This window comes from Dermacentor andersoni, chromosome 4 (genome assembly GCF_023375885.2).
Source record: "Dermacentor andersoni chromosome 4, qqDerAnde1_hic_scaffold, whole genome shotgun sequence".
Taxonomy (NCBI): Eukaryota; Metazoa; Arthropoda; class Arachnida; order Ixodida; family Ixodidae; genus Dermacentor; species Dermacentor andersoni.
Window position 1 is genome coordinate 161,160,127 of NC_092817.1, and position 144,179 is coordinate 161,304,305.

At 45.8% G+C, this 144,179-nt stretch overlaps 2 protein-coding genes and 1 long non-coding RNA gene across 3 annotated transcripts in view; 2 read left to right on the forward strand and 1 right to left on the reverse strand.

The window, feature by feature from the left end:
- The first annotated feature begins 8,810 nt into the window (after positions 1-8,810).
- Positions 8,811-70,790, forward strand: LOC129386583 (uncharacterized). Its single transcript, XM_072287557.1, has 5 exons — positions 8,811-8,863; positions 10,823-10,838; positions 37,388-37,520; positions 56,902-57,172; positions 70,512-70,790. The coding sequence occupies exons 1-5, from the start codon at positions 8,825-8,827 to the stop codon at positions 70,713-70,715; spliced, it is 663 nt and encodes a 220-aa protein (XP_072143658.1). The 5' UTR covers positions 8,811-8,824; the 3' UTR covers positions 70,716-70,790.
- A 38,748-nt stretch (positions 70,791-109,538) lies between these two features.
- On the forward strand, positions 109,539-126,090 carry LOC129386584 (uncharacterized). Its single transcript, XR_011893674.1, has 2 exons — positions 109,539-109,803; positions 125,778-126,090. It is a non-coding gene; the product is annotated as an uncharacterized lncRNA (long non-coding RNA).
- Positions 126,091-133,253: 7,163 nt separating this feature from the next.
- Positions 133,254-144,179, reverse strand: part of LOC140217258 (BPTI/Kunitz domain-containing protein-like) — a 20,459-nt gene continuing 9,533 nt past the window's right edge. Inside the window, exon 3 of the mRNA XM_072287659.1 lies at positions 133,254-133,459. Coding sequence (XP_072143760.1) covers positions 133,254-133,459 — 206 coding nt within the window. The remainder of the gene's footprint in view (positions 133,460-144,179) is intronic.

Here is a 144,179-nt window from a genome sequence, read left to right on the forward strand (position 1 = left end):
TCGAGAAAACTGGTGGACTTCCTGATTTCATCAATGGATTCAGAAGAGGCCGATCATCTATTGACGGTGTGATCGACCTAGTATCTTCTGTTCAACAGGAAAAGAGACGCCGTCGTCTGGTATGCGCAATATTTCTGGATATTAATTAAAAGTGCCTACGACAACGTCTTCCACCATTCGATTCTTCAGGCGGTGGACGATATTGGTGTTGGTGGCCGGATGTATGCATGGCTGCAGAGTTACCTCAGTGGCCGCACCATTTTCATGTCCACTTCGGATGGCGACACTGATAAGCATGACGCTCGCAGGGGTGTTCCACTGGGTGGTGTCCTTAGCCCAATATTGTTCAATATCATACTGGTGGGCCTTGCAGACGAGCTACCTGAAACAGCGCGTATCGAATGATATCTGTATCTGCTCATCTGGGGTCACACGTCCACAAGTGCGTGCAAGGCTCCAACGTGCGGCTACATAACGGCGAAGTACTTGCGCCGTAGAGGCCTACAACTCTCAGCAACTAAGTGTGCAGTCATGGCATTCACGCACAAGTCAATGTCACATTATCCAATCGTTGTCGACAGATGTTCTATGTCACCGCACACACCACACGTTGAACATAATGGAGACAGCGCCAGGCCAGTCTTACATATACAAGCAGGGGTACGAGCAGAGCTCGTGCGAATGCGGAGCAGTAAAGTGGCTTGGTTTCTTTTGAGGTCCTTGGTCACACATGGTTGTGAGGTGAGCTCCACAAAGAACTGAAGTGGCACAACACCGCTTCTCTGAAGAGCCTCTTGTCCCCTTGAGGCACTTTTCTCAATGGATTCCCAGACAGTGCTCTATGGGCGAGGCTGTTCGCTATCTCGTTGCCTATGATACCTATGTGCGAGGGCACCCATTGGAAACGTATGGAGAAGCCTTGGATATAGAGATTGTGCACCGAGCGTAGAGAGCTAAGACATAAGGCATCCGTAGCGAACCCGTGTTCTAACCTTTGAAGGACAGATTTTGAGTCTGTAAGAATGACAACAGGTTGAGGCGTACAAAACCGTAGCTTCTTTAGAGCTGCCTCAATGGCAACGCTTTCGGCCGTTGTGGAGGTCACTACTGCAGTGAAGCGAACAGACCAATCATACTTCAAAGAGGGAATGGGAAAAGCAGTTGCACTAGATCCTCTGGCCTTGTCCACAGAGCCATCAGTAAAAAATTGAAGATGACGTGCATATTTAGTCTCGAGATGTTCCAGTACGAGCGAACGCGTTGCACGAACGAACGTGAGGAACGAACGTGAGCACGAACGTGAGGAATTGTCAACGACCAATCGAGGCTCGCGGATTGCCCAAGTGGTTTCAACCATTTAGTTCGACCTCTAGCGTAAGACCCAGGTAACCAAGAGTGTTAAGGGCCAAGTACGCTTGGGACTCAGATCACTTTGGAAGGCGCTGTAGAAGGACTCTCCCGGCTACCGTCTGTTTCAGGCGTTCAATTTGCATCAATCACCTTTGTGAAGCGACTAGGCTAAGAGGTCTCGATAGCGACTCATAAAGTACTGCATTGTTAGGAGGAGTCTGCGGAACACCAAGAGCCCTCCTTAGGCCCTTTCCGTGCGAAACTTCAAGCCGTTCCAGCTGTGATAGCGAGGGGGAATTTAAAGGAAGCTGGTGCATTATTCGACTCGTCACCAGTGCATCGTGCAGCCTGATCATTGAAGAAGGGTGATTTCCCCATTGCTCACTTGCCACTCAACGGATGACATTGAGACGTGAAGATAGTGATGTCACAATTGAGTTCACAGCTTGTCGCCACTGTAGACGGTAGTAAAGAATGACGCCAAAAAGCGCTTGGGCTTCAATTGACGAAGGCAAGATTGATCAACATCTATCTTCAGCCGCGCATACCGTCTTCCTCTACCTGGAAACATGATGAGGCCAGATGTTTCCACCGGGAGAGTCAACCCCACACCTTGAAGGTAATTTTAAAGTGAAAGTAATGCCTGTCGAGCTATCAGAACTCAACGCTTGTGTTGATATCCGGTTAACGAAAGACAAATGTCGTCGGCATATATCAACATGTGGACATGCCTGCACTGTTTTTGCACTTTAGCGGGAAGATCAGCCATTGAACATCATTGAACATCATAGAGATTTAGGCCTTTCAACACTAGCTATTTTCCTAGACGTATCAAAGGCTTATGATAGCGTCCTTCAGAGCTCAATATTAAATAGTTGGCAGGCCATAGGCGTACAGGGCTATCTTCTGCGATTCATTCACTCATTTATCAGTGATTGTAAAATTCAAGGGCGGTTAGGAAGTACCATAAGCACCGAAAGGGCGGTATCGCGATGTGTACCTAAGGAAAGTGTTTTTTCCCTAACGCTCTTTAATGTTGTAAACGAATGGACTCACCGAGCATCTGAACGGAACTCTGACCGATATGCTTTCAATGTACGTTTCCGCCAACCACCGCTATTGGGACGCTATTTTGCGTGTGTAACTTTCGCCTACAGCTCGTGCAGACATCACTTCACTGGCTGCTCACCGTTTTAACTTCTTTATGGACGTGAACTTTTTCTGCCTCACCATACTTTCGAGTGTTGTGCGCTGATCCACTACGTACGTTCGCGATGCCATAGCGTGCGCCGATACAGTTTGCCAGATTGCTCGTCAACGGCTTCCAGTGTCTCAGGCTTCCCAAAAAAGCCCTGATCATCGCTACAGAGATTCTTGTCACCTCCCATGTTTCCTCGCGCTACTGTGGTATCAGTCCTGCCTCTCCGGTACACTGTTATCCCGCTACGAAAGTTCCAATATGGGGTAACGTCAAGTCACCGACGTTACATACGAAATTGCACCAGGCATCGAGCCAGCGTAGTCTGCGCGTCCGCCCTCTGCTATTGTGCACGTTCTGAGACTTAAGTCATACGTGACGACCCCTTCTGGTTCGTCTTTACAAGCACGGTTCGGCACTCTCGGCCGGCGGGTAAGTAGTGCCACGAGATAATGATGGGGCTGCTACTGCCGGTCGGACGACGACGAAAGCGACAAAATGGCCACAGGCACGTGAGAGCCTTGCATCCGTCCGCACTGCTTGTGGATGTTTTAACCTTGTGTATAGCACTTATCAAACCCCGGCCATCAATCCCCAGCAGCTGCGAAGCAACTGACCACGGCGGCGGTCAGACCTGCGACGCTGCAGAGGGTGCTAAGAATCCCTGGCTCCGGACAGGCCGCCATTGGAATATGAACCTGGCAACGCTTAACGCTAGCACGTTATCTAGTGAGGCGAGTCTAGCAGTGCTATTGGAGGAATTAGAGGGCAGTAAATGGGATATAATAGGGCTCAGTGAAGTTAGGAGGCCAAAAGAAGCATATACAGTGCTAAAAAGCGGGCACGTCCTATGCCACCGGGGCTTAGCGGAGAGACGAGAACTAGGAGTCGGATTCCTGATTAATAAGAACATAGCTGGTAACATACAGGAATTCTATAGCATTAACGAGAGGGTGGCAGGTCTTGTTGTGAAACTTAATAAGCGGTACAAAATGAAGGTTATACAGGTATACGCCCCTACATCCAGTCATGATGACCAGGAAGTCGAAAGCTTCTATGAAGACGTGGAATCGGCGATGGGTAAAGTCAAAACAAAATACAGTATACTGATGGGCGACTTCAATGAGAAGGTAGGCAAGAAGCAGGCTGGAGACAAGGCAGTGGGGGAATATGGCATAGGCACTAGGAAGAGCATGGGAGAGTTATTAGTAGAGTTTGCGGAACAGAATAATATGCGGATACTGAATACCTTCTTCCGCAAGCGAGATAGACGAAAGTGGACGTGGAGGAGCCCGAACGGCGAGACTAGAAATGAAATAGACTTCGTACTCTGCGCTAACCCTGGCATCATACAAAATGTGGACGTGCTCAGCAAGGTGCGCTGCAGTGACCATAGGATGGTAAGAACTCGAATTAGCCTAGACCTGAGGAGGGAACGGAAGCAACTGGTACATAAGAAGTCGATCAATGAGTTAGCGGTAAGAGGGAAAATAGAGGAATTCCAGATAAAGCTACAGAACAGGTATTCGGCTTTCACTCAGGAAGATGACCTTAGTGTTGAAGCAATGAACGACAATCTTGCGGGCATCATTAAGGAGTGTGCATTAGAAGTCGGTGGTAACTCCGTTAGACAGGATACCAGTAAGCTATCGCAGGAGACGAAAGATCTGATCAAGAAACGCCAATGTATGAAAGCCTCTAGCCCTACAGCTAGAGTAGAACTGGCAGAACTTTAATCAACAAGCGTAAGACAGCTGACATAAGGAAGTATAATATGGATAGAATTGAAACATGCTCTCAGGAACGGAGGAAGCCTAAAAGCAGTGAAGAAACTAGGAATTGGCAAGAATCAGATGTATGCGCTAAGAGACAAAGCCGGCAATGTCGTTACTAATGTGGATGAGACAGTACAAGTGGCTAAGGATTTCTATAGAGATTTATACAGTGCCAGTGGCACCCACGACGATAATGGAAGAAAGAATAGTCTAGAGGAATTCGAAATCCCACAGGTAACACCGGAAGAAGTAAAGAAAGCCTTGGGAGCTATGCAAAGGGGGAAGGCAGCTGGGGAGGATCAGGTAACAGCAGATTTGTTAAAGGATGGTGGGCAGATTGTTCTAGAGAAACTGGCCACCCTGTATACGCAATGCCTCATGACTTCGAGCGTACCGGAATCTTGAAAAAACGCTAACATAATCCTAATCCATAAGAAAGGGGACGCCAAAGGCTTGAAAAATTATAGACCGATCAGTTTACTGTCCGTTGCCTACAAAGTATTGACTAAGGTAATTGCAAATAGAATCAGGAACACCTTAGACTTCCGTCAACCAAAGGATCAGGCAGGATTCCGTAAAGGCTACTCAACAATAGACCACATTCACACTATTAATCAGGTGATAGAAAAATGTGCGGAATATAACCAACCTTTATATATAGCTTTCATTGATTACGAGAAAGTGTTTGAGTCGAAACCTGAGCAGTCATGGAAGCATTGCGGAATCAGGGTGTAGACGAGCCGTATGTAAAAATACTGAAAGATATCTATAGCGGCTCCACAGCCACCGTAGTCCTCCATAAAGAAAGCAACAAAATCCCAATAAAGAAAGGCGTCAGGCAGGGAGATACGATCTCTCCAATGCTATTCACAGCGTGTTTACAGGAGGTATTCAGAGACCTGGATTGGGAAGAATTGGGGATAAGAGTTAATGGAGAATACCTTAGTAACTTGCGATTCGCTGATGATATTGCCTTGCTTAGTAACTCAGGGGACCAACTGCAATGCATGCTCACTGACCTGGAGAGGCAAAGCCGAAGGGTGGGTCTAAAAATTAATCTGCAGAAAACTAAAGTAATGTTTAACAGTCTCGGAAGGGAACAGCAGTTTACAATAGGTAGTGAGGCACTGGAGGTGGTAATGGAATACATCTACTTAGGACAGGTAGTGACTGCGGATCCGGATCATGAGACTGAAATAATCAGAAGAATAAGAATGGGCTGGGGTGCCTTTGGCAGGCATTCTCAGATCATGAACAGCAGGTTGCCATTATCCCTCAAGAGAAAAGTTTATAACAGCTGTGTCTTACCAGTACTCAGGTACGGGGCAGAAACCTGGAGGCTTATGAAAAGGGTTCTACTTAAATTGTGGACGACGCAACGAGCTATGGAAAGAAGAATGATAGGTGTAACCTTAAGGGATAAGAAAAGAGCACATTGGGTGAGGGAACACACGCGAGTTAATGATATCTTAGTTGAAATCAATAAAAAGAAATGGGTATGGGCAGGACACGTAATGAGGAGGGAAGATAACCGGTGGTCATTAAGAGTTACGGAATGGATTCCAAGCGAAGGAAAGCGTAGCAGAGGGCGGCAGAAAGTTAGGTGGGCGGATGAGATTAAGAAGTTTGCAGGGACAACATGGGGTAGTTGGGTACCGGGGTAGTTGGAGAAGTATGGGAGAGGCCTTTGCCCTGCAGTGGGCATAACCAGGCTGATGATGATGATGATGATAGCACTAATTCGTAAACACAAGCGATTACCCTAATTGTCTGTGTTAGAGGAACCAATAATTTTTTTCGGAAGCCCTTGAGGCAGAGCTCCAAGTCAACAGTATGGTAGCATGCATCATTTTCATGCGCCTCTGTCCCAAAATTGATTTACAATGTAGGCATCATCAGGTACATGTTATTGGCAAAGAAGACAAAGCCGCGCAAATGAAATAGTGAAATACGATTACTCTTCATTATTTTGATTTGATTCGGTGCAATAACTAGTCACAATTCTGTGCACCAATATAGGTGATGAATATTGATTTTACAACGGGCGCTTTTATTTTGTCTGACAAGCCAAGTTTCCCTTTTACAGCACTTCTGTTTGTTCTTGCAAAGTGTTCCAATGGATTCACGTTCCCTTGCTAAGAGCAACAGAGGGCTGACAAAGTAAAAGTGAGATTGCCGTAAGAATCACGAACAAGTCCCACTTTTAACATGGAGAAAAGAAGCAATGCAAAGACGCTAAATGGCGTTAACATTAAAAAGCTATCTCCTTGAAAACGGCTGCTAGCAGGAACACAGATGAAGCACGAGGAAAATTTCATGGTTTGTCGAAAGGCCATTTCAGAGCGACAGCGCCGAGGTGTTGCTCGAGGCCAAACCACCTGCTGGAAACTTCGTCCTGCTAGAAATGTCGGCTATGTGCCCTTCAACTTGCATAAAAATAAGATTGTCGGCTATACTGTGCGTGTCCTTTTGCTGCAAAACGGCCTTTGACGCTCGGGTAATTTCGAGTGGGACATTAGCTTCGAAAGGCCACGCGCTATCTAAACACAGCTTTTGGCGTTTCACGACTGAGTGGTATGATCATATTTCGAGCAGAAACTCTGCTTCACATTTTATCACACCGACAATGTAATGCCGCTTTCTTTGACTCTAGCCCAGCAATGTTTACAAAATTGTGCAGGAACTCGACTGGAGTTCGCTAAGCATGCTTAAGCTTTGCGCGGCCACTTGCTCATTTCCACGCATACGACTCGACGTATGTTGTTTATCGCGATTGACGAAGCACTAGACATAAATGTGGGGAGCATGTTAGATGCGGGAGACATTAAAAGTTCAGGTCTGTTATTCTCGGAAGTGTGACACGGGCCACATGAGGCCATGGACTTTCATGTTGCAACAGAAAATCTGCAGACAGCTATCCGTGGTGTTTGAATATGATTGCAGGTCGAATGATATTTCAGAAGGTCAGAGCATGATTCCTTTGTAATAGTGGCCCTCGTGACTTGTAGTGCTCCAAATTGACGTCTTTTTTTTTCAAAGAAGAAGGTCACCATAACCTTCCCCGCTGCTGAATGCGTTCGGAACTTATTTGGTTTGGGGTATGAGGAATGGCGTCATCAATTAATCGCTCTGTTCATTTCTGTTTGATGGTAGACAAACCAGGTTTCATTCCCGGTGAATATTCTTTTAAGGAAGGCAACCCTTTATCGTTCAACGCGCCGTAGACGTTGCTCACGCACATCAACAAGTCGCTGTTTCGATTCAGGGGTCAGCTGACGGGGCACCCATCTTGCACACACTATGAGAGATCCGAGCACATTATGCACGATTTCGTATGCTGAACCACGAGTAATGTTTACAATGCCTGCAATATCATTCAGCATCACTCAGATGTTTTTTATCAGGATGCCTTCCACGGCTGTAATTTTTTTTCTGGAGTCACAAAGCGGTGTGCCTCACGCGACAAGGATGCTTGGCCACGGACGTTACACCGTTTGCGAACTTCGGACTCCATTCGAAAACTTGCCGCTGTGGCACACATGCATCCCCACACTGGAATTTCATTCTTCGATGAATTTCGATTGCCGTCACGCCCTTGTACAATTTGCTAGTGAGGCGGCTTGCACTGTTCTTTTTACCGCGTTTCCGAAACTGCGCAATGCTGCCACCTAGTGAACATCTGGCGCACAGTTAACAACATGTTTGCCAAAGTGCAGATTACTGCCGTCATCTTTTGCATTTTGTTACACGTCTACGCCTTCCATTTGACTTGCCCTAGTATTATCAATTCGCGCAGATTCTAGCACCAGATTTCCATTCTGAGTTGTAGCACAACTCCTTATGGCTCGCCATTACATTCTTTCTCTGGACAGCCCCTGAGCAGGTACTGTAAAGGACTATGCAAAGCATCTGCACGTCGTACAATGGAAGGGACGCAACTATCAAAATAACTCTCGCTAGTTCACAAGCCTTGTCAGCCATGAACAAATCCCATTCTTGATGTTCAATCTTTGCATGGTGTTGAAAAATACTTGTGTCCGTTTTGCCGACAAAGAAATCACATGTTTCCTGGAGTGATGAAAACACCTCGAGCGAATTGCCTTGAATATGCGATGCAGTGCAGCGCCCACCATCGTGTCTTCTGATTTACGAGGTGTATGTGCATACTAACTATAGAATACAATTTACATAATGAGGCAGCTTAACGAGCTGTCTATGACTTTTCCTAAAATATGAACTATGACTTTTCACAATATATAGCTACATTAGAATAGTCGAGACCTTTTAGCTGAGACATTTTTAGTGAGTCATACTATTGATGAACTTTATGTTCTGCTTAAGCTATCAAAGAGCAAGAACATCTTATTGTGTGAGTTTTGCTGCTTTAGAACTCTGGTTTATTCTGCTGTTTGTTGTAATCAAAAATTGCAAATACACAACAAAATGTCAACAAAGCAGGAATTTAAGACTTGTTCGTTGCAGCTGCACCCCACACAACAGGATGCAGACGGAAACCTTCGTTCAACTTTTTTTATTGCTCGTAAGTAACATTCTTCCACTGTATTGACCAAGAGGGAAATAGTCCATTAATTGGAAATAACCAATGTATAGACATGCCTTGCATTATTGTGCAACGTTTGTACTACTTGAGCGCAATATTTGGAAAAAAATTGATTTCTGACTCGAGCTAAAGAGAAAGGCAATTACCTTGTGTCACGACATGTGTTGGATGGCTTATCGAAAGAAACAGCGGCTCATTCTAAAAGGAGCGAAGTTCATAGTGCTCAAATTCTGATACTTTCGGTGTTTTTTGTTTCGTTTCCACAGCCTACGCAGTGAATATGGTCAATCATTGCGTTTTCGAGCTTTAAAGCAATTATATCTGAGAAATGAAACTATAACTTTAAGTTCTTCTGGAGCTGCCACTGGGTATTCAAAACAGTTATGAAAGGAGCGCACAGAATGCAGCGCCTGTCATTTGCGAACACCAATGCGCGACCGCTGACAGCACCAGTGGCTCGGCGCGATCTGTTCCAGAATGCTTGTGCTTAACGTTACTCATCGCTGTATCCTAAGTTCATTGCCGCAAATTGGTCCTTCGACTAGATTGGTGAAACTAAATGATTACTCGATAACTGCGATGCTTCCTACTATAGTCATCTATGTGTATCGGCTACTGAATAGAGTAACAAGATTGGGCTATTACCCGAATTGGGCTACTGCACGTCCGAGTTGGCGACAAAAATTTCTTCCAGACTGTGTGTCAAACTTTGGCTACGTTTTCTTTTTCTTAAAGCTAACCCCCGCCCTTTACAAGTCGCCTCCGCTCAGCCAATAAATGAGCTACGAGGAGGAAATGGTGGGCGCCAAACCATCATTCTAGCGGATGATCATTCGAAATCGCCCGTCGCATAGGAAATATGGAGCCGCTAGAAATGTAGCAAATCATGAGTGGGGCTGCCAATCGCTAAGTACCCTGCTTAGTCGATCAATTTATCCAAGTATTACAATAACCAGTTTGTTAATATTCCTGTTTTTGAGGTGTCCTCACCATCTATATTACTGTATTTTATGTAATCCATTTTCATGTATTGTGTGGGTCATGTTTTGTGAAATGATCATTAGTAACTATGGTGAGTGCATGTGATTGATCTGCACCTTTATGGAAGGTCGCTATTTGTCTGCCCTTCTGCTGAGTGATTTTTTTTTGTTTGAGAAAAATTTTATCGAGTCCTCATTTGCGTTATTATAAATATTCCTGCAAGCTTGCATTGCTATAGTTCTTGATCTGGAGCAGCGAGTGCGAGTGCAAAGAAAAAGTGAAACGCGGCATTTTGTGGCCACAGATGCTTGCGTGTATTTACAAAGCCCCCTCAGATTCCCGGATAATGCAACAATAGAACTTCGTTGTGAGCCACCCTCTCTTAACAAATATGCCTTTGCAAGAAATTCATTTTACTTAGCGTATTCTTGCGGGCATATGCAGTGGCTCTAGCGCAAGCCACTGGTGAAATTGTTGGCTTCTGCTTTACATGAAGGAAACTAACATGCATATTTTTCATCTAGAGCATTAATTTTTATGCGTGGAATCACACAAAAAAAGTCACTTTTGAGTGGTTTTAGGCTACTGACAATGTTCGATTTTGATTTCACTTAAGCTACTACGCAGGCCAGTTTGGCGACCTCGGTTTGTAGTGATCTGATAAGCCTGCTATCGAACTATCAGACAGACAATCAGCCCTAGCCCCTCCACCGTAGCACTTCTGATAAAGAAAGCTACGTGATAACGGCCGCCGAAGCTAAGCTGTGATGACTGCATCAGAGCAGCCAAGACAACTATGCGTGCCCTGCAAACTTATTATCAGTTAGAACGTACACTTGCAAACCACTGATCTATTCGTCTAGAGCAAAATTTCTGACGTAATTTTGCTAACGTTTAGGGGAAACCCTTTCGCGCGTACGCATGATTTTCAACCGACATATTTATTTATCTTTCCAGGTCACTGCAAGCCAGGGTAAGCTCAATTTACTACGCCTAACAGCACAGCATGCGCCGTAACTTCACTAATCAAAATATATTCTTTAATTGCGATGTTCGAAGCATTGCGCCGAAACGGCACGTAGTGATTGTGCTCCGGATTAATTTGGACCGTCTGAATTTTTTTGCCGCGCTTCAAAGCAGGGTAGACAAATATTATTGCGACCCGCCTACATCAGAGTGTGGCCGCCGCGTTCAAGCACAAAACCCGCGACCTCGTGTTGAAGAGCGCGACGTCATAGCGCCTGAGCGGAAGCGGCGGATAACGATAACTTTTACGATACTGATAACACCGACAGTATCGGTGGCTAAACGATTTCGGCTGGCGCATATTGCCTACAAAGAAACCTGATTCGCGCACCTGAAAAACCTGATTCGAGAAACCTGATGCACTTATTAGTGCCCAGTACAGTCGTCAGCGCTCTTGTCTATAGATCTCGAACACTGTGATTAGGACGGGACGGGCGCCATATACCGATAACACTCAGTTCGAGATATCTTGATTCAGAGCATGCGCAGCCACACTGGGTAGAACTGCATTATTCTTTTTTCGCTTTGCCTAGGCTTCAACAGCTGCAATCGCCTGCGTTTGCCGGTGGAGGCGCCTCAGAACCGAGGAGCAAAAGCGAAAATAACGCACAGCAATACTTTAAGAGAAACACGCTCCGGGAGGCTTTATCTGTGCTTTTTCTCGGTGGCCTTGCGGCGCCTTCGCGGGCAATCGCCGGCGATTGCAGCTGTTGAAGACTAGGTAATCCGCAAGACGATAAATATTAGGGTATTTCCGTCAACAGCACGGCACGTGCTCAGATGCAAGACATTCTAGAACACAGCGTGATCGGCACACGGCATCGACGCGGTCCAAAGCACAGTGTTCGAGAACATTGCTCAAGAGTGCTGATGACTGCACGTATACACCTCATTTCCTACTTAGAGCGCAAAGCTGTGGAAGCTGCACAAGGAGCTCAGTCATCAAAATGTGCCAGTTCGCGCGTTCCGGGGTCAAGCGGCTTAGGCATCTAGCTCTGCATAAAACGGACACTTAGGCACCTCTTTGTGAAGATTATTTTCTCAGCCTTTTTTTCTGGCTAATTGAACATTTCCCGCACGGGAGCATTTCGGGACGTCTCTCGAGCGTCAAAAAAAGAAATCGTGAGATGATGTGCGGCAGCGCGATAAAAGTGGTCCCATATTGGCCAGTGCATGCTTCGTTGCTGGAACACAGCGCATGCAGCACGAGCTCGGGCTGCTTGCGCAACGGAATTGAATTGAATTCTGGGGCTTCACGTGCCAAAACCACGATTTCATTACTAGGCACGCCGTAGTATAGGTGTCTCCGGGTTAATTTTGAACACCAGTTGATCTTTAACTTGTCCCCAATGGAACAAACACGTTTTTTTTTTCATTTCGCCATCATAGAAATGCTCGCCGTGGTGGGGATTTAATCCCGCCACCTCGTGCTTAGTAGCGCTACACCATAGCCACTAAGCCATCGCGACGGGTGCGAAACGCAATGCACAAAAGTAGCAGTTTTGCCCGAAAGGCGAAGTACCGACTGCGATAGCAAATTAGTAGATAGCTATACGAAATAATGATAGTAGGTTAATAAGCCGTATAATATTGTAAACGTTCGCTTGCTAATTAAATTATCAATGATATACTGTATAAACGATACTGAACGAGGACTGTTAAGAATGGCGAGCTGCAATGCGGGATTGCCACCCAATTACGACTGGGGAACAAGACGCGCATCCCCTACTCTCCGTCGCTTCAGCTAGGATGCGTTCGATGAAGCGGGCTTTGTGCTGAAAACCGCCGCCATCCTCTAGCCCCATCGCCGTTGTGACGGAATGAGTTCGACGAACGAACTATTGTGCCCGAACTCCCCAGCGCGGACCTGATCTGCTACGCGTGCGTGAGCTGCCGCGGGAAAGCCGTTTTTTGTTGCTTCCCACGCGCCGACCGGGACGCAGGACAACGAGCTACTCAGAATGGCTCCGAGGTACTCGTAACAGCTCCCCTCTGACGTCGGCTCCGGACACCGGAATGTGTGTGCCTTTGTGTGCGTAAACTGTTCTGCGGGGCGGCGGCGAATTTACAATGAGTAAACGAACGTTCGCGTCACCTTGTATCGCGGGAGGCGGCTAGTTTTGCGATGACGAAACGAACATTCGCCGCCTTGTATCGCCGGCGGACCGAGTGTTTAAAAACGGCTGTTGTGCGGATGCTCGACACACTTGTCTTGAGCAGTCATGTTGGACTGACCCTCTTTTTCGGAAGCAGTCATGTTAGACTGATATAAATATCGTAAATAAACCCATATTCCTCGTTCTCGATGAGAAGCAGTTCTTCCCTTCATCAACGTCCTCAGCGTGGATAAGTTGGACGACGGCATGGGCCAGCTACCTTCGAATTCATGCCGGACTCCAATCTTGACAACGGACCACGAGCGATGGGATTGAGCCCCCAATCCTAACAACTGGCTGACAGCGGTGAGATGGACTTTGCGACGTGGTGCTGTGACTGCGGTGAGAGCTTGGTTCTTGCTTTGACTCTCTAGGCTTCATTATGTGGTTGTTCTGTTTAGAACTGTAGGGAAGCTAGATTGTTGAGTGTTAGCTAGGTTGTGTTTTCCTAGCTAGATTTAGAGAGCAGAATCAAGGCAGTAAAGCAGCAATCATGGAGTTAAGGACACTGCTGAGAGACGAATTGTTGATTGTGGGTGAGGAACTTGGCCTAGATGCGCGCAAGGAAATGCTGAAGTCGGAATTATTGGAGCTAATTTCCAATCAGGTCAGTGAGGAAGATATTGAAATGGGATTGGAACTTCTCAAAAAGAGAGAGAAACGGGAAAGAGAAAAAGAAGAACGGGACTGAGAAAACCGAGAGAGAGAGGAACGCGATAAAGATCGCGAGTTAAGAAAAATGCAACTTGAACTTGAAAGGAAACGTTTGGAGTTGTCTCAAGGAAGCGAAGGTGCTCTGGGACGATCAAGTGAGGCAGAATCATACCGCATGGACAGGCTATTAAAGCCATTTGAGGCCGGGACCGACATTGGCTTGTTCCTAAGCAATTTTGAAAGGACTTGCGAAAAGATGAACTTCAGCCCGAGTACATGGCCACAGCGGTTGCTGTCTATGTTGCCGTGTGAGGCGGCGGAAGTAATCGCCAGATTGAGTGCACAGGATGCATATGATTATGCAAAAGTTAAGGCTAGTCTCCTGAAGAAATACCCCCTTTCAGCAGAAGCTTTTCGGCAAAGGTTTAGGAGCACAGGCAAGAAAGATAGCGAGGGATATCCGGAGTTTGCATATAGCTTAAAGGCCAACCTAGTCGAGTGGCTTAAAAGCGCGGAAGCGTACGACAACAGAGACATGATCATTGAATGCATGTGTCTAGAGCAGTTTTACAAAACCATCCCCCAAGCTGTGAAACTGTGGGTGCAAGATAGAGGGAATGTAAACACTGTGGAAAGGGCGGCCGAATTAGCCAAAGAGTACGCAACCCGTAGAAAGTTGAACGCCGAGGAAGGAAACTTGGACAGTCGAAATGGACCGCGGAAATCATCTCCGTTCAAAATGGGTGCGCAGACTAGACGATCGGAACCTGTAGACATGGCGGAAAAGCCCGCAGACAAGAGCGAGGAGAAACTTAACGAGGAAACCGCACAAAAAGAACAGAAAAGAAAATTCGAATCTTTTAGACCAATTCGCTGTTACAAATGCCACAAACTGGGACATATAGCTGTAAACTGCGGGAAGCCTAGCGTAGTTTTCTCCTACGTAGAGGAAAAAGATGAGAATATGGAACTTTTAAGTCCATATCTTCACGACCTGCAAGTTAATGGAAAACCATGCCGAGTGCTAAGAGACAGTGCCGCCACGATGGACATTGTCCATCCATCTTGCGTGACGGTAGATGACTTCACCGGAGAAGTAGCATGGATAAAGCAGGTTGTAGAAGAACACAGCGTGTGTCTGCCCATGGCCAAAGTCAAAATCAATGGACCATTCGGGGAGCTAGAGACTGAGGCTGCAGTTTCCAAATTTTTGTCACTGAAGTATCCTTACATCTTTTCGAATCGTTCGAATCAGTTACTGCGTGACAAAAGGCTCAAACTGGGAGAGGGCATAGTAGAAGCATTGACCCGAGGCCAAGCTCGTAAGATCGCGGTGCTTTCGGCTGAAAATGCACAAGCTCCTCCAGCGGAAGCAGAAAAGGGGATAACTTCAATACCCGAATCCGAGCTAGGCCCGAGGGACAAAAGAACAGTTGAGGAGAGCCTGCCAGCTGACCAGCTCAATGAGAGCGTAGCACTAGAGTGTCAAAGTTCTAGCCTGCAGGAAGAGTAAGCTGACGCACTCACAAGCGAGACAGGGTCGTTATTATCACCGGCCTCAAAGAACTTTGATCAGCTCTTACGTGTGGATAAAGAGTCACTGGCAGCTGAGCAAAAGAATGATGAGAGCTTAGCTAAATTACATGACACAGCTAAAGAAGGCATTGCTAGGCGCAACGTGACGATACATGAGAGAGGAGGTTTGTTGTATCGGCACTACAGAGATCGAAAGGGTAGGATTTTAGATCAGTTAGTCGTACCTACTAAGTATAGGGAGGACCTTTTCAGTCTCTGTCATGGAAATGGGTGGTCCGGCCACCTAGGCATAAACAAATCAAAGGAAAGATTGCTTATGGAATACTACTGGCCTGGCTGTTTCAAAGACGTAGAAAACTTTGTAAGATCATGCGATGCCTGCCAGCGTTCTGGTAAACCAGGAGAGACATAGAAAGGTCCACTGAAGTAGTGCCCTTAATAACAGAGCCTTTCAGACGACTTGTAATAGACGCGGTAGGGCCTCTTCCAAAAACAATATCGGGCTACAGGTACTTGTTTACCATGCTGTGTCCGGCTACCAAGTTTCCAGAAGCAATCCCTTTGAAAGAGCTCAGTTCCACCGAAGTAGTAGACGCGCTTTTGACAGTGTTTGCATGAGTTGGGTTTCCAGCCGAAATTCAGGCAGATCAAGGGTCAGTATTCACGAGCGCACTGACTTCCACATTCTTGCAAAAGTGCGGGGTAAAGTTAATACACAGTTCTGTCTATCACCCTCAGTCAAACAGTGTAGAGAGGTGGCATTCGGTGCTTAAGCGAGTTTTGCGTGCGCTCTGTCACGAGCATAAGGAGGACTGGGAGAACTGTCTGCCGGAAACTTTGTTCGCTTTGCGAACGGTTCCACATGAAGCGACAGGGTTCTCACCAGCAGAACTAGTGTATGGGAGGATACTCCGTTCTCCACTGAGAATGTTAAGAGAGATGTGGGAGGAAAGAGGGGAGAGTCCAACAGTGGTTGAATACGTGCTAAAATTGCTGGAACGGCTAAGCGCAACCCAAGAACTAGTCGGAAAGAACATGGGAGTAGGTCAAAAGAACGCCAACTTATATTACGACAAGAATGCGAGGCTGCGTACGTTTAAAGGGCCCCTGAAACGGTTCGGACAAATTTTGTAGACGCGTAGGGTACAGCTTAAGTAGAACATTCACACCACAATTTAAGTGAAGCGTTACGTATTAATGGAGCTTCAAGCGATTAGAAGTTACCCTCCTCCCTAGTCATGCTTTTCCTCCTCAACTCGTTCGCCGAGCGAGCTGGGCTAAGCTCCGCCTTCACTGGTTTCGCGTCACGATGCGACGTCACATCGTCCACTTCCGGTTGTTTTGGAGCCCGCCCCCGCCCGCGTGAAACCTCTCCGCTAGCCGCTTGGCCGTCGACCCCAAGCGAGAGCTATCGAAGCAGCGTGCGTTGCGAGCATTCTGTCGTAGCGCCGAACGTGTCTGGTATTCCGGTAACCACAGGCAAGCTGGTCATTTAGGCAAATGACTGGAGGCATAAACTCAAGCTGATGAAGGAACTTTAGCGTAGACGTACGTGCGGCCTGATCGGTCTGCACGGTCCAGCCACTTGTTGGCGCAGCGCTTAACCAGCCAAACAAAGCGCTAATTATATTGCTCTAACCAAGTGTAAAACATCTTAAACATTTATAAAAACAAAGTGTTGATGATTACACTCCTGCGAAAAATACACACCAGCAGCCAAAGAAGAATACACTTCGTTACTGCTACTGTGTATGGTTGAGCTCTGTGCCACCAGGTGGCTGCACCATGCAGACCATTCGCATTTGCGATTCTGCTCATCCCATGGCTCATCCCGTTACGGCACAGTCAAGCGGCCAGACCCTGTCCCCTTGCGCTTGCATTTGCCCTAATACCGGACTCGCGAAACGCTTTTGCGTTAGTAATTTTCCGGTGTAAAGTGACGGCCACAAACGCGCAAACCCTGGCGCCGATCGGATAGCGGCAGTCCGATGCGCAGCAGCCAGCTCGGTCGTATGCTGCCTTGCAGAGGGACACGATGTCGCAGCTTGACATATTGCCAGTCGCTACGTTTGCAGTCCACAAAGCAACAAAGTAGAATCATAGTGCTCGCGAAAAAACTGAGACCGACTCTGACCGCGGAGCTCTCGTCGAAATGGAGTACGTTGTAACACAAGCAGACGACACTTGCTGTGTGCCGGAAGTGCTTAATTGTATTGAAAAGTCGTTCTTCTGCATTCTCTTTATGTTACTTTCTGTTTATAAAAACAAATGAACTAACATTGCAACTATTACGAAGATCATTTGTTTACCATAAAGTTGGAAAAATTATTGATCACGCGCCCTGGTCAGCCAATCGGATAGCTCGCCCCACTGACGTCATATGGGTGATTTTCGTCATATGGGTAGGGGCGGCTTGAAATTCCGCCGAGCAGCGTGCTCCGATCGGCAGCGATGTGCATTTTTAAAACCTTATAATAAATTACACGCTTTACGCGGAGCACTTAGATGTGTCAATTAATGATCAGAAGGACCTACTCTAACGACTCAGTACGTTTGTAGAAAATCGTCAAAATCGTTTCAGGGTCCCTTTAACGCCGGAGACCCGGTAATGATCCTCAAACCTTCAAGAAAGAACAACCTTGAAGTTCACTGGGACGGGCCCGTTAAAGTGTTGCACAAACTTTCAGATACTAACTATGCTCTGAAAATGCCCGGTCGCAGGAAGGAGGTGAGGATATATCACTGCAAATTGATGAAGCCGTATGTAGAGCGGAGCGGAGTCGTTAACTATACCATCAAAGAGCCGGATGGCACTAGTACCAAGTTTAAAGAGTATAGGGCGACCTCCAACTCTGAAATCGGCCTAGAAGAAGTAGTAGAACACTCGGTAAGTTCGCACGCTCTAAGACCCGAGCAGCTAGATGAGCTAAAAGAGGTGTTAGGGGAATATCTCGGCCGATTCAGCGATCGGCCGGGTAGAACCGAACTAATAACGCATGAAATAGAGCTGACATCAACCGAACCACTAAGATCAAAGCCTTACAGGGTGTCTCCAAGACAGAGAGAGATTATGGAGGCAGAGATACAGCGCATGCTAGAGTTGGGAGTTATTGAGCCCGCTGAGAGTGACTACACGTCACCGCTAATACTGGTAGAAACCCCTAACAAGGACCCTCGTCCGTGCGTTGACTACAGGAAGTTAAATGCCATCACTAGGGATCAGCTGTACCCGATACCCAACATTGAGGAACGAATTGAAAGAGTTAGCGCTGCTAAATACATTTCAACTATAGATCTCGTGCGGGGGTACTGGCAAGTTCCCCTTTCAGAAAGTGCCAGCCGCTATGCCGCATTCATCTCACCTGTAGGCACTTTTCGCCCTCTCGCACTCAGCTTCGGGCGAAAGAACTCGCCGTTAAGCTTCTCTAAGTTAATGGATATTGTCCTAAAGGACTTGCAGGAGTTCGCCTTGCCCTATCTTGATGATGTAGCAATTTTTTCGGACAGCTGGGAACAACACGTATCGCACCTCAAACAGGTGTTCTCACGGTTGAGGGAAGCCGGCTTAACGATGAAAGCGGAAAAGTGTAGGTTTGGTTGTTCGCAGGTTACTTATCTGGGCCATGTTGTCGGTCAGGGCATGAGACGGCCGGCTGAGCTGAAAATAGCTACGATTGGAGAATTTTCTGAGCGGCGCACGAAAACCGACCTTCGTTCATTTTTGGGACTTGTGGGGTACTATCAACGGCACATTCCGAATTACTCGCAAATGGCAAGTCCATTAACGGACGCCCTCCGAAAGGGAGCACCGAGTAACGTACACTGGGATAAGGACAAAGAGAACGCTTTCCAAAGTTTGAAAACGCTATTGGTTTTTTGCCCTGTGCTTCGCGCGCCAGACTACACAAAGGAATTCATAGTTCAATGCGACGCAAGCGACAGAGGTATGGGCGTGGTACTTAGTCAGGTCGGCGACGATAACGAGGAGCATCCTATCCTCTATGCCAGCCGTAAACTAAATGTAAGAGAGGAAGCCTACAGCGCTTCAGAGAAGGAATGTGCTTGTTTGGTTTGGGCCGCACAGAAGTTGTCGTGTTACTTGTACGGAGCGAAGTTCATCTTCGAGACCGACCACTGTCCTCTGACGTGGCTCAATCAAATGTCACACAAAAATGGCCGCTTGCTCCGATGGAGCCTCACTGTCCAAGAGTACAACTTCTCCGTTAGATATAAGAAGGGAAAGTTACATAGCAATGCGGATGGATTAAGCAGGCTAATTTGAATTCTGCGTTTGAGGGTCCCGCCTAAATTTTAGGGTTACTAGTGCTATTTTTTAAGCGAAGAAGAACCCCTCTCATTCAGCAGGATTCCCTCCATGATTGCTGAATTTGTCAGCAGGAATTTGCTTCAGAAATTGGCATAGCGAAATGCAGCAGTTTTTTTTTTTGTTTCTGCACTTATGTTGTTGTTTCTTTTTTGAAGCCTAGCGGGTCTAAAGTGAGAGCCAATGCACGTCATCTCGGCGCAGAGCCGTGTTGTGGGGTTCAGTTTGCAGTTGCCTGTCCTTGTTGGATGTTTTGGGGCGGTGACATCAATACACAAGTGGTCGCTGCGAGCCAAGACATCAATCCCCCCCTGACCACCAGCCGTTCTCTTCTTGCCTAGCGGTTGTCAGCGCTTGACAGTCGAGATTTTTCGGGCCATGGAGGCGCTGTTAAGAATGGCGAGCTGCGATGCAGGATTGCCACCCAATTACGACTGGGGAACAAGACGCGCATCCCCCACTCTCCGTCGCTTCAGCTAGGATGCGTTCGATGAAGCGGGCTTTGTGCTGAAAACCGCCGCCATCCTCTAGCCCCATCGCCGTTGTGACGGAATGAGTTCGACGGACGAACTATTGTGCCCGAACTCCCCAGCGCGGACCTGATCTGCTACGCGTGCGTGAGCTGCCGCGGGAAAGCCGTTTTTTGTTGCTTCCCACGCGCCGACCGAGACGCAGGACAACGAGCTACTCAGAATGGCTTCGAGATACTCGAAACGGCTCCCCTCTGACGTCGGCTCCGGACATCGGAATGTGTGTGCCTTTGTGTGCGTAAACTGTTCTGCGGGGCGGCGGCGAATTTACAATGAGTAAACGAACGTTCGCGTCACCTTGTTTCGCGGGAGGCGGCTAGTTTTGCGATGACGAAACGAACATTCGCCGCCTTGTATCGCCGGCAGACCGAGTGTTTAAAAACGGCTGTTGTGCGGATGCTCGACACACTTCTCTTGAGCAGTCATGTTGGACTGACACTCTTTTTCAGAAGCAGTCATGTTAGACTGATATAAATATTGTAAATAAACCCATATTCCTAGTTCTCGATGAGAAGCAGTTCTTCCCTTCATCAACGTCCTCAGCGTGGATAAGTTGGACGAAGGCATGGGCCAGCTACATTCGAGTTCATGCCGGACTCCAATCTTGACAACGGACCACGAGCGATGGGATTGAGCCCCCAATCCTGACAGGACGCAGAAAGAAAGAGACACGCAGAGACACCGCTGTCTCTGTGTGTCTATTTTTTCTACGTCCTCGTTCAGTAGCGCTTACACACTCTATCATGCAGTGAAACCGACTAGCCCGCCAACGTCTCGTAACTAAATTAAGAAGCACGGCGTCACGGGCGCACAGGTAAACGGGAGCACATATGGTTCGATGCGACCGGAAGCTCGCTTTCAAAATGCTGGAGGGCGGAATCGTGGCAGCCACAGCAATCGAATTGACCTCAGCGCGCGAATGACCTTCAAGTGACCTTCAACGCGAATGAAACGTCGAAAGCACAGCGCATACCAAGCTACCCGCACTACGTGCACTCTGCAAACATCGCAGATCGCTTTCAAGACGAGGCCCCCGCGGGAGCGCCCTTTGGCCATGTCGCAGATCGCATTCAATCTATTGCGCCCGCACGGCCGCGCCGTAAGCAGCAGCCGCCGGAGAACGCCCACCATCAGTCCCTCGCCTAATCCCCGTGCCTCGCGCGCGACACGAGAGGGCGCACTTCCGGCCCGCCTTCCCACTGACCTGGAGGTCAGTGCGCCTTCCTGGCTCCAACACGCGAGATTGAGCCGCGTTCGCCGGCGCACCCTCACATGCTTTTACTCGCACCAACACCATAAGGCTCGCGGCGACCATTTCACCGGCCTTGGACTGTATACGGAACCTCGCGGCGACGGCGACGGTAGAAATGCGCCTCGAGTGTCCATATATTGCCACCCCAATAAAAACAACAGAAGCAAACCGATTTAAAACAACTTCTCAGCAGCATACTAACACAGTTTTGTTTATTTCTGACGGTGAAAACATTTGTTATTCAATTATATTTAGGCTCAACATGGAACAGTCACCTAATTCCTGAAAAATACAATTAGCAAACGCAGCCGCTGCGAAAACTCTTGCTTGTCTACACAGCGTTGAACGCCATGTTTCATTTGTTTATTTATTCACTGATTATATATTTATTCTTCTTCTTATTCCTTTATTATTGTAAACTGCCAGCCTGTATTCCAGGCATTAAGTAGAAGTGTTTTACAAAGTTATACTGCGGTGTATATGGGTAATTATGAACATGTAACTTACAGAAGTCGCAGTTACACGAGTAGCGAAGTGCGTTTCCGCTACATTTCTTCTGCGCTTTCCGCACACGCAGAGCCATCTTGCTGCAAACACAGGAGACCCCCTCCTCTCAATGTACGGCGCTGCCCCGACAGGTGGCGTGCCACGCGCACATTGGAGCTGTGGGGGGACCGGTGCGAGGCGCGTCGCGGCCCGGACTCCCTCTCCCCTGACGACGCTTCGCCGTGCTCCCCCACGGGTTGCAGAATCAAGCGTCCTTCCTTTCTTTAGATCACTATCTGTCTATCTCTCTGCCCATGCCGATCACCACGTTTGGCTGGCGTAGATCGTTTCCCCCTCCGAGACACCGAGTTCTTTGGTTAGTTCCGCTTGCTCAGGCACACGTTTCGTTGCCGCGCCGAGCGCTGCGTTGCTCGACGCTCACCGCGTGATTGGTGGGTGCAAAGTCCGATGCGGGGCGCCTCGTAAGTAATCGCTGCGCCGTAGCTCATTGTCTTACACCCCTTGGCGGGTCGACGGGAACGCTGTCGCGTTCCACTCTTGAAGGCGAAGGTCAAGCGTCCTCCAATTTTTTGTCTGCTGGTTGCGAGCTACATGCGGAAATTGTTCGCAAACGCTGAGCAAGATGACACTTTTTAATGCAGGCTATGCCCGAACGAGTGGCGTAGCTGGAGGGGTGCCAATCTCCCGAAATTTTTAGTTTATATGTACTCATATACACGTACATACACAAACACACGCATGAAGGTACATAAGGTGTAAGACTCTCTCGATCCCTCGAAATAAGATGCTGACTACGCCCATGGCTCGAAGAGCTCAAAAGTTCGAGTGCACGGGGGCATTACCTTGCAACAGCGGTGCAATGTTTTTCAGCATGCCTATGAAGTTTTCGCGATCGAGGAGGCCGGAAGGCAAGAAATGTTTGAAGAGGTGTTTAAAGAACGCTTCCCACACGTGTGGCAGAGAGTTAGGTGAGCTTATTGTGGCTGCCGAAACCAGACGAATAATGATCGTCGCCAAGAGAACAATCGTGCCTGAAGTTATGTCAGTGTCCGGTAACCGTGACCATCATTCATCACTAACCGTCGCTGACAGCTGCTGCACGTTTTCAATATATGCGGTACAGACACGTAGATTTAAACGCATTTCAAATGTTCACATGCGCACTTTTATGCAAAGCTTATTTTTACGCTTCATACCGCAAACCTAACCGCTGCTTCATAGCAGCAAATCTGCAAGTGGAAAAATATTCAAGATGCCCGAGCTTCTAGATTAAATTTACTTCGTACAAGGGAATGAATGAGCAATGGCTGGTGGCAGCAGGGGATGAGTGCTTGTTCTTGGAGCTTTGGGGGGGGAGTAGGCGGAATTCAAAGCCACTGGAAAGGCAACAAGTTATTAAGAGTAACAACATGTCTTTTATTGCACTAATCACATAAGACGGCATACTTGCAAAGTAATTATTCACACAATGCAAACTCTAATATGACAACACATTTTTCTTTATCTCTTCATACTACTCAAGTTTATTTACTATAACACAGCGCTTATTAAACGTACAAAAATAATGTTACATTGCTCCCGTCAACTAAGGCTGATCAAACAAGCAACATATTGCGGGCGGTAAATGCTGAAGCTATCACAGCTGCCTCATCAGCGGGAGCGCACGATGTTTTCGCTTGCCACAAGACAATGAGCGCCACTACATCGATCGACCTTACATGAAAAATAAGTACGCCGAAAAAAAAACCAACGGAACAGATAAAAACCAGCGTACAGCGGGCAAATTGTTGCTCTGTTTTGAACAAACTTTTCTAGAGCCGCATAGTCAGAACAATCGTACAAGCGACACAGCGAATAGCGCGAGTTGGTTAGTTAATATTCTTGGCGTATATGTGCAGCGCGACACCGACGTGCCGTTAATTGTCCCGCGTCTGTGTCGCGCTGCGCATATACACCAAAAATTGCACAAGTGAACAACCTGTCATGCCAGGCGCACCCATTTCAGCGTGTATAGGAGCGTTCCTCGAGAAAAATGCTGCTTTAGCGTAAACAAGCCGAACTCACCTCTGTAAACAAGGCGAGCGCACCTCGCATATCCTGGTCCCTTTCGAAGCCGGCCGGTCTCGTCCGTCCGCACGGCACCGCGTAAAAATATTTGCCACCTTCCGTGCGGTTTGTGCACTTTGGTGTGCTGCGCCCCGTCATACTGGAATACAAGTGTCAAAATGATGTGTTTCGTACCACTTCACCAAAGTCATTAACTTAATATCGTCGCATACCGTACCAGCAAACCGATCGGTGCAGCGCACGCTCGACGGTCCGCTGATTGCAATTTCGATGGCACTGACGGAAACGAGTCGGCGCCGTGCCCGTAAAGTTGGCTCCGCAACGGCGCAGTTGAACATTTGACGTCATTTTGTGCCACGTGACAGCGCTTGGCGAATAGCGGTCCGAGCAGCGCCGGAAATGCTATGCGTAACTCACCTCCCTGGGGGTGCACCAGTAGCGGCTAAAGCCCTTTAGTAGCGGCGAGTCATCGCAACTACAGTGTACTAGAAGAGTACATTCTAGTACACTGTAGCGCAGCGGCGCTGCGCGGTGGAAGGGTGTAGTGTTCCTGTATATGCTCCCGCAGGGAGCAGAGTTGCGCATAGGTCCGCCGCCGTGATCCTGCTCTGCAGCAAAGCCACTCCTCGCGCGCGCAGGAGCTAAATGCCGCGCGGTCTTCCGCCTTTTTCTCTAGTGGTCGCGAGCTACAAGCGCCAATTGTTCGCAGGCGCTTAGCAAAGGGCACTTCTTAATACAGGCTACGCTCGAACGAGTCATTCGTGCAGCCGGAGGGGGTGGGCTTCCAACCAACCGAAACTTTGTATGTACCTATGTAAACACGCATACACAAACACACACAGGAACGTACAAATAGGGGGTAGGACCGCCTTCGATTCCCCAAAATAGTGTATTCCCGTGGCTCGAACAGCTCCAAATTCGCTCGCAAACGCGCAGTACGTTGCCACAAAAAGCGGTGCAATGATTTTCAGCATGCATATGAAGTTGTCTTATCATGGTCAGAAAGCAAGAAATGTTTTAAAGAGTGTTTAGAACTTCACACACGTAAGGTGGACACTTAGCGCATTTTGGCTGCCGAAACCAGCCGAATAATGACCGTCGCCAAGAGAGCTCTCGTGCCTGCAGTTATGTCAATGACCGTTAACAGAGCGCCATTTATCACTAACCATCGTTCACAACAACTGCACGTTTTCGATACATGCGGTGCAGACACAGATTTAAGCGCATTTCAAATGTTGACATGCGCACATCTTAAGCAAAGCTTACTTTTATTTACTATTACTATTTGGTAGTACTTACTATTTAGTAGTGCTTACTATTTAGTAGCAGCAAATCTGCAAGTAGAAAAAGATTCAACATGCAAGAGCTTCTAGCTGCTCCTCTGAACGCACGATCGACGGTCCACTGATTGTAATGGCGATAGTACTGACGGAAACGACGAGTTCGCATGAGTCGGCGATGCGCCCGTAAAGTTGGCTTCGCAACGGCGCGGATCATTTCACGTCATTTTTCGCGCTCGGCCAGTAGCGGTGCGAGCGGCGCCGGAAAAGTTATGCGCAACTCTGCTCCCTGCGGGAGCATATACAGGAACACTAGAAGGGGGCGAGAGGAGAGGCATGTGATCCGGCTTTAGGAGGACAAGGGGATAGAAAGACTGGCGGCGCGCTCGAGATATGGCAGCAGGAGCGCCCGCACCTAGAGCAGCGCGCGGATGGTGACCTTGGGCGCGATCGGAGATATTTTGTTCGATACGCGTTCTGTTCAGTTGCTGCAACGTCACAAAGTTGCAGTATGCAAAATTTGTGACAGTGGGGCGGAGAGAGCAGCCAATCAGGAAGCGGTGGCCTCCCCGGAAGTTTACTTCCGCCGTTTGTCGTCTGCTTGCAAACAGTATAGTAAAAAACCAAATGTTTCTTGTCTTCCAAATGAATTAAATCTTTATGTAAAAAAATTTATTTTTTCTTCTCAAGCCCAAACACGTTTTCAAATAGTAGTACGTGTGTCTTCTGCAATTTATAACTATTAGGTTCTTTGCGTCGTCCCTAGGTGGTGTGCGCACAGCGAGAAGAAAAAAGAACGACGGGAAGAGTGGCGCACTTTTCAAGAGGCAGCGACAACATTCCAGTGGCTCGCTGGCACCGATGATGTTGTCGATTTCTCTGTAGAACCAACGAATTATTTGTTTCGAGAAACAAAGACGACGCCGGAATTCACTTTCTGCCATTTCTTCAAACGCGTTTCGCAGCGCCACCCGCTCTCCTCCTTCCTCTAGAAACGCCAGCGCAACAACCTAAGTTCCCAACGGAAGCGCCATTCTCTCGAATTAAACTATGGATTGGATTCAAACGTGCTATTCCGCAGCCGAAAAGGCCGCCTGTTGGATCCAATCCAATCCACCAGACGCGCCATGCGAAGCCGTATGATCGCTCCAAACTTCCCAGCTCCCATCGGGTTCGGCGCCTAGCAGACGAAATGCTCGGTGGGAGGATGATTGACAGGAGCGTGTCGTTATTTTGACGTCACCAAAAACGTGGCCGCGCCCCGGGGCTGGCGACGTCGGCGCGGAGTAGGCCAATCGCGCGCGCCGGTAACCGAACGAACGCGCCGAACAACCATCTCCGATCGCACCCCTTGTTTATGACGAGACTCAACGGCAAGGCCGACGAAGTGACACGAAACGCGAAAACGGGTGCCCCCCCGCCCCCCATCAAAAAAATAAAAAAGAAGGCGCGCCGATCTAGAAGACGCTTTGCTGGACACATGACGGTAAGAACCTTTTGAATTCATACTATCAAGTGCGGTTGCGAAAGGGGAAGCAAAATGGCACTTGACTGCATTTCCATTGAGCTGTTCGGTTCGACAATTGTTCGGGGAAAAATGAATATCTATGTGTCAGTGCTGCGAATAAAATCATTGATTTTTCTGGAGTAAAAATAAACATTGAGGCGCTGTGCAGTACATTATTTTGTTATTTCTATGCTCATACGACAGTGCGACATGTAATCCAGATACATTATATTATATAACACGTATTTAGCATTTCACGATAGAGTCTGATTTGTAGGGACTGAACATTTGCAGAGCTTAATTGAGCAGTTGGCGACATTTTCTAACTGTACAAATTGACAATAAACCTAGCTGCCTTCCACTGAACCTTTTAGAGTTATGTTTGCGTATGCGTGTGGATCCCCAACAATCGCCGTATATTTGAGTATAGCCCTTATATAAGCTTTATATGCTCCAAATTTCACTTCACTTGAAAGGAGTGTTAAGCGTTCTCATCAAAAAACCTAGTAACCTCATGGCCTTCTTATTAGTATTCGTGACATGATCGTTCCATCGTAGATCAGGTATAATAGCAACCTTTAATTATTCATATCTAGAAACTACAGACAAACAGCTACCGTAAATGTTATAAGTGGAACTAATTAGTTCCACTTAAGTTCCACATAAGACTGACCCACTAAGTGGGTCACTCCCCGTCATACCCGTCATTGCGACGGTTTTGTTGCGATTTATTTGCATTTGCCTCGAAGAAGACCAAGTTTGTACCTGGGATAAGGATTTGCTAAGAACTACCTGATCATGGGAACTGCGGATTTCGTTATGCAGCCTAACGTCTTTACAAAGAGGTGCATGGGGTCTCCTAAATCGTTCGTTGCACTTCGGTCACTTCGTAGTAAAGGTCGCGCTGCGCATACCGCACGGTAGAACCGGGACAGAATTAATCGTTCGTTCTACAGGTAATTTCACTGTAAAGGCGTTCGTTGTAGAGACACTCGACTGTGTAAGATGCAGAAAGACGTATTTTTACATGTATGCCTTGAACGATATTGTTTGCGACGATCAAAAATATTACCGGCCCGTGAACAGAACCTTGCGGAAAAACCGAGTGATAAGGGGCAGAGTCTGGACCTGCGTCATCAATGGACACTGCTTGCTGCCTAGAAGGCAGATATTTTGCAACACACAAGAAGAGATATTATCCACACATGAAGAGAACCATTTCATAGCATGTTTTAGTATCAAAAGCTGCGCAGGATGCGAAATACGATTAAAAGCTCTCGCGAAATAAAGGAATGGGCTATGAACTTGACTAGAATTATCAAATGCTGCGGTGAGGTCACGAAGAGTCTCGAGCAATTGGGTTGCCGTAGAGACTCCTGGTCGGAAACACCGTTGGCAGCTTTCAATTACTTTGTTACCTCATAAAAGTTTGAAATGTGTTTAAAAATGTATAGTGTTCAAATGCTTTCCCAGAAGTGCAGAGAAGAGAAATTACCTATATGAGGCAACAAGGGATAGGTAACCTTTCCTAAGTGTTTGAGTCATTCTAGCGTATTTCAAGTCACTTGGAAGTTCCGCGCATGGAAATAATTTTTAATATCAAGCATAAAAATTTCGCGCACCGTTCAGCATATCCGTTGAGGAAAGAATGAGGGATTTGGTGTATCTGGGTTGACTCCTTGGCGTCTAAATTAAGCAAAATCGATAATAAGCTCTCGTCACTGAAAGCATTGCCATTAACGGGTGGTACTTTGTGAAACGCAGAAAATTGTGGTATGTTACTGTCGTCATCAGTGAACACGGATCAGAGGTAATTCTTTAGCGCTTGATATATTTCCCTTTTATCCGTTCTGACAGTACCACCATTATTCAAGACACATCTAACAGGTTTCTTTTCTTTAGAGAAAAGGTTGGCGCAGGAATTTGTTGTGATGGCACAGAAGGCCTTCCCAAGGCACACATTGATAGTTGTCCTTTGCCCTCTCTATGTCCAGCTTCAATAGAGCACGCAGCGTAAACAAATTATCAGTGTTAAAGATATAAGGGCGTCGCTAGTGCCGCTTGCTTGACTTTTTAACTTTCCTTCCCGGCCTACCCATATCTTTAAAAATCCAAGTATTCGCGTACGCGGCTGTTTCCGTTTCCAAGGGACATTGTTCATGCATTGCCAGATTGGATATCTTTCAAGATAGCGCTACAGGTTGTCGACAGATACATCCCTTAATTCGTCCCGTAAAGTATTAAGAGGAAAAAGAAACATCTTACGCATACAGTATGTCAGCGCCACTGGCTTGTGGTAATACAGGAACCAGCCTCTTCCTTTCTTGCTGCTCAGGAACTAAGTTCACCGTCACCGAGAGACTTCTGAGGGGTAGCGATGATGTCTGGGGCTGTAAGAATACGCGCTGTGTTTTCAAACGCGATCCGGCAAACAACATGTGTACGCTCCGCTCTCCCCACCTCAGCACCTTCGCTTCCTACTCGAGTCTCTTTTCCTAATCATCTTATTACCTTTTCATTCTATATAGAGAGAAACGTCTACCATCTAAACTGTCCGAAGTAGCAACGAACGCTATCGCTCTAATACGCATAAGGGTTGCACTCCCCTAGTGTCGACGTGGTACGTAACTTTCTTGGTGATTGGCCAACGTGGTGGCCTTGATACGTGGTGGCTTTGATACGTGGTGACCTTAAATTCAGTAGCCAGATTATAAGAGATGTGAGAAAATAAAGAAGCCCTCAAATATAATAGCCTGTTTCATTAGGATGTCTGCCTGCTTTAGGTATACCTACAAGCCGACATTAGAGGTGAACGTTTCAATGTATTATTCTATTACGCTGAACAGGTGCGGTTACAGGCAATAGTTTGATTGAGGTTTGCATAGGGGCTAGTTAAATCAGCAGAACTTAGATACGGAGGTATACTAGAAAACGACATTAAAGACAAGGCGCTTCTAACAGGTGGTTTAGCTCATATATGTGCAGGTGTTTTTGTGGATGAATCCATACCCCCGTGTTCTTATCAGATACACCAATTGTTAGAAGCACCTCCTCCTTCACCTTTGTGTTCTTGTTGAGCGTCTTGTATACCTATCGAGCACTGTATCTCAATAAAGTCCCACGTTGCCAGAGAAGCTTCAGTTCTATAGAACAAGAAAAAATAACCCAAAGTGGTTGAAGTACTTGCTGGCAGCTATCGATTATAATATACGTGTGCGATGGAGCAATTGAACCATGCCCTGCCCGAACAAAATTGGGTCAACATGCCAAAGACGCATGAGCACTATATTCGTGCTAGCGCCAGCTAAAGCTTTGAGACGATTGGCTCGTTGGTGCTATCGCTTAGCAGCTTTCTCTAAAATCCACAACACGGGAGAGCCCGCCAGTTTCTACTCTGCCACAGAAAAAGAAATGAAAACTCTTCAACAATCTTCAACTCTGCCGTAAGCGTGCCTCTTTCCGCCATTATTTCCTATGAAAGGTAGCGCTTTGAAACACCAACACTTGTATCCCTGGACCTTCATTCACTCAACACTCCACCTCAATTCAGGAGGGTATATAGCAGTGTCGCCATTTGACTGTAGTCGCTATGCTTCATTGACAGTCCATGGCAATTCCCGAGAAGTGTGATGTGCGGAATTTCATGAAGTGGAAGAAAAGCTTCGACTGAAAGATTCTTTCAGACTACGGAGCTTTGTGACGTACCGCCTTTCAATCGGATCACCCCATAGTGATCAGGTCGTAATGGTTCTCTACCGGTTTGCAACAAATCAGTTCTCATGACAATACCGTCACCATCACCTTGTTGCTGTCGTGTTAGAAGCGCTCGCATCTCACGCACAATTGTTCTCCTTACAAAAACACTTCTTATACATCTGGTAACACTTCATAGAATTTCAAACGATGCTGGTTAGCCAGTTGCAAACCCATTGGTTCATCAAATCCAATCAAATAAATTTTATTCTCCAGTTTACATACCGAATGGTCATTTTGGGCTAAGCGCTACATACGTAGCTTGACGTGAGCCAAAAGACCAGACAAGGCAGTAGTACAGCAAACAGTGTGTACATACACAATAATTCACATATAATTCCAGCGATACCTGGAATTCATGTAACATGCATTCGCATAATACGTGGCATTTGGCTAATAATTTTTAGATTGTTCGCGACCGTTATACAGCTTACATTACCATGCCAGTTTGTCAGTATACATTATGTAGAAAGCAACGACGGACTACACAGGAAGGGCGGACACCCGCCCTGGTGGCCTAGTGGCTTCCGCGTTGCGAGGCTGAGCCGGAGGGCGCGGGATCAAATCCAGGCCATGGTGGCCGCCTTTCCATGGGCGCGAAATACAAAAGCGTCGTGTACAGTGCATTGGGTGCGCGGTAAAAAACCCCAGTTCGTCAAATAATATCGGTAGTCCGCCACTACGGCGTGACTCATGATCATATCGTGATGTTCACTTAACGTAGGCACTGTCTCGGACCGGGGAAGAAGCGTCTCCTTCCGTGAGGGAGCCCATGGTCACGAGCACGCATGGCCAGAATCTACCAGAACTACTGAAAATAAAAATCGTTCCTCATGTTTGAAAGTTCGGGTCTTCCTAGTGGACCGTACGTCGTCTTAAATATTTGGTGCCGAATCCCGGGAACTACTACCGGAGACCAGGGAAGGCTACGAGTGAACTAACCATCATGGAGAGGGTGAAATCGAACGAGATGTCGAGACGATACCAGAACACCAGGGTTACCAACGAGGCGAGAGCTCTTTTCGGCAATGAAACAGCCACATTAGAACAGTTCTACGCCATTTACGAATATCTCACGGTAAACAACGATGACCCAAACAAAATCAACAATGCCCTAGAGAGCCACATAATTGATGAAGACTGCGATTAAGAATATACCGTCGTTGTGAAATACGAGGACAACGCTATCATTATTATGAGTGAGGTGCTTAGGAAGCAAGACCGCGTTTTTAAGCCCAAGTCATCAACACTGGAGCTTCCGACTTCCCCGGTGGGTAGTACCCAGGAAGCATCTGGTGCCAAGCTATCCAAGCTTACCATCGCCTCTTTTGCTGGTGCTGTGTTTCGATGGAATTACTTTAGGGAACAATTTGACCACACGATTTACTACAACGGAAGCCACAAAGCGACGGACAAATTCATTTACCTGAGGTTTACCTCTTAGCCTCAAATACTGAGGGCCTGCAAGCTATTGAAGCGTACTACAAGGACGCCATTGACACACCCAAAAAGCGCCTCAATAATAGAACAGGACTTGCACAGGAGTACTTTTCACGGGTTTTTATGTTGGATTCGGTTAGTTCAAATGGCTCAACAGCTCTTAGGAAGCTTTGCGACTATGTCGTCATAAAGTTCAGGGAACTGGAGCCACTTGGGATGAACAAGACAGACATTTTCCTCAATGCGGTGCGACCTGATGCGGCGGGCTCTCCACACGACCAGGTGGTGTCATACCCCAAGGTCTTGCACCATAAGGGCGACAAGTGACAGCAGTAATGCAGTATCTGAGCTGGATTTCGTAATAGATATTCTGTCAATCGAGTTGGAGACCTTTGAGAAAAGCGAGTTCGCGAACCATCGAGAAAGAGAGCCAAAATGAGAATGCTTTAAACAAATCTCGCCATTTTCGCGCATCTAAACCCACGCCTTCAGTTCTCCATAACTCCACGAAAGTACCTGATAACTCTGTGGTTTGTAAATCGTGTCCAACATTATACGTAAGTCTACCCGCTTCATTTCCTACTATCTCAAAAGAAGCACATTTTATTGGAGAATAAGGTGCTTCGATGCACGACTATAAAACCATTGAAAGTATGATTGTAGACGCAATGTTACGTGCTGCACCTGTCAAGAACGTCATGCGACAAGTGTGTGTGATCCGCAAAAAGTGTGTGTGTGATCCGACCGTCCTCCGGCAGACGTTCCTTACTTGGCGGTTACAGATGTCACATGTGGATATATCAGAGGGGTCATAGACGGAGGTAGTCAGCGAACTTTCGCCACAAAACGATTGTCATAACAGGTGAAGTCAATTTTTGAGCTTGTTATTGAGCGAGTGAGACAGGACGAAGTTCCAACACACTCCCTGCACCGACAAAGAAGAGTTATTTCCGCTTTATTTGCGAAACAGCAGTCCCGTGACACATTTCAAAAACGAAAAATTCAGTACGTCATTCTGGTGAGGAAAACAGCGGACATGCGTAGTTGCTCACTTGTTCGCAGCAATTCCGTTTATGACTGGGTTCTGACACAATCTGCTCAATATCCTGTTCGTCTTCTCAAAGGCATGATTCGGCCTCCTTCCTAGTGTGGACACGAAAAAAAATAAATAAAACCTGCGCTGCTAAGTTTTTGAATACCAGGCTCTGATGCATAATAATACTGCGAATGAGTATATATGAAATTCTTAGGATAGTCACGCAAGGTCATCTTCGATATCTGGGTACACGTTAAACATCCGTTTTCCGCTTACAGATAGGGCGAAATAATGCCAGTCTTAAACTGGTTCTGATCTAGTTTATTCTACTGAAAGATTATGAACATATATGCAGTAGTTTGTAGAGCACAAGCGAGAGAGGCAACGAGGCGTTATTGCAACACCAGAGCTCAAACTCCGCTGATCTTCTATTCTGTTTTCAGCCGACTAAGCTGCCACGCCGCTCGTGGCTTCGCCTGAGCCCGTCTTCTTTTCTAGGGCGATCGCGTCGATGTCGCTGGCGATGCATAGCAAACGGAATATTAAAAAAAAAACACTTTAATGAACGCTACATGACGGTATACCATATGGCGTAAATTTCATTCTGTTGCCGTGAACTACTTTCTTTTTAAAACATCCTCGATTCAAGTTACGCGAAACACCCAGTACCCAATTATCCTTCTTTGGAACAGGATAATTCCGCTTAATGTTGTTTCCCCCGTAATTTTCTCGGTTATCGCTGCTTGGTCCTACAGGAAATGATGAGAGATCAGTAAAACGGCATGCAGTGCCGGCAATGCGCTTGACAAAATGGTACGCTATTTGGCCGTTTCATGTCGCTGACTGGGCAAACATTATATTCCGGTTTTTATGCATTGTGATCCTTGCTGCATGGTGCCAACTGATTCTTTCCTTAACGGATATCTGCATCAGTCTTCTTCGTACTGGATTGCTCATGGTCGGCTGTTTCAAGCAAGATTACTTTCGTGTGAAACTATCATTTACGACAGTGAAAGGTCGGGCAGTGGGCCGGCACTCTTCCACGTTCATCCACGCTTTTCGGCCTCCGGTGATCGGTCCCAGTACATGTCGGAATTTATTTCTCTTCTCGTGTTCATTTGCGAGCCTTTGTGGTCATCGTTGCAATGAGTATGCGCTGCTTTGCCCCAGACAACACCGTGACTCTCGTTGGCTAAAATCTGGTTTTCTTGAATTCCTGAATCGTAGCTCATTGATGTATCGTCGAATATTCTTTCGTGGATTCCGATGGTCGTATGCATTGTAACCATAGAAAGGCTCTTCAAGTATCAGTGTGGCTACAATAGCTGGTTCTAGTTCATCGTTTTTGTGCTTTCATCGTTGCGCATTTAAAGGCAAGCGCGATGACATCACCTGATGACTGTCTTTGATTCCATTATCTAGGTCATTAACAATGTTATGGTGGACTTCAGAGATGAAACCTTCGCCTTCAGTAAGTACTGTCATGCAGTTAAAGATTTCGGTCTTTATGACATTTGTTCTTGCGCCTTCTTCAATGTGATCAGCTTTTTGTGGTTCTTTTTTGCACTCTGTTACATATTGAACATTAGTTCGCGCTCTGCCTTATCTCACTATCAGTATTCCTGTATGACTCCAACGTAACTACTTAATAACTGTAGTCTACCAGAAGGGCATGCTCTTCATATACATCTTCGTCAGAAGTGAGTATCTTTATGTTTCTGTCTACAAAACAAAGCATCTCCTGAAACGATTCGAGGTGTCTGCTTATGCGGTGAAGTTGAAGCCTTGTTACAACACTGTGTGGTGCGTGAAGCCATTCAATATCATGCTTGCCGTCGCTCTGATAAGTGCCCTATTCATCGTGAGCTCCGCATTCTTATTACTTGCGGCTGTTATTGAATACACAAGGGTAGTCCCCGGCGCTCACTCCACTCTTCCCGGTGAAGCTTCTTCGTCAGGCGGCCTTCTGTGCTGTTTGATTGTCGATTAATACAGATACGCTGTTTATCGGCACCATTTTGTAGAAACCCACAAATCATCATACAAGAGAGAAGAATAGTGGTCTATGGACAAACATACCAATTTAATGTAACAAAGGCATAATGATAATAGCTAGTGAGAGGGACAGAAGTTTCGACCCAGTAAATCTGTCACAGTAATTCTTCTTGATTAAAACGAGGCACACTCTGGCCTCGTTTTAATCAAGTGTGTCTGCAATCCAAAATAAATAACTCATGTATAGTCAACACCCACACACAATCCGCACTACGCGACCTTTTAGGACCTCAAGACCATACGCGAACTGCTATCCGGACAATACAGTATTGCACTAAGCTTCCCGTGGCTTATATTTTATTGACGCCGTGCTTCATGTTCCACAAACAATAAAAAATAGCTTAGATATTTTGGCTAACTGTACACAAACTACTGCTCTATGCCACGCCTTCTCATGAGAACTTAGCTATTGATAAAGTTATAGCACTTAGCAATTCACTTAGTTCATAAATACTTGGGACTGCTAGCTTCAGCAGTTGCCAATATACCGCAAAAGTCGCCGTATATCGTTTTGTTTTTCCTTCCTACAAATCTGGCCAGTAATAGGAGCATCGTTTCACTACCCATTTATTTTGTGTGCGCTTCTTTGAAAACAAGAAGAACTGGCACCAAGGTTTTCTTTTTCACTTTCAACTAGCGTACGTGTTTTAAATGAATTCGCATAGAATAAACGAGACTGATCTTTTAGCGAGGTTAGGACCCAATGAACAACGGGCCTCATAAATTTGACACATATATAATCGCGGCCATGACAAGGGACACAACATAATCATTCAATGGCTTCCAGGACCTTGCGACGTCAGCGGGAATGACCATGCCGGCGAAGCCGCCCCATCTGCACATGCGGAATCAAGTCAACGTATCTTGATTTCGCTTTCTCGAACAGACGCTGCAGCTGGGCTGCGATTGATGTCCCGTAAATCTACTTTGCCCCTCTGGGGCTCGAACGTTTTCCCCATGTGTCGTTTGCGTTCGTTGTCTCCGCACATACGGATGCCCCTACCGCCTCAGTTACCACGACGTGAACAGACCATGCTGCACCGTCTCTGGCTAGGCGTTGCATTTACAAACTCATATGCTTACCTTATTGGACTGGCCAACAGCCCCTCGTGCGTCACATGCAACATTGATGAGATGCTCGCACACATTATCTGCGTCTGCCCGCGATATAGTGTTCAGAGACAAGTGCTGTGCAGAGTACTGGACCAGTTGGACAATCGTCCACTATCAGAACTGAAAGTTTTAGGTCAGTACTCCCACAGAACGCTTTCTCAAAAGCAAATTTCCTATTTTGGCTATGCATTCCCACCATGCAGGATCTGGGAATGGGTTGTGCGCGTTCACTTCACGCAGCAAAGCCAAATCGTAGGCCATTCAAAAGTACAGCCTTCCGCTGGTCGCCTTTGACGCTGCCATTTTGGGAAACTCTTTTGTCGCGCGCTCTCCCGAACAAACAAGAACCACGAGCGCAGCACGCAAGGCTCCCTACGCACGCACGCAAGAATCGGATGCGTGCGTACGCAGCGGCCCCGTACGCATCACGCACCGTTCGTGTTGCGTTCTGCACATGCGCACTTTGCAGAGCGTAGCTATCTTACGTACCCAACGCCGTTGCGTACGCTACGTACGCAGTACTAAAACTGTCTAATATCTGTGTTCAAATTTAAGGCTGGCTAAGTCGATGAACACACGTGGCGAAAGCGGCACCCAGAGTGTTATTTCTTCTTAGCGTCTTTCTTTCTTTCTTTTCATCCCTTAACCCATTCTCCTTGTGCTGAGTGGCGATCAGCACGCGCTTGTTGTTTACTACCCTGCCTTTACTTCCTCTCTTCTCTCTCTTTCTGTCTATATATTTCTTTATACTGCCAGTCGTCTCTCTTTAGTAACTGATCGTGTTCCACGTACTTAAAGAAGAGCTTATCTGCTTCATGAAGATCACGCCAAGATGACCGGTATACAATAATAGCAACATGATGCCAGCCAAACAGACAGGATCGTTTTTGAGAGGTGCTCAGGTAGCAGGAGTAACGGAGCATGAGAAGCTGCCTGGCGGCATCCTGAAACGATAACTTGAACAAAATGAGTCAGAAGCAGAATCAATTTGTGGCATTAACAAACAGGGTTCTTTGGCGACTGTTCACAGATATTTCCAACATGTGTATGTATGTATGTATGTATGTATGTATGTATGTATGTATGTATGTATGTATGTATGTATGTATGTATGTATGTATGTATGTATGTATGTATGTATGTATGTATGTATGTATGTATGTATGTATGTATGTATGTATGTATGTATGTATGTATGTATGTATGCATGTATGTGCAGTGATAACGCTTTAAAATGGTTTATTGAACATAAGCCGAAAGCACTACCGCAATATTTTCTCCTCTAGGCACCTGCAAAATGGTGAACCTTGCTGAAGAAGCTGAGGCATACCTCAATAAAACCGTTTCCTCGGGCTGGAAAAGCTGGGGTCTGGATGAAAACTACGAGTACTGGACTGGGCACCATCAAATTGATCCAGAGTGAGTAGTTTTATTGTGTTACAGCTGCTCAAGTTGGACATACCGGATACTTAGATAAAGAAGAGTCGGTCACACCAGCCTTCAAGCAGGTGTCTACAAGACGCCTGCAAGATGCTACTTCACGAGTTTGCCGTTCAACAACGCATTATGGGCGAAAAACTAAACTGACATTCATGTTAATGCCACCAACAAGTTCTAATGCAATTTTCAACGTAGTATTTTGTTGCTCAAGCAGAGTGTTTTGCACCACGCCTTCAGCAGCATGTACGTAAGACATCGTCTCGAGGCGTCCAGTTGGTATAATTTACAGTGTCATGTGCTGCTTAACTACGTCAGTAATGCACACCTGAATGTGTTTTTGTTGTAAGCCGGTGAAAAGAAGGTTTTGCCTTAGAATAGGGGTCCCATTGGCTAGTTTGAAAATTTTACCATCATTTTAAGGCCTACTTGTTACTGCTTCATGAGTGGAATATGATCCGAAGTTCCAAGTACACAACTATTCAACATATAATGAACGCTGCTCACGAAGCAATGTTGCCATCTTTCTTGCGCGTCTTGCTAAACTCAAACAAGACGCTACGTTCTTGCTGAATTGTGCTACAATGTCGCTCAAACTGTAGCTAAAACTGCCGAGTCAATTTGAATTCTAGCAAACGTTTCGAAACAACATATTATAGGCTAACATGGCCTAGCGCATGTGCCAGACGCTGCACGTTCATCTAACGTCCATGTAGGCGAGGAATTGATAGCTAGTGTGCCAACAAGGTGTAGAAGCTGGTTTTTATTCTACTCAAATATTTACGAAAGAAGTAATGATGACCGCAGCAAATTTGCGTTTAACTTCGGACTTTACGATGGTTCATGAAAAAAGACGGGTAACTTGATTTTCTTAGCATGAATGTACACTTATTCTACATTATGCCGGCATATTTCTCTAGTTCTCGGGACTCACGAAGGGATAACTCAATCCGCAGCAACGTGTTTACTCATTCTAAAGGGTAGATGCTGTTTACGTCATCCTTATACAGGCCATATAGTTCGTTGCCGCCTGTTTATTCACCTAAAAGCTGCCGTCACTTCCTGTTTGTCCTAAAGCCGTGAGGAACAGAAGTGCTGCGTTCAGATTTGTTTGAACGAGGCCAACTGCTCCGTTATGTGCGCCGTTCTTTCGTCGATATAAATCTCACCATAGTACTTATTGCAATACGTCTCGATATTTAATTTTGCGGTTGTGAATAAGGACTAATCAAACACATTTAGGGAATCTGCAGCACCCGTAGCATTGACGAGACATGGTTTAATAAAGAATAAGGAGTTTAATGACAACCCTTCGGCACTGTCAATCCCATCGTGTGTCCTCCGTGACTGGAAACCGCCGTTCCTTCATCGTGGTCGAAGAACCCAAGCGCCATACAGTCACATTCTGCCACCTGCTTGTAGCGTTCTAGAAAGCCATTTCTGAAGCAGCCTAATTATAAAGTCACCAATATGTCGTCTATGGTACGGACGCTTCTCTAAACAATGTCACCAGGCGTTAAATATAAACACTTGCCGCTAAAGAAACGACACATTTGTTAAATCTCGGGAAAGCCATTATAAAATGGCAACAGAGTCAAAGTGGTAGCCTTCGTCGTAGGTACCGCCGTGAGAACGTTTAACAATATTCGCAGATGTATGCCTAGCTGAGCCAGTCAGGCCAAAAGAAACATCGAAGCTGCATAAGAGAGTTCTCTTACCTTTCGGAAGTACAGGGTCTCTTGTGCCATTCGGCGAAATATGCCGAAAACTAAGCAAGCGCCCTTTAATATATTCGGTGGTATTTATCCGCAAAACTCGAGCCTTTTCAAGTGCTTCACTGTGTCCAAGCTTACTACGAATATATCGCTACCCGAAGTAATGGCTGGCTACCTCGGGGCCGCACCGAAAAACAGCCGATCCAGGTTCAGGCTTGAAGCGATAGAAGCTCTCCTATCACTGGACGCGCTGAATGCTTCGTAGTTCTCAAGTCGTCTTGATGCTGCCCCGCAAAAGCCCGAAAAAGAGTAAAAGATGGATGCCGAAAGACTGTTGTAATGTACCGTTATGCGTGTCCTCGCGGGGTAAAGACAGCATTGTACGATTTTACCGTTTCCATAAAGGGGCACACGACGCGCATCTGAGACCGACATGGATAAGAATCTTGCGCTTTGAGAAAAGTCGATTGATATTAAGCTTGTTTGTTCGAAACACTTTACTCGGGACGATTTATTTATTGCCTCAAGTAGACCATTGCTTTCTCTTGATATATATTAAATACGTAGCTGGCACTTAAAATGGCTGAGCGTACATACTTTGTGTGGGCAGGCACTTTAACAAATTAATGACTTATGCTTAAGCTCCATTTGATTTGAATATATTTTTGGGAACTTGAACTGCCCTAGGGACCAGACACCGGAGTAGAGGACAGGGCGTACGCAATCTTACAAACTAGCCTCCCACCACATTCTCCTTGGTTTAGATAGTTGTGTTTTCTGCCCCAGTATTAGTGCCTTAAGCCGCAAAAATTTCGTCGCTAAATGTACTTTCGCCCGCGGGCACCAGCAGCAAGAACGATAAGTATCTCCGAAAGTCTGAAGTTGATAATGACACTTGTTATGCTGGGAGGAGACATATCGTTTTGATAGCGTGCTTTAGTTCAGCAGTGTAAGCAGAAAATGCTGTTTTCGCATTCAGCGCGGCGAGTTGTCAGTTTAATTGCTCGCAAGAAATTGAGTAACGAGTGCAAAAAGTGCGTTTTCCAGATTTTCGACGTGGCCACAGCGACGCTACCTTGCTTTCCTACCCTGTGCACGCAGCTAAATTCAATTACTACTGGCTCGATCAGTTTCCACGCCATGTATTCATACAATTACAAGTGACATTGCTTGAAAGAAAACCTAAGCAACAGTTCGGAGACCTGCTTGAAGAAACGCAACTTTATCCAATTGGTTATTTACTCCTCACGTTTCGCCGATGTTTGATAATTCCTATGGGTGGCGGGTGTCTGCTGTGTTCCCAAGCACGGGCCCTTCATCTAACCTAGCGCTTCCTCTTCGTCATACTGCCAACCCGAACAAGCGTCAGTCTAGAGACGCAGACTGCCTTATAACACGTATGAGCTAACTATAAAAAGAAAGGTGCACCCCGACTCACAAGCAGAACTCTCATTTGTTTTTATACCAAGACACGCTGAGGAGGTAACAGTTTGCAGCCTTGTTCTATGAGTGCACAATATTCGTATTCAGCTTCTGAATGCACGACAGACGTTACTGCCTCTAACTTGCGGAATGCTATGTAATATACTAAAACCCTAGCCATTGTGTGGACTAGCTTATATGAATCTGAAAAATAGTCAATTGTACACGTAGTCGTGAAGCAATGACGCGAACAAATGCTCGCACCTTTCGGACTCCCACCGCGCACAAACACTAACCTTTTAAATGTGTAGCTTCTTTGACTAGGCGCCCGGTGTCATGTACTCTTCCATTCTGTTCGTCATTCCGTTTCGTAACCCAAAAAACCTATGTCGCCATCTAGGCTGGAATAGGTGAGTTTCGATGAATACAGATTTATTTCTGCTCGCTTATCGCCACCTACTACTGGGCATACGAAGCTCCCACGCGATATTTTGTAAGCAACGTCGGAGGGATAGATAACACATGTACTTGCCTAAACTTCGTCCTTCTGGCTTCCAACGGCTTCATGACCTTGCAAAATTCATCATTTTAAACAATGCGCTGCTTTATAAGTATCTAAACACCACCAATAAGATTATCCGACGGCAGGATTTAAGCCCACGACGTCTTGTACTGCAGCCTCATATAAAAATCATTACGCCATGAATGCTTTCCTTTTGTTCTTTACTATAATTGTATAATTGTCAAAGACGATGAGATAAAATCTTCGTTTTACAATTAATATTGGTCCGAGGCGGAATACACGGAGAATGCTGAAGGCACCGGCTGATACTAGAACATGGCGGACGAAGCGCCCGAGCAACAACAGCCATTACTCGTCATCTTCCCTTGTGTGCATGTCCTCTTCTGCATTGCAACACTACGCCGCCGCGGTTCGAACGCTGACCCGGTGCAAGCAATTATCGCCTGGCAAAGGCACGCACGTAGCGCTTTAAACGGGAGACAGTGTCGCGATGCAGAACAGGTCATGCAGACAAGAGAAGACGTAGAAGTGCTGTTGTTTCTGGGGCGCTTCGACCCCCATAATCTAGTGTCAGCTCGTGCCTTCAGCATTCGCCTTGCATAAACAACATTTGTGCTTGTCTCCGCCTCGCAACATTTTGGCGGAAGGGCGGGGTACCAACACGGAGCTCCGCAGTAGTTGTCGTGTGAGCCCTGACAGGATTATCGACAGCCAAAGCGCCACAATGACCGACCGCCTACCTCCGGTGCCACAGATTGTGACCTTCGTCGTGTTGTGCCAGCCGCGAGACCCAGGGCCTTTCAATGGCATCGATGGCATGGACGTTGAAGACTGGATTTCTTGGTATGAGAGTGTAATCAAAAAGAATCGGTGAGACGCAACCCTAACGCTAGCGAACGTGATATTCTTCATCCGAGACACAGCGCTAGCATGGCACGAGACCCATGAACACGACATAATGAGTTGGGACGTCTGCAAAACAGAAGCTCCTAGACCTCTTTGGAAAGCCCTTTGGCCGTCAGCTGGCAGCGAAGAAGGAGCTATCGACCCGTGCGCCAACGTCAACAGAATCTTAGGTGGCGTATATTCAAGATGTCCTTGCGCTCTGTCGTAAAGTTCACAAAGATATGAACGACATCAACAAGATTGGCCACATCCTGAAGGGCACAGCAGATGACGCATTCAATGTGCTTATCTGCAAGAACTATGACTCGGTGGATGCGATCAACAAAGAGTGCCGCAATTTCGAACTGGTTAAGAGTCGCCGCATTACGCAGCAGTTCAACAGGCTAAATACAGCTTCGACGTATTCGTGTAACGGCCACGTGGACCTCCTCTGTCTGTATAAGAAAATTTGACGCGTTTATTCCTTCGCGAGCTTGAAGCCATGTCTCCCGCCCTTCCCCGTCAGCATTGCCCAGACAACACATGTTCTGTCTCACTTATACAGGCCGTTGTCATACAAAAGATGGCAAATTTAGGCCTTCCGTCTCTCTGCCCAATTCGTGATGCCACTGTGTGTCAGGACCGGCCCCGTCCAACTACTGCTTTCTCGTTTTCAGCGGCTGCAACTTGCCGTTGTAACCCAGACAACTGGAAAACACCGGACGATAGACCGATTTGTTTCAACTGCTCGCGCGTTGGACATATCGCTCGCCATTGCTGCAGTTGTTGGTCATCGCTCCTTAGGGGGAGCTTTCCTTCCGACCGTCCAGATCAAGGTGCTCCACGTTTCTCAGTGCGTCCTTCATCTACGAATACTGAAAACGTACCTACGGCCCTCCGAACCAACCGGTCACCATCACACTTAAGTCATACGTCTTGTTCACCGCAGGCCCCCCGTTCTTCGTCCCTCGCGTTCGTGCCACAGGAAAACTAGCAAGTTAAGCTCCCGGAGGTGTCGCTGCATCAACGACCCAGCCTGCAAATCCTCTGGTCACATTGCCTTCCCTTGGAACGATATTAGACGTTGAAGTGGATGGAGTCCCAGTCAAGTCTCTCGTCGACACCGGTGCGCAGATGTCTGTAATGAGTGCCACCCTTTCCAAAAGACACAGAGGTCCTCACGCCTGCCGTACCGTGCACAGCACGCGTTGCCGACGGCCGTACGCCACCGGTTCACGGCATGCCTACAGCACGAGTAACGATTCCCGGCCGTCAAACCACCGTCTTATTTATTGTATTAGACCGCTGTCCGCATGACCTGATTTTGGGGCTGGACTTTCGACCTATTCTGCCCTAATAGATTGCGCTACATGTGTCATGCAGTTGGACCTTCCATCTCCCCGCAGGGGCGTCTGCGTCAGCAGGCGTTTGGTGTGTTGCGACACCACGTACCCGAGCACACGAGGGTTGGACCCTCCCGCGTGTAGCCGTGCGCGGCTTAGCCGTGTCTGGGGAAAAGGGGATCCTGGGGGTTGAGCCGAAGCTGGGTGTTTGGACCTTTAAGACCCCCCGGCGGAGGCAACACACCTCTTCGGCCTCGGCTTCACACAGGCTGCACCTCCAGACTGACCCACCTGGAGGAAATCGGCAGTCGCCTTTTCCTGTCCTCCTCTCCATTCTTCGTCTTTCTCTCCCACTTGTACATCTTTCCTGTCTTCTCTTCCTATTACTTCCGTATTTCCTGGCGGCAAGGGTTAACCGTGTGTAATATATCCTGCCTTGGGTATATATATATATTAGGTTATAGCGGCGATGCATGGCTGGCGTCTGCAGGTATTCTTCCAACCTTGTAGCGTCCCCTTGTTGGGCTCGGTGGTGGGTGGCCACCATCGCCGCCGAATTTTCCTGCTCTATATGGCAAATAACTTTCCTCCGCTACCTGATCGCTCCCTGAAGAGGGGGCGCACCGATGAAACATTCACTTTCTTCATGCAGCCAAAACAATCTTTTCCAAAGTACCATGTTGTACATAGTCAGAACGATAAGAAAACAGTCAGAATGATCTCACCATTTGTTGTAGCGAAATCTCTCACTGAAGCAATTGGCCCAGGCTATAAAGTAACGAAGATGGGAAGTGGCGATCTTCTTCTCGAACTCCGCGACAAAGTGCAGTATGACAAACTGTCGAAAGTTGTAGCATTTGTGGAAATTCCCGTCTCAGTGGGCCCACACAGATCAATGAACACAGTGCGCGGGGTCGTCTCAGAAGATGACCTCCTCGAACTGAGCGAAAGTGAACTCCTTGAAGGATGGCAAGACCAGAACGTAGTCAAAGTTCAAAGAATAACATTGAGGCGAGATGACAAGCAAATACCTACCAAACACATAATCATTACTTTCGGAACCTGCAACCTACCTGAAACAATAGAAACCGGTTACTGTAAGCTTCGCGTCAGACCGTATATCCCAAGTCAGCGTCGATGCTTCAAGTGTCAGCGCTTTGGGCATGGGTCGCAGAACTGCAGAGGACGTGCTACTTGTGCCAAGTGTAGTTCTTCTGAACACACTTCTGACATCTGTACATCAACACACCACTGCGCCAACTGTGAAGGAGACCACCCCGCCTACTCCCGATCGTGCCCTACTTGGAAAAAAGAAAAACAAATCATAGAACTGAAAGTAAAACTCAACCTATCATTTCCAGAGGCACGTAAGCGTTTCTCACTCCAAAATCAGTCCAGTCCTTCCTACACCGATGTGGCGCGCCGGGGGGCAGCGCTACATCTTCAGGCGGCCGCGCAAGTCACACGGAGTGTGACGGCGGTTACGCCATCAGCCCCCCTGGCGGGAGCAGCCACGGCTCTTCCGCCCCCTACCACGAAGGGCCAGCAGACCTCCGAGCCTGCCGGTCCCAGGGCCACTGCCCGTGCAGACAGGCCCGAAAAACCCCCGCGCGTTCCCGCTGAGCGGGCGTCATCCAGCGCCTTTGACGAGGCGATGGATGTAACAAAAACTTCTCCGGTGTCTCAGACGCCGAAGGAACGGCGTTGCTCCCTGGAGCGCGCCAAGAAAAAAGAAATACCCCGCATCAAGGGGCCTGAAAAGGTCCCTTGAGCCAGCCTAAGTGATATCTCTTGACACACAGCACATAAACACAAACAATATGGATACACAAATATTACACTGGAACGTGAGAGGTCTGATCCACAACCTCGACGATATCAAAGAACTCTTACACAAATACAATCCAAAGGTGCTGTGTGTTCAGGAGACACATCTTAAATCTACGCAAACAAACTTTCTTAGGCAATACGCTATTTACCGGAAGGACCGAGAGGATGCTGTTGCATCGTCCGGCGGGGTAGCAATAATAGTAGACAGAGGCGTTGCTTGTCGGCAACTGCAACTCCGAACTCCTCTTGAGGCAGTTGCTATCCAAGCAGTACTATTCAATAAACTAGTTACTATCACGTCCGTATACATCCCCCCAAGTTATCAACTCTTTAGCACAACATTTAAAAGCTTTATTGATGAGCTTCATCACCCTTACATAGTCGTCGGTGATCTAAACGCGCATAACCCACTGTGGGGCGACTCTCGCTGCGATGCGAGAGGACGGCTTGTAGAAACCATCCTGTTCTCTTCAAGTTCCTGCTTGCTTAACAAGAAAAAGCCAACATTTTACAGCTCTACACACAAAACATTTTCCTCGATAGATCTAAGCATAGCGTCTAGTACAATTGTGCCATATCTGGAGTGGGATGTCATTAATAACCCTTATGGAAGTGATCACTTCCCTATCGTTCTAAACCTCAAAAAACAAAGTGAGTGTCATGCACATCTTCCTCAATGGAAAGTTGACTCAGCCGACTGGACAAAGTTTCGCGAACTAACACAGCTGCCCTGGAATGATATCTCTGAACTTAGCTTAGACGACGCAGTAGCATACATAACAGCGTTCATTATTGAGGCTGCATCAGTATGCATTCCACAAACAAATGGGTCGCCCTCGAAACGACGTATTCCATGGTGGAATGAGGAGTGTAGGGAAGCCAGGAAAAAGCAGAACAAGGCTTGGAGCCTCCTCCGTAACTCCCCAACCACAGAGAATCTGATTAATTTCAAGGCGATGAAGTCGCAAGGTAGAAGAACGCGCCGCTGCGCTAAACGAGAAAGTTGGAAAAGCTACATAAGCAGCATCAACTCGTATACAGACGAACAAAAAGCCTGGAACAGGGTTAACAAAATAAAAGGCCGCGAAACTCATCCCTTACCTTTATTAAATACACAAGGAGACACTCTGGAGGATCAGGCAGATAGTCTAGGAGCACATTTCGAGCACATTTCTAGTGCATCTCATTACACAGATACATTCCTAAAATACCAGCGACGAGCAGAACAGATGAAATTGGGTCTGAACAGCTTATCCAATGAAGCATACAATCGTCCATTTGGAATGGCTGAGTTCCAGGCCTCACTGAATTGTTGCAACAAGTCCGCCCCAGGAAGTGACAGAATAATATATGAGATGATCAGACACATACACCCTGAAACCCAAGAAACACTACTGTTACTCTTCAATTCAATGTTCTCCGCAGGCTACATTCCGTTTGCCTGGAAAGAAGCAATCGTAATACCCATTCTCAAAGAGGGCAAGGACCCTTCCTCACCCGACAGTTATAGGCCTATAGCTCTGACAAGTTGTATATGCAAATTATTTGAGAAAATGATTAACCGTCGCCTCATCCATTTTCTTGAAAGCAACAAGATACTCGATCCCTTACAGTGCGGTTTTAGAGAGGGTAGATGCACAACCGATCACCTTGTCCGCATCGAGACAAATATCCGTGAGGCCTTTGTCCACAAACAGTTTTTCCTGTCCGTATTTTTAGATATGGAGAAGGCATACGACACAACCTGGCGCTTCGGAATCCTCCGTGATCTGTCCGAAATGGGAGTTCGAGAGAACTTGCTATGTGTCATTCAGAGTTACCTCTCGGATCGCACGTTCCCTGTTAGAGTTGGTAACGTTCTGTCTCGTCCATTTACGCAAGAGGCTGGTGTTCCACAAGGAGGTGTGCTGAGCTGCACTCTTTTTATTGTCAAAATGAGCTCCATCCAGACTGCCATACCACGTAGTATGTTTTATTCTGTATATGTGGACGACATCCAGATAGGTTTTAAATCATGTAATCTAAGTATCTGTGAGCGACAAGTACAGCTTTGCATAAATAAACTGTCTAACTGGGCGGACGAAAATGGTTTTAAGCTAAATCCGAGAAAAAGTACGTGCGTCCTGTTCTCTAATAAGAGAGGTATACTGGCGGAACCTGTAATCAATCTCAATGGAGAACGGTTATCTGTGAGCTGTGAACACAAATTCTTAGGGATCCTTTTAGACAGTAAGCTAACCTTTGTGCCACACCTGAAGTATCTTAAGGCAAAGTGTCTCAAGACTATGAATCTTCTGAAGCTGTTGTCACGCACAGCTTGGAGAAGCGACAGGAGATGCCTAATAAAGTTGTACAAAAGTCTAATATTAACACGCCTTGACTATGGCGCCATAGTCTATAATTCTGCAGGACCTAGTAGAGTAAAAATGCTAGATCCTGTCCACCACCTAGGCATCCGCCTTGCTACAGGTGCCTTTAGGACTAGCCGTGTGCAAAGCCTTTACGTCGAATCTAATGAATGGTCCCTATACTACCAAAGGACATATTTAAGTTTTTCGTATGCCTTGAAGGTAAAATCAGCTGTGGATCATCCATGTCATTCAATTATTCACGACTCCTCCACGGCCAGGCTGTTCCGTAACCGCCCAGGTGTCCGGCCTCCTCTGTCCCTCCGGTTGGAAGCACGCTCAGAAAAAACAGGTGTCTGTCTTTTAGAGAATGTCTTAATGGCGCCCTCTCCGCTTCCACCGCCTTGGGAGTGGCAAACTATTCAATGTGACATCTCTTTCTTGGAATTATCGAAACAAGCACCTGAGGCTCACATACAATCACATTTTATTGAACTTAAAGATAAGTATTCCTGTGACGAATATTACACAGATGCTTCGAAGTCTCCTACTGGTGTTGCTTATGCAGCTCTCGGACCCTCATTTTCAACATCTGGTCCGCTAAACCCACACACCAGTATCTTTACGGCAGAAGCATACGGATACTTTCGGCTGTTAAACACATAAGGAGCAGAAATGTCGCTAAGGCTGTTGTCTTTACAGACTCATTAAGTGTCGTGAGAGCCCTGATTAGCTTACGAATACATAAGAATCCCGTTTTGAATGAGCTGTATAGCTTGTTGTGCTACGCATATATTTGCAACCAAGCGATTATCCTATGCTGGGTACCTGGCCATAAAGGCATAAAAGGCAACGTAGCTGCTGACGAAAACGCTACGTCAGTGAGTTTTAGCACAACAGATGGAAACATCCCCATTCCTGCCCCAGACCTAAAGCCCTTTCTGCGCCGTAAATTGAGGAATCATTGGCAAGAAGAGTGGGATACACAAACACAGAATAAGTTACACATTATAAAACCAAAATTGCGGAATTGGATAAATGACAAAACAACACGGTACAGGGAAGTACTTCTCTCCCGATTAAGAATAGGACACACTTACAGTACTCACTCCTACCTCTTGACTGGCGGGGCCCCTCCTACTTGTAGTAGGTGCGGCGATAGCCTGACTGTCCTCCATGTTCTTATCCAGTGCCCTGCAATAGAAACAGAGAGGAAAAAGTATTTCCCTTCTGCATATCGGGAAAATATACCACTTCACCCTGCATTTTTTCTTAGTGATGAACCGTTTTTTAAACTGCAAATAGTTTTAGATTTCTTAGCTGAAACCGACATTCTGAAAATAATTTGGCCAGGAAATTTTAACACGTGATTACCAGCCCTTGCATTCGAGGGCCGTCTTGATGATTTAGTGTAACTGTTGTCTGGTCTTATGTTTTTATCAAAACACAACTGCCATCGTCCACGTCCATAATTAATCAGTGTCATTATTTTACTAGCTATATATATACGTCATTTAGAGCGAAAGTTATAGGCCCTTATACAGCCATATCACACCTACCATAATAAATTCACTGTCCACGCCATTCAGAATAAATCCTTTAAGTTACCATTTGTCATGGTGCTCTTTGGCCACAACTGGCCCTTGCGCCATTAAAAACCACATATCATCATCACCTTCCATCTGACAGCTATTATGTTTCTGATGCACATCGTCCGTCCTTCTGTTCTGCCAAATTGGCCCGGTTGCTGCCTCAAGCCGATACTACAGTACCTTTTAACGCTCGACCACATGTTACTGATCGCGACTACATCGTCTCTCTGCTTGTCGACGTTATTCTACAGCATGGCGTCGTGCTCCCAAATACCGTTGTCACCATTCTCGATAATTCTACTTGACTTCCCTTTCACAACTTTGGGTCTGTTGCACATGTTCTTCCCGGTAACATGACAGTGGCCCGTCTGATACCTGTGCACGGGTATTAGATATCTCCGCTCGCGCCCACTATTTCGACCTTTGTCAGCCCAATCATCGCGTGTTCCCGTTCGGCTTCGTCACCCTACCACAACGTCAATAATATGATCGCTACCGACTTCTCTCCAGTTCAAACTCAAGACCTTAGGCGCATTCTGTTTAGTTACCACGATATTTTTTTCATTTCGATGGCCGCCTGCTCGGCTAGACAGCCGTAGTCACTCATCAGATTCACACCGGGAACGCAAGTGCCGTCCATCGACGCCCCTGCCACGTGTCTGCTGCAGAGCGCGGCATCATTCAAAGAGCAGTCATGAAGATCGGGAAGAACATCATCGAGCCTTCCGCTAGTCCGTCGGCCTCAACAGTTGTCCTGGTTGAGAAAAAAGACAGCACCTGGAGATTTTATGTTGATTATCACCGTCTGAACAAGATCTCCAAAATGGACGTGTGTCCATTGCCTCGTATCGATGATGCATTTGACTGCCTACATGGGGCAAAATATTTTTCATCGATTCACCTCCCCTCGGGCTACTGACAGATCGCTATTATGAGAAGGATCGCGAGAAGACAGCCTTTATTATGCCTGATGGACTCTTCAATTCAGAGTCATGCCCTTCGGGGTTAAATGCCCACGCGACGTTGGAGAGGATCATGGATGCCCTTGTCCGAGGCTTGAAGTGAACCATTTGTATGTGTTATCTCGATGACGTAATCGCTTTTGCTCCAACATATTAAACCCACATTGAGCGCCTCGCGACTGTCCTTACTGTGTTTCGCGCTTCGAAACTTCAGCTCAAGTAGTCTAAGTGTCACTTTGGTCGTCGCGAAATAACCGTTCTCGGGTGCCTTGCAAACGCCAATAGAATTCGACCTGACCCGGCCAAAGTTCGAGCCGGGCAAGACTTTCTTGTACAGTGCTCGGTTAACGACGTTCGCCGCTTCATAGGCTTCATAGGCTTCATAGGTTCGTATTTTCGTCGCTTTGTTCCAAATTCGGCTGACATTGCTCGCCCTCTAACCGAGTTTTTGAAGAACGACATCGCTTTCGTGTGAGGTCAGCGGCAGGGCGAAGCCTTCACAGCACTCATCAGACTCTTGACGAGCTCCCAAATTTTAGCCCATTTTGACCCTTCAGCAGCCACTGAAAACAGTGCAGAAGCTAGTCGTCATGGCATTGGCACTGTTCTTGCCCAGTTTCAGCGTGCTCACGAGTGCGGTATCGCTTACGCAAGACGTCTTCTGCCCAGAGAGCGCAACTATTCTATCACGGAACGAGTGTGCCTAGTGTTGGTTAGGTCGTTAGACCTAACCAACACCTATTTGGTCGCCATTTCGGCGTAATTACCGACCGCCACGGGCCCTGCGGGCCCTCCTTGTTGAAGGACCCTACAGGGCGTCTTGTGCGTTGGGCATTGCGCTCGCAAGCGTACACTTTCTCTGTAGTGTACAAATCCGGCTGTTTACATCAGGACGCCGATTGTTTGTCCTGTCACCCTGTTGACCCACCGGAAGCCACAGACCTCAGATCCGTCACCAGCATTATGCCCATCTCAGGCTTCCTCAGCATTGGCGATGAACAGCATCGTGATCTCGTTCTGTGAATCATCATGGATCGGTTAAGCTTACCAACTCCTGATTCTTCCCATCGTCTCTTCTGTATTTCCGACGGAGTCCTATACAAACGCAACTTGCGCCCTGATGGTGCTGACCTACTGCTGGTCGTACCGGGGCACCTTCAAAGCACCGTGCTTGAACAACTCCATGACGCGCCCACCACTGGGAATCTCAGTGTTACTGGCACCTTTGACCGAGTCCGGCGCCGTTTCTTCTGATCCGACCTCTAACGCTCTGTGTGTCGGTATGTGACTGCTTGCGACCTGTGCCAATGCCGGAAGCCTGCTCCCATGGCTCCAGCTGCGCTTTTACAACCCATCAACATTCTTACTGAGCCTTTCTTTCTCTTTTTCGTGGGACTCGACCTACTTCGCCCTTTCCCTTTCTCAACTAAGGGTTACAAATACGCTGCGGTTGCAACCGATTACGCCATGCGCTTCGCCATTACGGGAGCTCTGCCTAGAAGTTGCGCCACTGACGTCGCGGATTTCCTCTTACACAGCATCATCGTGCACCACGGTGCTCTACGTCAGCTCCTCATGGATCCCGGACGTTACTTCTTTTCAAAGGTCATTGATGATATCCTCCACTCATGCTGTACTGATCAATAGTCACTGCTTACCATCTACAGACTAACGGCCTTAGAGCGACTGAACAATATGCTTACCGACATGTTAGCTATATACGTTTCTCTAGACCACCAGGACTGGGACGTTGCTTCGCGTACAATTCGTCCCGCCATGACACTGCAGGTTGCCCGCCATATTATCTACTGTTTGGCCGGGATCCCGTTTTGCCCTTGGACACTGTACTTCTACAAGTCGCACAGTCGCACACCGCTTTGCCAGCGACGCAATTTCTATGGCAACACATGCCCGTCAGACTTTCCGAGCTTGCCTCAACGATTCCGGAGCTCCCCAGAAGTCGCGTTACGATGCGCATCATAGGGGCGTGCGGTATATAGCTGGCTTCCTCGTGCTCCTGTGGTCACCCTCTCGTCGTATAGGCCTGTCGGAAAAACTTCTGTCGGGATATTGAAGTCTCTACCGAATCCTGTTACAGCTTTCAGATGTGTCGTACGAGATTGCTCCCAACCAGCCAGGCCCGTCGTCCATACAGCCAAGAACTGATGTTCATGTCCTGTTCTGCATAGCGACACTATGTAACAATGATTCCACTTAGGCACCCCATCGGGTAGACCCATTTGCACTTTTTGCCCATTTCCAGTAATAAGTTTAGAGGTTCGCGAGAGTTCTCTATAGCAGGACGAGCATCAATGTCTGCATGGCAACAGCCATGCATGATGTCCAAATGCAAAGCGGAACCAGTAACACCATAATATCACGTGGGGAGCTATCCTCGTTATCCATCATTAGGCACTTTATTCTCTGTGCGTCCAAAAAGAAATTCCCATTTAAGATCGTTTGCAGGACAACCCAGAACAACACGCCCTCCCAGCATTGCAGGAATACGTGCTCAGTTCTTTCTGGTCTGCAGCACAAGGAATAGTGGTCGCCCCCCGTAACGAAGAATCGCTTTTCAGGCAGCCGTGCTTTAACTGGCAAAAAAAAACCTGTGTGTAATTTTAAAATAATGATATTACCGCAGGATGCACAGGCGTATTTTTTACACGTTTCAGCCCTCTTCGCCATGTTCCCCAGTAGAACTGAGTGAGGCACAATGTAATTGGGAGAACAACATAACATAAATCCTTATACAATTTTTTACCGGAGCTATGCTTAAGTATTCAATAAAAAATCGTGCCTACAGGAAGCGACACGACTCAACAACTCATTTGATGTAATCCTGCGGTCGACCTTTCATGACTACTAGGAGCAACTGGGGTGCGACAAACTGGGGTAAAGCACTGGCCGGCAGTACTTGGTAGGCTGTGCGCAAGAAAGGATCTTGAACGTCTCTAAGGTACGAAAGTCGATTTAGAAGCTGTCTCAGAAACAAATGCGATAAACTCAGGCTGCCATTGCGGACAAGCCAGAACATGTTCCTCCGGCTTGTTCATTCATATAAACAGTGCAAAAACCCGATGAAGTCTCTCTCTGCATATTTGTTCTAGAACCGTTGGAACATTGCAACAGGTACCAGAATTTACTAATGAAAGACGCAGAAATGTGGCCAATAGACAGAATGTGTCCAGATTGCGATGTCATATCGAATGAACATTCATGGCTTTGAAGAAACTAACAAAGTTATGAGGAATCTTTAGATATATGCGTAAAATTGCACTGTAGCACTGATAACAAATTTCTCTTTTTATGCACCAACGCTAGAAGTGTTATCGCTAATGGTATTGCACTCTCATCGCTCATCGATTCATTCCAGGCTTATTTAGTGTTACTTACCGAGACCTGGCTTAACAACACCATACACGATAACAACATCTTTACGAGTGAATCCACTTTCAAGTTTTTTCGATGTGATAGGCAACAGCGTAGAGGGGGCGGTGTGCTCATCGCGATAAAGGAAGTATTCATCGCCGCACCCATCATTATCGATTATTTTCTGGAATGTATTTGGATTTCCTTGAAGGGTGCTGCATTTGGTGTGATAATTGGCGTTTCTTACCGTCCACCCGACATGTCTGGCGCGTTTTCCGAAGAGTATCATCGAGTGCTGAGCGAGGTGTGCGCGCATTTTCCGAAGTCGGCAATTATCATATTTGGCGATTTCAATTTTCCAAATATAGATTGGTCGACGCTCTCCGTATCGGCCACGGATGCGGCCGCACATACCTTTATCGGCACTTGTCTTGACTTTTCATTAACCCAACTTATTAGTCAACCAACACGATCCACTGAAACTTCTGCCAATATACTAGACTTAGTTTAACTAATAATCCTGATATATTATCCCACATAACTCATGAAGCAGGCATCGCTGACCATGGTGTCATAACTGGATGCATTAACTTTTGCTTGAGCAAAAGAATAATTACTAAAAAGAAAATAAGGTGTTACGGTAAAGCCAATTTCGAGGCAATTAAGAATGAATTAACAACATTTTCATGTCAATTTCTGCATGATTTTCATTCACGTTCCATTGAACAGAACTGGGTCCTCTTTAAGGCCACCCTCAGTTCACTCATTGACACCTACATTCCTGTGTTATCCATTTCCTGCAAAAGCAGTTCTCCATGGTTTACAAACAAGCTTCGGCGGCTTAATAACAAAACAAAAGACTTTACAGGCAGGCTAAGGTGACTGGTCTAGCGAGTGCCCATGATAAACACAAAGCGTGTCAAAAGGCTTATAACGCATTGCTAAAATCCACTCGCAATAACTTTTTTTCTCATGATTTACCGTCCACGCTAAAGAATAATACTCGTCACTTTTGGCGTGTAGTGAACCCTGCAATTCCCACTGACATCATTCTTACTGATTCTTTTGGTGTTCCCATCCCCGATTCAGATTGCGCTCAACTTCTTAATGATACGTTTGTAACAATTTTCACTCATGAAGACGTTAACTCATTGCCAACTTTAAAGACATTAGTGGGAATCACAATGCATGAGGTAGACATCAGTGAGGCTGGTGTTTTATTTCTACTAACCAATCTTAATATGTCGTCTAGTGCCGACCATCTAGGTTTCAACATTAAAATTTTAAAGAATACATCACATAGTATTTTTTCCTATGTTAACAGCTCTATTTTCCCCAGTCACTATCAACTGGTGGTATTCCTAATGACTGGCGCATTGCTAAAATAATACCCATTTTCAAATCAGGTGATCGTGCTTCTCCCCTTAATTATCGTCCCATCTCCTTAACCAGCACTACTTGTAAATTACTCGATCATATCATACACAGTCAAGTCATCAACTTCCTTGAAGACCATAACATTATTTTAGAGCATCAGCACGGTTTTCGCAAGGGCTACTCATGCGACACACACAACTTTCCGGATTTATTAACGACATACACGCACTAATAGACGCCGCGTTCCAAGTTGACGCAATATTTTTAGATTTTTATAACGCATTTGACCGTGTTCCACACCATAGGTTGTTACTTAAACTTTCACAGCTTAACATTCACCCTACTATAATTGCATGGATCACCGATTTTCTCTCATCTAGAATTCAGTTTACATCAGTTAACAATTCCAACTCATGTTATGCTGATGTTACGTCTGGAGTTCCACAAGGCAGCGTACTTGGTCCTTTACTCTTTCTAATTTATATTAATGATTTACCCAGTTGCGTGTCATTTAAAATCAGACTATTTGCAGGCGATTGTATAGTTTACCGATGTGTAACAAGTAACACTGATAGCCACCTACTACAAACTGACCTGGACGCAATAAGTGCATGGTGTTCTAATTGGTTAATGCCATTAAATATTTCCAAAACTAAACTCATGCCTTTCACCAATAGGCCACGGATTCTAACCATCTACTCCCTTGATAACAACCCTGTGGAACTCGCAACTACTTACAAGTACCTTGGCATCAATCTTCAGTCAAACTTATCATGGAATAATGACATTAATCTTACCCTTGCCTCTTCGAATCGTTCTCTCAGACTTATTAAACATGACTTAAAAGAAGCCGCAATGCATGTTAAAAAACTAGCATACACAACATTAATCCGTCCTAAACTAGAATACGCGTCTGCCATCTGGGATCACGAACAAGCTTATATCATCAGTAACATCGAAGCCTTGCAGAACCGTGCTGCGCGATTTATATTTTCAGATTATTCACGTTACACCAGCGTCACCTCGTTAAATAATAAAGCTGACTTGAACAACTTAGCACTTCGCCGTAAAATTTCTCGCCTAACACTTTTCCATAAGCTTTATCACCATCCATCACTTCACGATGATTTCTCTCAGTCACCAACAGTTATTTTTCCACGCCGTGACCATCCATACAAAGTCAAACGCATTAACTGCCAGTCATCCCATTATGCATATTCGTTCTTACCACGCACAATAACTGAATGGAGTGCCTTACCATCAGTCATTGCCACGGAACCAGACTTGACTAAGTTTCAACATTTAATTCGCTCACGACTTGTCGTCTAATCGTATTATTATTCTTTTTTGGGACTTTTACAGTGTTTTCGATGTTTGTTGGTGTTTTGCATTGCAGTTGCCTTATGTTCTTCTAATATGTACTAATGTTTTCTCTGTAATAATTGTGACCTAATTATCTTGTATATTACCTATGTTTCACTGTATTATTACTTCTGTTACACTTTCTTGTTTTTAGTATGTACTAACTATGACCAGTGCTTGTGATTGCCCCCCCCCCCCCATGTAATACCCTCGTAATGAGGGCCTTTGGGGGTATGTTGAATAAACAAATAAATATAGAAATTTTGTATTCCCCGAAAGTAATCAATGTTCCACCAAGCTGTTCACGGGGCCAATTGCTTACCTCAACAGTTTTTATTTACTATGTTTCGGCAAATGTTACAGGGCCTCTTTAATACCCGATATCGACGATGACGTCATTGGGGATGTTTCTTTTTGCTCGTTAAAACTGAAAATCATCAATAAATAATTACAAATAAATTACGATGTTAACAACAAATAGCTCTTGTGGCGTCCTTAAACTTTATTTGTTAATTATGGCATGTAAACTAATTTGCATGGTATATACAGCTATCTATAGGTAGCTACATAGATAGAAAAATTATACTAAAGGACACCTTACTTAGCTAACTTTTTGTTGTTTACTCTTGCAGGCATCCAATTTTCGGCACTGTTGACAGATTTCAGCAAGACGATGACTGCAAAGGCCCTAAAAGGACCGAAAATGGAGTTTGTAAGGAGAAGTTCATATGGGATGTTGAGAATGGCATACGGAGTCCTTTTCAACTCTTAGTCAATATCACTGTTCACCTGAAAAATGGAAGCTCAGAAACTTTTCAGCTGGACTTGAACAACGCAACATCAATCGTGAAGCCGAAACGGCTGGGCTTGAAGAAAAAGAAAGTGGCCACGATTCAGCAAAAGGTAGGATAAATATTAAATTTTATGATCTTTTTGAACTCCTAATTACTTGCTGCTGTTTAATAAGCACATAAAGTTCATTGTTCAATCAACGAGTAGTACGAACGAATCAGCTCCATGCTAAGTCACACCTTGCCCGGCGTGGTATATTCCAGCACTGATCCAAGGGCATAATCCTTTATGTAGCTGTTTATGTAATAGGCCAGTGCTCTAAGTTAAACTCGTACCAAGGTACATCAGGCATATCCCAGACCTGCCATTCTGTTCCTACGATGGGGGACCATGATCGGCAGTAAGGTGTAACACAGAGGGTCGATCTAGACTTCGCATTCGTTGCGACTCAAAAAGCTGATGCGGCTTTATGCTAACTGGACGACACACAGATGCTAAGTGAACCCAAGGCGCCATCCATACCCTCACGACGAGTCAGGGTCGTCGGTGAAGAGTTGCAGGATGAGAGCTAAAGAAGAATATGAGGCAGTTGATTCACATTTTTACAATAAAACACATTAAAAAATTTGTGCAAGGTAAAAGATTCTCATAGGTGCGGGATTGATGAGCACCGTATATGTTCAACTGAAACACACAACCACATCATTATGGAAGCCCGCCTGTTAGCCCAATGTATCTGCTTAAATACCGCCCGTCTTCGCTAGATTCCTATACCATGGAAACGAATCATGCAGTGACGCTGCAATCAGGTTATCTCAAGATGCCGTTAATCTAATTTTGTGGCGAAATAGCGCTAGAACAGCCGTGAGTTCCTTCAATGAGCGCCAAATGGAAAGGAAGGCATACAGCGGGCACATTATGATCATGATCAAAGCGACACTACGAAGGTGGTCAATAGCACAACGAATTCACCAATATTAGTGGCACCTCAGCCAGTTGACGCACCTCTGCCAGTTGACACACCTCTGCTTGTTCAGTGGGTTGGCAATTAGCTGGCGGTCTAACGCTGCTGGCATTGGCTACTTGCAGAGTTCGTGCGATCTCTTTCTTTTACCGCGCTTTTTGGTGGAGTTTTTCACAGAGTTTCTGGGAAACGTTTCGCTGTCGAGGTCTGATGATCAACGCTGCCAATCAACCAGCGTCTAATAAACAAGCAGGCTTTCGAAAACGACGTTCCCAATCGCGGCACCGGCCAGTCGCTCGTAAAGAGTGGGCCTCAACCACCTTCTAAAGAATTGACGCCCTCGTTTAGGAATGCGTTACAAAGACATATTTCAGCACTCACATAGTGTAAGAGAAATGCTGTTCATAGCATTTCAATGACGCTTGCCTTTGGTCACCGACTAATGCAAAGTTAGCACAGCTGGGAATGATGACTGCCAACGATATTGTTCTAGTACGGGTGCCCACAGATCTAGGCGAAACTATAAGAAAAACTGCATAGAAAGTAGTGCACATCTCTTTACACGACAGTATTGCTTGCCTAGCTTCACGCACTCTTGGCGACAATGGTGGCGGCAGCTGGACGACGATTGAATGATGACTCAAAGAGCTTAATGATTACGATCGACAGTGCTTGCAGCATGAAAGTTTTGCACCACGGATGTCGTCTTTTGAATTAAATCGGTTAAAATTGATTCCCCCAGTACGTAGGGCCTGCGAAATATTTTGGTGAACAGAGATCAGGCGGATAATGTTGACAAATCGCTTGCTAATAAAACGCTGGCCAGGCCAAGCTATCTAGTCTCGAATGCGGCCTCTGGGTTACACCAGCAAGTTCCCTTCCAAGGCACTTAAAATACGAGGCTGGTAACTTCACGAATGCTTAAATGACGAGGGATGTTCAAGAGAGATTGCCCCAGACCCACTTCCTGTCGGCGGAGGAGCACAAAAGTTGGCATTTTAATGAAGCGAAACTGGTCGAAGGAACCATGGATCGAGGACATTTTACGAGGACAAGAGCGTACAACGTGACCAGCAATGCCAAAGGAGACGCAATAGGCCTGTTGTCTGGCCTGCGCCATGTGTCGGCCCGACGAAGAAGCTAGGGTGAGTGCCATAGAACGGCAGCAAGGGGATCCCGATGCATTGGTGCTAGGACGCGTAATTCCTGGGACGCGTAATTGAGCGCCGAACGTGTGACCCTCGACGGGTACATGGCAGAAGAGAGCGGTGCCGCCGGAGAGGCGAATAAGGTAGGGTAGTCAACATAGGAGAGCAGTACCGTCGCAGGTGCTGGCAGGCTGACGAGGGGAAGTGTATCAGATACTTGGGCACGGATGGCTTGTTACAATGCCGGTGTCAGGGTTGGGGCACGCAGGTTGCTAACTTTACCGCATCGACCTCTATGGCCAGCTTCCATACAGTCGATGTGGAAATCGCTGGATTATTGTTGGCGTTGATCACCCGACGCACTGCGCCGACACCACGGCCTTTCCCGCCGTGACCATGCACGACGTTGCGTTGTTCGTTCTTCGTAACGTCGTCATTCTCCACGATGTTCCTCAAGAACTACTCAGCGATACGGGTCGTGTCTTGTCAGAATACAATCCCGCCTTTGGAAGTGCAAGATCATTCACCAGAAATCGACCTCGTATCACCCGTAAACGAACGGTCTCACGCAGCGGTTCACCCGAACATTGGGCCACATGTTGAGGATGTACGTCTCGTCCAGCCGCATCAATTGGAACGCCGTACTACAGTTCCTTACGTTCGCTTATCACACCGCTACGCAAGCGACTACCGCTATTTCGCTTTTTTATCTTGTACGTACGTGGGCCTTCGTGTCCACTGGATGCTATCCTGCCTTGACGACCTGAGGCCTCTGAGTGCACTGCAATTTCTCAAGTTGCTCGATACATTGAAGACTGCCGCCAGCTGGCTCCTTCGCTGACCAACGAGGATCAGGGGGGTCAGAAGACAAGATGTTGCAGTTATCAGGCGACACCCACTTTCCCTCTCGGTTTCCTTGTTTGACTTTGGATACCGCCTCACAGACATGTGATTTCTTCGAGACTAATTATGCGCTACCCCGGTCCTTACCGGATCATCGACGCCACCTCACTAGTGAACTGAGCACGTCGCATCATCACCGGACTTTCGTTGTCGGGGTCACGAGACAGTTTATGTTAGCCTCCTCAGGCCACGTTACAACCCCTTCATCCTGTCTGCTCCCTGAGTAGCCAAGACGGCTCCGTTTCACATCCGGGGCCAGTGTGATGAAGCAGACGCGACTCGTGTTTTCGGTGGCAGCTCGAAGACGACGACGACGACGATCAATGCTGTGGTTGCAAGATAGGTCGGACTGTTCGCTGCTGGTAGGCTGCTGCTAGACTAATTATATCTTTTAATTAAATCTCATTATAACGTATTTGTTTGCCTTTCACTACAGAGCATCCACCGACAGCCACGTACTTCTAACATCGTTAACGCAGGCGCGAAAACACTCTTGTAGAATATTTTAGGCCGGACTTGGAGCCATATGATTTGATTTCGGTGCTGAGTGTGTCATCAGAAAATTGTCTGCTTTTAAAAAATAAGTTTATATATGAAGAAAGATGGAAATTTGAGGTTGCATGGTTAGGGGAGCACGAAGTATGACGAAGAATTGCATATTCACAGAGGCGTGTTTTCATTTGCACGACATACGAGTTGGCAGAAGGAACACGGTCTTTCAAGAGCAGAACGCCTTTAGATGGCATGCCGCGCTTGCTGATTTTCACAGCTTAAAATTAATTTGTCAGCATAATAGATCCCCGTTATGGTGGCGACTTTTGGCATGAAATCTTTCATCACCATGTTTCCGTCATCTCAAAAGAAAATCAGCATCACCTTGCTAGCTGAAAGTTGCACATGCGCCTTTTGGGGGAATGGGGAGTGCTAGTACTTCCATTGCTTATACTAGAATTTAGGTTGTAGGTCAAAACATAAAACCATATTATTCCAGCGTGATCAGTCTTACAAAAAAGTCATCTTAGTTTTAAGGCACATAGCCAAATGTTGACGGCTGTAGGTCACTTGGCCTTCCTTGTGAAAAGCAGAAAGCAAGCGAGGAACACAATGCGCCGACACATTTCGCATGTGTAGATGCTCCTGTATAATATTTTATGTTGAGCCGACACTGAACTAAAACTTTTCAGCTACTTTTTAACCGTTATGTGGTGATCTCTAATATGACTGTCTCCACGGTTGTTACATTGCCCCTATCAATGGTTGAATCGAATGAACCGGTAGTCGGTGCCGTTTGAACCGTGTTCCGCCTTTATTTCAACTGCTGATTCCTTTACCTAACCGCCGGATACGATGAGGCACATGCACCGTAATTATTTCTTGAAACATTGGTCGGTATACGTTGCCTTGCTTCTGACAGTCAGAAATTTATTACCTGCGATGTACCCTATTGGCTCCACGCTCCCGCTTTTCTCAGTCATCTGACAGGTGAAACAAAAGTAACTATTAGATAAGAGCTGTATATCTTTCCATATAGATGCAGGCATAGTAGTGTGCGAAATTTTTTATTGCAGGCCAAAGGGAAGTAGGTCATGGAAAGTTTTTTATAGAACAACCTTTGTAACTACGTCATATAGCGGCCCTACCTGTTGCCTGGTAGGCTGCTTGTATAAACAGACTCCACGCACAGTTTTCCGGAGCTACATGAATTAACCGGCTCCCTAGGTATCACCTATGACGCGCATAGCGTAGTCGAATCATTTCAAGGCGCCGTCCAGGTAATGTGGGCTCGTAGGCCTGCACCTGTCTAATAGGACAGGTACCGCCTCTCACCAAGCGGAAGTCCAAAAGCCACTGCCTCTTGTTCGCCTCTTCCCAACAGGATAGCCCAACAGGAACAGGAGCCAGCAGGATAGATAAAAATTTTGGGTGTCCCCAACAATGAGAAGCAGAACGCGCATGCAGGGATCAAGGACCCTAAATTTAAGCTGCAACGGGGGTGTTCACCTAGCAGAAGGGTCACTAGTTATAGGTTGTAGCGCTAGGCTTAAAACAGGTCGGCGCTATATCGTAACCGGGAAGCAATCACTTCTCGTCGTCTTCTTCTTTTGCACAAGCACACCAGCACCATGCCCACTGCCCAGTGCCTTCAGTACAAAGCGGATAAAATTTATCGACCTAATGAAGCGAATCTCTCACTAAATTGGGGGAGCTGGAACCGACATTCCACGGCGCATCGTACAACCAACACTAGTCTCAATGATCATATACGGAGAATATCGCTACATGCTCACTAAGCAAATTATGAAGCATTTAGAGACCTTACGCAACGAAGCTTTCAGCGCAAGTACCGAGCTTCCTAAATACACTCGTATAGATGAACTACCGCGCATATCAAATGATTAGGAACAGCCCACAGCAACACGAAGCGAACTTTCAAGGTCATCTGAAATGCTCTCAAAATGGGCCACTCATCATGGAGAGGCTTGGAAAAGATACGAGTGACCTCTCCCCGTTGGCCAGCCTAATGCCAAAGTCGGAAGAGTTTCAAGAGTTTCAGGTCACATAATTGAACCCATTAACCAGAGGAAGAGATGGCAGGAGGAAATAGCACAGGAAGCGAAAGATTGTGAGGACCCAAATATAGGTAATGAAGAGTCTCGACACGTCATCTATAGGTATGTAGCACAACTCAACTCCCAGGGCAAGCATTTTGCGTCGACGGCCTGCAACAGTGCTACCACTGTAGAGACAGTCCCCAAAAGCCGTATCCAGAACTCGGATACGAGCAACTGCCAATTGGAGCCCGAAGCCATACGTGAGGCGACAGAAGCAATCGGTACCCTGCACCACCACGGCTCCAAGTTCGCCGTCTACACGGAGACCCAGGAAGCACTGATGACGCTAAGGGCTAGATCGACAACCTTCGCAACCGCGACATGCATTAATAAGAGATGCCAAGAACTAAAGGCTCATGAAGGCATACATGTAAACATACATTGGACCGCAGGTCACACAAGGGCCGGCATCAGGCTACGTGCGAGTTCATGCCTTCCGACCACCAGCGATGGAAGAACAATTATCTCACTTCCCCTCCTGTGATCTCCCATCTCATCCAACCTGTACCCCTGTACCCCAAGGCGCACATTCGGAAACAAGAACCCCAGAATCAGAAGAGAGGAAGCTCGTAGAGACTATCACAACTATCTAACCCATTCTACTAGAAAACCTTCCCAGTGACTGTCAGGTTCTAATGCTCGAAGCAAAGTCAGGCTTCGCACTGACCCCAGTCTCACGGGGTCCAGATGGGGAGCTTACGGAAGAAAGGACATATCTGGCTACGCCGATGAGACACCAGAGGAGCCAAGCATATAATGTCCACTACGCCACACAGAGGAATACACAGCGAAGATAAACGCCGGTTGTCCCGCGAGTCAAGTTATTTGAGAGAAATTTACGGCAGCATGTGGTGTCACCAGCTGTGAAGAGTGAATTCCACCCCCCCCCCCCCCTCACAGCTGTTGTGCTATGGATCTGTGATTTCCGGTGCAGTCTCGGGCGTCACTCAGAGCGTCGCTGGCCTACGACGCCATGGTTCCTAAAGCATGGCAGCTGGCCTGTGCAAAATCAGTGCGTTACACTAAGCTGGCTAAGCGGAACCACGCCGTCGTCCGTATCTACTGCGAGAGTTGCTTGCTGGTGAGCAGACGAGGTCGGAAGGTAGAACGAAGCGAGAAACTGGTTTATTTTGCATATTTACATGACTGGCGGCCGATATGGGAGCACAATCCATGTCGGAGTGCATTACATGTCTGCACCAAAACGGTCACTTCTTAGCCATTTATTATTCCCTAGTTCCTTACACAACTGAGTTCGATGACCTTCTCGAGGCAAATTAGGGGGCCGTCCTGTTAACAGAACTCCGCCCATCGTCGCGCCGCCATATTTGACTCCGCCTCTTATGTCCTACCTTCGAAGCAAGGACGAGGCAATCTGGAAAAGAGGTTCACGCTCTTTCGACGAAAGTCGTCTACAATGGCTCCTTGCTCTCCTAGATGGTCAGCTTGTCAGGGTTATGAGACTGGCCTTCGCGATCTTTGCTGTGTTTTCTCAAGTGCCTGAAGTTTGAGTTTATTCGGAGAAAAACGTAAATACATAAATATAGTATAGAGACTAGGGTCCCAAAGTAATAATACTGAAAATGGGACTCTCGGTTCGAAACGGACGCGGAAATGTATAATTGTTGGCAGCATAGCAGTGGATGACGTAATTACACATTAAATGCAAGAAAAACAAAATAAAAAATGTCAGCAAACAATGCTTTATACGACTTAGTGAAACAGAAATAGCAATGGAAGTCTAAAGATTATACAATATTTGAAGGAAGAACAAAGAAGAACGAATCCAGAACGAAATGGTGGTGCAGTGTCACATTCACTAGAAGAAAGACAGCTTGGTAACGGGGCAGCGAGGAATAAATAATAGCACGTACTTGAAATACAAATATTTATTAGGGCAAATTATCAGAGGTTAGCAAAAAGTGTTTAAAGGGACACTAAAGCGAAACAATAAATCACTTTAGACTAATGAAGCATAGTTTGAGAACCCTACAGGCCGTCATTTAAAAAAATAGTTTGATTATTAGATGAGAAAATCAAGGTCCAAATATCAGTATTTGAATTTCGCGCCGAAACCGCAGCGCCGGTACGTCAGCGTGACGTCAGGGATTCCAAAGTATGTTTTCGCATTTGGGCCGCGTTGGCTGAATACAGGTTCCCGAAATTTGCCATGTTTAATACTCGGTTTCTTTAGAACCCAATGTAGTCAATCTGTACCGCTATATATAATTAGTAGGCCCTAGAAGGTGCCATCAAAATCCAAGACGTCACAGCTACCAGGTGCGGGAACTTAAGTAGCCGTCGCCACCCGTATTTCATTCTTGCGCTTTTTCTGGTTTACGAAACGTGTTATCGTTGTAAGAGTGGTGTTTTTGGTGTTATAGAACGGTAATTTACTGATGCAGAAGAAATCACTTTTCGCTTAAGTGTCCCTTTAAGTGAAGCTTTACAACACCGAAATTAAGGCAGTATCTTTAGTAAAGCACCAAAACGATTCCAAAGTGTGATGTAGCGAATATAAATGTTTTTTACCATAATGCGAACGGATGGTAAGAAAGAAATAGAAATTGCTGGAAGCGAACCTACTGGGGTTGGTATTCTTAAGGGTACTTTGAATTTGTTCAAAGGACAGTTGGGAAACAAGCATTAAAAAAAAAAACATTATTGTTGCATTGTAGTTGAATAACTTTTTACACATAACATTTTGTACTGCTCTAGTAAGACGAGAGCATTACAACGGGTGAATTGTGAGTGATGATACGTTTTGTTTGATTTTTGCATGCTGAACTGCACACAAACAACATAGATATGTGTTCGCCCAAGTGATTATTCCGTAGGTAATGCAGGAATGAACAAACGCAATGCAGAGAGAAAACAAAGCACAAGGAGAAAAGTAGTGGGCGTGCCTTGATAAGCGCACGGATACGAAAAGCGCACCTCAGCTTGACGTAGTTGCAGATGAAACTTGGCTATCTAGGATAACACCTAGAAGTGAAACGGAATCGCTAATAAGGATAAAATGACTGCCTAGGAATAACGAAGTAGGATTAATTAGGGACTTTTGGTGCGTATAGAAGACTGAGAATCGTACACACACGCTATATGCTAAAGAAGTAAAAAAAAATCTTGCATCGATGGCGCTCAGAACTACAAGACTCCCACCCATTTCTGAGTACTTCCACTCACGCTCCCAACGCACATCAAAACACTACCACGTTCCAAATACACGTGACTTGCACCAACGTTTTGCTTCTTCGTGCCTGCGCAAGACACGCGTTAAAGGAACGGTGCAAACACCTTCCAAAATTGTGCAGTTAAACAACGTTTCCTCAAAGCTAACGCATTCTTCCTTCAAAGAAAAACCTTCTTAACACTTTCAAAAAGTGCAGTTACACTTAAACGCGACACTACAGGCTTCTAAAAAATAACCTGAACTTGACGTTACAAAGCCTGTCTCACACAATAAAGTTAATGTGTCTAAAATAAATGCGTTTACATAAATGCTTTTAAATTAATGTGTGCGACAATCATCTCTTTCAGAACCTCTGAGAGCTTCTAAATAAAGCTTAAAACTTGCTTATTTAAACGGTCTCTAGTCTCAGAGACCTCAAAGCATATAATAAAGACTATATATATATATATATATATATATAGAGAGAGAGAGAGAGAGAGAGAGAGAGGAACAAACTGTTGTTTCCACCAAAACTGTACTACCACTTTTCATTTCAATAGCCTACGATTGCGCCATATCTTTAAGCCGTGCTCGAGGCGGGCGCGGTGTGAAGCCTCTCCTTGTAAGCCGAGAAATTCAACAGGCACGTAGGCCATTCCTTTCGCAGCAGAACCTGGACACTTTACACAGCGGCAACATGCGTTCTAGGCATGGCATTGCGACTTCACTGCTTGGTATGTCCACTTTGCGTTGCGTTACCGCCTCGCTCGCGTGTGTCGTACATAGATCACTTAGATGGGAACCGAACGAGGGAGAACACTGACAACTATATCCACCTCCAGGCCGAACGTGCTTTTCTTTCTCGTCCAGGCGCTCGGACGCTCTCTGACGGGAAACATTCCATGCGACAAGCGCGCCCTTCTAACTCTTTCAATGCACTCCCCAGAGGGTTTGGGCCCTTTCGATTTATTCGGCCGCGCCGCCTTGTCTTACGCATTCATGATTCCGCGACGCCTCTTTTAGAGCGAAAGCTGTGCTACGACATGTCTCACAGGGTCATTCATTGTGTCGCAACGACCTTGAGCCACCGGAGCGCAAGTGTGGCAGGTGTGACATCATGCCACGTGATCAGCTGCGGAGAGTCATCGCAGTTGCACTAACTCGCAGCCTCGCCGCTGCGGTACCACGTGACTAGGCGAGGGTTTGACGGCTGCTTCGCCCGCGCTTGGTTGCTCAGTCTCTCCATAGATGGCGCGCCGGCTGGGTCTCCTGTGCGTGCGCTTTAGCCCAAGCAACAGGCTGAACGCAGTCATCCAGTAGATATAGCTACACGGCAGGGTGCTAAATCTCAAGCAATGGCGAACTTGCCTGCTGAAACATCCGAGCAAAAGGAGGCATGATTAGCACACTATAGAGAAGCTTACTAAGCGTGGAAGCGTGCCAAGGTCTAAGCTACTGCAATCGCCGCCGTCGTTCAGCAACACAGACAACAACAAGGAGACGAAGCCGTGTATACAAGCAACGGCACCCACAACGAGCGTTTGAAGAACCACATCCTTCAGCTTACATCAAGCTGGAATGCGACAGGCAGGTTTCACCGCGACTTTACGCACGACCAGTTCGGCAGCGTGTGTAACGAGTGTGAGAGCCTGTGGCCTAACCTAAAAAAGCACTGTGTGGGTAGTCTGAAAAACACCCGCCGTGGTTGCTCAGTGGATACGGTGTTAGGCTGCTGAGCACGAGATCGCGGGATCGAATCCCGGCCACGGCGGCCGCATTTCGATGGGGGCGAAATGCGAAAACACCCATGTACTTAGATTTAGGCGCACGTTAAAGAACCCGCGGTGGTCGAAATTTCTGGAGTCCCCCACTACGGCATGATTCATAATCAGAAAGTGGTTTTGGCACGTAAAACCCCATAATTTAATTTTTTAGTCTGAAAAACGAAGCCAAACATATTTTTGGTCCTTATAACCCTGTTTACAAGAGTTAAACCGCATCCAATCTTTTTCTAGCAAGCTTTCTGGCGCCCATTTCCGAGACTTTCGCTTGCCTATCGTGCTGACCAGAAATCATATCATCCGTCACAATTTCCATCTGAGCCGCACAGTCTGAATAATTTGCGAGAAAATTATTGCTGCCATAGCTACCTCGCCTGGCACGGGGTGTTTAACACCTTTTAGGACAATGCAGATATATTAAGGTTGATACAAATTTAGAACGAGCTATTAAGACAGAGTTGTGAATGACACGTGACAATGCATGACGTCACATATCATGGACGTAACCAATCAATTAGAGAAGTCTTTAAACTTTCCCGTTCAATTCACGTAGGTATATATCAGCGACTGTCACTTTCATGCTAGAGCGATGAAACGTTACAAGCTCGTGTGCGTGCCTTTGCAGAAACATGTGGTGCTAGGCGCAGACTTCCAGTTCAACCATCCGGGTCGCTTGTGCGCCAATTATCGTAGTCGACGTGCCCCTTTGCTTCCTTGAGCTTTAGAGTTGTATTCGCTGCCGTAGAAGCAAGATCAGACCGTTCTTTCGCAATGCGCCCTACGTCCGCGCCCCACGTCCCGTTACACCGAAGCGTTTAACCAGACGCTCCCGTTTTGCCATCTACCACGCAAGGTACGCGGCTCTCAGAAACACAAAGCTGATGTTCCATAGACTCCACCTGCGTCCGTTACGAGGACGACATGTATTGCCCATGGACCATATTGTCCTGCGTCTGCACCCCTGTCTATGCGCCACTTCATCTTTATCAGGCTATCGTGGCTGCAGCGAGAGAGTCAACTGTAGCGTCATCATCATCACCCGTCATAATTAGGGCAGTGAACTTCGGATAACCCAGACGGTGCACCACGACAGTAAGAACGCCATATGGGTGTCGGCGGACCTGGGCACAAGATCCGCCGATAATCCGTTCGCGAATAAATGTAAGGACAAAGACATGCCAAGTCGGCTTCTGTGAAGTCCTACAAATGATTCACATTCAAACATGAACCGCTATACAGTGATGGCTTTTTCATTCATCGCGTTCCCCATTCTGTGATTCGCAGCACGCCTACAATATTCAGAACTGAGGTGAAACAGCGCGAAAAAGACGAGGACACAAGGAAACAAATACCACATACAAGCGCTGACTGCCAACTGTATGAACCAACTAGCCCTCATCAAGATCTTACTAATACAATATTCAGTTTTGTGTAACTATCCCATTCGATGCCATACTAAAAAAATGCTTTTCTTTTCAAGCAGCTTTCCCGCCACACTTATGTTTCTATAAAAACATCGAGAGCTTCCTATTATAGGACTTATAGCAGTGGCGTATACGACTTGTCCTTCAGCGAAAATGTTCCCTAGCATAGGGGTCTACGAGCAAAATCATGGTCACTGAGGCAATGGCTCGTATAAATCCTGTGCCTTCACTTAAAGGTATATTCATATTGTTTCTCTCCCCGCAAGACACTCCGAGAGACAGATGCCCGACCCTTCTTTCCGTGTCTCACAAACTAGCTCAAATGAGCCGAGGATCTCAAAAGTTACATCTGCATAGACTTCGGAAACACGACAGAACATAATAACTGTTTGTTTGTTTGTTTAAATAGTTTAAACGGTGCGAGCTGACTATGGATCCCCTAGAGAAGTCATTCTCGAAGTGTTATGCATTCAAGCCTTAAAGATTTTACGATGTTGCCGCGATGGTACTTAAAGTATGCTTAAGACCACTATGTGTAAGTGATGATAGTTGTAGTGAAGGTAATCATTTCGGAAGCCACGGTTCCCGTTCTTCCTCTAACCCTCCTTGCTTTACAAGTAATTCAACATTTTGTTTTACTTCGCAGCGCAAATAGAGCTAGGACTTGGCAGCAAGGCAGCTAAATTGATGTGTATGACCATTCGCCTTCTTTATCTTCTTTGATTTTGAGACTTAATTTTAACTACCAAGGAAACATTAGGCGTGTAGCCAGCGCCATGTCAATGTTCTATTCTACCTGAGCGTAATATAAACGCTGAAGTTTTTCGCAACTCTCGTGGAAGTGTCTTTGACAGTATATATTACTGACTGAGTGGTCCGCGACAAGGCCAGGGACACATTACCTTTGCGTCGCTAGCCTTGAACAACCCGTTCGCTGCCCTAGAACTGCAACTTCCTGCACAGATCGCCCTTTGCGTTATTCGCTGAGAATAACCTCATGTCGACGTGTAATGAGTGCGCGGTGTTTAAGGGCATACCAATCGCTATATAATAACAGGGTACTGAGAGAGGTGAAACAGGTTCACAGTTTTATGGCGAAAGAAACAAATAGATCAAGAGCGAGTAAAAGTAGGAAAAACAATGGTAGTGTCTTTGAATACGTCTTCCCCGTACATTTCCTTTTGGCACTGTTTGCGCGCTGTGCATTACTCACATAGCCAGCTCGCTAAGATTCTAATGAATAAAGTGTTATTTCACTCCTGTAAGTGAACAAACCTAGACCACCACTGAGTGTGCGACCACTCATAAGCCCACATACCAAGAAATTGAGAAAATTCACCGTGTATTACCCGTTTTGTGAACGCAAGCTCTTTTTCCATGTACGTCGATGTGGTTTTCAGTTAGCGACGCTTTTGGTTTTAACCTTGCTTTTTGTTCTTTTTTCAGAAATGTAATTTCCTTGCAGAAGTTACATTCAATGGGTCGTTTGCATACAAAGTCAAGGAAAGAAGGGGAGATATGCCTGATTTCTTCGCTGTAGGTATCGGCAAACTGAACGACTTAACGAAGGGATTGCAAGGGGATTATCATCAGATCTTAAAATACAACATCACAGGCATATTTAGACACCTATTAATCTGCACTAATTGAACTACGAAGGCAAAACCAACAACAAAGAATCACGTGACGCCAACAAACTGAAATAAACCTATGGGGATGGAAATAACCCAATGTCATATTTTGCATTGTTGCCTTAAACAATTCGTGTATTTATTTACACAGATTTTCATGCTTTCAACACCAACAAACTGATCGAGCTTATCAGCTTGTGTTTAGTTAATAAACTTCACTTGTTTTACTCCGCACTTACTTCAAGTAACCAAATTTCGGGTATCGTGTTTATCAACAATAACTCTAGCCACTACACGCATGTACTTTTCTGCCAGCCTCTTAGATACGACGCCTACCATCTTATGTACCGGAAATATAGTTTATGTGAAAAACCTGCTCTTGGCAGTCTACCTTTGGATGTGAACGTTCACTCAAGCTTCTTTCCGTAACATGTCGGGCGTATTTGACCAGCGCACTTGACCAGGTTCTGGTAAAATTTGCTGTAATAACCTTCCAAAACTGATATAAGCTATGTGAAGTACAGTATCACGTATTTGCGCAGCACTGTCGGGCGAGCAATTCAAATGTTTGGATAAATGAAATAACACATTTCGTCAAACAGGGCAGTCCTGGGGCAAGGGTAAGAAATGTGTATTGCATTGTCGTCTGGCTAAATGAGTGAGAGCGCGGTGTTACGCAATCATTTGGTGATAAAGTGCATACGTACTTATGAAAACAACGAACACATAGTAATCCTCCGACAGTGACTTGAAGAGGACAGAGTGGTACTAATTTTTAGTTCAGTGAGGCTGCAAGGGATCAATAGTCAGAGCGTGCGAATCGAACGGTGCGACTTTGTATGAATTTTAATACGTTAATAAGGTACTTTCGATGGGGATGGAAGTTAAACGCAGCGCATTGTAATTTGGGACTTATCACTGTTGTGTAAGTTAAAGGTTTTAATTACGCAGGTGAGAATCTTAGCCTCTTCTGTGGATACCGTTGCGTGTTAATATGGGGTAGAAGTGTGGTACCAAAGAAGTGAATTTTGTTATCTGTACGCCTACATATTGCTATGCACAGGTTTACATACAAATGGAGCTCTCTAAACAGTAAATATTTTTTAAAGGATCGTTGCATTCGCGAAGCAAAAATACACTGCATTTAGATACATTGAGGGATATTGGTCGCCATTGAGAGCATAGTCATATTTTGGAAAGGTCTTCCATTACTCTGCATTGATCATAGGAGTCAAATACTTAAGAATACAGGCCACTATCGTCCTAGAACGGGTAAATCATATTTGTTATTCGATCCGACAAATCAATAATAAAAATCGGCAGCACCCATCTCACGATGACTGTCAACGGTAATGGGTTTATTATTGAATCAATATAGCGCACGATGTATCGCCACCATCGAAACACGTTACCTATGAGGCGTGTACTACAGCGAGGCTCCTTATTCGCGCTTGATGATGATGATAATTTATTGATATCTCCTTTGAAACGGGGCGCTGAGAAAGGGTCACCTAGCCTTATTGTGTTAATAAGATATGTCATGAGTGGTTTTCATTCTATCATTCCCTAAGAACCGTCGGCGCCATCTAGCGGAGCAGCCAGGAAGCCTGCGCGGGGTTGGCTTAGTGCAAGACGCGCCGGAACTTGCGGATGCTGAGAACGCGTAATGTGGTCTCCTCTCTCTCGCTTCTTTCTGGACATGGTGTGGCATCTGGTGGCGCTGCCTTGAAGTACGCGCGTCCCCTACAATGCAAGAAGCATGGCGCGCCGGGGCTTGCGAACGCTGAGAATTGTTCCGTCGCTTTCAACGCACCCAGTGGCACATATACTCAGGGGCCTAAGTTCGCGAGAGGTTTATTGAAGAGCGGCACATATCCAGTACATTCATTGCGCAGCTTGCTAAAGCTTCGGCTTGGAAGACGTTCATTGAAAGGCAGTACATACTCAATGAAATTGTGGCGCAGTCTGTTAATGCGTCGTTTTGCTGTCCCTGACGAACCCTCGTGACCTGTGCTTGATTCCGGTGAGTATGAGAAAAATGTAAGAGATCTTACTTGTCATTGTAGAGCGGCACATTTCCAGTGGTGCATGACTAGTTGCCCAAGCTGGCGTCTAATACGTTCAGTGAAGAGCAGCACACACCTACCCCCATACCCAGTGACCTGAATAGGCATCGAAGAGGTTTATTGAAGACCAGCACAGACCGAGCGGGACATATATCCTGTGCTCCAAGTCGACGCCAAATAGTTTCATCGAACAACGATACCTACCCAATCCTGGATCTACAGTGATCCATTTCGGCATGAAATAGGTTAATTGAAGAGCAGCATGTATGTACATATTGTCACATACTCAGTGACCCCAGATGGTCTAATTATTCTTCTTGAGCCCTGCTATCGCAACAGAGCAGCCCGATGCGGCACCCATTCGACCATGGAACACGCAGTGACGCTGGTAGGTGGGAAACATGGTCAGAGGCAAACATACATAGGTATGTCGAAATATACAATTATAAGACAATCTCCGCAAAGTATGCTAATACCCTAAGCATTCTAACGCAAGAATATAAAAAAAAGGAGTTGTTCCAGCACTGTGCCCTGTGAAATGATTGTCCGCGTAAGAAAAAACTACACGTTTGTAGGAAGATATTCGCTTTAATAAATGAATGATGCATTTGAAGGCATACATTTGTCACAGTGAGGGTCACTAAGTAGCATTTGTTGTTTCATTGTGTAGTTTTGTAACAAACAGTGCCGTTAACCTGCACATCTGTGGATGTAGCATATATGTGACTATACTTTTAGGACTTTTTCATGTTTGTGTAGTGCACAGAACCTTGAGTGGTGGCGTTGGAGGTGACTGCCATCTTCCTCTCCGGCCGTCTCCGCGGGGGAAACGATGGCTGGAGACGAGGAGGACTGCCCTCCCGGAGAGCTCTAACGCAGCATACGAATTTTCAGAGACCCTATACCTCTCGCCTTCCATTACATGCATCTAAAGCACGCGCGTTGGACGAGTAAGGTGCTAGGCAACTCGGTAGCACGATAGCATACATTTCCCTTGCATCAGCGCCTACTATTGGCGATGACAGCCCGACTCCTACCGATCACTACGAAGACGAGCAAGTCAGCAAAAAAAAAAAAGACAGACAAACAAAAAACAGCTATTGGCTTTTTAAAGCATATGGTTATCCTCGGACAGCAGCCTGCCGGCTTTTTTTCAATATGAAATTTTCTTTGGAAAGACCTTCAAACGTGCACCAGTTGCAGTGTTCTGCCAAGTGCGAGCCGGTACCGATCGGCTCGCCAGTTGCGTGTTTGATTTGGCTCCTCCGGCTACTTGTGAATAAGCATCGTCTAGCGCAGATTGTAGTTGTTCTGCGGAAGAGCAGTTTGCACATGCGTATCTAATTCCTACGTCAACCGCACCTTCGCTCATAGGCGCAATGCTCTAGGAACGATACGCGCATGCAATTAGAAACATTTGCAAAAGTCGCAGCCCGTCGTACAAACTTCATAAAGGGCACAGACAGCAAGTGTACACGAGCAGAGGCAATACTGCACTGAGTTAAGTTCTACATCAAGGAACTCAATGAATATTATAACCCTACCAAAAACGTCGCGATATCTCATCAGTATATGCGCTGCGATAGTAATCGGCTTCTTTTTTTCTTAGACCACCCATTCCGGATAATCTCCATTAACTCCGTCATATCGTGTCATATTAACCGGGGCAGCATAGCATGTTCACAGAGTTCGCATTCGACAGAAATTGGAGGCAAGTTAGGGAAAATGCATGGCGAAAGCCTAATGTTTCAGACTTAATTTTAACTTTTGGAAATAGTAAGCGAATACTCGTTTTCTCTCTGTTTAATTCTGTTACATTAGGCGCTTAGTAGGCTTCGTCAGTGTCCCCGGTTAACAGAACGACAAACATTGCTTAAATTTGCTGGAAATAAAGTGCGCGTATAGGCGAATTATAAATTGCAGAGGCTGAGAACGGCCTTTGGGGTAAATTATTGACTCAAGTACTCCTGAACGTTGGAAGTGTTTTACGAACCCCTTAGCGCTCACTCTGTTTCAGTGGCAGAACTATACATTCCACAGAACTCAATCTTGCTGAAAATCGGGAAGAAAAGGAGAGACAAAGAGGAGGAAAGACAGGGAGGTTAGCCAGTGTAAGTACCGGGTGGCTACCCTGTGCTGGGGAAAGGGGTAAAGGGAATAAAAGGAGAAAGAAGAAGAAGAGGAGAAAAAAAAAAGAGATATCGGAAAATTCACGCAGTAACGCGATAGTACGCGATAGTACGCGATACAACACTCAAAGGCGATCGCACAATTCGCATGTCCTTAAAAACTGCAAAGCCCTTAAGGCCTTGAGTGCCGAAGCCCGTCTGAACCAGTGTCCTAGGAAAATCGGGAAACTATACTGCGACTGTTCATGGAAAGTTAAATGTGTTTCATGATGATCTTTGGAAAGAATTGCTAAGTTTTCGAAAGCGTTTAAATGCCGTTATTTGGAATACACTACTGTGTGATAAAAAGACGGTGCATCACATTGAGTCCACATTTGGTTTCACTGAGAGGAATGGGGGCGGGGGAGGGGGGAGCGTTGTTAGTCGTAATACATATAGCGAAATTTTTCGGTTTCTGTCTTTTTTGCGCGCCTCGATAATAAATTCCTTTGAGTACTCGTGTTCTCGCTGATTCCAGACGTAAACGAAGCGCGTATAATGTTTGCCGGTGTCACAAATTTCATATTTGGCTACAACAGGGGACATCTTACGTCTGATGTCCTTCCAAAGTTTCATGTACACACGTGCGTGAATTGTGGCATTCTACAAACCTTGCACACATGTTTTCCCTATGCTCTTAAAACATGTTCTAAGACTGGCTATAATTTCCCACGAATTGGAGCCAGCATCAACAGTTACCGGCACGCAACGCTTTAATGTTTGTGTTTTAGATACAAGGCATGTTTGAACTCTTTATGCAACTGCTCTAAGGAAATAGCTTCGCTTGAATTCGGGCAGTGGTTCTGCGACGTTGGACAAGAGTGCTAGTGTGTTTTTTCTCCTCTCTGTGCAACTAGTGTCTGCACGAGATGACGAAACCTTTCTCGCGCGCAGTGTTATCACTCAGTTTCGTTGCAAGTAAACCGAGTGCGCCCGCAGTGGCACTATTTTTCTGTTAGGTAAATGTGCTGTCGGAGAATCACATTTACGAGGCTCCTAACTGTGCTTCTCTCGGAGTACATCTGGCTCCTCCGGTAATGTGGAATTTCTAGAGGCAAGTATTTAAGGCGAGTTCCGGTATTGTTTCTGTGCAGCGGCATCGGTAAAGGTCGGTGGTGGCGTGATTGGTATCAAGTATCGGCGAACAGCAGCAACGAAGCCAGCTTCGTAGTTTAGAAACGGCAGTACGGCTAAGTTAGAGTGTACGTTTCCTGTTCACGGTTCAATGTCATGAGGATGCGCAGTCGGACTGCAACGCCGGTGACGAGCTGTCACTTAGAACAGCCAGCACCACAGTCCTACCAGGTCCTGGAAACGCTTATTCAGGCGCCGGCGTCTGTACAGCCCGCACAGCATGTGCAAGGAAATGTGTCCGATCTAGCCGTGTAGTACATTAGAACTAATCTACCACAGAGGCAAGCGTCTGAAAAGGCTCACGTGTATCGAAAAAATTGTATTGAGTAGCGGTTGAAATGTCATCGATAAATATCGGGAAGTGTCAAAGTGTCACCTCTACGGCTCGTGAAAGGTGCGAGAACGCTCGTATACAGATTCGCTGCATATGCGGTATTAATAGCGCAGATAGCCTAACATGTACCAAATTCTTTGTTTTTTTTTCTTTTCATGCCCAAGGCGCGAGTATTTTTCTATCAAGCAGCATCTGCATCATATAGAGCGAGGTGATGACGAAGGCGCGACATTTCATCTTGAGATATTGTGTCGCGTTTTTTTTTTTGCCCCAGAAGCGGCATAACAGTAACGAAGAGTACACCATCTAAAACGGCCATCAACCTCTAAGAAGTTTCTGGCGCTGTCAGTTTTTATCGTCCACGATTTTTCTTCTGCTCTAAGCACATAATTAATTCAGGCGTCAGGCCTATGAACTTGAGAATGGCAGTCAACCGCGAGTTAAATATCGCAACAGCTGTCAAGAACGAGGATCCTAAACTTTGAATGCCATACGCATGTGTTCAAGAGTGCATCGCAATTTTTTTCAAGCGAAAAGCATTATACCGCTACGTGAGCCGTTTTGCGCATATCTATCTATCTATCTATCTATCTATCTATCTATCTATCTATCTATCTATCTATCTATCTATCTATCTATCTATCTATCTATCTATCTATCTATCTATCTATCTATCTATCTATCTATCTATCTATCTATCTTCTCGCTCCGACACAATGATCCAAGTTGTCCATCTGCTTGGGCGAGTCGGTATGTGTTCCTGGTGGTGATAAGTTGTGGTTGTTCCATTGGCGTCATTCCATCTTCACGTTATCTTATTCTTGCCATGCTGTCTTCTTCACGCCTTGTATTCCGGCCGATTACCCTATGTCGTCTAATAGCTTGAGACACTAGGTATGTGTTTGGGGTCTTGATGCCGCCGTGGACTTTGCCTCGTCATCATTCCAGCTTTGTAATCATGCTCTCGTCATGCCATCGGCATCACGCCATCATCTTCACACAGTCGTCGACATGCCATTGTTTTATCATTGTCATCACTTTAGCTACGTCTTCTAATTATCGCCATGCTGTCACTGTCATACCGTCTTTGTCGTTTGATTGACGTCAATCTTTCTTAGCCATTGTATTTTAACCATACTGTCGTCATTCAGCCGTGATTATGGTGCCCTTGTCCTGCGTTTTGGTAAGACAGTCGCTACCAGGCATCCATTGCCAAACCTTCGCCGTAATGCCGTCGCAGTCATGCCATCATGCTCACTCCAGCTTGCTCATCCAACTCTCGCCATGGCGTAATCGTCGTACAGGTTTGTGATGCAGTCATCGCCACGTCATTGTCATCACACATCCGCAGTCAACACATTGTCCTCATGCAGCTGTCATGCTATCGTCGTCATACAGTCATCGTCATTATTTCGTTGTTATTCCACCGTCAGGATCCCGTCGTTTTCGTTTCATCGTCATAATGGAAAATCTACATCTGACTATCGCCATGCCTTCGTCGTCGTACTGTTGTCGTCAAGCCAATGCCGCCACGCTGTCATCGCGCCGTCACGCTGCCTTACTTTGTCGTCACCCCATTATTTTCCTGCCGTCGTCGTCAAACCCCCTTCGTATATCCGTTGGCGTCATTCCTTCTGCATTATTCTATCGTAATCATGCTGTCTTCATTGAATCGTGATTATACCGCCACTGCCACGACATCGTGGTCACACAGACGCTGCCATGCATCCGTTGTCATACCCCCATCGTCATGCTCTCTTGGTCGTGCCATCGTCTTCATTCCGCTTCTTTATCCGGTTGTAGTCATACCGTCGTAGCCAGGCCATCGCCGTCATACAGTCATCGTAGTCTCATTGTCCTGAAGTAGTCGTCGACGTTGTAGTCGTCATAATATTAATGTAATAATTGTAATTTCAATGTCGTCATATCATTGTTGTTATACGCCTTTCTCGTTCAATCGATATTACTCGTTCTTCTTCATTCCATCGAAAGTGTGTCGGTGTCATACGTTCTTCGTTACCCCTCCATGCTCACGGACTTCCTTGGCAAGCGAGCGGCGTAGCATAGTGGGACCATATTGGAATATGTTGCGTGTAGCGGAAGGAATGAATGTATCTGAATTGTCACTACACGTGGTAAATAAACGTGACTTCCGGAATATGGTCTATGGCTACATTGCTCGATTGCTATTCGCATTACTGTCGACAGTCACTCGTGATACGAGTTCTGGGTAATTTATTGTAGCATGCATGAGTTAATTTTTCCTGAAAAAAGAAAACTCAGCGCCCTTCCACTCTGTGAAGAAGGATGAGCAGCGAAGCTGTTTATGTGGCCCCCTTAATGGCAAACAGCACCTGAGCCACGGGTCAGCCCACGTATGGGGAGTGTTTTTTGTTTACCACGCCAACGACATAAACATTTCCTTGTACAGTACAGGTATAGAGCTTCGCTGTAAAATGCTCGGCAAAATATAAGCTGTAAGAATAAATAATCTGACTTCACCTCGTCTCTTCGATGCATTTCCTATGCTGCCAAGAGCTCCATGGGAAAGGCGCTTACCCATGCGCGACAGGACAATGACAATAACCTAGAGCTCTATTTTATTTTTGTGGCTTAGGGGAAACCAAATAACTCAAACAAAAGGTTGGGACGTCATTGCTCTTTGTTCGAACTCTACTTGTGCGTGCGATGAGTATTTGAAAGTTTGGTTATCGTTGACACCACAGTCTCACTGTTTCTTGATTTTCTCCTTATGCTGGACGTGTCGCCCTAAGAGCGGCTTTTAAATACCGCAGAATTTAAACGCATTAATTAGCCTTAATTCCCAACTTTGGAACATGTCGAGTTGTCAATTCGCTGTGCACCGAGACACAAGGTACTAACTGTTAATTTCAACAGGTGTCCAGAGACGTCGGAGACGCTCACTTTGTTTCGTTGCAACAACAACCAAGTCATCTGGGTGCATCGTCACGCTCCGCTCAATAGGCTCCACAGCGGAGTGCGGACAGCGTTTGGCCTTTCGCTCCTGAGACGAACGCTGTTTACACAAGCACTAGCGTTCCTGGTTTTTGTTGTTGTTTACACGTCTTTATTTACATTCTTGCCCTAAAGGGCTGCGGTGAATTGCTTGGGAAGTGGCGGGACTCAGAAGGTAGGTGAAACAGTGATAAGGGGGACTTAATTATCTAAATCATGGGGTCTGATGCTTTCGTTCCTGGTGAGCCGCGCTGTGCCTGCCGCACCTAGGTGCATTCATCGGTGTGAGCGGAACGGAGAGCAAGTTTCCTGCTACCAGAATACTTTTCATCCGGTCATGAAACTTCCCTGAAAGTTTCACCTAGGGACAGACGGTGGCACCAGAGGCACTGGCGTAAGAAGAAAATTAACAATCTGTCCCGCGAGATAGCCGGGCCGCGCGATCATGCAAATCTTTCACGAGGGAAGGCGCCGCTCCCACATTTACTTCAGCATGGTTGTAGAGTGAACATGCAACGGGAACTTTTGATAAATAATTTATCCTACGATGCATTTGCGTTTAAATTGTACACGGCACCATTTTATGATTGACGGCGCCCCACTCCCCCCTATTAGCCTTCCTTGCACAAACTATTTCGTTGAGCTGTGTCCGCACTTTATCTAGCTAATGGGATAAATACAGTTATATTAGGTTAGCTAGTTAAGTGTGTTATTAGCTGATTAGTAAGTAAGTAAACTGAATTTGCTTAGTTATTATAGTTATAGGTAGGTCATTAGGGAATAATTTTGTTATTCCAGTTAGATGACTTTGTTCGTTTGGTAATTTCATTAGTTTTGTTAGTTACCTTATTTACTTAGTTTAGCCGCATTATAACTCAGTTGCTATTATGTAATTAGTTTATTCGTTGAATTGTTTTTTTACTATAGTTGTTTACCTTACATAAGGTAATATTGAGTTAATGGAGTTGTTAGATTATTAAGGTAGGTTAGTAGGATACTAGTCTGATAATTAGCTTATAAATTACCTATTTGCTTGGTTAGTTATTCAGTTGGTTAGCATTGTCAGGTTCGTAATTAGTTATCAGTAATTATTCGCTAATTATGCCAATGACAATTTGTAGTAAGTTTAGTAAAGTGGTAACTAGGTTAACAATTAGTTGGTTAGCTTTGTTAGTTTAAAACACGGGTTTATTTACGCGCAATTACAAAAAAGTGCGACGTGATCTTGACCTTAATCGGTTTCTATAGATGCAGTAGTCCAAGTGTACAACTTGAATTATGAATGAAGCTGCTGTTGCGAACGTAGTTGAACCTGGAAATGAAACGAAGCGCTGTGGTTGTTTCGAAATTGTTCGTATTTGAGTCTGTGAAGATTATGCAGAAACAGGGCGGCGATTTGCAAGTTCTGTCGACAGCATTCACACGTCGGCACAGGCAGTCGACCCGTGAGCAATACCGAGCGTATGCACAGAAGCGTTCGTTCGGCGTCAGCTCCAGTCCACCTCCTGCTTGCGCCAGCGCCATGGTGCGTCCACTGTGTGTGCTATATCAAGCACTCCCATAGCGTTACGCAGAAGTTTCATAACCGGGTGAAAATAGTGAAGGACCCTGCGGCTACCAACGCAAACGGTTTTCCTCCGGTCTCGCCTCATGCAGTGTGGAATTGCGACGTTTGCAACGCCGCTGGCTGCGGTCCTCGTCCGGCCTTCCTTTAGCCGTGACAACACTGCCAGAGGGCTAAACATGAGAACCTGCGTTCAGGGTCGTTGTTTGGACCCATAAAGCCATTTAGAACAACGGGGCTGCTTCTCCTGTGCCGCATCACTTATCTCAAATGCTACATCGCATCAACACGTTGGCTCCGCTTAGAATTAAACAACATTCGAAGGGTGTTGGTGCAATCCTAAAGCTCGTGAGTACTTTCAGTGATCTACCTTCATGGCAAAACTGCTAACCTTTTTCGTTAAAGAGATAGTAGAATATAAGGAACGGCGCAAAATGTTGTTTTTTTACATGTACTGAAGAATATTAGTTAATGCCTTTTACTTTTCCCGGCCAAGACTATAGACATTTTCATTTCATGTATTATTGTGCATTTCATTGTAGAAACTCCAGTGCCTGCTTCTGAAGATTCAAAAAATCCGAAAGGAGATTCCCACATAAAATATCATATAAATTAATGTTTGGTTTTGGAAAAAGTAATACGTTTCGTCTCACGACTCTTCAAAGCGTATATTCTTTATAATACCACTGAAGGGGACCTTTTATACACCAGAATGCTACAAAGCTTCGACAGAACTACAGCTTTCTCTGCCTAGCTGAACCAATAAAGCATCGGTGAACGTGTGCGAATGAAACTAAAGTTTCTTACATATAGTGTTTGAAGCAAACTGATGCATGACCGAACTCGATCACTTATTTACGAAACGATAAATAAAACAAAGTTTGACACACTAGTGTCGACACATGTACAGCTTGTCCGAACGATACAAACGAGAAAAGGAATGAGATAAGAAGGCAAACACTGATCCTGCTGTAACAGTATCTTATTATTCATCTCCTTTGGGACTCTTCCCACGCGTTTATGTCAAGCAGTGTTTCGTCGCATGAAATCAACTACCGTCTTCTGTAGCACGTACATGAAACAGCATGTTTCCCAATAACAGTGTTTCTATGCCTTAGCAATTGGAAGTGAAGCCAAGCAAGACCTATGATATACGGAAATGTTTCGTAGAAGTTGTGCAACGTTGGAAGCGAGACGGTCGCAGTAGTATTTTAACAGTGATGAATGAATCATCGTCCAAAGTTCACGAACGAATTCATGAAAATGTGGGGCAACCACATGACTTCATTCAACTTCATCACACCACTTCAACACACACCAACATTCACACCACTTCATTCAACTTTCAGTAGCGTTTTTGATGTTGTTAATTACGATCTTCAGACTGCTACTTAGGTTAGAGGGCCCGCAGGTCAAAAACTGAATGCAGGGAAGTTTTATGCAGTATCGTTATCCTCAAGAACATCAATTTTTTTTATTTAGCAATACTGTAAGCCTTTACACGCTCATACAGGAGTGGGTCACAAGAAAAATAAAACAAAATAAACCAATTAAACAAACACACCACCTACCAGAACCGACATACCGCACCGGACACTTTCATGACCAGGTATCCATTGCTGTTTTTGAAATGAAATACTGTTTTTGATTAATAGGGCTACGCCCCCACCGCGACCGTCACGATCTGCGCGAAGGAGACTGTCAGCCACTGGAACGACTTCACAGTCATGAATGTCGGGGTGCAACCAGGTTTCTGTGATTACCATAATGTCAGGAGAGTAAAGCAATACAAGTCCTTCTAATTTTTCTCTTTTGTTGACAATGCTACGTGCATTAGGTCATAATAACGTCAGGGAGCTTGTGCTTTGCGGTCATTTATCAGTGCCGCTTGGCACAGCAACGTCATCATCCTGTATAAGCTTAATCGGAGCTCGTCTATTCTTATTGCCGTGCCACGCGTACCAGCTGCTGCCAATTTTCAGTACATCAAACCAAAGGCTCACCTTTTCGCCGTCCACACGATCAACCATCGACGACTGCCACAACTTTTTCCGCACGCCCCGAACTGCTTGCGCAAAATCTTCAGAAATAGATATGGTATCGGGTTTCAGTTTGAAACATTTACGAAGGACGGCAGCTTCTTCAGAAAAATCTCACAAGCCAAGTATTACGGGTCGGTCTTTGTTCGTGGTCTTTCTAGGAATACGATGAACGGTTTGGTGTGATCGTACTGATACCCGGAGCTCGCCCTTAAATATTTTCTCCTTGACATGTTCTACCCAGGATGTGTTAGTTTCAAATCTTCTTTCTTTAAACCAAAGCTGACAATGTTATTGCGGCGGCTCCGATTTTCTATAGGTCAAACAGTTTTCTGGCCTTGTGTGGCACTTTTTGTACGGCAGTAATTGTAGCTTCACACTTACCTACCTTCTCCTGGTAAAGGATAAGTGACGCGAGTGCTCCTTCGATATCTGTCAACGTCGCTTGCTCATCATGCATGCAACCCGGTCTGAAGAAGCGTTTTAGAGGTCGGAATTTCCGTAACCACTTTAAGAACTGGGTCAATCTTAGGCTCTGAATTTTCTTCCACATCTCCACTCAATTGTAACAGCAAACGCACAACATTCATTGACTCACAGCAAGAGTGAAAAAAAAAAAACAACACCCGTGGCTTGGCAGCATCGCTAACTCAACAGAGCTGGTTCCTAGCTGGTTCTAACCAGCTAAGAACCAGCAGAGCTGGTTCTAACCAACAGAGCTGGTTAGAACAGGACCATTTATCAGCAAGCTCTACAAAGACGAACAGGCGGTTGAGCATTGCGTCTCGAATGGTGCTCCAAGCCCACTGAAATGGGTGCGCGGTCGGCTCTCCGTTTTATACGGGCTTGACATAATCACTGTCGTAGCCAGTGCACCGAAAGGACGGTCCACTTCCCACGATGTCACAGGTGATGAATCAGTCGGTTTGACAACGTGTGGAATTCGCGCTGCGTAGGGCACGTGCAGGCATGGTGCTTATGACGTCGTCGAAAGAAGATGTTCAGTCAGCACGGGAAGGCCGTCGCTGATGCGCATTTGCCCTTGCAGGAACACCTGTACAAAGATAAACAGAGGGTCGAGCATTGCGTCTCCAATGGTGCCACCAAGCCCACTAATATGAATAAACTACAAAAACCGGAGCATCAAAGAAAAATTGCAATTATTATTCATAATAGAAATAAATAGTAGAGAGCTACACGGCGCACATGCTAGATGGCCCAAGGGAAACATCGTCAGGACTTCTTTTCTTCCTCCATTTCTATTGCTTTGAGAATAAAACAAATTCTACCAGTTCCAGTAACAATAACGTGCAGTCCTTTGGCAGCCAAGACAAAAAAAAAAAATAAGCTATGCGTCTTTGCTGTTCAAACTTAGCTCATAGATAATGAAAACATCCAGTGTAACTCAGCATAACTCAGCTTTCAAAGAATTTGTAGAACCACTCCCCAGTTTCTATTAGGGTGCTGAGTTAGCTGCTTCGAAGGTAGTTTTTTGGCAAAGCTGGAAAAACCCTGCCCACTTAAAGCTTTTCGAATGTATTTCTCATAGCGCTATCCAACATTCCTTGCAAAGTTGACACCGTGGCACATCCAGGCCTACCAGAACACCCGGCAAGCCTGCGCACTTTGCAAAAGACGTGTACACGTCTTTCGAGTGCATTCCTCAGTTACTTTCTCCAAGCCCCGTAATGAATAAACGTGTTCTGGGAATCACACGTCACGTACATGCCGTTTCCTCTATGTGTATACTCGGCAGACAGGCAGGCGATGAACTTTATTCAGGTCCTGAGGAGTGACTCCGAGAGGGAGGAGTCGCCGCGGGCCATCCCCACGTCAGGACGGGCAGGCCGGGCCTCACCGCCTTGCCATCGGCCCTCTGGACGGCCCGTAGCTCGTTGACGCATTATGTTTTCCTGGGACACCTATAAGGCATACACATTCCACTTCAACAACGCTACCGAGGGCTCGGATTAGCACGTGTTTTCAAAAACCCTTTAAACATTGCCCACGTAGAGCGTTAATGATTTCCCCTATTTACCGTAAATTTAGGCTCAGTGCAGCGCTAGTTGCCTCCGGACATCGTGAGAGATTAGAAAAGAACAGAAAAATAGGGAAAATGAGAAAAGGGTGTTTTATAATATCCTCCTTAACAGCCACTTAAACCACTGCTCTTGAGTTGTAGCGCGAAGTGACATAGACAGAGACTAGAAGCAGACAGAACGAGTCTGTCACTTCGCGCTACAATTCAAGAACATTTTACCGTACCAACTCGCGTAGCTTGAGCACTGTCCCCTACATGGCATTTCGCGTCTAATTCTTTTCCTTCAAACGTTAACTTGGTGAAGCGTTTAGTTCTTCAGAAACGACGGGTAACTGCACGTAGAGCACCTTTCAAACGCTCCTAGCCCCATTGCCAACTTCCTTGTGTCATTTATAAAGTTCACGACAAGAAAGCAGAATTGTTGTATCCAACTAGTCTATTGACGCATGCATAGAGCGTTGAACTCTGAGTTAACTTTATTTCCTCATAGGACACAACCACTGCTATTTCAATTGTAGTTTCCATACAGACAGTGCACTGTCATTTATAAGAGTTCCTTGAATGTGAACTCGTGCAGTCAAGGCTCACAGACTTGCGGTGCGTATGATATTGTTTGCCCACGAACACTTTTTCCACATTAGTTAAGTCTAACTGTCTTATAGCAGCTAATTACACGATGATTGCCGACAGTGGTAAATAATTGAGACCAGACTTCTTTCAGAAAGCATCAGATATAAAAATAGGATCAGCAACTGCCCAGCGCTTAGGTCCACGTCTGCTTGGCGGTGGCTACTACATCGTATTTGCATTCTGAAAGTTTCACGAAGAATCGACGATCACTTTCAATCGGCAATATCTTCAGAAACTTCCAGTACTGTACTCGATATTTCTACTTAATCTCCTCATCAAAGTCCCAACCAACAGCTGAACCTTATGGGACGCGGTTAGCTTTACTGAGTGGCTATAGCTAGGGCTTTTTTTTTCAGGCGTGGACGAGGTAGCTGCTTTATTTCACGCCCGCGATCACCACTTGCGCATGGGAACGGAATAAACAAGTGCTCCTGCACTAAAATTTCAGTGTACAATAAACAATCCTAAACTGGTGAAATTATTCCGCGACAAACGACAACGACGCCTTGCATAGGTGGTTGACCAGGTACAGACGTTCCAATAGATAATTTATCTAGTTATTTCAGCGAAAATAGAATAAAATGTAGTTTTATAGCAGGGAAACGATATTTAGGGAACCCCAACCAGTGACCACATTGTGTTCCCGGCGTACACTAGCACATACTACATTCCCGATTTCAGTTAGCGTCCCCTGCTTGCAGTGTCCTCAGGACTGGTGAAAGGAAGTCTAGGAACGTGCTTGAGAAATAAAATAACAAATTATTACACTACGTACTATTGTTGCTCCTTTCGTTCTCTTGATCCTTTTGATCCTTTCGATCCTTTCGGCCGAGATTAGCTAAACAAATTGCATTTGAGACCAATTCAGTGAAGACAATCCATATCCTGGAGCAGACGAGTCAAAATATTTCCAATTTAAGGCTCGAATTTTTCGTACGCATTGTTGAGAATTCATCATTCACATTGGATGGTAGAAAGGAATAGCCTACATCACAATTTGTTTCGGTAAAGCAATAGCAGTTGATGAGACATCAGGCCCAAGTTGATGCGGCAAGACAGCCATCGCTTCGTCAGCTGTCTCAATCTTTGTCTGACGCAAAGGTTAAGGGTGCCCACGTTATATTTGAAATTTTTGGTTAGGGGCGTGGGGCAGCAAGAACCCAAGGATGCGTCTTGCACTGAGTGCATCCGCAATGATGAAATGTTATTCAGTAGCAACGCCATAGGCTTGGCTACCCCTACTATATAAATTTGCTTAATAAATTAACGTGGCTGCCTTATAAAAAATCAGACCTCTGGCCAAGACATGCAAACTGATGGGACTCTTCCCATAAATTCATCAAACACTTTCCTATTTGTTCGTGCAGTAGTCACTAAACAGTTTATGTTCTCTTGAGTTGGTGTCTCCACCAACTATTCTGCCACCACCGTTCTTGTGATTTGCTTAAAGTGTTTGAGCCAGCCGCCCTCTCTGACGTCATTAACTCACACTTCTTGCGAAAGGAAATTGGCACTTTTGTCTCCAAAGCTTTCCTCAGCCACTTCTGAGTTGTACCTCCAGGTCAACGATTGGGTAGAAGGCAACGTTTACGTAGGCCTCGCTAAGAATACTTATTGACACTGACTGTCACTTTTGTGTATGTATTTATATGCAAGGAAAACAATCCGCGCAAGTAAGCACTTAAACGCGATTGCTCCGTATATTTATTTTTTTGATCCCGCCACAAGAACAGCTAACTGCGATTCCATTTGCCGGAAGAGCTAAGGAGGAGCATTTTTAAAAAAAAGTCGCGCTCATTTCATCTGCCAGGTCCTAGTCGACATATAAAGTTGGAAGGAAAGGACCGTATACAACCTGTTTCGTATAGCAGCCAACGTTCCAGCCGAATCACATGCCCGTATTTATGTCGACTGGCTTAATAGCCATCGAGGAAGAACAAGTGTGGGCGTTATACGATAATAAGAATCGCAAAGCATAGAAGTTATATGTGTAGCATCACGAAAGGCATTGATGCACATACGCTGAAAGTGATAACCGGTATAAAACTTCTTAATATAATAAGTATCGTGTTTTGGTCGAAATGGCAAAAACACGGTACCCGCAGGTACACAAGTGAACCACGAGGAAATCTTTGTAAATTTTCGAAAGACGAAATGAAAGTTTTTGATCATAATCATGGCTCAACAACAAGCCCACTCGACTCAAAGGAAGTGATGATGATGATTAGTTGGGTTTATTGGCGCAAGAGCCAGATGTGACCAAAGAGAGCCAGGCGATGATAAAGGCTTGTCAATGGTATATAAATAGTGAATCACGAGGTGGTGGGTAAAACAGGAGACGTGGTATTGCTGTAAATGGGCCTAAAACCTAACGCTGTAAATGGCGTAAACGTAGGCACTAAAACAATGACACTAACTAGTTAGTGATGTGGGCTCTGGTATCGTAGGATGAACATACCAAATGTACTAAGAAGGGGTGATAGACGAAGATGGGTCAATAGCAGTAGCGCTACTGCTTTCACCAAAACCCTTGGAACGTAAGAACCTACCGGCATTCGTTATACTAAACGATACCAACGGAGCAACGGCGTCTCAAGAGAAACAGTGGATAATAATTTTTGGGTTGATAATATGTAGCGTGGAGACTTCATAAAAAACAAAAATTAAAAAATGATTTTGTGTGACGTAGTGGTTCTTTACCGAGGAACACTGCTGTATGAAAGGGGAGACGCCTTCCGTAAGCGAGTGTTATATGCTTTTTCCTTTCACCACTGCCTCCGAACACTCCAGTAGCGTTTTATGGACGGTTAGCACCTCGCCACATCTACCACCGGCGGTAGGTTCTGAGGCAATCAAAAGGTAAGAATGGTTTCCATACGTGTGCACTATTCTCAGTCGAAACAAGAGTCATTGATGCCCAATTTCCCGAATGTGGTTCATTTATGGAAGTTATTTCATGTTTCCGCGTCCTCCAAGTGTTGCCAGTAATTCCTCAATTTTTTACGCAACAGTGGCTTCAGGTATGGGGCTGTAACAGGAATGGATAGATCGCTACCTTTTGTTTTAATCGAACTAGCCATCTCATCTGCAAGGACGCTTACCTTGATGCCTCTGTGACCAGCACCCAGCCTATTAGGAAATGTTGCTTAGATGCATAAGTCATTCAAAGCAACGAGTAAAGAGCGTTGATTAAAGGGTTTTTATGTTTTGATAGGGACTTTAAAGCTTTCGCAACGCTTAGGGAATCTGTGAATACAACGGCTTTCTCTAGCTTCGTTTTCCGAATACGCTTCAAAGCAGCCATCACTCCATACGCTTCTGCTGTGAAGATGCTGGTTTCCGGATGCTGTACGTCGGATTCTGAAAACATTGGACCTATCGCGGTGTAAGACATGCCGGCATGTGACTTCGATGCATCTGTGTAGAATTCTGTGCAATTATATTTCGACTGCAGCTCTAAAACGTGCATTTTTAATGTAGCTCTGGGACGTACTTAGTGATTTCGACAAGCGATGTGTCACTTTCTATGAGATGCTACTGCTACGGTGGTGGAAGCTTCGCTGGAGCCATTAGATGAAAATTGAGGAGTTGTGCTCTCCATTTTTTTCGCTGAGTTCTCTCACACGAAGAGTGAACGGCTTTTTGCTAGAGGTCGGCTATGAAAAAGTACAATAGATGACGTGCCATTTATCGTGGTATAGAAAGGATGTTCACTCTTTGATTGGAATGTTAAATGATATGTGAAACTTGAATATGCCCGCTGCGGATGTTGAGACCACTGATTAGACCGAGCGTACAGGCTCGGAATTGAACTTGTCAGGAAGGTGCCCCTAGCGAGGCGGTTACCTAAATGGTGAACAGAGCCCTGCACCTTCAAGGAATTTAGTTTAGCAGACTAATATGCTAAAGCGCCATAATCATCGTACATGTTCTTGTACAGGTTCTTGTACAGGTTCCTGAGGCACTTTCTCTTGCTAACCCATGTTGTGTGTGACAAAATCTTCAGAAGGTTGATCGTCTTTAGGCTTTGTTTCTTAGCTTATTTATTATGGGCAATGAAAGTTAGTTTTGAATAAAGTATAAGGCATTACAATGTCTGTTCTTTGTTAACGGGTATCTGCTGTCCATGCAGCTTGATAGGCGGCTTTGGCACGAGCTTTCTATTTTGTGAAGAAAAAAGAGAAATGCTTGTGTACGGATTCACTTTAAAGCCATTTTGTCGTGCTCAATTTGACAGTTTGTAAAGGCCAAGTTGCGCTTGTTGCTCGCACACTCTGAGGTTAGAAGATTTACAACCACTGTGTACATCGTCCGCGTACACGGAATAAATAAATGGCTGGAGCCAACGATGTTCGAAGGGAGTTCATCTTAAGAAAATTTGGAGCACGTATAAGCTTCGCCCTTAAGAGCGGATCGTAATAGCGCTCAAAGATCCCTGACTGCTTCTCACGCTTCCCAGCAACTGGAGCGCATGTAACCATGATGTTTATCGGGAAAAGCTGGCCGCGAATGCAATGTACGAAGGCGGGCTTTGAGGTAGAAATGCGGCCTGTTGTGTGGGCCGCGATGCGGCGGAGGCGAGCGCCAGCTTGGGTAATTGCAAGGAACCGTGCGCGCCCCTCCGTGGCCCCGAAGAAGCCCATCGCGCCGGCGCGCGCATATGGCGGACGCCACGGCTGTTATGTGAACGCCGCGGCCGGCCTGTGTGTGTGAATGGGTTTCTTTGAGTTTTCACGTAACAGAATTATGTTTTCTCGTATAGTCAAATTACAATCTTAGAGCTATCATGTTTGTAGGTTGTGTGCAAGTCGTAGTTCACGATCTTTCCGTGCATTTTAGCCTGAGAAATTCAATTAGTTCAGTAAATTCTTTGTATCACATAGGGGGCCTGGGTATTGGTCGTTCGAAAATATTTTTGCCGAAGCGACGTTCGGCGCGGGACGCCGACGTTGGGTTTTGTGCGACACGGGCTCCTTAACGCTATCGCCCTAATGAGGGAGCAACTCACCACGCCTCTTCGAGGGACCCCAGTTTCCTATATTATTGCGTGCCACTCGGAATGTACAGCTGTGTAAGTAGGGGTGCTATAACGTAAAAGTATTCCAAACCTTTCTATTCCTATTCTGCAATCAGCCCTCCGCGATTGGTCAAACGCTGTTTTGAACCACCGCCACTTCGCCTGTCGGTCACGCGACGTCACGAAAATCGCGATAGCTCCCCATCTGATATGACGTGTACATACTGGTTATGCATGATTTGACTGAACAAAAGAAAAATAGTTATTTCTGATTCGACGCCTTTTCGCCATTAGCCCTCGGCTATTGGTGAAAAATTTTCGGGCTGCACACACTTCGCCTGCCGGTCCCGTGACGTCACAAAACCGCACGAACTCACCGCGTCAATGTGACGTGCACGCGTTAAAGATGCATGAATATGCCGAACAAAACTGACTTTTCTTCTGAATAGCCGCAGGCTGCCCCGTTCCGAAAGGAATAAAAGATGGCTGCCGCCATTTGCTCAGGCACTGGCTACTTGCACCTGCCTAAGAGCATGGGCTTATTTGCGTATAATAAAGCTTTCTTCGTGGCCGTGTAACGTTTTCGAGCACTTTTAGCACGTTGACGACCTCGTTCTGCCAACTCTTCTTCGCTGAGTGTGGTCCTTTTAGCGTCATTCTTAACCTTCCGATGCATTCCGCCGCGATTGTCTTCCAGCCACCGCAAGCTAAATAAGGGAAAGCACACCAATCACAGAAGTGAGCACCACCCTCTTCCTCCGGTTATCGATGTTCAGTGCCAGTGGCTCGGCCCCATCGAATCCCTCTCCACTTGAGCGTGCTCCTCGCCTCTTTTCAGCCAATTAGACAAGATAAGCCGCTCAGTGTAAGCAATGTTCTTCGTTTTTCAAGCATACAAGAGTTACCACCTATGAACGGGAGAGTGCTTGATTGGTCCGCTCAGATAACGCTTCGGTTAACCGCCCAATGCTTGCGTCGGCAGTTACGCAAATTTGAAGTAAGGAGATTGAAATAAGAACACATTGGAATAGCTTTATATAACAGGCCCCTATAGCTTTCAATAATATTTACTATATTGCCGTGGATTCCAACTGGCGACAGGTCTCGCCTGATTCCGTAACACCAAGTACGCCTTTTTCATTTAGAGAAATAGGTATAAGAACTGTTTATGTACGAACGTATCATGAATGCTTGCTTCGATGCGCACGAGATGGTCGGTTATAGACCGCCCCTCTCTAAAGCTGCACTCATGTGGATTAAAAATTTGGTTTGACTCAAGGAAGTGTAAAAGGTGGCGGTTAATCATTTTTCAACGAATTTGCACATGCAACTTCTCAGGGCGATTGGGCGGTAGCTTGTTACTAATGTGTGGTGTTTACCCTGTTTCAAAATCGGAATGACAATTACTTCTTTCCATGCAGATGGGGATAATCCGCAGCAGACATAGCATTGAACAATACCAGTGTTTCATTTGAGTGTCGCTGTGGAGGTGTTTATTTACGACCTGCATGATTCTTTCAGACCCAGTGCAGCACTCTGACATGCGGTCAAGGAAGCTCTCAGCTCGGCAGTGTTGAAAGGAAGTTTATAGGGTTCCTTCTGTCTGTATTTGCGGTCGATTGCTTTCAGTTCTGCTACCTATTGGTATCTTAGGAATGCGTTGGAATAATAATTAGAACTGGATATGGGTTCGAAGTTGACGCCAAGAGCGCCAGCTTGGTCTTCCTGGCGATTTGCCTCGTCGTTCACTAGAGGCCACGGGTGTATTAACGCGATAGAGCTAAGGGCCCCGAGTCGCAGAAAATCCGGCGGTGGACGTCGTTTCGGCGAAATGATTTTCGAACTAGTCATACCGAGACCCTCCATGTGACATGGTCAGGTCATCGACAGGTCTATTGATCAATATGAATCATGATGAAGATTGTAATATATCGGTTCCTTCTTATTGAAAAGGCATGCACCGAATGGTATAAAGAAGTTTTCAAGAAGTCGAGCTCTCGCGTCGCATGGCGAGTCTGCCCACAAGGTGTTGTGAGAGTTAAAATCACCTACAAGTATGTAGGCTTCCTGAAGCTGATCAACGAGGTTGTAAAAGTCTGTTTTACTGAGATGATAATTTGGGGGCAAATATTTGGAACATACAGCAACTAATTTGTTGAAAATTGTCGGAACAGGCACTGCCTCAAGGACCGTCTAGAGGGCCACATGTTGGCAAGCTACAATCTTGTCGAGAAATATTGCTACACCGCCTGACGACGCAGCAGAGTCGTCTCTGCGTTTCCGCAAAATAGCGTATCGCCGTAGAAAGCTTGCGTAGATTTAGGATGTGTCTCTTGAACACATAGCACCTTTGTATTGCATTTGTTTAAAAGTTATTTAATGTCAACGAAGCTGTGAATAAGATTTCTCACGTTCCAGTGTATTATTTATGTAGCCGCATTGCTTGTGTTTTTGTGCTGTTTGTCAAGACGAGTGAAGTTGGCTTACAGAACCTTTCCATGCCCCGTAATCCAAGTTTTGTCTTTCTTGGAGCGGCCGCGAAAATCACGCCGCTTGCGATGCGCTGAATGCGCTATCTAGCTCGGGGTTGTGTCAATCGACTCCTGGGAACCACTGGGTAGGCCTAGAACCCCTCAATGCTTAAAAGCAACGCCAACCACTTCCCTCCTCTTCCGTGCCACTCAGCCGCTCGGCGCGGCTTCGACAGTGGCGTCGCCTATGCTCACCCTGCCGTAGCCGACGATGCCTAACACGCTACCGGAGAAATCTGAGGGAAACTTCGTTCGAACCCTACGGACGATTTTTTTGAGGCGAGAGCTTGCTTCATCAGTCAGTAACTGGCCTCAATAATGCCATGTAGAGAAAAGGACCATTATTTGGGGTTTGAAGCGTCCGCACGTTGAGAGTTGGTGTTGCTGAAGTGCGACGAATGCAAGCGGTGTGTTCGAACACGCGTGAATTACCAGAGTTTCAAGTTTTGACTGCGTGAAACTATGTGAACATGGTTTCGCAGGTTCATTTACGTACGTGCAGGAGACTTTTGTTCCGCTGGCACGTGAAAGATTCCAACTGTCTGGGGCCAGCAATGCCTATAGCAACTGTGCCGCTTCTGCTCTGCGTCTACTTCCAGGTGTATGTAGCTGATGCACGGGTTCTGGCGGGAATGAGCAACATTTTCCCGCGTAGACGGTATTGATAATAGCTTTTGCTGCACACGAAATTGTTATTTATTTTATTACAGTGCTGCAATTTCATAGGAAAAACGAAGGTGATGGAAAAAATTAACAGATGCTCCGGAAACAATTGCCCCCTTCCTCGATAGCACCAGCAACACTTTCTTTTGAATTGCTAACTTAAATATGTATAGTGCGTGCGTCCGTATTCTTTCACGTTGTAAGTTTTCGCAGGGTAGCAGTGTCCCTATAATACGAACACTAAAGACAGAGAAAAATATTAATTCTTGGATTTTACATGCCAAACCCGCAATCATACTATGAGGCATGCCTTAGTGGGGGATTCAAGATTAATTTTGATGACCGGGGGTCCTTTGACGGGCCCCCAATGCACGGGACACCGGCATTTTTGTATTTCGCTCCCATCGAAATGCGACCGCCACGCGCGCGATTTTATCCCGCGACCTTGTGCTTAGCAGCGCCACGCCATAGCCACTATGTCACCGCAGCGGGTATAGAGAGAAATAAAAAAAATAGGGTAGTAGGAATAAACAGTCCTCAAATGGGATTAATAAAGGCACATATCACAGTGCCGCAGGCAAGGAAAGCATACAACACAAATACACAGAGTCCGCTAAGCTGTCAGGCTAGCACAAGCAATGAAACCCGAAAGAAAAAGAAGGATCAACTATAAAAGCGAATTGCAACAGATGCACTAATTCTTGTCGTCGTACTGCAATGCAGACTTATACACCGGCCCTACGCGCAGCTTCCACGGCAATGCCGTCCGCACTCCATAATAAAAAACCGCGAAATTATCTGTCGCAACAGATAGAAGACAACGTACAGTGCACATGACGCATGCGATACCCATTTACTTAATCGGACGCATAAAAATGTTAACGTTGAGCAGTAAAATGTTTATCCTTATCAGGGGTCTGCGGGCTTTTGCGGCTTTTTTATGCTATGATAATCCTGGCCTCGGCACGTACTTATGTGCCGAGGCTTTTACAATGTCACAAGTGTATGAAACTTGGGCGTGTCAGTGAAGTTTGCAAGGGTGCAAAAACATGCGAACGATGGTGTGGACCTCATGGAAACAGCAACTACAACGTTGCTGCAATGTGTTCAAACTGTTCTGGCGCACACGACGCAACGTCAAAAGAGTGCCCAAAGATCAGGAATTAAATCGGTATCCTCAAGATGGTTAGAGATCATTCCACACACAGGGAAGTGGCATAGGCTATCCGCCACCGCAGAAGCCGTTCAAGGCAACGACGTCAACGGAACCGCAGCCCTCCGTAGAAGGATCGACGGTTTAGGTGCAGCTTCCACCCCCTCCTGATCGGAGGAATGAGTAAACACGTGCTTCAAAGCCTTTATGTTCTACGAAAGTGCAAGGCGACTCGTCATCGGTCCTAAATACATCGGAGACTCAGTGGCCCTCGTTACCATCAAGGCTTGCGGGAACGCCCTTATGTACCGTTCCCACACGTACTGAAAAGAATGAAAAGAAGGATGATATCGACGCCACGAGTATGTTGAAAAATTTGATGGGCTCAAGGGGCAGCATTCTATCAGGCCTAAATACCCCGGTTGCCGAAGCTGCCGTGCAGCTACTTCAAGTGTTGGAACCACTTCTAGTGGTTCTTCACTAAGCAAGTATGGCGATTGTTTGAAGAACGGATGAGTAAATCGCTTGTTGTACAATGAAACCCTCGAGGTCTACGTGGTCGTTTGTCGGATTTCCGACCGCGGGTATTTAAGTACCAATTTCCAGTTATTGTTATCTGTGAACCTAATATGGATTCTTCTTTCCGTACTTGCGGATGTGTCCAGGTATGGTCTCGTACTGATCAAACCTCAAGCAAAGTATTAGTTTGTATACGTCACGATCTGGTGTACTTCAGACATCACGTCCCATCGTATACTACTAATAACTACGTATGCTTTACCATAAAACACAGATGGCGCACGTTCACAGTGATTGGAGGATACATCTACCCGAAAGCGAGGATCGATTGCTCGCATCTGATGTCTCTGCTGCAAGCATCGCAAGGTCCTTATATCGTGATTGGTGACTTTAACGCACACCATCCCCTGTGGGGTAGCACTTTGATGAATTCTCATGGCAATTATTTGGCCGTAGTAAGGGACTAAATATGCTATATGACGGATCTCCTACATTTATTCGTGGCACGTTCTACAGCAGTTGTCGTGACCTAACGTTTGTATGAAGGAGCCTTCTGTCTTCAGCATGCTGGTCGACGGAACTAGAGACTCATGGTAGGGACCACCCCCCAACTTACGTGTAATTTAGCTGGTTTCACTGTTCAGCTTCACGTTACATTCGTCAAACAGACTGGGTGTTATTTAAGACCTCTGTCGACACCACCCGTCAGAGTATGACATCTCCATCCGAAATAGAAAACATCATTGCCTCTACCCTGCGGCACAAAACCAGAGAAGTTAGCGTACCGAGGCACAGACCATCGGTCGACATATAGTCCTGCGCCACGAGGCACAAGCTATCCACGTCATACCATCCGCAAACAAATGGCCTCACGGAGCGCCTTAACCGCCCTCTCACAGACATGCTCGCGAAATATGTCTCTTCAGACCATGCGGACTGGGGCCTCGCTCTACCGCTTGTCCCATTTGCTTATAATTCCTCGCGCCACGACCACAGCCGGTTATTCCCAATTTTTACTTCTGTTCGGCCCAAAACCAGCACTGCCCCTCGACACAACCCTCCCTGTTCACGCGGCACCGACCAGTGAATATGCCCATGACGCCATCGCCCACTGTGCCCACGCAAGGGAATTTGCCCGCGCCCGCCTTCTGAAATCCCAAGAGAGTCAAAGGCGTTTGTACGACCGGCGACAGCGAGACGTGCACTTCCCGCTTGGTTCTTTGGTGCTTCTATGGTCTCCGTCGCGCTCGGTCGGCCTGTCAGAAACACTGGTGTCTCGTTTCACAGGCCCATACCGAGTGCTTCGTGCCATGACTCCCGTCACTTACGAGCTCACACCTGACGCCCCATCCGCTTCCCAGTCCAGTGATATCATGCACGTTAGACGAATGAAGCAGTGTCACCCTCCTTGTGATGACATTTAGACGCTCCGGGACGTCGCTTTTGCCGCCGGGGGATTATGCTACACGCGTGTGGTATTTGATTGTTTGAACGAGGCGCGTGGGCGCCATCACTCGAGAAAAGAGGAGCAAGAACGAACTGGGCTCGGCGCTGTGAATCTAACCGGTCAGCGCTACAACCGCTGTTGTAAATATAACCTGTAAATAGTTGCTCGTATTACTGACTCGTCCTTCGCGTAACGCTATAATTAGAATTCGTACATTATATCGATGCAAACACAAAGTTCCGAAGAAAAATGTTCGGACGATTCATGGTAGAAACTATTAAATTTTACAGTAGGTGGCCTCGAAATAATTAAACGTGGTCTCGCACTGCAATGACGAAAGGTCGATGAGTGCTGTGAAGCTCTGGTGGAAGATGAATCGAACTGTCGGTTCCGCTCTGTTAGTCCTGCAGCACGCAAGCTAAGTAAGCACTGGTGCAGTAGGTATCACAAACGCTACCCGCGTCTACCTGGCAAGCCTCTCCAGCAGGCACCTGGGGCAGCCCTCGGTCATAGAGACTGGCCATAACAATGGTGCTACAGTAGGCAATCCACAGTGGGTGAGCCGTGTGGATTGCCTAGTCACAGGGTCGCGGTAGTGGCAAATCGCTGCAGAGTTTCTTGGACCGAGATGACGCATCGGCTCTACTATTCCCGATGCCCCGCTAATCGATCTCTGGCGTTCGACAAGTATTCGTAGTCTGCTCCTCGTCTGATGTTGCTTGCTTGGTGGATTGCTATGTTATCATGCTATTTGCACTCATATATCTTCTACATTGCCTTCTACGGACCGTAAATAAAATTTAATAATACCGCACTCCATACAGGAGATCAAATAGCAAGATACCTCTACTTCATACCAAGGCAACTGCTCAATGAAACTCGTTAAAACTGACGTTTGGGCGAGTTGGTAAGACATATTTGAAACAAAACAGCGCGGTTTTCACGGGTACGAGCAGAGAGAAACGCCACGGACGAGCGTTCAAGTTGCAAGTCAGCGCTCGTCCGTGTCGTTTCTCTCTGCTTGTCCCCGTGAAAACCGCACTGTTCTGTTTCAAATATGCTCAATGAAACTGTATTTGCAATTTTTTGCCTTTGATGGCCAGAGATAATTATTTGGAGATACATTTTCAGAAATGTGTCCCGTCGAACATTGCACCATGGGCTATTGTAACCTCACCACTGCGCTGTACGACAGCGCCGGAAGAAGAAGCCTCGTCTGACCACAAAGTCGGCGAGAGCCGAGTTCTCCAGCACATGGGATCAACCGCATATAACCTCGGGGCGTGCCTGCCTGTTTGTGTTTCACTGTTGGCAAGGCTTCCTTGTTGGCCTGAAGCGACAAGTTTTTAATCATCTTGGTTGACGTCCACATTATTTTTTCATAATTCTTCGAAACAAAATTATATTTCTTCCTACTTTCAACTTGGTCTACACTTTGAGACATTCAAATGAGTGAACTTTTATAGCTGCAAACATTACTCTTGGTCTACGTTATCGCTTAACTGGAAATTTGACCGATGCTCCCAAGCTGCAAACCTTATTTATGCCGCTTATGCGTGCTTATGCACTCTGATTATGTTGTCTACAACTCTTGCTTCATTTGATTGTCTGCCGTGATCTTCATTACAACAGCACTCGAATAGTTCCAATGTTGTTGCAGTTGAATATTTCTCCGTTGCAGGGACCGTCGCAGATAACAGAATGCTGGTGAAGTCTTCCATTGGACTACTTTTCTTCCTCGTAAGGAGCTATTGTGCACTCTTTTTTGGGGAAGTAAAATAGGCATGTTATTTTCAAGTGACCTGCACATAGGCAGGCTAAGCAAGCTAACGTTTTTCTTTTACTTAATGTAAGGTCAACCTTAAGACTACTTCACAATATTTGGGAAAAGCCTTCAGGCTTCTTGATCAAGCTACATAGAAAACTTTTTACTTTGCGTTCAAAAACAAAGCTAGTTTCATAGCTGTACACACAGCACAAAGTAGACAGGATGCACGGAAGACGCACAGCGCCCCTGTGCATCCTGACTACTTTGCGCTGTACCTATAGTTTTATAATTTCCAGTGTTTTCTATCACTAACCAAAAAGTGCACACAGTCATGCACTGAATTTATCAGCGTTCTGAAGATTCGGCACAGATCTTTTGTTAACTCAGAAGCTTTCTCTCGTATGTCAAACTGTTATGGAAGACACATAATGCAGAGCGGGTGATTTGTTCAAAAATGTTTGTGTTTATACCACTCACTGCGCTGTCATAATCTTGTTCTGATACAGTGCCTTTTGGGCTTCAGTTGTCAAGTCAGGGAGCCAGGCCATAAGCGCGGTGCTTCAGTACGGCAATAATGCAACTGTGCTGGCCATTCAGATCTCGGATACACTATTACAGTTTGGCCGCCCACCTCGCACATTGAATAACTAAAGCTAATGTTTAAAACTATAAGAGAAGCTGAGCTTTCATGGTGGCTTTAAGAGCGAATGGAGTGTTTCTTGCCGGTAGCATCAAATGCCCGATGAAAAGTTAACTTTCTAGTCAAAAAGACCTCTTGTAGCAAAATTTATATTATTATAACGCTGTTCGTACAGAACAAGAAAGCGTCTTTATACAAATTTAAACAAATAACGTACGATTTCCCTAACATTTACAGGCTACTGCACGGCAAGGTAAGCCCCAATCGTTGCGCCTTATTTTCCAAAATGCTTCTTCACTTTATCCACGAAAACATATTTCACAATAGTATCGAAGACGCTGTAGACTCTTGATTTACTTTTTACTTAAGCTGTAAAAAGAATTTCAGCAGCCGCTCTATTAGCTTCCCAGAAGCCTGATCACCACAGCCACAGGAAAAAAATTTGCCACACTTGCACAGGGTACTTAACGATGACTTAGTAACCTTAAATGATGTATGCTTCACTGCTATCAAGTACTACAATTGTTACTTTTAGGCTTTATGTGAATGGCGTTCCTGGTCGATATTTCTAAGCGCAAGCACCAGCGAATGTTTTAATCCCTCAGGTCGTGATGACAATCTTCATTGTGTTTGTTCTGAATATTATTAAGGCATTACATAGGAAGCTATGGTCTGTTTTTAACGTTCTGTGCCTTGTCTACTGTTACATTTATAGCATAGTGCGGATCATAAATGGAATCAAAAGATGAAGTGCCAACAGTGACCGCACACTAAGGAGCGAAGACAGGACACGGTGCTCTTGTCTGTGTTCCTTTGCCCTTTGTCCTGTCTTTGTTCCTGCTTAGTGTGCTGCCACTGTTGGCGCTTCATCTTTTGAAAGCTTTGAGCCAACTAGCCCCGCAACGTGTTCTACTGCATAAAAGCAATGTTCCATGCTAGCATTTTTTCTTCTTCTGATGCTCAGACCATTGTGTACTCTTTGCTGCTCTTGCTTCGGGTACGATTCTGGTTAAATTGAAGCGAGTATCTGTGACGTACATTCTTATGTGACAAAATATGAGTGCCATCATTCTCCTGTTCTTATATATCCAACGTGACTATTGCTTGCTGCCACGCATTGATTTTAGAAGAGAAAAAGAGAACGTACAGCAGGCAAGAATGCTACTGAATGCAATTTTTGCCGTATAACAGTGTGTAACAATGTCTTCAGCAAATACAACTACCAGTAACCAGCATTAAGAGTTCGAACAGAACTGCTTGTTGGCCTAGCTGGTGCTTGCTAAAAGACATGTTTTTTTGCCGCAATTGAACACTCACAAAAGGAAGACACATAAGGCCGCCCGTGTTGTCTTTATGTGTCTTCCTTTTGTGAGTGTTCAATTGCGGCAAAAAACATGTCTTTTATTAAGAGTTCGCTCGGCCTTGGCAACTCGTACATACGAGAAAGTACATTAAAACAAATTATTCCTTTCGCTTGGCGTTTATAGCACTTAATTTGGTGAGGGTTGTGGCACATATGTTTAAAATGACCGATTGCGAGGAGCAGCTATTATATTAAATCAATCATATTAAGTGAGCTCTAAGCAAAGAATGGTGCGCCATGATTACATAATTTTTAACTGACTAGCAACAGATATTATCACAGTTTTATACACAGGGAGTGATGGCCGCCTTTAACACGGGAAAAACTGAAATTCTATGCGTTGCTTTCTATAGCGCTAGTATGCATCTAGGTGGGACCAATATAACCACGGTTAAACAATCTAATTATTCGTGCAAACTGGAAAGTAACACATCACATTTGTTTGCTTCAGACGCTTCCACATATGACGGTTATTTAATGTTCGTCTTCTATTCGTGCCTTGCGCAGATAAGGTTCTGTAACCTTCCTGCTTAACATTTGTTGAAACTTTTGAAAATAGTCTGGAATACTTCCGGGAACAAATTTGAAATTTTTATTTCTTTTAACTGTAATATGTAGGTTTCTCTAGAAACACAACGTACTTTATTAAAATTTGTTTAGCCGTACGAAAATGTCTACCTTCCAGACGCTCTTGTAAAAAAAAAGGCCATCATTTGCTACGAGCAAATGCTTCCTCATGTGTGAAATGCAATCTCCATAAAAGGTCAGAGTAAAATGTGATAATATAGAAAAGAATACTGCTAAATGTCGTCTTATCAGCTTCACTTCAAGTGCGAAGGGACATAAATTAGTTTGAACGTGAGGAGGAGCGAGATGTCGCATAGCAGCCGGAAGGCGAAGGTAATGTCGACACCGCGTGCCTGCGCCACAAGTTTAGAGGGAAAGAACGAACTTAAGGTATACATGGCAGATTCCTAATACATGCGCTTTGCGTCTGATTGCAACGACGTAGAGCCCAGCCTAGATTGAAGCTAGACAAAGAGTAGCTGTGTCGAATTTTCCGACGCTCGTCTGAGCAGCCGGAGGCCTCAGTGGAAACACGTTGGGGTTTCTTTTGCTGTAAACAAGCAAGACACATAGTGGCCGAGCCACACGTCCCCTACCGCTTCCACGTCAACAACAGAAACATCAGAAACTGGCGTGACAGCAGAAACTCCGCGAGACCGCGGTCAAGTTCCCGGGTTGAAGGTCAGAGAACCTCCGAATCTCTGATCCGTTGCGCGGCGCTCTAAAGCAACCAGGCGAATTTGCCTCATACGCTCATCTTCGACTAATCGAATGTAACGCACACCGCGAGAGTATCCGAAAAAGGCCAGTCGAATGTACCGTGACGAAGAATTGCGCCATCCGCTGCCATTCGTTGGTTGCGCCAGGCACTTCTGCGAGTGCATAACCATCCGCTCACAACATCGGCATTTCCTAGTTTACCGAGTTTCGTCGTATCGTACTTTGGCAATCCATTGGAAGAGTTTGCTGACAATGTCAGTGTGGTTCAATTTCGGTGTCCTCATCTTGTAAATAGCGCAAGAGGGTCTGTAAGAGGTGCCCTGCTTTGTCATTGCTTATGAGGTTTGGGGCTTTGGCACCAGTGTTGAAACCAAGTATTCTGTTCTTATAGTGTCCATGAAGGCTGCTTGCTTGGCACGAATCAATTCATGCACCAAAACCGACTTCATACAGATACATAATGGAGAGCGACTGGTACCATCTATCAAATCCACTACTTTGGTTTGCCTTAACGAATGTTTTATTTACATTACATGCGTGTACGTATTTATGTAAATGTTCATGCAATGCAGTGGGCCCACAATACTGGCAATGCGGTCACTTTTTCTCTAGGTGCCAGCGAAATGGTGAATCTTACCGAAACAGCTGAGGCATACCTCAACGGAACCGTTAGGAGAGGCTGGAAAACCTGGGGCCTTGATGGAACTTACGAGTACTGGAAGGGCCACCACTACAGTGACGATGAGTATGAGTTCTCTTTTTGTTACTGCTACTCAAAATGCGCATTTGACTTGTCTAGACCATGAAAAATTTGCCACATCAAGGAATATTTTGATACAACATCTGTCTTCACAAGTCTTCAAGTGTTCGCCGTGGGCGAAACCCTGTGGGCAAATAATGAAAAAAATTCTTTGCTGCGTTCAGCCACAAGCTGCAAGAAACCAACGCAATATTTGGCCCTATACTTCGTGGATTATCGTGTTGGCACATTCTGCACCAAGCCCTGTGGTGGTGCTGGCGGTCGGTTGTAGCAACAGGCGGGTATAGCCTGGCGATTAAGGGTAGCAAGTAGCAAGCTCCGCCCAAGGGTCTCTTTAAATATCACTGCGGTATTTCCCCACATGTCCAAAAACCAGCCTTTCATAAGAATGCGATAAGGCGACGGAAAGTTTCTTTGCGGGCTGATCCTTCGGGGAACACAAAGTGTTGCAGGTACGCATCTGGAAGGTCCTTTTTCTTGCAGATTCTCCACGAGAGCGTCCCTTTAATCTTAGAATTTCGGACACGACGATGGGAAGTGGGCAGCGTCTCGTGTTGCACCAAGCCTTAATTAGTATACGGGGTGTTTGTTTAGCTGCACTAAATTTTGAAGAAGTCTCTGTGGCAGATAGCGCTATTCTAATCCTTGATCTAAATTACTCGATCAGGTGGCGATTACTTCTACAAGAAATCAAAAATACTTATTTGAATAATTAGAAAAATTGCGCTAATTACCTTTTAATTTCATAACATTACAGCCACTATATCACTCTACGAGTTCTAGGCGGCACGTTCGCAAGGCGTATTCACTTGCAACGAATTCTCAGGACAGCACCGGTTTCAAGATATTAGCTTTCAAAGTGTCCGACGAACTGCACTGGTGTTGTTCCAGTTGCGTCTGTGCTTCAATGAATAAAACAGCGCTCTCTTTAAAAAAGTATCTGGAAGCCCAATGCATTTCGTCGGACACTTTAAAATCTAATATCTCCAAACTGACGCATTCCGGAGAATTAGTTCCGAGTGGATAGCCTGGCCAACTCACAGGCTATTGTTCATAGATTAAAATAGTAGCGGTAATGCTACAAATTAAAAGTGTAATTAACAAGATTATGTTAATTATTTAATTAAGTATATTGATTTCTCGTAGAAGTAATGGCCGCTTGATCGGGTAATTTAGATTAAGGATTAGGATTGTGCTATCCGCCACCGGCAACTTTCAAAAATTTTTTACAGCTAAAAAAGAAATCCACTGTATATAGCACGCTATTTCAAGCGTTAAGAGTTGGCATGACGTTCAGCGAGAAAGAAAACTGAATCAAGACAGTTAAGTGATCTTTCCTGCAGCAGCGCTCACCTCCTGGACTGCCCCCAACTTCAAGACAATCTTTCTTGAGCCAACGCACATGTTGTCTTGTTGACGTTGGTAGCGATAAAAGTATACTTGCGATTGCAGCCTGATATACATATTACATAAAAGCTGTAATAAAGAACAAAAACGATCGCGGCCTAATGTTTATAGCATCGGACTTCTGTGCTGGGGGGGTGATGTTCGATCGCACCATAGGGCACGTAATTGAATTTTCTTTTGTGTATGACCCATTTCGCAAGACAGCAGCCCACAAGCTCCATAAAACCTAACACCACCCACCTCCCCGCACACAACCAGCCAATCGCAAGAAGTGCGCGATAAATAAGCAGGAACCGCGTCCGGACGCTAACTGAAAATCGCTACACGAGTACAATTTTGACCTCCGAGTTGCGATGAGGGGTAAAAGCTCGCCCACATCAGTAAGCACTGTTTTCTATTTCTTCGCTCTATGGTGACGGTGGTGATAAGAAAGGAGGAGTTCGTTAGGTGAAGATACGGAGTAAGAAACACAAAGACACCGACTTGGCTTTAAAGGCAGTACAACTAGTCTGGTCAATTCAAGCTTCGTGGAGGAGCGAATAGATGCTGTATAAATTTATTGCGTTGCTTATTAAACTAACACAAAAATCAGTATCTTGTTTTCTGAGGACTCAGCTGGTTACCATAAGATAAATACATGAAGGACCGAAATACTGCGAGAAGCAGAAGTATGTATCTGCTACAGAAGAAATTCGGAGACTATTAGCGGGAGGGGGAGTGCCGAAATTGTAACCCTTACTAGGAACGAAGGGAGAATAAAGCTTTAAGAGGCGTTTATGTTCAATCTAGTGCACGCGTTAACTGATGACCAGTGCAAATAAACAATAAATTTAGAGCCCTTGTAGAAAAAAAAACAGGGCGAGATGGAACGGGGGCTTTTACAGGCAGATGTAACGTCCCAAACAAGAGATATGGGCTTTAATGAAACAAATAATGTCCCAATTTCTCCCGAAATGCGAAGCATCATTTGCGATAGCAAATTTGTAGACAGCTATGCGAAGTAAGCACATATAGTCTTATTGACCGTACAAACATGCAAAGATTCTCTTAATATCTCAATTTACTAGCATGGTTTCACGCACGCACAGTCAAACATGAACACATCTAACTTGATGAACGCACTCACTTGCTGTCAAAACGCTTGAGTGGGGAAGCGCGGCAGCGGCAGTGAGCGAAATGAACTTCGTGTTTCCTCTCGCTTCAGTGCTAAATAAGCGGCAAAAACACAGCCCACTCGAAGCTATCGGCACTCTGTGCAATCTGTGGCCATCGCAGATGGCTTTCAAGATAGACCCGCGCACGAGATTCAGCCACCATCGTCGGCTCACCCTCGTACGCTTTCACTCGCCCATAGAGCATACGGCGAGAGGCGACGATGTCATCGCACTTTGACTTTATATGGCACATCGCGGTGACACCGACGCCGACGACGAGAACGAAAATGTGGCTGAGTGTCCATATAACTACAACAAAATATGAACCAGAGATAGGCGAAATGGTAGACTTCAGTTAATACCATAAAAGTTGATTGGTTCAAGTAGGTTATAGGTGACTACATGTCCCTGCCCCGTCACAAAATGCATGCTAGAGACCCTCGTGGACTCTAGCATCTGCTGCACCGAGAGGCACATGGGCATTCTTGCAATGCCGAGATAACCTTGAGCTCTTAATAACTTATCGTGTCTTTATTGGGCTGCGTATAACAAGATCAAGCACATCAAGGACATGGGCTTAACACGACCGCTGGCGGTTTTCGCGATGCTGACAGGGTGCTAGTGGCCGAAAAAAAGTCTTGTTTGTGCTATTTTGTCCATACAGTGGCACGCACATTTGGATTTTTATCAACCAGCCGAAAAACAAAGGACATAGATCACATTTCAAAGCCGCAAAGGAGAGAGGATACGAATGGTGGAAGTGTTCGCTGTAGAAATCTGGGCATGACGCGTCGCCGAGACATTAGATGGTTGCAGGAAATAGATTCGGAAGCAGCCAGGTGGGTCCTACAATCCATTTTCCTTCTTGATTGAGGATGCAGCCTCATGACAACGGTCCGAAAGCGGCAAATAGACTAATGCGTAACTAAACATTCGAACATATGCAAAGCACGACAGCTTTAACCGACGTTCGAGCTGTTGACTACTTCCGAATTTGTTATTGGGACGGAGCAATAAAAACCTTCCCTTTATTAATTACTTCTCTACACCTTGCGGATTTCCGCAGAACTATTACGTCAACAATAAAAGCAGTTACAAAAGGGATTTCGTTTCTCTGTTCGCCATTAAACGACGGCCATGGGATGACGGGACAAAGTTAGTAGAACTGCGATGGCTAGGAGACAACCAAATATATGTGATTCAACTATCTTGCCCCGCGGTTGAATGAAAAAGTACGGCTTCTCGGAGAATTTGTTCGAATGGTTGCTCGGAGGTTCAAAAGGTCTCCAGAGATGCGAGCGACAAACAGTGCGCTTGGATGCAAAACCGACAAAGCCTAGCTCGAAGATACGCCGTCACACTCCTCTACATCGGCTTTGAAGCAGGGTTACGGCACGTTCTCCCTTGTGGCTGCCGGCATGAGGATTGTGCACGCACGAACTACAGTTTAGGGTTGAGTGGTGTCGGCGTACTACTTCATGACGCATACACTGAAACAGTTTCCTACTAAATTGACTTGGCAGAACTGTGGTGCTTCCATGATCTCCCTGCTTGCGGCATCAGGAATTATTACGGCGTTATTCACTATGTTTCATCTGTCTATATTGGCTTAAATATTTAAGCAATCGCGCTTACTTAAATGCAGAAGGCAATCAGACTGCGCACCTGCCCAGTTGCAAACTGTTACATTTAGGAGTGCAAAGTTTGCAGTTGCTGCTCAATATTTTCTTGAAAATGATCAGTTTGCAAAGGCACAAAGCCGTTCAATGCCATAAGGAGGACATTCAAGCATGTCCGTGTGCTTCGCATTGTCCCCACGCTGGCTGAACAGCCATGGTCGGAAGCCCCCATAGACATTAGCGAGCAATTTCCGTCTGTTAAGCTTCGCAGAAAACCGTGCACTGACAGAGGGGACAGCTAATGTGAAGCTAAAACAATCTATAGATTCCGTTCGACACTGACATAAGCAGACGATCTTGCTTCTGTCTCGCGTTGTACACAGTTTGCGACGCCTTAAACTCCGCTGGTGGCCCTTCAAGCCAGAATCACAACACGCCTGGCATATTGGACAGGGCGTGGTATCTACTATGTTGCACCTATTGCCTTGGGTGCCGAGCTGCTGCAACATATTACCCCAAGCCTATTTTTCGAGTGCCGTCCAAGTGCTTGAGTGCAAGGCTGAACGTTTCCATTGATTTCAGTGCTTTGCCCTTCGAGCTGAAATGGCCATTTTTGATTGAACTAATGTCAGAATAAAATCATTGCTGACAAATTTCTTGCTTTTTCGGTCCGCTTTTCGGTATGTCACATCATGAAAACTTGCAGAAAAGTCGCCGAGCGTCCCCATTCGGAAATGAGGTGCAATAGAGAAGGTTGTGACTTTGATGGAACACCAGGAAAACATGATCGATGTTTGATATGACACTGGGCATTGCGTTCGGGACAAGTTTACATCTACTTATATGTCAGGCTCTCGTTCGATTCAGTTGTGCTTCTGGCGTACTGGTATTTTCAGCCTTACATTTGTTAGCCCTCCATTAAGTAGCACCAAATGATGACTTAAAAAAAGGAGGTAACGCCTATTCTAGCTTTTGTGCTCACTCCCTCTGGACCTCGTCATCCAAATGTGTAAACATCGTCGTCACACCTTGTGTGGCTGTCTTTATAGCGTTAGCTCGTAAGTCCCTACAATAAATAGCTCTTTCACAATTGGCGAAGGTACTTCTCGCGTCTCCCGTCCTCTGCTCACTGCTCCATGGGGTTTCGTTTACCGGTCGCATCCCACTTAGCGCTTACATTTTCCAAGAGAACAAAATTCACGGACTGCATTTGTTGTCTCGGCGTGCCATGTAACTTGCTCTGAAAAGTGAGAAGTTGTCAACGTCTTGCCCAGGTCTTCACCAGTTTGTATAAGGATCATATGAAGGACGGGAGAGGGGGGACAACTATGGCCACGTGAGCGCTTTTAATCGATGCAAAAATTCACAAGAACTTCTCAATGTGCCCTTTTCTTTCCATGATGTAAGAAGAACTTATGAACTTGGTTCCCGAACTTTCAGTCCCACATACCTATTAAGCGAAAGATTTAACTCGGGTACAACTCCAGTGCCGCCTATTCAAATACATGTTATATGCAGAAAAGCATTTTGCAGATAAGCTCTGCGCCAATTTCAACTAAATTTGTTGCATTTGAGAGAGAATGTTAAATTCTAGTGACTGTTGAAAAGGGAATTCTCATTTAGGGCCCAAATTTTGTAAGAGAAAGTTTCAAAAATTTGTATGTTAGGAAAGAATGGAAGCACGAAGTTAAAAAATTCGTATCTCTGCACTAAGAACAGATATCGCAATTCCGTAAACTGCATCCGTTAGAGCATCCAAAGTAGAAAAACCTTATTGCAAAAATCCTACTCACATAATATTAGTGGCCTATTTATGAGTCATAATAATACATCAATTTTTGCCGCTTTAGATGGAAAGTTATATAGAATTTACAGAACTGTGGTATCGTTTTTGATTGGTGAGTTACACAGTCGTGAACTGCATAGCTTGGTTTTAAGAAACTTTTTTTATTTTGATGAATTTTTATAAAAACTGACGGCCTGAATAAAATATTCGCTACCAACAGTTATTAGATTTTAGATTTTTCGTTTAAATGTAACAAACGCCATGAAATTTCGTGCTGTGATCGCCCAGAAAAACAATTTCTCCTTTCCCATGTATTTAGATAGGAGCCCCCAAGATAAAGCTTCCTCTAATATGTGCATCCATCGGAATTTGTATCGAGCTATCGGTGCCCAAGCTGTTTGTTCAATGCTTCAAAAACTTATATACACAAGCACGCACGCAAATCTTACACTCGTCGTACTGAGCGCGTTCATGACTCGCGCAGACACATTGAATCCCCTTTGCCGCAATAGAAACTCGTTCACCCCATCATGAAAGCGGTCGGTTGCGCCACATTACCGGCACACTTGCTGCCCAAACTGCTAGCGTAGCCAAAGCAGTTATCTCCACACGTCACCATCCGGAGGAGACGCGCTCCGTGCGGACCCTCGAGACGGTAAGTTAACGCGTACCCACTCCAGAACACTTTACTATTGCAAAGTCCCTTTTGAAAGATTGCACTAAAGGAGGCTTAACATAGTTACCTCTCTTGTATTGTCTTCTTGTTCCAGGCATCCAATTCTAGGAACAGTAAACGAGTATTACCAAGACAGTGACTGCGAACGCCCTGAACCACTTCAAAATAGACTTTGCAGGGAAAGATTTACATGGATATTTAAAGATGGCATATGGAGTCCTTTTCAACTCTTAGTTAACGTTACTGTTACGCACGTTGAAGGGGAGTCTGAAACTTTTGAGTTGGACCTGAACAATGCAACGTCGATCACGAGACCGCAGCGGCTGGGGTTAAATGTCATGAGAGTGATGTACACCCGACGACAGGTAAGCTATATATTATTACGATATGATTCCGCGAGAGACGAGCAGCCGCGAGAACGACGAAGAAGTTGGTCGGTGCCCTCGGCACGAGCGAGTGTCAGCCTGGCTGCCTGGTTCCAGTGTAAATAGCGTGTAAATAGCATCTCTCGTCTGTGTCTTTCCACACGTAACATTTCTGGTGGAGGTCAGCGATCCCCGTCCTCACCACGGAACTCCGAAGTGGTCGGCACACCGAGCTTGTCACCATGCCTCCCGGTGACGTACCCACCTCCGCAACGGCTTCGGCTTGTCCGACTGCTCCAGTCGTCACGGTTGCCCCACATCGTGACCCAGGTGTGTTCTCTGGCCTGGAGGGACAGGATGTCGACGACTGGATCAAGCTCTATAGCCCCGTTTACATGAATGCGACAGTGGCGCATCGCATTTCCAAGCGCATTTGGGAAAGGCGATGCGACGCCGTTTACATGTAGAGCATTAACTGGATGGATGGATGGATGTTATGAGCGTCCCCTTTGGAACGGGGCGGTGGCTTGCGCCACCAAGCTCTTGCTACTATGCTGCCTAATATCCTGCCTAGGTTAACCAATGAAAAAAAAAAACCCCACTATGAACTACCACGTCCAAATTTTCTGATACCCTATTGCGAACTGTGCTTTTGTACGTCTCCGTCTTTTGTCGTTTCCCTACTTTTCTTCCACCAATCCTCCAATCGCCTCTTACTGATGTCTATTGCGGACCTGTTTGCTTTACCACTGCTCCCGCTGAACCCAAGGGCTTCAAGGAGGCCAGTGGCCAATCGCGAGGCCAGTGGCCTCTCGCGAGAACGTAGCGCCACATGGTGTCGTTTAAGGGAAGTGCAATCGACTTCCGGTGTAACTGGTTTCCGGTGGTGGGCCGAGTGCACGTTGGTGGCTGAGTGCCGAGAAATAGACAGCTTTAGTTGAGCGTCCGCAACTTATAGCGTGCGCTATACGCTATAGCATAACGTACGCTAAGCAGCGCACGTTTTTTAGTTTTAGTTGGCCAGCGAGATCTTCGGATCTCAGAGGCCATATGCCGTCTTTGGGTCTATTTCTCAACTCTAACGATAGGTAGCGCTGACATCTCGAACGTTTCTTTCGTTAGGCTTCGACTCGTTCGAAACGAGAAGCGATCTCGAAAACACCACAAGGTTATCCATAATACTCTGTCGTCGAAGCGGCCTCAGACTAAGCGAAAGCCGTTTGCACAATCATTTGCTGCGAACGAAGCGCATTTTACAAAAGAAACGCCAAATTCAATTCGAAGCGGGCAGCCGGGACCGCCGCCATGTTGGTGGCTAATTCCTTCCCATAATTCCTAATGCGACGATCCTGCGTTTACATGCTCCGCGAGAGTCGACTCACGCCCGTAAATCTACCCTCGCCTGGCGCATTAATGCGATGCGCCTTCCTAGGGCATTACCGCTGTTTACATGAATGTGATGCGCTAGAAATGCGATGCGATGCGACACTGTCGCATTCATGTAAACGCGGCTTATGAACATGCCAGCGCTAATAACAGGTGGGACCCAACGATTATGCTCGCCAATGTCATCTTTTATCTCGGCGGCACCCCCCGCGTGTGGCACCAAACACATGATGACGAAATAACCAGTTGGGACAGTTTCAACGAAAAACTGCGGGAACTGTTCGGCGACCCCATTGCGCGCAAGGCTGCCGCGAGAAAGGCTCTTGCATCTCGTGTTCGGTCACCTACAGAGCCATACGTTTCCTACATCCTCGACGTCTTGGCTCTATGCCGTAAAGCTGACGATCATATGTCCGAAGGAGATAAAGTGGCACATGTGCTAAAAGGCATCGCCGATGACGCTTTCAATTTGCTTGTGTTCGGCAACGTGTCGACTATCGATGCCATTATAAAAGAATGCCGTCGCCTTGAACAGGCTAAGAGCCGCCGTATCTCAAACCACATTGCGCGCCTACCCAACACTGCTGCTACGTCGACATGTGAGGGTCGACCACGTCAGACCACCACCTGTGACGACGTCACCCGCATTGTTCGCCGCGAACTCGAGGCCGCCTCTTTGCCAGCCTTCTCCACGCCGCATCCCGATCCGCCAGCAACCACCATTGCGATGATTCAGGCGGTCGTCAGACAGGAATTTGAAAACATGGGTCTGAACACCGTGTGTTCCACGTCTCGACCCAGCGTTCCCCAGTTATCTAGCGGCCCTCCTCGTCCCCGGCAGTCCTTTTCTGCCACATCTCGCCGCAACCCGTCCGAATGGCGTACACCTGATGACAGGCCGATCTGCTTCCACTGCTGTCGCATCGGCCACGTCGCCCGTCACTGCCGCAACCGATGGCCACCACCCCCTCGGACTTACTTATTCCCCCCCACTTATTCCCGCACCTTTGGACCTTCTGTACCCTATGCCACCCGCCATGAACCTACTACTGCTGATGTCCCTGCTCCGAACCTTCGCTACAGCCGCTCGCCCTCACCTCGACGCCACCAGTCTCGTTCGCCCCAACCCCGCCGCTTTTCTTCGCCGCCTGTCGCCTCCCGCACCCAGCCGGAAAACTAGGCACTGCAGCTTCTGGAGGTGAAGCTGCGTTGTCGACCCTGCCCTCAAATCCTCTGCTCACGTTACCTACTAACCGCAACCTTCTTGACGTTGACGTTGACGGCTGTCTTGTCACGGCACTCATCGATACAGGAGCACATCTTTCTATTATGAGTGCTGCCTTCCGACGACGACTGAACAAGCTCCTCACCCCAGCGTCGGCACGCGTCGTCCGCGTTGCGGATGGCGGTACTGTGCCTATCATCGGCATGTGTACGGCACGTGTCAGCATCGCCGGCCGCCACACTTCACTGTAATTACTCAATTCACGTACTCTTCACTGTAATTGCTCATTGCCCCCACGACCTTATTCTCGGCCTCGATTTTCTCTCCGCCCATTCTGCCCTAATTGACTGCTCTTCCAGTACCCTTCGCCTGGAGTTGCCGATGCTCGCAGAACCTTGTGACGCACCCCACTGCCGCTTACGCTCCACCGGCTTTCTTCGCCTGCCGCCAAAGTACATAGCCTACATTGAACTGTTGTCTTTCCCACCAGTTCCTGATGGCGAGTACCTCGTCACTCCTCTGCCCGACATCCCAATACAGTATGACGTCACCGTGCCTCACAGTATAGTTACTATTACTGCGAACCACACTCGCATGCCTGTCAGTAACTTTGGATTGGCCAAGCAAATTCTACCGCAAGGTATTTGCCTTGCCACCATTGATTGTCTCGGCTACCAACGTGGCAGCGTTATCGACCGATGGTTCTCGCGACCTTAGCATGCCCATCGCGCCAGCCTCGGGCGTCGATACCAACATAAAGAAAATGGTTGCGACGGACCTGTCCTCTACGCAGGCTGAAGACCTTTGCGAAGTATTATCGTCTTACCGCGATATTTTCGACTTTGACGATCGCCCTTTAGGCCAGACGCTCGCGGTCAAGCATCGCATTCTTACTGGCGATGCTGTGCCTATTCACCGACGACCGTATCGAGTTTCTGTGTCGGAACGCCAAGTAATTCAAGATGAAGTGAACAATATGCTCGATAAAAACATCATTGAGCCTTCATCGAGTCCCTGGGCGTCACCTGTGGTGTTGGTTAAGAAGAAGGACGGCACGTGGCGCTTCTGTGTTGATTACCGTCACCTGAACCGCATTAAAAAAAGGACGTCTACCCGCTCCCACGTATAGACGACGCCCTTGATTGCCTGCACGGTTCCAGATATTTCTCGTCTATTGATCTTCGTTCGGGATGTTGGCAGATTGCTGTTGACGATATGGACAAAGAAAAAACCGCGTTCATCACACCTGATGGCCTATACGAATTTAAAGTAATGCCGTTTGGATTATGCAACGCCCCTGCCACCTTTGAGCGTATGATCGACTCCTTGCTCCAAGGTTTCAAATGGTCCACATGCCTCTGCTACCTCGACGACGTCATCGTCTTCTCGCCAACGTTCGACACTCACCTTGAGCGTCTCACAACTATACTTGATGTATTTCGAAAGGCGAAGCTGCAACTTAACTCATCGAAATGTCGTTTTGGCCACCGACAAATTACTCTTCTGGGCCATCTAGTTGACGCTTCCGGAGTACAGCCTGACCCCGACAAAACTCGCGCTGTCCGAGAGTTTCCGGTTCCGAAGACAGCCGCAGACGTTCGAAGTTTTGTAGGGCTGTGCTCGTACTTTCGTCGTTTTGTTCCAGATTTTGCGACAATTGCTAGGCCCCTAACTACTCTTTTGAAGAAAGGCGTACAATTCTCGTGGGGTAGTGCAGAAGCCGCCGCCTTCTCTCGTCTCGTCACTCTTCTAACCTCACCACCCATTCTCGCCCACTTCGACCCTGATGCCCCTACAGAATTACGTACAGATGCCAGTGGTCATGGCGTAGGTGCCGTCTTAGCCCAGCGTCAGCGTGGCAAGGATCGCGTTATTGCTTATGCGAGCCGCCTCCTAGCGCCATCGGAGCGCAACTATTCCATTACGGAACGCGAATGCCTTGCTGTTGTCTGGGCGGTTGCAAAGTTTCGTCCTTACCTTTACGGTCGCCCTTTTTCCGTGGTCACTGGCCATCATGCTCTTTGCTGGCTCTCATCGCTAAAGGATCCTACAGGCCGGCTTGGTCGATGGGCTTTGAGGCTACAGGAATTTTCATATTCCGTGGTGTACAAGTCTGGCCGCCTGCACCAAGACGCTGACAGTTTGTCGCGTTACCCTGTTGACGACTCTGACTCCTCCAATATTGCCAGTGCTTCTTGCGTATTCTCGGTATCCCAGCTGCTTCATTTCGCCGACGAGCAACGCCGTGACGCCTACATCAGAGCACTCATCGACCGTTTTGAACACTCTCCGGCCGATGCTACTCTACGCCTCTTCGTCCTCCGCGACGGTACTCTGTACCGTCGTAACCTTCATCCAGACGGCTCTGAGTTCCTGCTTGTAGTACCTAAACACCTCCGCTCCACCGTTCTAGAAGAGCTTCACGACGCACCAACGGCCGGACACCTCGGCGTATCTCGAACCTATGACCGTGTACGTCGCCGTTTTTTCTGGCCGGGCCTTGCCCGTTCCGTACGACGTTACGTCGCCGCTTGTGAACTTTGCCAATGACGCAAGAAGCCTTCCCAGCTCCCCGCTGGTTACCTGCAGCCGCTCGACATCCCTGCCGAGCCCTTCCATCGTGTCGGCTTGGACCTTCTAGGCCCATTTCCGGAATCAACATCAAGAAACAAGTGGGTTGCAGTCGCGGTGGACTACGCGACCCGCTACGCCGTAACCTGTGCTCTTCCGACCAGTTGTGCAACTGATGTTGCGGACTTCCTGCTACATGATATTATATTGATGCATGGTGCTCCGCGTCAATTGCTTACAGACCGCGGCCGCACCTTTTTGGCCAAAGTCATTGACGACATCATGCGTGCCTGCTCAATACAGCATAAATTTACCACCTCCTACCACCCCCAAACGAACGGCCTCACTGAGCGTTTGAACCGCACCCTTACTGACATGCTACCCAAATACGTTTCAGACGACCACCGTGACTGGGACCTGGCTCTACCTTACATTACCTTTGCATATAACTCTTCCCGTCTCGAAACTGCTGGCTTTTCCCCGTTTTACCTCTTGTATGGCCGCGAACCGACGCTACCACTGGACACTGTGCTTCCGTCCGCCACAGCTTCAACTAGCGATTGTGCCCGTGATGCAATTGCCCATGCTGACCATGCTCGCCAACTTGCGCGCGCTCGTCTACAAGTGTCTCAAGACAAGCAGAAACAACGCTACGACCTCCGTCACCGTGATGTCCATTTTGTGCCCGGAGCCCTCGTGTTGCTTTGGTCACCATCGCGTAAAGTCGGCCTTTGTGAAAAACTGCTTTTCTGTTACACAGGCCCATATCCCGTGATACGCAGAGTGACCGATGTCACCTATGAAATCGTTCTAGCCACGCCCACGACGTCCTCCGCTGTGACAACCAGTGACATTGTCCACGTTGCCCGACTCAAGCCCTACAACTCTCCATGCCCCTTGGATATTTAACAGCACCGTGACGGTGCTTTTGCCGCCGGGGGGTAATATTACGATATGATTCCGCGAGAGACAAGCAGCGGCGAGAACGACGAAGAAGTTGGTCGGTGCCCTCGGCACGAGCGAGTGTCAGCCTGGCTGCCTGGCTCCAGTGTAAATAGCGTGTAAATAGCATCTCTCGTCTGTGTCTTTCTACACGTAACAATATTATTATTTGGCCTGCTCCCATTCAAGCTATGCGAACAGCCCCAGCCGTTTTCTGTACTATCTCTTATTTTAGCCAAAAAAAAAACATAATTTATGTTGCACGAAAAATATTTCCCGATATATTATCGATGATAAACTTTTCTGCAATTTAGAGACATTTGAATTCTCAAACAGCACCACAGAAAATGGGACAAACGAAATTGTCAAAAGAAAATTATTCTTTATTTTATTGGCACAACACTTCTGTTATTATAATTGGTGGCATAACTTATTTGATCAGGAAGCAACTATAGCGCAATTTTGCTATTTCCCTTCTGTAATTTACTCCTACAAATGACGAAATGTAGCGTACTTTTGTGCAATATGCAAAAAACTTATTGCATGTTCTCAGGTAGTAGTGAGTGTGAAGAAGGCAGCAAAACTGTGATTAACGAAACGAGCGTTTTATTGGGTGAACTTGTGCACTCATGAGCAAGCTTTTGAGGGTGCTCAAGAAGCAACGCTCAAAGAACACTCAAAGAACAACGATTGCGGCGAACACACTTGGCGATCCTCGAAAATCTGATCAGGGGTCATGCGCGTCGGCTTTTATACATCAGTCGCCGAAGGTTCCAGAGTAATCGCCGGAACCCGCGTGTCTTCCGGAAAGTTCGGCATCATTCGCGTCGTGTCATGAAATCAGGGGCCCTATAACGTAAAACTATTCCAATATGTTTCTATTCCAATCTCCTGACGTCAAATTTGCGTAATCACCAACGCAAGCACCGGGCGGTTACCCGCAGGGTTGTCTGAACAGACCAATCAAACGCTCTCCTCGTTCATAGGAGGTCACTTTTGTTTGCTTGAAAAACGAATAACATTGCCTACACTGAGAGGCTTGTCGTATCTAGTTGGCTCACAAGAGGCGAGGAGAACGCCCAAGTGGAGAGGGATTCGATGGGGCCGAGCCACTGCACTGGAAGTCGATAGCCGGATGAAGAGGGTGGTGCCGGCGTCTACGATTGGTCGGCTTCCCTTACTTAGCTTGCCGTGGCTGGTCGAAAATCGCGGCGGCATGCAACGGAAGCTCAAGAATGACGCTAAAACGGACCCTCAGCAAAGAAAAGTTGGCAGAATGAGGGGGTAAACGTGCCGAAAGTGCTCGAAGACGTTACACGACCACGCAAGAAGTTTTATTATACGCAAATACACCCATGATCTCCAGCAGGTGCGAGTGGCCAGCGTCTGAGCGATCGGCGGCAGCCATCTTCTATTCCTGTCGGAACGGGGCAGCCTGCGGCTATTCCGAAGAAAATTCAGTTTTGTTCGGCATATTAATGCATCTTTATCGCGTACACGTCACTTTGACGCGGTGAGTTCTTGCGGTTTTGTGACGTCGCGTGACAGGCAGGTGAAGTGGGTGCAGCCCGAAAGCTTTTTACCAATAGCCGAGGGCTAATGGCGAAAAGGGGTCGAATCAGAAATAACTGTTTTTCTTTCTTCTGTCAAGTCATACATAATCAGTGTGTACACATCATATAAGATGGGGAGGTATCACGGTTTTCGTGACGTCGCGTGACAGACAGGTGAAGTGGGGGTGGTGGATAAAAGTTTTTGACCAATCGTGGAGGACTGATAACAGAATTGGAATAGAAAAGTTTGGAATAGTTTTACGTTATAGCGCCCCAGATTACATAAGGTTTGGTGACAACAGACAGCGGATAGGACCATCGACAATATTCGAGAAACTTCCGATACATGCAAGTGCGCCCTGCGCTGTGTGATAATATTTGTTAGGTGCTGAAACGTGGTCACCCGATAAAGATAAACAAGTAGACGTGTCAATATAAACACCGAAAAATACTTTTATGCAAGTCTCCCGGCGAATATATTCTGCCAGAATTTGATTTGCTCCTCGATATTACGTTGCAGGTACGCAGAACCGCGGCTAATTTGGAAAGCAGATATCTTTCGCCTGTGTTTACGTTTCTACAGAGCACTGTACCAACCCCAATAAATATCTGGAAAATAGTGACCATCATAGAGAAGGGCACCAGTAATTTCTACAGGAAGTTCTAAAAATGCAATTTTCGTTTTAAAAAAGAAAATTATTTGTGATGAAAAACCGATGTAGCAATAATTTTATTGTAAGCTGGGTTTCACAGAACAAGTTTACATGGCTAGATGTACAATCAGACTGACACACATGGTACTCAAATGCGGAGCTGAACTTGCTGTTTCCGAATTAGGTGCCACAAAGGCGGTTCTGCCGCCTGTTAACGTGGTTACAACGACCGCGACAACCGCCCTTCAAGGCCGGTTGTCGCGATTTAGCGAAAATGTTTTCTAGCGCCGACATGCGGTGCCATCTAGTAGTAATAGCGGGATTCTAGCTGCTATACTTTGGAGTCACGATCAACGAGGTACTCGCACGTGCGAGTTTCTTCAGTTCTTGTGACCATTAACAAGGTCAGTTCATTCTTACGAATTCTCTTCGCATTGTTTACATCTTACCCTTAGATTACGATGGGTATTTAGTGAGCTTGGGGATACAGTTACTTTTTGCATTACCACTTTGTGTACGGCATGTCACGAATTTGTGGTACGCAATGGTTGCGGCAACTTGTTGGCAAAAGACCAGGAGAGTGTCTTGGTTTTCGGCACAGAATGAACGTTAGGACGTTTACGGTACAAAATTGCGTCGCGGACGTCTTCCGCAGGAGGATATAAGCGATGACAGCTGTCCAAGAGGAACACTCCCCCCCCCCCCCACCCTCCCGCCTGCTCATTGTCACAACTAAAAGTATTTCCAAGTTGCAGTGATTCCTTTTCATTCACTCAAGTAGTGGGAACAGAAATATGAGCCTATCACAGGTAGGATATGCTTAGCAAATAACCAGTTAGATTCACAAGAACCCCATCATACTTCTAGGCATCTTTGAGATAATTTAGGAGCCATCGATCAAATTCCCGAATAGTCCCCGAAAATGCTCAATAATTTCAAGAAATGTACTGCAGTCACGCAGCCAGCATCTATTTATTTATTTATTTATTTATTTATTTATTTATTTATTTATTTATTCATTTATTTATTTATTTATTTATTTATTTATTTATTTGTTCAGTTACCTCACAGGCTCCCGAAGGAGTATTGCATGAGGGGACAATACAGGGAATTAGCAAAAAGAAAGGAGTACAAAGAAATGAAAGATTCGTAGCGAGTAAACATGAAAGAACAAACATCTAAGTATAAGCTAGCGCGATAAATGAAACAAAGCGGCTGTGTGAAGTAGCAAAAAAGGATTAAAAGATTTATACAAATGGTAGGTGGAGAATATGAAAGAACAAGTCTCTAACATTATTAACGCAATACAAAAGAAACATTCAAACAAAACAAAGAAAGAAACTATACAACTTCGCTAAAAGTATTTCGCTAAAAGTAAACTTATCGATTGTAGCGCAACACATTAGGAAGTACGACGCGAAATATGCGCCCCTTTTACAAAAACCGTGCCGACGCGGACTGGCACGTTCCCAGGCACGAACCTAACCCTGGCACGTTCCTCTCTTTTGAACTTGGAGCTCTGCCTTTAATGTCTCAATGTAACTCCGTGACCGCGAGTCACATCGTGGTGAGGTCCTCGGATAATGTCAGCTACTTGGGTTTTTTTTGTGATGTGCAGAATGCTTGGCACACGTGCAATATTGAATTCTGCCTCTATCTGAATGTTACCGCGGTGAACAGCAATCAAACCCGTCTGCTCTTGCTGTACACCAACAGAACCCCGTAAGTATCCTCTACGCAACCGCTGCAGTTATGCGTGGAGCTACGGAGCTACAGGTCTGTTTGTTCAATCCATCCATCTCGGCTAAACCACCCGCGACTTTGGTAGCGTCTGCATACCTCTGTGAATTGACGCCATGAAACAGTGTGGCGTGGCTATGGCGACAAATCACGTAGATCTTAAAGCTTTTAGGGCACGCTTTTATGAAATTGCACATATTGGTAAATATGGTTTTGTGGTGGAGGGGGGGGGGGAGTGAAAAATGGGAAGTGCCAAATCAAGCACGTGTAGACACTTGATGCAAGAATAAAAACAAAATAACGACGACGGCGAAGTGTGGCGAGGGGGCTCATTGCGTTGAGCCACGTGTGCACGTGAGTAGCCCGATGAGCGAGGCCTTGTGGTGCTACAAATGTTCGGTTCGTGGCGAGTGGGCCGTGTGTGCGGAGCGGGTGCCAGAGGCAACTAAGTGGGCATCGCTGAGCAGAGGTAGGTCCGAGGCTGCCTGGCGTTCCGTAGCTATTAGGCACCCGCTGCTGACATGGGCGGTGGGAGTTCCAGTGACGGCTGCAAGAATAAAGCTTGGACGTGTTTGGGTACCTGGTACCACGACTAGGCAGTCGTGACCCGTGGCACCAGCACGCCTTGTCACCGCTCCGTTTCCGCCACCGACGCCACCTCGAGCAGTCTCACATGGATATCGTTCTGTTGACTTGTAGGCTGCGCTAGCTTTATAGTTTGCGATTCAAAAAAGACCTCCTAGAACTTTGTATAGGTAGAGATGGCGTTTTCGGCTTGCTGCGTCTCCCATATACGTATGTCCGACTCGTTTCTTTCTAGCGTAAATGCACGTGGGTGCGTTTAAGAAGAATGCCTCCTTTGACTGTCTGCTGTGCCCGTTCGTCGAAGCGCCGCACGACGGCAAGAGGGATGAACGTCCGCTCAATCTTTACATTATTGCTCGAATATGGGGTGCTATAACGTAAAACTATTCCAAACTTTTCTATTCCAATTCTGCAATCAGCCCACCGCGATTGGTCAAAAACTTTATTTGGACCATCCCCACTTCACCTGTCTGTCATGCGACGTCACGAAAACCGCGATAGCTCCCCATCTGATATGTCGTGTACACACTGGTTATGCATAATTTTACCGAACAAAACAAAAATAGTTATTTCTGATTCGACTCCTTTTTGCCATTAACCCTCGGCTATTGATCAAAAGCTTTCGGGCTGCACCCACTTCACCTGCTTCTCACGCGAGACCACAAAACCGCAAAAACTTACCAAGTCAAAGTGACGCGTACGCGTTAAAGATACATTAATATGCCGAAAAAAACTGAATTCTCTTCTGAATAGTCGCAGGCTGCCCCGTTCCGAAAGGAATAAAATATGGCTGCCGCCGATCGCTCCGGCACTGGCTACTCGCCCCTGCCGGAGAGCATGGGTTTATTGGCGTGTAATAAAACCTTATGTGTGGCAGTGTAACGTTTTCGATAACTTTCGGCACGCTTACTACCTCGTTCTGCCAACTCTTATTTGCGGAGGATCCATTTTAGCGTTATTCTTAAGCTTTCGTTGCATGCCGCCGCGATTGTCGACGAGCCACAGCAAGCTAAGTAAAAGAAAGCGGACCAATCTCAGACGCCGGCACCACCCTCTTCATCCGGTTATCAATTTTCAGTGCAGTGGCTCGGCCCCATCGAATTCCTCTCCACTTGAGCATCCTCATCGCCTCTTGTGAGCTAATTAGATAGGACAAGCCGCTCAGTGTAGGCAATGTTATTCGTTCTTCAAGCAAACAAAAGTGACCTCCTGTGAACGAGGGGAGCATTTGATTTGTTCGTTCAGACAACCCTGCGGGTGACCGCCCGTTGCTTGCGTCGGCGGCTACGCAAATTTGACGTCAGGAGATTGCAATAAAACATATTGGAATAGTTTTACGTTATACGGCTCATCATGACATGGATATACGGACTAGTTCTGAGAAAACCCAGCGCGACATGAACATTGCAAGTGTCTACTAGAAAACAACATTAGCAACACTTTGCTCAAGGAAACCGTGTTGCAGAAAAAAAGGAGTTGTAGAAACGGTCCTGTAGAAAAAAAAAACGCGTCGACAGCTGTAGCGAACCAGCTCATAGTCGTTACAGCGTCAGTGGGCGATCAAAATATGAAACAGTAAATGTTTTCTTTTTCCCTTCAACATTTCGACGACAGAATTGTGCAGATCCCACGCGATGTGGCAATTTATGTTATGCGAAGCACCTTGCCGGTACCTGGCAATCCAGCCTTGTTTGAGGTACCGGAAATCAATGCGAGGTGGACCAATGTGTTCCGGTAAATTGAGTAGTTGCGTGTGGGTCACTAGCCTACATGTGTGGGACGACAGCAGTACGGCGAGAACCACGCTGTAGAGCATCGTATGAAGGCAATGACATAATTTCCACGCCGACCGCCCAACACAAGCCTAGAACATGGGAATTGCTTGGTTCTAAATAGGTAGTGGATGAGCGTAAGCGAGAGAAACACGGATTGTAGCATCATCAGCGGCTACTTGTTAAACAATATTTATACATATGGCTATTTCATGCGGTGTATGTTAAAACGACAATGGCATTTGTAGTTCGCCGAAGAAATGTCAGTAGCCTTGGGTGATCATGAAGTTTCTACAACGTAGCAGTTTCTACCTAGCGTAAGCAGCTACAATAATGTACTGGGTTGGTCCCGGATATACTGCGGTCTAACATGTGGCCTGAAAGCATCAGCTGTCACAAGAAAAGAAGACGACAGAGAGGCATGAAGTGCAGGGGCCGAGCTGGCTGTGAAAAGCGCCAAGCATGCGTGCGATTGTGGCCTTGACGGTAGATGAGATCGGCCTTTCCTATGACACGTTCACAGTCCTTGGCCGTAACAGCCGCTGGTAAACAAGGATTTAAGTACGTCATGCTGGGTTAAACGCATGTTATGTAAGAAAAAAAAAGCTTATAATTTAAAGCGTTGCAAACATCCGTAAGGGCTACGGAGCTCAACCTGAGCCGCCACATGGACTCGCCGTATCAGATGAAATTGCATGCCTGAGCAAGAGTTAACTTCGGCTGTCTCGTTGCTTTATTGACGCTGGTGTGTGCATGTAAACAAAGCCTCTTGAACAAAATTAGACCTGTCAAAGCGAGTGCATTGCAGGAAAGTTGTGCAGGCAAAAAACAACAACAACAGAAATAAAAGTGATCGCGGCTTAATGGGTTACGGAACACGGTTGCTGCGTTCGAAGGCAGAGATTTAGTGCCCACATCTGTCACGCATTATTCTATTTCTCTTAAAGCGAGGTGATAATGGAACCTACCTACCGCAAAGTGCCAACAAGGAGGCAAAGAATGCTACGGATTAAAAAGATTGACCTGAACTCATCCACGATGAATACCCAAGTATTCGAATAGCATTCTTTAAAGTAAAAGTAACTTTGTTACACGGTAATTGAGGATTTAGTGTTTTATGTACACGGTTATAAACTTTATTAGCAAAGTATATAATCATGCTTCTATATTTAGAGGTGATACGTGTTCTTATGTTGCGGTGCGCATTATGAAGAGCGTAATAGGCCCTCTTATATATATCGATTCACACAATATCCAAGTTGGCGTCCAAGCGGCTCACTCAAGAGCAGCATATACCCAGTGACACATACCAGTGGCACACGTGAGCGTTACACAGGTTCACTGAATAGCGGCACATATGCAAGTGACCCAACTTGGCGTCAAAGGGGTTCGGTAAAGAGCGGTGCATACCAAGTGGCATTTCCGGTAACCGAAGCTTGCTTTCTGTTGGGTAACTAGATAGCTGGGCAGAAAGTGCTCTGGCGATACCGAAAATGATATTCGCGTTACAATCTTTCACTTTCCTGCATACAATTTTGTCATTCTTTTTGGAAAGAGCATCTTACAAAGAATCGTTTCAGACGAAGTTACTTGCAATCGATGTAACGCTGAAGGACCGCTTTAATAATGTCAACATATGTTCTATGAAAGAATTATATTCGGCACCATCGATTCTTTTATTACACCTTCGCACCATTGACCTATCTTGGTGTCGTTAAATGGCTCAGTATGTCTAGCTCGAGCTTGTTGGGAAGCAGAAGGAGGAGCTTGTTGGTTGCAGCAGGATGTATACATACATGCCCGTTTTGTATACAGGTGATCAGTGCCCCAGTGAGCATATGCAGTTTGTGTTCTGACACAAAGTTATGAACCCGTTAAACCAGAATGAGCAATTCACCAAAAATAAATAAATTTTTATAAATAAATAAAAGCATCCCAACAAGCCTAGCAACCACCCTTTTGCACCATCTCTGTGCTTTCAACATTAATTTACGAGTGATTTGTCACCAGCCACTGTCACTTAGTGGCTTTGGCGCTCTCGAGCTTAACACTAGGACACTTGGTCAATGCTCAGCTCTGGTGGCCACACTACTATGTGGCGGACCACAATAGCGTCTGTAAATCGATGATAAGTTGGATGTTAAAGAGACACGTAATAACAATTTATTCTGGTGCGCATGCGTCTGCGTCTCTTATACGTATTCCGGCGATGGATCTCGGACACTAAAATTGCTTGGCCCTATCGTGGTGCTCTTGTAATGGTTTTCTGAGCGTAAGTTAGTCCCATAAAGAGTCAGATTTGTGTTTCGCATTTTGGCGCTAACTGGTCCTTCGCCGTCCGTCACTATAATCGCATCAACATGATTTCATCCCCAAGGACTCTTGGGGAAGTAGCGGCTGCAAAGCAACCTCTAGCATGCACAAGCCGAGCCTAAAACATTCGCATTTTTTCTCAACGCTATAGGATGACACTGGTGAAGTCCGCGCTTGTGCCATCTAATGATGAATACCCTCGCAATTTACAAACGATTAAGCCCTAGGAAGGAGTGTGAATGCAGAATCTTAATGCCGCCACCATGTTGCATATCGGTTGAAGGACTTGAGCAATGTGGTAAATAAGGGAGGATAGGGGATTTCACTGATTGCTGCTGACCGCATTGCAAAACTATACAGGTGCGCAAGCAAGAAAAAGTTAATATTTGTTAAATATTAACCTCCGATGAACATCAAAAGCTGCCTGCGATGTAGCAGCCATAGTAATGTAATCTGCTGAGCACAAGGTCGCGGGATTGAATCCCGGCCAGGCGGCCGCATTTCGGTGGAGGCTAAGTGCGAAAACTCCCGTCTACTTAGATTTAGGTGCACGTTAAAGAACCCCAGGTGGTCAAAATTTCCGTTGTCCTCCACTACGGCGTGCCTCATAATCAGAAAGTAGTCTTCGCACGTAAAACCCCATAATTAAAACAAATAATGTAATGTTCTTGCCACGCCCCCTCCCTTCCCGCCGTTGATAGTGAAGAGGGTGGAAAGGGTGTACATGTGTTTGGAGCGGGTATGCGCATTTCCGGCCGATTAAACGATGGAGGGGTCAAAAGACAGGCGAGTCGGGCTTTGATGAGGAAATATTCGTGAGAAGAAAGAGGCGCATGTTGCGCATAGAGAAGTACGAAGTCAAAGACAGGCGTAAAGAGAAGCTCTTGAACTATAGCTGGTGCTTACTTAAGGATTTAATCTAGCGCGAGGGCACCGCCATAAAGAAGGCACACAAATGCACGTTGCAAGCGCATATTCAAATCCTAAGCAACGGTAAGGTTGACTATGTGCTTGCAGTGCTGATTATGCGTGGGCAATGTTTGTTTGTTTGCTTAAGGTTGTTTGTTCTTTACGTTTTAGATATTGAACTAAGCGCGTCTTCTGCGTGCAACTTTCCCTTGCCTGCCTCCTCTCCGCTGAAGTCCGTGATACCTGCGACTGTTAAATGGGGCCTCATCCGCTCCCATTCACATTCCGCTGTTCTGACAGCTGTTTTTTTTTTCTCGTTTTTTAGGCATGTCGCTTCCACGCCCTGGTTACCTTCAACGGATCGTTTGCCTATAAAATCAAGGAGAGAAGGGGAGATATGCCGGATTATTACGCTGTAGGCATCGACTACCTAGGCGGCTGGAAGAAAGGACTGGTTGGCGAGGATAGTTATATATTAAAGTATAATATGTCTGGCACACTTGAGCACCTGATAGTATGCACTAATCAAAAGAAAAAGAAAAGAAAAGGCAAGACGACTAAGAAAACAGTAAAGAGCAATGTAACCAGCACTTAAAAAATAAACATATCACTTGTGATATCAGTATTATATTATGTCACAGGTTTCGTCTGTTGCCTTCATGAATATATTCTATTCGAAGTTATCTTCCAAACTTAATATTGTGCTAATCACTCTGCTTCTTCAAACACGGTCAAAATGTGCCCACATTGCAAAAATCCACCTTAGCCTGTGCTCTCACTATGCCATGGGTTCGCCAAGTAATGTGTACCATTATTATAAATTACGTTTTCTATTACATACACGCGCACTTCTACCACCTCTGTAGCAAGCAATTCTTACAACATTATAGAATCAGATACAATTTATCCAGAAGCGCTTTCCTTTGCAATTAGCTCCTTGAAGTGAACGTTTGTTCCACCTCCTGTAAAAGCGCGTTTGCAATTTCTCCGTTACATGAAACGGTGGACAACTGGGCCACTTCAAGGACAGTTTGTTGTCATCATCGCAAGAAAAACAGCAAAAGAAACACAATAGCCCTGTGCGACCTTTCATAACAACATTGCGATTTCCAGCGAAGATATTTAATTCAGGCATTTGCATAAACAGTTTCATGTGTCTGTAATTAATCTGCGCACGTTAAAACCTTCCCCGAATATGTCTCCATACATCGACCACATTTCGTGCAAACCTAAACTTGGTGCGGTATTTTGTTTATTTAGGCCGCTGGAAAAAACATGCGCAGATCACTTGTATAATGGTGTGAATAAGGCATGTGCATATTTTAAAAGATCTTTAAGCCCACTATGCATAATGCTCTACCCATTTCCACCATATATCTGTACGATTGACGCATACTGGAGGCTATGTAGCAACATAACAAAGTAAACCCTTGCAGCAGGCTTCCATCATGGCCTTTGGACCCTGACGCAATAACTAGAACTAACCTATTAATTATAATTTTGTGCTGACAGCCAAAAACACATCGCTATAAGATATACCTAGATTATTCTAAGTCATTCCGCCGGATAACTCGGTAAATAACCTAAGAAACCTGAATCAACGTTACGCAATACATCGATAATTGAACGCATCCATGTCTACTTAGCTAATTGCCCACAATTTGTGGAAGTAAACGGTGAATTCTGAGATACAAAGCAAGTATTGTCTGGCGTTCCTCAGAGTAGCGTATTGTCCGTGTTCTCTTCATTTTATTAATTGGCTCCCTGCTAGCGTTAACCTCCGTATCAGGCACACCAGATAATCACGCATCTCTTTTGAACTCCTTAAAAACACTTTCAATCTGCTCCTAAGAGCGACAAGGGAAGCTCACTGCGAACAAATCTGTCCTAGATGCTACCTCAAATAATGACAAATCAAAGATTGCATGTTGTAGCAACGACGCTGGGTTATTGACGATCACTCGCCACAAATGTCTAGCTATGACAATTAAGGGTAACCTGAGGTGAAGTCCCGTCTTGATTCACTAACCTGAATATCACTAAAACGCCTCTTCTTAGACAACGTCTTCGACTTTCTCATATGTAAACTAAACGTTAGCTTGCAAGGTAATCGTCAGGTTTACACTAGAATACGCGAGTGTTCTCCGGTGTCTTTGCACTCAGCAAGAAATCGGTAAGTCAGAAGGAATAGAAAGGAAAGCAGTAAGCTTCATCTGCAAACAGATCACAGACAAATCGACATGCCCACAGAGCTATGAAGACTGCTGCTATACAAATGCTCCAGAACAGAGCCAAAGCATGACAGCCTCAGATGATGTGTAGGCTCACTTTTGGCCTGGTCAACAGTAGCTCTTCCAAATACATGTCTTAATCAAACACACCTTCCAGGAGAAAAAAAAAACACTTGCACACGCTTACTAAACCATGTCTTCATACCGACTGCTACAGATATTAATGCGACAGCCTTTAGTGGCTTGTTGCCATGGCCCATACCCCAAAAACGCGGAGTCTAGTCGAGTGGTACAAAAAGTACCGCTAAAGTAATCTTTATTCCCAAACCCAATGAAGTCTCTGACCCATAGCTAATTTTAGACCTATTTCCCTCACGTCATGCTTGGGCAAAATGCTCGAACATGTCATGCTTAATCGCTTCAATAAATACGCGGAGGACAATCAGTTATTCCGGCCAGAGATGATTGGATTTCGCCAGTCGCTTTCATGCCAGGATGCCATGCTAAGGCTCAAGCATGACCTTCTCACTCCTACGCTTAGTAAAGACACCCAAGCCATCTTAGGACTCGACCGTCGCGGTGCATTCAACAACATAGATCATGGATCTGTCTTACATGAATTGAATGTTATTAACTGTGGTAGAGAAATGCATGACTACATCCACGAATTTCTCACCAATCGGACCACCGTCATAAGTCTCAATGATCAAACTTCGCTTCCAATCACCCTAGGTAGCTTTGGCACTCCTCAGGGATCTGTGCTCTCGCCGTTTCTATTTAACCTAGCTATGAGGTCTATTGCTGGGAAGCTAGCACAAATACCGGATCTCCAATATTTTTTATATGCAGACGACATTACCCTATGGATTAAGGGTGGCTCGGATGGCTACATCCAAGATACATTACAAGAGGCTGCAGATGCAGTGGCTACGAGAGCCGGGTTCATGAACCTCGAGTGCTCGCCCACCAAATCTGAGCTGTTACTTCTATCCCCAAATAAACGCGTTACGCCGAACATTCAGATTAACATTAAGGGGAAGCAAGTTCCCGTAGTAGACAAAATCTGTGTACTTGGCATGCACATTCAATCTAACCGACTCAATACGCATACACTTCAAACGGTTACTGCCAGCGTAGGTCACATCACACGGCTAATAGGAAGGGTGTACAATAAGCACGGAGGTCTCCGCGAGGCAGAATTGCTAAGACTGCCACAGGCGTTTTCTGTCAGTAAAATCACATTCTCCCTTCCCTATCTCCACTTAACTAGGGCCGAAGAAGATAAAGTTAATTCACTGATACGCAGACTCTACAAATCTGCTACAAGTGCCAAATAGGGCTTCTACTGAGAGACTTTTGGCGACAGGTACCTTGAACACGTTTAGTGAGCTCGTAGAAGCCCACCTGACCGCTCAATACCAGCGCTTATCGAACACCCACACTGGTAGGCACATCCTAAACTCCCTAAATCTTGCCCCAGCACCCATGACCAATGAGAAATTCAATATTCCCCACTCGATACATGAGCACTTTCATATCCCTCCTCTCCCTAAGAATATGCACCCTGTTCATCACGAACATAGAAGGCAACAACGAGCTAAAGCCCTGCAGAAAAAATTATTTAACTACAAAGACGTGCTCTATGTCGATGCCGCAGAGTATCCGTGTGGACACAAATTCGCCATATCAGTCGTTGACTCCAATAGCAGTTTTGCGACGGGAGCATCCATTATGGCCTCTTCTTCGGAGGAGGCAGAGTAGGCGGCGGTGGCACTCGCCGCAACAATACCCAATTACTCTGTCATAGTAAGTGACTCCAAAACTGCCATACACAACTGCGGAGCGAGTAGGGTTCGCAGGACAGCCCTAGCCATTCTATCTCAGAATCCACCAGCCCAACTTCTGAGTTTAATCTGGACACCTGCTCACGCAGGCCTAATCGGCAATGAAGCGGCCCACCTAAGTGCTCGAGCTTTCACGAACCGAGCACAGACTAGACTAGGGGACGGTTCAGACGCCAATAATCTCCCTCCAGCATTCACCTCCAAAGACAGATTACTTACATACCACGACATTTGCGGGCATTACCACCTAGGTCGCCTAACCCTCCCTCCTTTAATGATTCGGTCGTCACGCATACACGAGGTTATATGGCGTAAACTACAGACTCGCACTTTTCTATCTCCTGCCTTACGTCACAACATTCACCCGGGAATATACCCTACTACAGCCTGCAAGTTTTGTCCTGCTAGCAGAGTGCACCTTAACCACATTATGTGGCAATGCAAGAACCACTCCCCTCTCCCTAATCTTTGTAGAGCTTTAAGCAGTAGGGAGCTGTGGGAGGCTGCCATGCGCAGCTACAACCCCGAACTTCAGGAAGCTATCCTGAGGTGGGCTGAGCTGGCAGAGGAGGCCTACCGCGAGTAGGATAACCTCCCTCGCCTTGTTCCCGCAGCTCCTTTCCCTTTAAGATGGGATAAATAAAGTTGTCTCTCTCTCTCTTACCCCCGTAAGCGAACAAAGATGCAATGGCTCATACCCCCTTAAGGCAGAGGCTACAAGCGCTCAGCAAACTGAAGTGAACAGTGCATAAATTTATTGAAATCACCCATACAACGCACAGAACAGCATATATATTGAGCATTATATGTCACTGTAATGTTTACCGGGAAACGCTAGCGGTGAACACTATGCCCGAAGGCAAGCTTTCAGGTAGAAATGCGGTCTCGTGTGTGGGCCGCAATGCGGCGGAGGCGAGCGCCTCTGGAGATGTTGCAAGAAACCGGGCACGCCACTTTAGGGCCGTGGAGATTTGCGCGCGCAAATGTACGATGGTTTTGTGGTTTTTTTGTTTAGTTTTCGCATAATAGGATTACGTTTTCTCATTATTCAAATTGGAATCCGACGCTATCATGTCTGTATATAGGTTGGATGCAAGTCGTACTTCACGATTTTTCTACGTATGTTACCTTGAGAAATTCAATTGGTTCAGTAATTTCCTTGCGTCACATGGAGAGCCTGCATGCTTGGGTATGCATGGTCAGAAATTGCTTTCGCTGAAGTGATGTCCAACGCTGGACGTCGGGCGCGGGACACCGGACGCCGGATTTTCTGCAATACGGGGCCCTTAACGCTGTTGCGTTAACAAGCATCCAGACCATCAATAAAGCATTGCATACCCCCCTCGGAAGTACGCTACAGCTGAGGATTCTCGCCAAGCGCGAAAGGAGGTGCGATGTGCGAAGCGGCGGGAGCAAGGCGTTCGACTGCGAGTGCTGCTTTTCCCTGCTGAGATGGTAAAGCGTGAAGTAGAACAGAAACGTCGTTGGCGCGAGTCTGACCCTTCTATACGACTGCGCGAAGCCGCAGCTAAGTGCCGAAAACGAGCCGAAAGAGCCGAATTGCGAAAGCAGCAGCGCGACGATGTGAGTCGGCAACGTAGTGAGGAGGCCGAATCTCGCAGACAAGGGCTTGCCACACGTGTACTTCACAGTGTGGCTCGCTATGCCTTTCGAGAAGTGTGACCCCTCCGATCATATAACTTATGCATTGCCAGGCTTTCCCCTTCACGTGTTACTGGAGCGTAGCATGCTGCCGATTTCTTTTCTTTCTTCTTTAGAAACAAGAGAATGAAATAATCTTAAACCATTCATTGCTATCAGCCGTTCGCAGGAAGTTTTGCGCAGCCGTGCAGAGAGATAGAATAAACTTTTATTCCGAGCAAGCGCAGCCTGCGCCCTAGGTGGGCGGCCTCCTTATTCCAGGTAGCCGCGGGCCACCGCCACCTCCCGTGCCCGTCGCATCAAGCTGCGCTGTTTCTTCGGGTCCGGGTCTGTTAGCTTGGCCTCCCACTGCGCCTCAGTTAGTGTTTGGATGTGTACTGTGCCATATTTTCGTACACATCCCCATAACATATGACATAGGGTGTCTGGGACATCACAACATGTGTATGAGAGTTCAGATGGTGAAATTCGGTGCAACAAATACCAGGGACGTAGGTACTGCGCACAACCATAAAAAATGAAATATATAACGCATAGTTGTGTTCTTAGTCTCATTCCTTACTCCCTATGAATGCGCAACGTTTCTGTTAGTATCCATTATGTTTTTATGCCAGCTTGCCTTTCTTTGATTTCCTTTGCTCCATTGCTTGCTCCATTTACTGCTCACAGATTATCCATGATAACAATTTTTTTTCTGCAAATTCGCAACGCGGCTGGTAACAATTGCATCACTATATCTTTATAATTTCGCAAGTGCTCTCATCTGCAGGTTTCGTATTCTGATTTATTCTGCTAAAAACGTGTAGTCACTTGCTTTTACAACTTTACCGCGCTTTCAAACGCAGCATTCACCCCGTGAGCACTTAACCCAATGCTCAACTTAGGACACGCAATGTTGACTGACAGCACCAAGAAAGAGAAGGCTAAAGTTTAAAGCGTCAGATCAGGCGTATTCCATGGCTGTGGCCATGGGATCTTTCGTACTACAACTCTATTCACATCGAAAGAGAATCTACACTTTTAAACCCCCCGTGCTCAGCTCAAGCTTTCAATAATACACGCTAGCAAACGCTGTAGACGACAAATGCCTGGTCTTCAGGTGTGCAGTTGCAGAATGCAATTTTCAACACATCATAAATGGCAGGGAGCAGGACAAGTTAAAGGCATTTCTTCCTATGTTCTTAGTCTGGCATCACATGCGCCATCCTATTTCTCTCCGCATTGCGTTCACTAACAAAACGCGCGCTTCTTACTTTCGCAAATTTGCTTTTTCAAGATTCACCGCTCCTCACGCTGCCTCAACTTCAACCACGTGCCTACCACAGTAGGCTTTGTTATTGACCACAGTAACTAAACGAAACGGTTTCCCGTCCGCTTTTGTCAGGCACATCGAAAGCCTCTACATGAGAAGAAATTTGGAGCTGCATAGTAACGTGTAGGCTTCTTCGTGGATCATCATGGAAGGGCATGTAGTGTAGCGCAGCAGAACAAGAGCACAAGAAGGAACAACAAAAACGAAATTTTGTTGTTGGATTGGTTCTACGTGTACATAAACAAGGCCACGTACGCAGTGAGATCGGCGATGCTCTACTATTACAATACAAGCAAGAAGGAAAAATAATTTTTTAACGAAATCGAAGCCAGAAAACGTTGGCAGTGTATTGCAGATGTAATCACCTCTCAAGGTATAAGATATTGCGAGAATGTATTGTGTGAAGACCACAGCCACTCAGAAAAAGTGTCTTGTGCTGAGACAAGGCTTTTGTCCAGAGGCTTGTCAAGAATCATTAGTGGGTCCTCTTCCAGCTACTGAAATCATAGGACTGTCAAAGTTTTCTGGAAAATAAAACTCAGTTATCCTCATTAAAAAAAAAAGTTACCTCAACTGGCGAATAAATTTATTCCGTGTCGAAATCGCAACCGTTCATTTCATTGTTCCTCTTCCCGGCATGGTCTTTCTTCAGGCCATCACGTTGAGTTCTCGTGACCTCAGATCTCCAACATAAGTATACTTTATTTCGTGGCGCACAACTGACAACACAAGAAGCAATAAAACGGGGCTAGTCATAATCCCAAAAGGAGTTTGTCGAAGAAGTTCCGCTTGCAGGTCTGCACGCAAGCGGCGAGCGACTCGTGGCGGTTGGGTCCACCAAGGCAGGCAGTGCGCCAGGAGGCACATGCCGACACCGAGCGGTCGTAGTAGTGGGTGAAGCGCTTCTCGCTCAGCGGGCAAGCGGCCTGGAACCGGGGAACGCGACACGCAGGCTCCTCTGCAGGCGAATGACAGCGGGACTGTGTTTTACAACGACGCGTACAATCTGTGCGAATGAAGAACAGCGATAGTAACGTATGGTGCACGGACATGAAGGGAGCACGGGGGAGCAACTGTGTCCTCTACCTTGCTTTCCTAGTATGCATTTTTTTTTTTTACCCTTTGCGTGAAGTTCAGAATATCGTCCATAGCAGCGTGAAAGTGTGTGGAAAAAAAGGCGCTACAAAGGTAAAGCACGCACAAGTAAGAGCGCTCCTAAAATAATTCCCACACTCTCATTCGCGTTAGTTCAAGTTGGGGAAGTGAGAACATGAACATATCATTCGTAACAACAAAACGAGACAATGTACAGCACTGAGCTTTATCTCCGACACATTTTCCAGCTTTTCTCTCAAGCATTTTGGCAAACTAGAAATCGTCGCAAGTGAAATCAACCATGACTCAGCATCTGCTCTAAGAAACCGAAAACGCTGTTAAGCTCTGCCGGAATACTGGGCGCATTCACAGCTGTGTAAATGCTCTGCGCCTGTAGCTTTCTCTTCATTGTCACAAAACAGTTGTACACGAGAATAAGCCCAGCTTATTAACATTCTGTGCTAAGAATATGGGCAAGTAGTGCTACATAGCGAAAGTGTCAGAATTGAAGACGGGAGAATATTAACGTTTTCGAATACGAATAGTAAATATAGAACATTGCATCGATTATCGAATAGTCTAACGCAGGCGTGTATATTTATAGCAGGAATATTTATTTCGGTATATATATGTACTATGCCTGTGCTTACTCCGAAAAAGACAGTTAACAGGGAAAAAAAGATCAATTTTATCCTTCAAAATCATCGTTAGAAAACCAGCAGGGATAACCTGCAAGCTTATTTACAGCCTGGTTACAAACAAGCTTTCCAAGAATGAATGCTGTTGTATGGTTAGTTTACCAATTATGTTATAGAAATTGTTTCATTAGAAAGATCAGGACTTGTGGAAAAAGAAAAAGAAAGCTACGGAAAAACCTGTGTGCCGCAGACTCTAATGACTCTAACGGAAAACGTCAATGGTTGTCGCGTAAAAGATAAAATCGGTACATTACTAGACTTTCAAAAAGACCGCATGACACTACAAGCAAGAATCACGCAAGTCATTTACGCTTAGTCACTGATAATAGTTAGTGTGTAATATTCCATTCTTATTGGAAGCTCCCGATGTTCGCCCGCCCTTAATCAGTATATACAACGGGCAGGCTTGCGCACGTTTGCGTTTGATTGTTTCTACCCTTTGCTCTATTTGAAAGATCTATCACTACGATCTCTCGAAGGAAAATATCCTCTGCTGTTGATAGGTGGCTACGTAGTTGCGCTGCTAACTTGAGGTTGCGTGTTCTGTACCAGGCCGCTGAGGCCGTAGCAAGGACCCTCACGTGCTGGAGGCGCCTTCGGTGCACGTTAAAAAATTGCAGGTGGTCATAGGTGATCCAGAGCACTCAACTGTGGCGTCTTTCATAACGCACTCGGCTGTTCGGCGTTTATTCTGAAAATTTAATTTTGATCAACTTTTGCAGTGTGTCACTGTTTCTTGTGACGAAGCCACTTATTCAAGTTCTTCACGCCCGACAGCAATAGAGAACGAACAAGGAAGAAGCAGTGACGTAGAAGGACAGACACTCTGTGAAAACTACCTTTATTAGATATTTACGCTGTGAAAGCACCAACAACTTTCTTCCACACCAGATGGTTTCCTATATTATTGACCAAATGCCAGCCTTACCCAAATATTTTCCTACGCATTGTCTTTGCGTAAAGCAAGGTTTCAACAAAAGGTTCCATCGAGGCATTTGGTGCCGCAGTGCCCCTAGCGCGCGCATTGCGTCACAAGGCTTACGTCAGCGCAGCAAATATGGCAGCTAACCAGGACACAGTGCATGTGAAAAGGCTTGCACGTTTTATATGCATGCAGGAGAAAAAGGCAAAGAGAAAACACTTTTTATTTAAGAAAAGTAGAGTACTTAGCTAGCGCAAACTCGCTTACATGCTGCTTTGCAGGAAATGCAAAAGGAAGGTACAAAGGCCCTTGAAGTGGGTGGCAGAAGAACAGAAAAAAAAAAAACGCAGGTCTTGTGACTTTTATCGGCTGCAGAGTAAGTGTTGCAGGCGATGAAGGCTAGCAATGTTGTTAAAGCTTGATGCTTTATGTAAAACAAAAACATGTTTTTGATGAGCTGATGAAGAAGGGTCACACTTTAGAAAACAGATTTTTTGATTCAATATATAAGCACAAAAAGAAAAACTCCCGCGCGTTTCGCTGTATATATATGCAAAGCCAGGGACCCTGCATCCGTCTCAAGGCAGAGTATCTTGGTCGATCTTCTCGATGTTCGTCTTATATCGTTGTGCTCATCTTTGCATAGTGACGATAGTACTAACTACAGGCGCGCTACGTTTATCGGCACCGATGTTACTGCAAAAGGCCAGAGGCTTTGCTGACAAAACTGCAATGCTATAGAATATTTAAGATGGATGGAACTGTTGCACATTCGAAACGAGTCGATTGACGTACATCGGCTATCAAGGTGTTGGCGCACAAGCACCAAATGAGCTCTTGCTGCCCGTGTGCCTTCCAGCACGTGACTCTTGGTTAATGTTCTGCCTTAAACAATGGTACTAACATAATAGTCGTTCCGCGAAGGAGCTGTTGACGGACAAGCTTGGTGTAAGTTTGGTTTAACCCTGGAAATGTCAAATTCGTTATTTTCACAAGCCCAAGTCTTATGCGATTCCCTCTCTAATAATATTCTCACATGCTGCGATCGAAATTCATTACATGATTAACTAAAGTGTTAACTTAAATAACATAACGGCTTTCTCTCTGCTTGAGGTGATCCACTGTACTCTGTAATATTGTGTAGAACGTTTGATAATACTCGTACCCACATTATGAATGCTACCGAGCATTCGTATGCAACTATATTTGCTTTAAGTACACTATACCAGGTGCTGTTTTCTTATCTTCACCAAATTTGTTATAATTTCCCTGTGCCAAATAGCAGAATTCCAAACGTTGAACTGAATTACTCGACGCGGCAGCCATTAGTTCTATAATAAATCGTACTGCTTAATTGTACAATTAATATGTTTGCATGCACTAATTAACTTTTTAAATAACTGTTTATTGCACACACTTCCACTGCACATTGTAGCCGGTGAGTGCTCAAGGCGCACATACTTGGAAATAATTCTCATATCTTTACCTGTTTACGAGGTATTTTCCAGGTTTCCAGCAACTAGCACCGGCGTTCCAGTTACTTTTGCACTTCAATGTACAAAACGGAGTTTTCATTAAAAAGTAAGTGGAATAGCAGTGCATTTTTACTACAAGTCAGACTCAAGTATCTCGAAACCAGTGTCATCCTCAGAATTCGTTCCAATCCATATGGCTTGCAACTCCACTCACTACAATACGTAGATTCATATACGTGCCATAAAGTAAATAAGTAATAACTGAATAATGTAGTTATATTAATTATTTCATGAGTATTTTGATTTCTCGTAGAAGTAATAGCCGCCTGATCGGGAAAATTAGATCAAAGGTTCGAATAGCGCTTGCTACCACAGGCAATTTTTTAAAAAATTTGGTGCAGCTGTAGAAACACCCTGTATTTTGCTTTCCAACTATTGCTTTTATTAAAGTTATGTTCTTTTTTTACATTTCTCAGTTGTGTGTATTCTCACATGAGCGGCACACATATACACCCAAGCATCTCCACATCTATTCCCTCGCAACTTGAAGGAGAAATATAGGAAATGAAATGATAACGGGGTCCCAATGCAGAAGCATACAAAATGCCATTTCTCTGGCTTGAAAGGCAACCTTTGCATGAAATATCATGCCATGCGCCGATTCTTAAAAACCGTCGTATTTTCTTCAGGTTTGGTCGCTTGTCTTCTTAGACCGTTTCACAGCGCTGCCAGTTTCCAGCGTTTTTAAAACGAAGAACCACTGAAATCATTCCGCTCACCTCCATTCATGCAGGTCTCGTGACATTCATCTGCAGACACGAACCGGTTGGGACCGTGTAGGCATTTGGATCCCGTCTGGAAGGTACAGTTGTAATTCTCGAAGAAATAATTATGTTCGCGCTGTGTAATATCCTCGTCCGTGCACGGCGTAGCTTTGATGGGCTCCACGCAATCTGCCGGCAGTCCTGCGCCAGCGTTCCCAAAATTACGTTATGGGCTCGTCCTAATGGTTTGTTTTCGCGCTGCTTGAAGTTTTACACTATTGGGTTTTGCGTGCCAAAACCACAATTCCACAATGAGGCACGCCGTAGTGGGGGACTCCAGAACAATTTCGAACACCAGGGGTTCTTTAACGTGCACCTAAATGCTAAGTACACGGGTGTTTTCGCATTTCTCCCACTTCGAAATGCGGCCGCCGTGGCCGGGATTTTATCCTGTGAACTCGTGCTTAGCAGCCCGACACCATAGCCTCTAAGCAACCACGAAGGGTCGTGCTACCTCCAGGGGACACAAGTATAACACAAGGTCCTACGAAGATGTCAAACACTCCAATAATCCAAAGCTGCTTGTTTACAAACTCCGTAGAGTAAACGAGCAGCCAACGGGCACCCGAAAAGTTAAAGTAGAGCGAAACGATGCTTTACTCTCTTCGAACTGTTTCGCCTGTATGCAATTCCTGAGTTCTTTTTACGTACTGCGGCAAACCATTTCAATTCCAAATAAACATTTGTTAAACGTGGAGCTTAAATTCTCTTTCAGTTCTGCACCGTATGGGGTGTGTGGCAAGTCACGGCGGCGTCTGAGAGTTACCTGTGGTCACCTGGCCTTCCTCCATTTGCGCGCACAACTGTTTCTGCACTTTTTACTTAGAATTTTAACATTTTTCCTCAGCAGGAATACTGCAGCAGCAAGAGCGATTTTATCTTGCGACATGAATAGATGGATTTCGTGAGCATTCCCTTTCAAATAATGTGCTGGTTCCCCAGGTTCGGTATATATTTACAAATTATCCTGCGTTTGTTCTCAGTGCTTCGTGCTAATGGCCCATTCAAGTTGAATTATTTTATTCCATGAAAAAAATTGACGCATTTTTTCAATTTGTTTTTACACCGATCCTGCGATCCCCTGAGAAAGCTAGATAATTCATGGATATTGTATTTTGAAGTGACATTTAAGAATGGTCGCCTATTCGGAATTTTTCAAAGGATACATCTTTTTCTTATTTAAGTCTGAAACCGCCCTATAGCTAACTCTCTCAGCTAGTTAAGTTTTACAGAAAACGTGGCCTACTTTTATTTCGTTCTTTACATCACTGTGTATTTGCAGAAACACACGGTGCATAAAAACAGCACCAGTACAGTGAAGGACTCTGTTAGGTTTTTTTCCAGAAACATACCCTTGCCGAGTAAACAAAGGTAACTTTCATGCTAGTGAATGATGTGAGTATATTCTATTTACAAAGCAATGAACTCAACTTCATGAGATTAGGGCAATATTTCGATGGACCGAGGAATTGCCCAGGAATGGGAGGGGAGGGGGGGTAAGTTAAACGCGATGTGCAGGCATCTTTTCAAGTGCCTTGCTTAAACAGAGGTAAAGGAAAATTGCTCAACCCTCGTTATTGCGTGCTTAGAAGCACTCTATAAAGCACTTTCAAAGTTTTTCCACTTCTCTGGGAAGATAAAGATTGGCAGGAATTCTACATTTACAGAGAATGGGAGCTACGTTATGATTGGTTAGCACGGGAAGTTTGAAGCGCACAGGTGAATTACAGCCATTCTAAGCAATTGCTTATGTAAACTTTTCAGAGCTTCACAAGCGTATTTTAACTCGCAAAAATTTTGCCCAATATCCTGAAGGGGGTCTACGTGCTAGAAAAGTGACGTTCTCATAAATTAGGGAACATAGTATGCGTAATGCTTCAGCGAACTTTGATGATCGTCAAATATTTGCACATTTTCGGAAAACAGCTTAGGCGAGTGTTACAAAACGTCAAGTTGCCGTTATCAGCCAGGTTTCCCAGTGTCCCGAGAGATAGCCACCTCGTATCAAGTTCATATTCTGTGAAACTAAGCTGCAAGTTAGACAAAAAGCACTGCAAACTTCGACGTTTTCGTGTAATTTAATCAAACTTTGCAAAACTTACTAAATCGTTCTTTTCTCCTTAATTTCAATATATACGAGGTTCATATAGGAAGTTTCTATGGCGTGACCGGCGAACTAAACGAGGTTTCTCATTTATATTAACACGAGGATAACGCGTACGTGAACAGCAAGAAAAGACGTACAAGCCGCAGGGCCAGTCGGCAGCTGGTGCAGCGCTTCTCCGCAACTCGTCGGCTGCGCGCTCAAGCCACTGCTACAACGTTTTCGCGTTCATGCGCGCGAAGTGATAACAGGGCGTTGGTTATACATATTGTGTAGACAAAGTACAAAGTGTGTGGAATAATTCAAGCTTTGCTATAAATTACGTATTCAAGCTAGCCGGAGTCGTATATAGATGTGTTTTTACGAATACGGCAGTATTTCGTCAGCTGTCCTTAAAGTACTATACATGTCACCACGATAAAATTTTCTGAATATTGAAAGAATGTATATATAACCCATGTGCTTGTGAAGTTCAATGCGTGTGCGGGTAATTTAACGTTGGAAAAAAAAAAACATTTACTAAGTGATAGAAAGCGTTATACGGCCATTACGCATTCAGTTTCCAAATGCCCGAGATAAAACTACGCCATGCAGAGTTCATCTTTGCGAACATTCTTAGAATGATATGTGTAATGTGTTTACAAGACCAACTTAATTAAAAGTTTTGCAGGGAAATGAACCCTGTATTTCTTTCTAGATTCGTACGTCATAGGCGGCACCTGCTCCTTGCTTGTTGAACTCGGTGACTCACGTTGCTCAGATTTCATGGAAATCGGCAATGTCTAGAGTGTTTCCATTATTTATGGTGCTTTTTAGTAAATTACTTATATAGGCTCTCAAAACAGCAATTAGTGTATTTCACGAATTGCGTAGAATTTAGTCCACTATCTTGAGATAGCTACAAGTGACGACATCAAATTTGTTATATATAGGGGGGGGGGGGGGGAAGAAATGTCGCTCGTCGGTATGCTACGAAGGTGGCTAAATAGCCGCATTTTGCAAGCATTCGTGAAGCGAATACATGAAAACATTATGCGGATGTTATTCGTTTTGTTTCCCGATGTCCCGATAAAACTTCAAGTCAAACTAAGTTCATATTTAGTTAAAATTGGTAGCATGCTATGTGTAATGTGTAGCGAACATAGTTCAGCACGATCATTCAAAGTGCACCGGCTCATGAACGTTCTCCCCACTGATTCACAGGTGTGAGATAGAGTGCTACTCAGTGATTAAGGGTGTGAGTGTACGTGAGTATGAACGGGAGTGACTGTCGACTAGTGTGAATCGACGTTGGTATGTAGCTAATCGGGCACCGGAAATTATGGACGGAAGTGAATATGAAAGCGGGTGAGGGTTAACGAGTATGAGTAGTTGCGTGAGGGAGTACCGACGAGTGCAAGTTCACGTTAGTATGGGAGAGTACATAGCCTACAAAAATATGGGTGAGAGAGCGTTAGTGAGCATTCACTTATGCTGCCGACCTTTGTACTGGCGAAGCATTAATGTTCCTCGTCGAATTACGAGCGAATTATGTAAACCTAATTTTATCTTTCCATGTGTTATAGTTTGCCTCAGCGTCCTTGGTAAAGTACACAATGCATCTCGTTTCTGCTGGATGCAAATCAAGGGCACGTTATAGATGATACGTAGGCAAAGTCCAAAGTCTGAGGGTCAATTTCAGTATTTGCAGTAGCTAGGCATGCAAGCGCTTTGGAACTTTATAGACGCATTTTACCAATGGGGAATAATTTAGCCGGCTGTTCTGATAAAACGGTGATTAAAACTGAGACGAAGTTTAGTGAAAATAGAGGAAACATTGTTGCCGATGTCCATGCCCAAGTTGTTGACTGTGTATAAAATACAACCTTTCAACAAAAAAGAAGCCTTAACAAGATCTCTAGAACGTTGTACGGTCGTGGCCCTCAATGTCCTCACTGTCCTAAGACATCCGTATGTGACGCCAAGTCCCCATTCGGCGGCTATGACGCCAGAGTTAGAAGTTATGTGTGGGAAAAGTTCAACGTTTGTGGAATAATCACGGTGGCTACGAATATCTATACTGGACACTTACCTCACTTCGGACCGTCTAGCACAGTCCCTTGCATTGCCGAAAAAAATTGTACATTTTCGTTTGATTTTCAGCGCGAAATGTTTCTGTAGCTTGCGGTCTGAAGTCTTACCAATCCAACATGTTTTTCCTCGTTCTGAAGAGCCAAGCGCCCAACCCAGACCCAGAGCAACTGCAGTGGTTAAGGACACGCCAACGACAATGCAGAAATGGGGCCTGGATCATTGCGGGAATGGCAAAAGATGGAGTTGCAGGATGCATACGCCTGCAATAATGCTTAATTTTGTAAACCAAAACAGCATGAATTCAATAGCTATGGTAATGAATCAAGTAAAGAAAACAAGCACACATCTTGCGAACATTATTCGAACAAGAAACTCGTTTACTTTAGCTTCTGATTTATTCACACGGTTATGTTGTTGACTTCTGTATGGGGTTACTTTTCTTTTAGCCGTTATTCACAGATAAAATGATTAATCCACCAAAGAACAGGATAAGGTCTTATGGGACAAAGAGTAGAGGGAAAGTGTCCCACTCAGTTGCTTATAGTTTTTAATCGAAGCATCACTCGCAATGTGTAATTTGACAGGCTAGCGTTTACCGAAACAAGGAATAAATGTTCTTAGTGACGATATGCACTGCTAAAATTAATAAAAAGCATACCAATAAATGCTTTTCACCTTGGTGCAAAGTTTAATAGCGATGACTAAACTGCTACTCCTCGCGGTTTCAAGTGTGGCTCGATACTCTCTACTACCTGGTGCCCACCCCCACTCTCACTCGTCTCTTACATTTCAGCCTCTATGCATAGGCTGCCTTATTTTCTGGAATAGACTTGAACACAGACAGCCATTACGTGCTGTCCCGCATCTGGCTGAGATGCCACAAAACGGCGCGTTTTGTTTGAAAAACGGTGACGGGGCGCCCTCTACGTCTCTCATGTTCCAACCGAAGAAATCGCGAAAAAAGGGCTTTTGGATATGGTTGTCCACAACGAAACCACTAGTGGTGTTGACATCAATGTCACCTTGTTAACAACATTAAAAAGGTTCGGCGTTCCTCTCCAGCAACTTGTCACATTTGGAGATGTTATGTTTGGAAAGAATGAAGACTTGCTAGGTTATCTGCAGAGCGGCCCCTGAATTTCGGATTTTCTTGTAATGCGCTGCATTATACCTAGTGAGCATATGGTGGCGAAGAACTTCAGCTACGAAGCTGCTATGAAGCCGATCCTTGGAGTCATCGACTACAAACGATGAAATTCAAAAACCAATCAGCAATTCCTTAGCTTCGTCGACGAGCTGGAACTTCATGATTCCCCCAACGGTTTGTCTTTTTTTTTTGTGAAGTACGTTAGTTGCCCGTGGGCAGCATGATGTAATGGTTTGTGGACCTTCTGGAACTGATTCAATCTTTTCTGAAAGCGAAAGAGGGGTCATGTCCCGAACTTCATGGTGCAGGTTGTTTAGTCCATCTCGGCTACCTCATTGACGTACTGAAACACCTTAAAACTTTGAATATGTAGTTGCAAGCGCAAATAACATAATACCGCAATTTGCTCAAATCGTGTCCATGATTCAAAAGAATTGAAGACTTTTCCAAAATGATCCACAAACAATCCATCTGGTCCACTTTCCCACACTGAAGAGCATGCTGGATATTAGTACTGAATGTGAGCTGACCGAAGCTAAACTTGGTGAATACTTTGCCAAGCTTGAGGAACTTCAGAGTGGCTTCCAACCTCTCTTCAAAAATATTAATGAACTCAAGCCATGTATCTAACCAATTTATCCTTGGGCGCGATGTGTTCAGTGGCAACCCTACAACAGTGTAAAGCTTTGTATGTGATGCTGGAGAGTTCAAAGTGGAGCTTTCGAGCTCCAATAAGATAAAAGAGTGAATATGATCATACGATCAGCGGAGACTGCTGAATTCTGATGGCAAGTGCCATAAACAAAGTATCCCGACGTCAAGCAAGTGAGACAGAAATTGCTGTCAATGTTTGGATCCACCCACTGCTGTGAGGTACTCTTTTCAACAATGTAAGCGGGGAAGTCATAACAGTGTACCAACCTTACAGACGAACATCTACTGTATAGACCCGTGTAAGGGGGACACCCGTGTAAGAGCCGCACCCCCAGCCTGGCAGTCGAAAATTTTGAAAAACAAATTCCAACGAAGAAGGAATGGCGTTCTGTGGCCCGATGCTACGCGTGTACATCAGCAAATTTTCGTGCGTTGCGTACTTAAGTGTGGTGGTTTGTGGCGAGAACTGCACGTTGGCCTCGGATTCAAGGGTACATACGGAGATCCGGAGTGTGCACAAGCCACCGGCTGCGCCGGCATAGTTTTCAACAAAACGTTCAGTCCCGTGTGAGGGCCGAACTTCATCAAAACTGTGAAGAAAAAGTGCGGCGCTCTTACACGAGTCTATACGGTAATTGAGCTACTCGGGACTGCAACCACTTCGTTCGAGTCAAACTTCAAGGTGC

Bases quoted from the DNA above. Each gene is read 5' to 3' on its own strand.
- LOC129386583 (XM_072287557.1), top strand. From the start codon at position 8,825: ATGCAGACGGAAACCTTCGTTCAACTTTTTTTATTGCTC. The intron at 37,521-56,901 runs GTGAGTAGTTTT...TTACTCTTGCAG, and splicing joins CACCATCAAATTGATCCAGA to GCATCCAATTTTCGGCACTG. The intron at 57,173-70,511 runs GTAGGATAAATA...TTCTTTTTTCAG, and splicing joins TGGCCACGATTCAGCAAAAG to AAATGTAATTTCCTTGCAGA.